This window comes from Magallana gigas, chromosome 3, assembly GCF_963853765.1.
Source record: "Magallana gigas chromosome 3, xbMagGiga1.1, whole genome shotgun sequence".
NCBI lineage: Eukaryota > Metazoa > Mollusca > Bivalvia > Ostreida > Ostreidae > Magallana > Magallana gigas.
The window spans coordinates 58355297-58499475 of record NC_088855.1 but is presented as its reverse complement, the minus strand read 5'-3'; the positions used below and the strand labels follow the sequence as shown (position 1 = coordinate 58499475).

The following is a 144179-nucleotide window of genomic DNA, read 5'->3' as shown; positions in this document are numbered from 1 at the left end:
ACAATTTAGCATACATTTCTTGGATTCAATCTTAGATAAAAGATAGGAAGAGATTAGATAAAAGATAGGAAGAGATGTCATACAATGCTTTTTTTATTTCTTGGATTCAATATCTACCTGCATTTTCTTGGTTTGTACGTACCTTCTGAAGATGATATTGTACACCTGCATGACTTGGGGAGAGGAAGGAGGCAGTTCATTGGTTAACGTGATTGTGATCCGGATCTGTACGTCGTCCGTCTTCCTCACACTGAACACCTCAGTCACCTGTTGTAAAAGCAACAGTTACATGAATTACAGGTGACTGTTAGTACTGTACAAGTAACAAAATTACTAACAGCCACCTGCAATAACATTATAGCACCTTAATTACATTATTGAAAGTCACCAATAATAGCATTTTCAACAGTCCTGTCAAAGAATAAATATCATAGACTAAAATAAGATACATTAGTTTCACGGTCCTTGAGCTTGCGACACTAATTTACGTATGAGATTTGCTTTGTTCTTGCCTGTTCCTGGAGACGATGAGGCAGATACAGAATCATGCCATCGAACGCTTTTGTTCGGCCCAATAAATTCTCATGTGTCATCAGCAATGCCATCCTCATTTTCCTGGAGTCAATGGGTGGGTTGAACTTCACATCGTATTGGTAGAGGTGCCAATCCGGCGTCATTTCCAACTTAAAGTAGTTGGTAACTACCGGCAGTGCACGTCCGGAAGTTCCTAATAGCAAAACAAAGAAAACAAGCATTTAAAGGTCATATGAAACGATATCCTGACCGTATTGAGTTATATACGGGAATGAGTTCATAAGTGCCTATTTAATAAGACTGACATTGTTTTTTGGATATTTTATGCAAAATGTGAGCGCCACAGTCGATCAAAATTACTTAATCGGGAAAAGGAACATTGACTAACGCGGCTTACCTCCCTTGCTTATGACGTCAGTAAGACCCAATCGCCTTATAAAGCTATGTTGTGAATACAAATATCCATGTCATTTTGCAGCATTTTAAAAGAAAAAAAATACTATTTTATATAAAAACTTGTATAATTATACAATAATCAACCACGTCAGTATTTTTTCTCTCAAGAAATGAAATCGTGTGCGTTTTTATTTACATGTAATAGCGTGTACATAATGATATTCAGTTTCGAGACTGCAGGGAGAATAAATGATTTTCTTCATAGATCCACATGCAAGTATAATATAATTTTAATATAAGCATATTTATGTGTTTTATTTTGATCTTTTTAATGAAATTGACAAATTCAAAAATAAGTCTGATCGATTTTTCCCATTTGCACGTTCATGCAATTCATTAAGATTTTTTTTCTAAACAACTTGTAGGCCTCATTGTGCCTCATTCGCTTCACGATTATATTGTTTGTTTCACTTTCAAATTCACAAATATGTTACCATTTAATTATTTTTAGTCTAAGAGAAATTTCTTCAAATGTTTTGATTTTGAAACGTGTACTTGAATGTGCGGTGTTTTGATTTTAAAACGTGTATGTGCGGTGTTTACTCACAGATCCCTTTAATCTCACTTTCTTCCGCAATGTTTTCTTTCGTTTTTTTATCATTATTGATGTTGATTATCTTCACATTCGTTCACAACTATTTTTATCAAACAACCGATTAATTTTACCGATACATTTCTAAATCCTTAAATGCCATATTTCCGCGATCTAATTTAATAAAACGTTAATACACGTGTACATAAAGTATTTTCTAAAGATATTGCTACATGTATAAATCAATAAGTCAGAAATTTATATCATTTCGAAATAAAATTTAAGAATAATTTTGCGACATATTATAGCAGCTCTTAAATACAAACTATGTACACAATGCCTCAAACATTTTCATTGGCCTGCCTTATATACTTTTTTATGTGACAAAATAAATCAAATCAATTTAAATGCTTTAATTCCCTTTAAATGTAGCTCAATCATTATATGTACCGAAGAAGAAAAGGATGTTTCTATTTCAAAAGGATAAGGATAATTCATTAATCAGCTGTTAATGTTGGAGCATTTCTTTCGTTAAATTTCAACTCCAGTACGGGATCTTCATCATGATTTTACTTTTGTGAGAAGCTGATATTAGATTTATTCATTAACGACCAATTAAAACTAAGTCATCTGTAGGCTACTACGAAATCAAATTTTCTCATTTGAAAAGAAAGACACGTTCATATATGCAAAAATTACAAAAATTTAATCGATAAACTACTGTAAAATTACACTAGTTTTAACACCCCTGCGAATGTTATTGTCATTTAAATTTTAGACCACGTGCTTTTATTTGACCCTTTCAGTTTCGCAGTAAAAATCGTACCTCGTGTTTATAGTCTAGTTCATAGAATCTATAGGTACTATAGTAGTCAGATATTAAATCTAGAGGTTTATTGATTTTAAACTTTATCTTTATTAATTGGTGAATAAAATGTGTTCTAGAAATAAATGTGACAATACAAAAAATAGTTTTTGTCAGCTGTTGCAACAATTAACATGCTAAGTAGAGATCCCCCCTAAGGATTAATTTTCGATCCGCGCCTGACCTAGTAATAGCATCAATAGTAAAACAGACTATACAATTTTATGCAGAATGTTCCTTGAAAATGACTCGATATACTAAGTTTTTATGCAAAACAGACATCCATTATTTTTTTTAAAACATGGTATTGCACACCACAAGCATCAAACATGGATATGATTTTATTAAGGCACGCAATGTTTATATTTTCAACCACACAACACGTGGTTGAACACGAACGATAACTCTGTTCTAAATATTAACGTTTAATATAAAAAAACCCTAAATGGTGAAATAAGACGAACTTATTAAAAGAATTTCATGTTTTAACATAAACCAAAGTAGGATACGATATGAAAAACGACCAGTACTTACGTATTTTGAGAATATAATCCGAACACTTATACTTCCGCTCGAAATTTCACAGGAACTGAACAAATCTTGGTGAAGTCTCGTGAACTTTCATTCGAGCACCTCTGGATTTATTACATACTTAGCAACGATGAAGAAAACATTCCGAACACATTCGCAGGGGTGTTTAATGCATTGTTTACATCGGTGGGTCTTTGTGATGTCATAAATCCACAAAATCAAGAACGATAAGCGGGCAAGAATTTTTTCAGGTGCTCAGTTTTCACGGTTATTTCTCAGTAATGCAAAGGCAAAAAAATCTTACATCATGTATTTTAACATTTGTTTATACCAAGCTTTATATTCATGAAAGAAAATCATAGTGTTAAAAATCGTTTCATATGACCTTTAAAATGATTTACAGAGCAATGGAAATTTATTTCTGCGATACTTTTTTACAAAATTTAAAAACACTTGCAGGGAATTCTTTCTACCTTTAAAAAAAAACGAGTACTAGACAATTCACTTGTTGCCGTTTTCTAAATACTGTTCAACACAACATGGTTACTATATTCTCTCTCAAAAAATTCGCAAAGATTTGAATCAGCACATATATATATCATCTATATTTGATTAATTTCCACCAAGGTTTGATGATATAATTTAACACATAGGACTTTAACGACTAATTAGTGAAAGCCAATTTTTGCCAAAGCACAAAGTAGAAACACAGCCAACTGTAAAGTATACTTTTAGAGTAAATGGAGTAGATGTGTAAAATCCTTACTGTGTAACAAGGAATGACATATAGTAGACAGTAGATGGGAAGATGCTTTACCTCGTTTGTCTGACAGCCATGCTGGCTTACACTCTGGGTCACTATAGAACAGTCGGTCCCTTCTCTCCCCTGCGTCCTTGGTTCCTATGGACATCTTGGAGAGTGCATCAGCAGGGACATCACCGCTCCCGCTGGCAATCCCTGGGCGTGGTTCCTTGGCACCACCCCTGTAGGAGGCTCTTCCACTGGCTGCTGGGGGTCCACCAGCCGGTGCGGGGGCAGGGGCAGAAGAAGGCTGTGGGGGCTGGAAATTAAACAGGTCATTTCAACTACCACTTCAGGACCTTTACTTGCAATATACAGAGTTTATCTAGTTAATAAATTGTGGGGCAATTTTCACATAAACAGCATATTTTTCAGCAGTTTTTCATTCCAAAAACACTGAGCGATTGCTTGAACAAACAAAATATTTTCACCAAAGATGTATCTTTTCAAGACTTCTGGGCGACAATAATTTGGTTCTTGTTCAAAGTGTCGCTCTATATTTCCCATTTAGAAAGAAATTGCCATGTCTTTTACAAAGCCTTGGTATATCATCTGATCTTACAGACCAATGCAGACTATAATCTTTATCGTGCTTGAATAAAGCAAACATTAATCTTTGTACTACTATTGAGTACCTGTTGCTGGGGGGCAGGCTGCTCCCCTGGGCGCCGGGCTTGGTCCTCCGAGGCCCCCCGGGCTCTTCCTCGTGCTCTTGCTCTACCTCTCCCAGACATACTTATCTAATCCTATAAAAAAAACAAAAAAAAAAATTTATGATTATACTCAACTCACAAACATCCTTATCTTATCCTTAAACATAACACAATTATTTCATGATCATAATTTGTTTCCCTTCATTAAAAATTCTCAAAAGGACTTGTGACCCTATAGGATAACAATGGAACCACTTATCCATACACATGTGAAGCTTTTTTTTTTATCTAGATTCTTTACTTCCTGAAATCTTATAAACTGAATTTACCACGGTCTATGAATGTTACATAAATATGTGGTCCAAGCACTCAATTTTTTAGTGATTATCTTACTACCAACACCAGGACCTCATTGTTGCATCTAGAAATATAATACTGTTTTATACATGATTGATCAAGGATTAAAAACTGTGACAGCAAGGAACAAGGTCAAAGACAGCGATAAACCAATATAAAAGAGGGTGAATGATCGTTTAGCTTATATCAACAACAAAAACATACAAGGCCACACTTTTTTTTTAAGCCGTAAAGGTGGTATATCAACACTGATTCCAAGTACATGTAGCTTGTACCATTGTTGTTAGTAATGACCATAAGGCATGAGGTAGTTCAGTTTTTCAGCAGGCAGTTTGACTGCCAGGCACAACATCTACACTAACATCTCGATTGATCTCTGTGTTCAATTGCCATAATTTTCAACTTTGAGGATAGAGGGCAATCTTTTACGCAAAAGAAAAATATTTTCCAAAATCAAACGCAAGAAGTTTGCAAATGCAAAAAGTTTGCTAACATTATTGCAGGAATTTTTTTTTTGACATTACTTGGGCACTTTCGTGCCTATTGCAATGCAAAATCCTTCTAGATTTTTCATTATTTGTTGCACAAGATGGAATAGCTGCAGGTTGGCATCTACCAGACTAAAAAATTCAGATGACCCGAGAGCTATTTTTAAAAAAAATTGTTGCAGTTTATGGCGCACAAATTATTGTGCTAGGTTTGAATTCATTAAACTTATTTCCACACAAAATAAGTGTGAAACAAGTTAAAAACTATCAATGTGACAGCAAACCAGGTTTTCTTTTAAGTGAACTGTATCAATAATCCATGTCAACCCTGAATTGATAAACACTACCTACCGTATCCAGTGAAATTGAGTACCCATATACATATTTTGCCAAAAAATAAGTTCAAAAGCTGGTATTTTTTTCATAAAATATCAGATATCAAAATTCTAGCAATATGTACACCTCTGATATATGTACAACTGATCCGCAAAAGAACAACTTTCTATCTGAAAACTGTAGGAGGAGTTATCCATACAATGAGGGTACCCTTTTGGCAGCCACCCGCCCGACATTTTCACCATTATCAGAATTTCACCGTTGGAAAACCTGGTTAAAAAAATCATTAAAATTTTCAGGCAATTAATCATAACCTCTAAACAAGGAAAAATGGGCATTTAGGTTTTATTTTTTAATCTCACATAAACAAAGCAAAAACAGGAAAATTTTAAATCAGCCTTAGTTAACGAAGACTTAACAGCAGATCTGTTGCTTTAAGAGAAAATGAATGCTGGAGAAAACGTACCCAGGAGAAAACGTACCCTATGAAAATAATAATGGTTTTCATAGATATTCTTAAATGAAACAAAATAAAATATACAATGAACATTTGTATCATTTGTTGTTGTTGTTTTTAAATGCATAGTCATTTACTTAAATTATTAAGACAATAATTTGTAACATACACATACACAAACATGGCCTGAGCAGTTTAATTAGTCGACAATTAATACACCATAAACGAAACCGTTAAATAATAAAGTTTTATTGCAATCTCATTTGGAGAACTAAATGATGAGTATGTCAAGAAGTCGATATCGCGTTATTTTTAACATTTTTTTTAAATTTATCTATAGAACAAAGTTGCTTAATAAAACCAAGTCTACTGAAGTCTTTTAAATATTTGTTTGATTCATATATATGGATACTACTACGAAATGTAACATTGAACAGTCAGTTTGCTTCCGACGCCACTGACATGTATAAGGTGTGGAAAGGCAATACATAATATTACATAATAATAAATTAACTGCTCAGGTATTTAATTGTTTATCACTATAATTAAAATCAGGGGATCTCGCACAGAGAAACTCAAATTGGTAAGGCTACCGATAAATGGATAATTAAAAGAAGTAGACTGATAACACTTTATGACAGGTAATTATTTCGTACTAAAATAAAAGTTGCTACAATTATCAAAAAGATATTATTCATAAAATGAATATATTTCTATACATCTATGCATTGAAATATGCATAAAAGTAGCATTTGAAAATTATTTAATATGTCCAACCCCTTTAAAATTATAAAGTATTTAATTCATATATCTATAAAACTCTTACATTTCTGTATATTTATTATGAAAATAGTATTTAAAAGTATTAAAAACTATTAAGTAGTATAATTATGATTTTCATAGGGTACGTTTTCTCTTGGAGAAAACGTACCCTAGAGATTGGGTACTTTTTCTCCTGGGTACGTTTTCTCTTGGGTATGTTTTCTCCTGATACCGAGAAAATTAGGGTTAACATCCCCCAGAGATACAGTGCCCCACATACAAAAACAATTGATGACACACAAAACTTGATTCAAGAGAAATTTTAAGTCAGAACTGACTAAAACTTACTTTGCCACTTCATGCACCAATATCATGGCATAATTGACTTATGCCAACCATCTTCGAAATTAAAAGGATGATAGCCTAAATTTTTGTGCAGACTCTCAACATGTAAACAAACCACACTTATTTCCTTTATGGGAATGGTGTTAGTTTAAGAACATTTTAGAACCAAATAGATATCAATTATCTGTAGTTAAATCATAATGCATGATGCTTTTCTTTAAAAGAGTAAGGGGAAGCGGTGGAGATAAGCATTTGTCTGTCGACAAGAATTACACAGTACAGTAGAACAGCCGAGATCAATGAAGACCACGTTCTGTCGACCGAGTCATCTCAATTTTCCATGTTCACAGTACATGATCGTAAGTATACTTCGTTGATATTAATTCGTTTACTAAAAAGAATTACAAAGCACATCTTCAACTTACCACAGTTATTAGTTGTAATTTAGTCTGCAGACTGTCCAGTATGGCCGTCTCATCCGATGTGCGCATGCGCAAACCTTGTTTACAAATGCTTTTATTTTCCCGCGGTTTCAAACATGTGGCAGCTATACAACGCTATGTTGCTCTAAATCTCGAAAACTTTCATCCATATCATATTACTCTTTAACACTCCCAAACCGTTGGCTATATACACAAATTACAACCAAGTTCATTTTCGTAACAATTTGAAACAATATTCTATTAATTTTTTAAGATACATTTTCATGAAAATTTTAAAAAAGATGTTCTATAAAATTTAAATCAAGAAACTTAAAAGGTATAACTGTAAGTGTAAATAATTAACACAAACCTGCTGAGAAAGCAAATTCTTTAAGACCACGTTGGTCTGTTAATCTGTTTTGTTGTCTACACTTTCTTGTCGTGCAGCATCCACCACGTCTCGATCTTCTGGTTAAACTGGGGTTTAAATCACGTGATACACGGGGTTTGGCAATTACGTAATCGCCGGTCAGCGTGGTCGAGATGGTCAAAACTCATTCAGAATGGGTCAAAACTCTTTTCAACAGCTGTTTGAGTCTTAGTCTTAATTTAAGGAAAATGTATACAAAATTCATTACAATTTCGAATCTTAATTGGAATTGAGGTGTATCCTTGAAATTATTTGTAGAGGAATATCGTAACTTTCAACCCCTCAAACAAACAATGAACTCGTCCATGTCGGGTCCTCCATGCATTTTTTAATGCCAAATTGCGGGACTGTGAATTCACACACTCGACATTCCATCCTTCTAAGCAGTCTCTATTTTTTTATTTTTATTTTTTTTTTTTTACAGTTTCATGATATACACTGCAGCTATCCGACCTGCAATATCCCCGACCAGAATACCATAACGGTCGGTAAATGTATCATTTTACAATGCAGTGGTACAAGGCGATAGGATAGGATGTTCTTGGGGATTTAAGTGAGCATTTGGAACTCCAGCGAATGGGGGAAACCTGCATTGTCTGCAGGGTTGGCTGCCTACAGGTTTCTAGAGGAGGGTTGGGGAGAGTCCGGATCCCGGTCCCCGGAAATTTGATTTTTTATATCCCATATTGTCTCCATAAGAAATGAGATAAGTTTTGCGTAAGAATATAGAGGGAATCAATCTCGATAATAAATACTCACATATCACACATATAATGTACAATGACAAAACGTGACTAATTTAATTTTATAACTCTGATAATTTTGACAAAAGCTTCCGTCTTTTCTGATACATAATTTTATGTTATTTGAACAAATAAAACATTCAACATTAAGTCATTATATATTTATTCGTCAAAATATACTACATCAAAAGCGACACCTGAAACACTATCTGAAGGATTAATTATATAACAGAAAGGAATAGTTTTTTAGTCGCCATGCAGTTAGGTGTGATGTATTTATTAAAGGTTCAAATAACACGTGTTCGTGTTTATTTATACCTGTAATCTATTGGTTAGTTGTTGGTCACCTTGTCAGGTGACATTTAAATATTCATTGCACGGGTTTTAACTGACCGATGTTAGCGCGGAAAGTTATATAGCCATTCGAAGGCTCTTTTCAGTGCAGATAACTTAATTCCCACCCACCCGCCCTTGCTTTTGATGTTTATTGGAATATTATGTTAAAATATTGTTTTATTTTGTAGAAATGAAGATAAAGAAGAAAACTGTGTATTTAGATTTGTGTAATAAGTAAACTGCACTTCAGAGCGCTTCACATCCTCATATACGTGTTTGTGTTTTATTTTATAAATTATTTATGTTCGTTTGAGTGGAACGAATAAGAACATAAGTAAGTTTTTTCATGTGTATATGATTTGTGTCGTTTTTTTTTCAATTTAATACAGAAATTGGGGGGGGGGGTGCTGCAACATATGAAACGAGCACTGAAATAAGTAAATTAGTTATACGATATATCGATCATTTTACTACAGTTAAAAAAAAAACTCACTAAAGTTTAGGCTGTAGAAACTCAAAAACTTATAATTAACTTATATCACATCTTATACCAGTCACAACGTTGCTCGAAATCACGGTATTGCCAATAGCTAAATGCGGCTGTTCTAAAGACCTTGTAAAGCGCTCAATGCGCGGCTGTTCTAATGTTCTAAAGACCTTGTAAAGAGCTCAATGCACCTGTTCCAGTGACTTGTGTCTGTTCTAAAAACATTGTCATGAGCTCAATGCGGCCGCTCTAATTTTCCAATGACCTTGTAAAGAACGCAATGCAGCTGTTCCAATGACCTTGTCAAGAGCTCAATATGCGGCTGTTCCAATGATCTTGCCAAGGGCCCAAGGCGGTTGTTCCAGTGATATTGTGTCTGTTCCAAAGATATCATGTTGTCAAGAGCTCAATGCGGATGTTCCCCCCCCCCCCCAAAAAACCTTGTCAAGAAGGCAATGCGGCTGTTCCAATGACTTTGCCAGGATCTCAATGCAGCTGTTCCAATGACCTTGCATCTGTTCCAAAGACATTGTCAAGAGCGCGATGCGGCTGTGCCAATTCTATGTATCCCAACTGTTTCCTTTAAATTGAGACTAAAACATACTTTTTATATATCATTATCAATTAAGGTAACCGTTGTAATTTCCACCCATTTTGATCGGTAGCCTGCGATCAGTACTCATGGAAACTGTGACTTACAAAACGTTAGGGGCAATACAAAATTAAAATCAAACACCCTTCTTAAGGATGACGTTTACTCAGAATGGAAAAAAATTCCACTGATGATAATGAAAATTCAACTATTGTGTGTTATAGACCTTTTATTGTAGTGTTATTTTTCATTTTCAAAAAAGTAGGTCAATGACCTACTTTTTTAGTTAATGGCCATTGTATATTTTTGGAAAATTAAAGGAAAATCACTTAAAATTTTACACTATGATTGAGATTTTCTTAATTGTGAAAATAATACAAATTGCTCAACACTTTTGAAAATGAAATACAATTCATGAATGGCAGTGACACTAAATACATACAAAGCATTAAGTTTTCCTTCCTAAATTTTATAAATATTCCAGTCCGAATTTCCTCTATCACTTTTCAAATTCCTACCCATTTTTGATCCAATTTTACAAAAAATTGAATGATGATAATACAAAAACATTTATAGTATTAAACTACTTATATTGATCTTGGTCTGTTGGCATATAATTTATATGAGGTCAATGATCAAAATTTTGAGATATGGTGTCTTTTCTCGTTTTTTAGCATATTTCAATATTTTTTAAATTCATGCCATACGGTTATTATAATGAATAAATGAGGTAAAACTACCAGAAAATATGCAAAATTATATATACTAAAATATAAAATCTTAACTTTTAATATTAGAGTACTTCCAAAAATTTTTTAGCAGAAAACAAAATCTGCAAAATTTAGTCTGAATTTCCTCTGTTTGGCTAAAAGTCTATTTTTGGTTTTGGAATACTTCCATAATATAGTAGAAATATCGAATGTTATTTCAATAATAATTCATTTCACAGATACTTTTTGTGTTTAGAACAAATTTTACTCATGACATTGAACTTTATAACAATCCGAATTCGAAAACTCAAACCCTGAGTAAACAACACCCTTAATGATCGACATGCTTTATCCTTCTTCAGAGGAAGCATTTGTGCCACTAGAATACTCACAGAAAAACCACGGCGATGAATTTTTGTTTTTCGCGAAGCGTAGTATATTTGTATATTTTTAACTCCAAATAAAAAATCATAGCACGCAAAAAAACTTCCAACAATTTATGAAATTCTTAATATCCGTGGGGGGGGGGTAGTTTACCTGTGACTGCAATTTTCAATATCACTCCTAATATTTCTATTGTTTCATTTCTTACATGCTACCAAAAGCCTTACAAGCTACAAAAAAAAAATGTGGAGCGAGAAATCGCAGTGTCAATTTTTGTTGTTGTAAATTTAAGAAAATTTATGTTTGCTGCGAGAAAAAGTGGGGGGGGGGGGCTAGCCCCTCCCTGATGCTACGTGCCTGCTGGCTCTAGGATTAGCTTTTTCCAGTCTATATTATTTATGACTTGCGGGCCGGGGTAAATATTTGTTTCTCGTTTTCTCTCTTTCATACACTTAAACTGAGGCTGTATACTGTATTCATTAAAGGAACAGTGGGTATACTTGCTGCCCCCCCCCCCCCCCCCCCCCGGTTTAGGATCTCCATGAATCTGGAAAGCAACATTTTCCCTTTTTTTTTTGCTTAACAAGATTTTTTCTATGTTTACTACGTAAAAAAAATTTATAAGAGATAATAAAGTTATTAATGGCGGAGTCGGAAAAAACAAGTAAGACCGAATGCAGTGCAGATACGTGTATTGTCGATGATATTCACTATAGCATTGAATCATGATTTTTTGAAGTATACACTCTCATAACTGCAGCGGTGTGTGCATACAAATTGAGTAACGCGCGTTAGCCCGTTATGAAAATTTGTATGCACACACCGCTGCAGTTATGAGAGTGTATAATTCAAAAAATCATGATTTAATGCTTATATTTACATTTTTTAACTTCTTGCCTCGTCTGCAAATGTGATTCATACCTTAAAATTCCTATCTTATCCTAAGGGTAAGTTAATATTAATGGAAGAGCCACAGTAACAGCCACCAGCGTGAACTTTGATTTTCGCTTGTGACGTTACAGTTTACAGCGGTCAACGTTTGTGACGTCATAATAAAATTCGTCAATTTGACCTTTGACTACTTGTTGCATTTAGAGGCATTTGAAGATCACTGAATTTAATGGAAAAACACAGTAGAATGTAAATATAAATCAATAAAGGGGATGGTGTTTTCGACGATGGTGAAATGATATCGAAACGATATCATCTGAATTGATGAGAATGATGTTTTCGATGATGGTAAAATGATATCGATACGATATCGTTGACATCGATACTTAATCGCGCCTTGTCTTTTAGTGTTTCATTTGAGTACTGTCAATCCATCAAATAATTCTTTATTTGACGCTTTTAAATTCGGGTAAGTCATCTTTAAAAAAGTAAAGTATGTTACAAAATTTTTATTTTGCAAACTGTTTTTTTTTTCTATTTCCTCAACATTTTTTTCTTATATTAGAAAATTTGAATGAATTAGTAACTTTGAAAAATGACAATAACAAACTGTCAATCATTTCAAAAAATGAATATATATATTATAATATATAGATATTGAATAGATAGTGTATTGAATAGATGATATTATACTACGAAATTTATGGATTAGTTGTATGAAACTTTTTTCTTACTGTATATAGAGACCATGCTCTTTAATTTTTTTTTATTTACAGAGAGTCAAATTCTAAAGCATTCTTTGGAGACAGTAAAACATGTAACAAATTAAAATGACTACTTGAATATCATTGTTAACGGATCCAAAATTTATTTTGTAACTGAGTCGCTTTAATTATAGCTAGGTTTTCCAAACTAATTAAAACATTTAATGACCGTATAAGTAGCTCAGTGGTAGAGACTAGAGTTGTAGGTGTCCCGGGTTCGATTCCCGGTCCAGCCTTATGTGTTCTTCTTTATATGTCGAAGATGGGGAGGGGAGGAATGTAGTATTTGGGTTTAAATATAACGTGGATAACGGCGTGGGTAGCTCAGTGGTATGTTACAACGCACTTTGAAAAATTACGCGCTTCGAAAAAAAAATTCAAAGTGCGTTAATTTTTTGACCAAGTCGACGCACCTTTAATAAAAAAATATATTTTTTCAAGTGCGTTTGTATCGTTGATATTAATGCACTTTGAAAAAAAATTGTTCAAGGTTTAGTCAAATTAATTGATAGTTTTACATACAATAAACGATTGTTTTAACCTTGTTTAGCTTAATGTGATATATCAAAAAAAAAAAAGAACCCAATGCACTCTCAGATATCTTGATAAACAGTTTCTCATAAGACGATATTGACAATTTACACACAAAGAACATTTCGGAAGATTTGAATTATCCAAATATGATAAAATGTATCGCTTAGCAACTGCATTTTCCTATTTTGAGTATGCAAATTTACTTCTTATCTTGCAATTGGGCAATGCCAGATCTAATATGATTAAATATATTTATAGTGGAGATCAATGTATAACATATTTCCACTAGCTTATTGCATGTGCTTGTAAACAAACATGATGTGAAAAAGGGATACGTTAGTTATGTTTATCAAAAATAATATGATCTTTTAGAAGATCAGTGCGAAACACTTAAAGATTATTTAACATACAAATGGAGAAATTATAATTTATTGTTTGGCCAGCTCGTTTTTTCCAATATATATCACTGCATGTACTTAATTAAGAACATAGCATATTTCTTTTTCCGATTTTAAACGTTTATCCCAAGTTGCTGAATATATGTTTAGGAAGGAAAAATGAGGGGTTGGGACCCTCTTCCTGTAATCATTAAATAATGCACTGGTAATTGACCTGTACCTTTGGATAACCCCCCTTCCCCATCTTCGTTCTCAAACACTGGCGGATTTAAGGGGGCGTGGAGGGCGCACGCCCCCCTAAAATGTTCAAAGTATGCATGACTGTATAGATGATTTGATAAATTTTACATAAAAAAGTTAGCATTTTGTGTGTCATTTTATTTATAATTATGCCTGACTCAATGTTACACCTCACTGATACACCAGCTGTGCTATGCTGACTGTAATTCTGCTGCTCTATAAACATCTGATCCTAATGAATGTTGACAGGTTCTGATAACAATAAACCAATTAAACTGTGTTTAAAACAAGCAGTGTTGGTCATTTCATTATGGTGGCTGCATCAAATTCCCCAGGGCCCTGAACTTGGGGCTTCGACTGGAAATCCCAGCAGTTTTGTTCCAAGTGTAGACTGCGCTGTCATTTCCCTATTGTGATGCAAGCAAAAATTTCTGAATATTTAAAAGCTGGTCGAAGGTAAACAATAATTGCATTTGTTTATACATAAAGACATCAAGATATATGTCAGTAAAATCATTGACATATTTGTTTGCAGAAATCCAAGACGGATGTTGCTTGAAAATCTAACTGGTGATTAAAAGAAATGAAAACTTTATCTTGTTTGTTTACTTTTATTGCTTATTTCATCTTTTAAAAGTGTACATAACTAAAAAAAATACCACTATTTTGAGCCTGGTTTTACCTTCAAAATACACGAAAACCAAGGAGCTTCCGGGGGCTTCGCCCCCTGGACCCCCACCAGGGCTTTGCCCTGGATCCACGGGGGGCCTCAAGGCGGCCCCTGCCTCAATAATTTTATCCACGCCCCCCTTACTACAAATCCTGTATCCGCCCCTGTCAAATACGGTAAATTAGATTCATTAGTGTAAACAAATCATCATACTTTAAAAAAAAAATTAGAAATCCAATTCCAGAATTTGTGATTTTATACATATTTTTTCAAAGTGCGCCAAGAGTCTCGATAAGAAAAAAATGTTGATGTATCTTCATAACGCACTTTGTAAAAAAAAAAATTAATTTGTTTAACTTGGTCCAAATTTCAACGCACATGGAAATTTTTTTCAAAGTGCGTTGATTTGGTCCCAAATTTAAGGAAGGAGTCTTTTCATTATCAAACATACTTCTTATAATAAGAAATGCATGAAATTTTGACACAGTCAAACGGATCATATTACTTAATGATTCTATCAGTTTAATTTAATTTGACCTTTTTGTTTTCGGATAAAGGTCAGGTCAAGGTCACTACCTTTTTCCTCAACGTAAAGAGTGATAAAAATAAGTGTAGCTCTTTATAGTTCTGCAGACATTTGTTTAAGATTTGAAGATTCAAATCTTCAATGAAATCATAGACCATGAGAGTGTCTATCAGCTTATACTACTAAATTGGAATAAATATTTATACTAAAATTGATATTGCTTAGCCCGCATTTCCTCTAATTTTCTTAAATTTTGAAGAAATTTTGATTATTTTTTTATGCTTCCAATAATAAAATATTTCTAATTTTTATGTATTATGAAGACTTTATATAAAGATATAAATTGACAGAAAAGCTAATATATTGACCGTTTCATAAGAGAGAAAAACTGATTTTAGTGATTTTTTCACAAAAATCAATGTATAGAATGGGCGCTTTAAAAAGCTTATAAAAATGTTATTTGATAGGCAAATCATATTTTAAAAACATATTCTGAAACCCAAGTATCATATTATTAGTTCACATTAGTAAAAAAAATCCAACATTATTGTTATTGTTTTTAAAATGCTAAAACAGACTCATTATATATATATAAAATCTGCAGCAATTCTGAATTGCGCAACATGTGATATTTTCCTACGCCAATATTACGCCCAAAATATAGTCCTTGTTCCATTCTAAACATTGATTACATTTTTCTATGCCAAGTTGTATGATAGTAAAAAAGAAAGAAAAATATACTATTTTAATTCCTTTCATCTTGATTTAATGAACAATTAATCAAATTTACGTTTGACAAGTTGAAAACCAGAAAAGACTCCTTCCTTAACGCACTTTGAAAAAAAATCAAAGTGCGTAATTTTTTCAAAGTGCTTTGCCACACACACACACACACACTCTCTCTCTCTCTCTCTCTCACCGCATTCCGGAAACAGTGTATCGACTCTGATGGGACTTAATATTTATACTAAACCATCAAAGGGACGTCACCACCGCATGTCGCTTGTTTACAGTACAAATTTCATGTTACGACTTGCAATTTTTTTTCGTTTTATCGATTCAGGAAGTTACTCTGGGCGTAAGTATAATATTTTTATGTGAATATGAAGCAGATAATTTATTATTTCACAATGAACAGTGTTGTTGACGACACATTTTCTCTGTTATTGATTGCTGATCCACACTTCCGTTTCCAAAGGTTCCATGTAAACATTCTCCTCACCTGTCCACGGCGAATGTGACAGAACCTAATCCCGTAATCCCAGATAATAGATTATTTATTGATAGAATATGAATAACATAAATTATTTGACAAGAAAGGAATGACATTTAATTATTTTGATTTAATAAGAATGCCCCCGCCCCTTTTGTTTATCCATTGTAACCATAATACTGTGGTGTATTGACACATCTAGCTAAAGTTCCACTGCAATGATCGTGACAGCGTGGTTATCTTTCGAGTTTCTTCAATGTCTGTGGAATAGAAAGGTAGAGGTTTCTTAGTAATTCACCATACAACTTACTGAACAAAACAGCTGTGTTTGGTTCTGTCATATGTTAATGTGTTACTCATGTTGATCATTGAAAGAGATACTGAGGTCAGAACTACATATGTATAAATACCATCTGAAAATATTTATTTTTTGCATAGACAGTTCAGGATATGTTACTAATGGCAGAGTAGGATGGTTGAAATTTAATTTTGTTGTCAAACCAGTTTTTCAAATTTCAATACAATTGACTATGTTAGCTATACCAGTTGATAATTACATGTATATTCTATAAACACTATCAAATTTAGGGATGTCAATTTTACTCAAAGAGACTCGTCTATTAGTTGGAGCTCTTAGTCGAGTGATAGTTAGGTACTCCCTGATTTATTTGAAATTGTATGTCCTTTGTGAATAAAATATTGCTAATGTCTTATACGCAATATTTTTATAACTCAATAACATTTAAAAACCTCTAATAGTATGTACTTAACATAATGTATATAAAATTAAAATTAAAAAGTATTTCATCTTAATATCCATTCGCAAATGTCATGACATGACACTTAACACATAATTGATCCACATATCATCAAAGGCAAATCAAACATCTCTTGTTCCAGTAATTAAAGTTTTATTAATGACGCCTTAAGATAATTATTGATATAATTCTTATCCAATTATTTTTTTTAAATGAACTTTATTTATTTAACAACGATTGATAAGTAAGTTCTACAACTTATATTAATATCTCTCGTTGGCACGGGAATTTTATCATACAGCTTAGATCAGGCATCGATAGTAAGAACAGACTGTAACTTACGGACCAAAAAAGCAGCAAAAAAAGCTGAAAATTTCATTAGTAGTCAAAAAAAAAATGCGAAAAAATTAATGTGTTAAAAAATGAAATGTTTTGATTTTTTAACTTTTAAACGAGTGATTGACTAAGAAAATTTTAATCGAAGATCATCGTGACCAAGCAATAGCCGAGTACTTGTTGACATTTCCAATCAGAATCAAATATTTTGAAGTGGTTTTTTTTTTAGAGATTTTTACTTTAGAACTTTTGTTTTGGTAAATAGGCATGCAGTTGGTGTTTGATTCATCATTTATGATATGTATTTCAGAATAGAGGGTGTATGGGCAATAAAGCCACAGCAGTGGCCCGATTATCTCCCGGCATGAAACCCAAGTGCCACATAAAAGCGCGTTGTGAGATTTATCCTAGGAGTCAGATCAAACGCTTTCCTGTACCGGATGATAAAGTGCCATGGACAACGAAATTCCCAGAATACAAACCTGTAGATTACACATCCGAGTCGATCCTAAAGCGCCCGGTGTATGCTGATCCAGATATCAGGTATGCTAGGATTTTCACCCAAATTTCAGTTACGTAAGGTTATTGAATATAAAAGAGGCTGTTTCACAGTGTTTACATTAGTACATTTGATTGTTCATTGGTAATGCCCATCAGCAGGATACCCAGGCCAACCCTGGTTTACATTTACATCACAAGTTTGATTGTTCAACATTTGGACCACGACAGTTTTATAAACTTGATACATTCAATTCTTAGTAATACAGATTACATATTTATAGTATGCTCAACTTTAGCTTTGCTGTTCTCTTACAAATACATAGTAACTAGTGGTTGTAGAGCTTTCCAATGTATTTATGTCTCCTTCACGGTAACTGTGTTGCTGCTTTCTGCAGGGCGAATTGATAATTAAAAGTTTGGCGAAGTCATAGTTCACTTGGTAGATAATTACCCGGGTAAATGACTTAGATTTAACAATTGCTGTAAGAATTTCACCATTATCAGTTTGCCCTTCAAAGAATGTGAAGGGGTTTATTGTTTAACTCGTAATTGCTTACCAAGAACATTTCAGAAAAAGAAAATTAAAAAACTCTAAAGCCTCTATGACAACCTACCCCGTAGTTTTAAATTTTAAATGTTTATTTGTTCAGTGTCTGGTGGTTTAAATGTTTACTTGTCCTGTGACTTTGGTTTGTAAATAAACTTTGACGACACATACGTCTCTCTCTGTTTTCTCAAAATGGATTCATTATCTACTGGGAGAGCAGCGTGTCATGTTCTGATCTTCCACACTGTGGGTGTACATTAACTTATAGAAAATAATTCATGAGATAAATAGAAAATCTCCAACACAGAAGACAGTTATTTTCTGCCTGAGTTATTTCCCTTTGACTACCATGTTGGAGATAAGCTTATTAACCAAAGTCAAAACGTGGGGTTTAAAATCTTCATAAAATGTTGAAAATTAGAAAAGCAGCATAAAGAAAATATTGGTTAGATAACCTTTGCAAAAACTACAAGTTCTTATTGATTAAAGGGGCATTGTCACGATTTTGATCAAAAATTATTTTTCTATTTTAATATCTACAATGCTTCAGAAAGGCATTTTAAATAGGCAACCAAAATTTGAGTGTCATTTGTTGAGTTATAAGCGAGTTACAGAGCTTGAAATTCAAAAAAAGCGTTTGTTTGCATTTTGAACGTTGAAGTAAAATTTTCAGTTTTAAACCTACAACGAATGTGTTAAACGTTAGAAACTGTTTATCTATGCCTAAAATGAATAAAAAGATAGACAAATAAGCTAGAAAAATATTTTTTACTGGTATATTGAACTTATGTAAACAAAAACAGGGCACAAGCCTTGTTTACATGACAAAGAATTGTGAGCCCTGTATCTTGCTTATAACTCTACGGATGACTCTCAAATTTTATTTGATCATTAGAAATGCATTTCTTAAGCATTGTAAATAATAAAAACATAAAAATAGAATTTAACCAAAATCGTGACCATGCCCCTTTAATACTGATTCAAAAGTATTTATAGCATTTTAACTTCAAGGAAGGAAATAATGCCTGCTAAATTTGCTTCTACCAGAGCCTAGCCTTTTTATTGGCAGCACACATTGTGAACATCCCATGTTGTATGATGACCATGTTAATGTTGATATGTATCACTTTAACATGTTTGTGCTTTATAAAAGACTTGTCTATATGTGTGACCATGTTGCTAATTACATCATGTTTGGATCGATGGTTTGGGGGGGGGGGGGTGTTTAAGTCGTTGGTTTGGGGGGGGGGTTAGTAAGGGGGGTCCTAACCCCTCCCCCCCCTCACTTCTGGAAATCTCATTCAAACTTATTGAATTCAAATAGTAAAGTCACTGAAAATACCGTACGTCTCAGACCTCCATCCTCAGGGTAAATTTCCTGGATTCACATTGATGTGTGTGCCCTGTGTCTTTAATTAGATTCTTACCTTTGATCTTTTTGTTTACAGAACAGAGAAAGTAGATCCTCCATTGAGCTTCAATGGCTGTGACGGCAAAATCAATCGAGTGAGTCACATGGGTGACTATGAACTGGTGGACGGAATACCCAGGTAAACACACCATCTTCTGATTGTGTGATATATAATGACTCCAATGTTCCCACCATATCTATTTTTTGTTTGATTTAAAGACCTGCTAAAGTTAATTCTAATTATTGGTCCAGAAGACATGGAAGACTGCACATACCAGTCATTAATGTAATTGATAAAGATAACCATAGAAACATCATGTAGCATTAGCTAGGTATTTTTATAGCATTACTATCGGTATTTCCTTAAAGCTTTAAATAGATATTCAGTAATCTTTTAGCTCACCTGAGCCAAAGCCTAAAGTGAGCTTTTCTGATCAAAATTTGTCCGTCGTCATCATTATTGCAGTGTCGTTGTTGTAAACTTTTAACATTTCCATCTTCTTCTCCAGAACCACTGGTCCAATTTCAACTACACTTGGTACAAAGCATCAATAGATGAGGGGGATTCAAGTTTGTTGAAATAAAGGCCCATGCCCTCTTTCAAGGGGAAATTTTGAAAATTTGTAGATATTTTTCAAAAATTTTCATCTCATATACCATTATGCCAGAAAAACTGAAATTTTAAAGCATCCCAAGATAATGATGATTCAAGTTTTAAATCGAGATTCCAGGATGTAGGTTGAAGCCACAATGGAGGGTCAAATTTTTACATAGGAATATGTAGAGAAAAATATTTCCAAATCTTTTCTTTTTAAACCAATGTGATATGACTATAAAATAACGTTGTTATATACCAAAGGGACTTTATGTTTAACATAAGAATATCTGGAGAAAAAATCGAAAACTCTTTTATACAAGCATTTTTACTACATTGTCCAGATTTTTTTGTACGACTATAAAGCTGATTATATTATGGCTTTTGTTGCTCAGGTGAGTGATGTAGCTTATGGGCCCTTTGTTGATTATTAATTTGACACATAAGAAAGAGATACCGGAATTCACTTTGCTTATTATAGGTACTGATAAGACATAGAAAAACTGTATCTTTTCCATAAATGCTTGATGCTCGACGTGTTGCTGATATGAAATGTATTTATCATCTAGATTTTTGTTGCACCCATACATTTATGACTTGTTTAAATAAAAAGTTTTTTCCTTGTTTTTTAGAAATCCACAGGGCAGGACAGGGCTGATGGGCCGGGGTACTCTAGGGAGATGGGGACCAAACCACGCAGCAGACCCCATAGTAACCAGGTAAATACAGGCCCACGGTTTCTGTCATTGAACCCGTTCTTCTCCAACTAAATCAATACTGGTGCTACAACTGTTTAAATTTTTTTAACCATTAAATTCTTTTGTTTATGCATCAAAATTACGGAAAAGTTCTTAACTTAATTGTAAAATGAAAGAAAACAATTAACTCAAATGTAAGTCTGTTTGTTTTATTTCAGTACTTGTATTATTTTATTATTAGACATTGCTTTTGGCAATATCATAAAAACATTGTATGACTTTAATCTATTCATTATGATATCAATTAAATCATTCTGTAACTATAAAGATTGCAGCTTGGTGTTCGTACGAGTATATTGAATTGTGTTGTTAATGGAGTTTTCTCGTATAGATAAACAGAGGCTGAAGGGAGATTAAATTGGACTTAACATGTTATTTTGTCTTTTCCTACAATCAATCTACAAATATATAAATATATATATATTAACAGATGGAAAGTAGATGAATCAGGGAAAATCATTAAGGGACCAGACGGTAAACCTGTGCTCCAGTTTGTGTCGGTCCAGAGGCGGGACAACCATCAATGGGCACTCCCCGGGGTAAGTCAACCGTGACCTTCTGTAACAGACCCAGGTCGCTGTGCAAGCACGTGTAACATAGTCCATGAAGCCATTACAACCTAGCTAGAAACTATGGAAGGGAATTACCGCCTGGCATCATAATGCAGCATTAAATTAATACAACTTGTAATTGTCTTTATTGAAAGTGCTTTATGGTTTGCGTGATTGAATTTACATTTGTAACAGAGCTAGAAATAAGAATATACATCAAAAAGAAGAGAATATTGCAACATTGTATTAAGCAAACCATAAAGAATCAAAGAGAATCAAAGTGAAATTGGATAAGCATGAATATGAAAACAATAAAATGACATGCAAGTGACAGTGTACTGAAGAATAAAGAAGTAAGCATAATAAGAATAAAAGCAAGATACATAGACTTTTGGCGGTAATTCCCTTTGATAAGAAACAGACACAGTTTATTATATTCATACCCACTGTGTGATAGGAAGTGTAAAGTGTAGCCTAGTCAAAGAAGCCATTAAAACTTTGTAACATATACCTTGAAAAATAAATTTTGGTTGTTCATAAGAGATGACCATTTGATGCCTTGATTATATACGTACCTTTGTTTTATTCAGGGTATGGTAGATGCAGGGGAGGTTGTCACGGCGACCGTTAGGCGAGAGTTTGGTGAGGAGGCGATGAACTCAATACAGATGTCTTCAGAGGAGAAGAAAAGAATGGAGAAAGAATTAGATGAACTCTTTGCTACAGGACGAGAGGTAGTTTAACCAGTGATCAGAAAAATGTCTCCGTCTCTCTTCTACACTAAATGCTTTGTGAAATGCTTGGTACAGCTTAAACCACATGGAGATTGCTTGAGATGTTTTAACATTTACATGTACTGAAAAATAGGCAGCCATTATATTATAATTTCAGGGTTTGACACTAAGGCACGTCCGACCGACATTGTCTAGTAAATGATAGGTCCGGTCGGGTTATATGTCTGTGTACTAGCCCGACTGGTCGTGTGAAAAAAAAGTGTGCACATACTTTTTCTGTAATATTAATATCAATAGAAGTAAAAGCACTTTTTCCTAACAGGGTAAATTCTACAAACCGTAATTTAAGTACAACCAAAGGACAAACCTAGAGGATAAAGTGGGGGAAATGCACACTATTTGATCGGTAACTTGGCCGGAATTTCCTCCGGACGAAAAGTCCAAGTCGCCCTGTACACGGAGTTCATATAATCGTGTAAATTAACCCCAAGGGCAATGGAATGATAATTATTTAATTCTAAAGACGTCTTCACAAACTCGGATTATGCCTCTTGTGATTAATTAATCTAGTCTGTCTTATCTTTAGGGGTTATAAATACGGGTTATGCAACCACATGCTGTACAAAACGATGTTCATTACTTTAAGGCTAGTGTTGATATAACAGTGAGTTTTTTGGTAACTTGTAATTAGCTAATACATGTAACACTGCCAATTTTATGCTTAAATAATCATAAATCCTTTGTTTACAGTTATAATATCTTTTTAAAAAATCTAATCTTTAACATAATGGTTGGGTTGGACTAATGCCACCAAAATACACTAAAAAACAGAGACTGATTTTATTTGTCATTTTAGTTAACACAATTACAAAACATTTGATCTATAAAATGTATGAATACATCAAATAATTTAAATCAAATAAACTTGATAATTTTTTTTTCAATTTTTAGAATTTGTTTTATTTTTTATCATAATGACTTGTTTTTAATCTAATTTAAATTATTAAAGTTTAAGTCTGTGTATATCATCATTATTGTTATGCCATTTTCAAGTAATGAAAGTCTCCCCGATTTCTCAAACTTCTCCATGTTTCTCTGTTTAGGAGAAGTAAAGTCTCCCTAAAGTTTTGTTGGTCCCTGGTCAACCATTGAATACTTGTATCATTATTAGTACAGTTTGAATAAAATAAAATCTTAGTTAGTGTTTGAATGATTCATTATTGGTAAAGATAAACCAATACAATGAAACAGAAACAGGTATTTAATATTTTATGTTTGTCATTACTTTTAGTTTATTTTTGTCAAAATTGGTCAGGGCTAGTAGAAAAGGAGTCAGGGCTAGTGAAGAATTGCTGAGGTAGCCCGACTGGTCTAGTAATTAAAAAACTTAATGTCAAACCCTGAATTTATTAATAAATTTAGGATTTCAAACAAAAGTATGGAAACAGATCATGCTTAGATAATAAACTTTTAATGCAGACCATAATACAGCTGTTGATGCTTGGCTTATACATGTACTGATGACTTTTTTTCACTGTTCCTGCAAGATATTCCGTGGCTACGTAGACGACCCCAGGAACACAGACAACTCATGGATGGAGACTGTGGCATTCAATTTCCATGATGAGGATGGCTCCTGTCTGGGCAAAATCAATCTGTGTGCAGGTAATATTATCAATCTGTGTGCAGGTGAAAATATCAATCTGTGTGCAGGTAATATTATCAATCTGTGTGCAGGTAATAATATCAATCTGTGTGCAGGTAATAATATCAATCTGTGTGCAGGTAATATTATCAATCTGTGTGCAGGTAATAATATCATTCTGTGTGCAGGTAATAATATCAATCTGTGTGCAGGTGAAAATATCAATCTGTGTGCAGGTGAAAATATCAATCTGTGTGCAGGTAATATTATCAATCTGTGTGCAGGTGATACAGTAAAACTCGTTAAGTACGAACAGGTATAACGAATTCTCAGATATAGCGAAATTTATTTGAGTCTCTGGTAAAATTCTTAATAAAACTTTGCAAAATTTTACGGTTATAACGAATTCGGATATAATGAATTTACAGATGTAGCGACCTCATATTGAGTCCCGTAGCGGTGAATAATAGCAAAATTTAACACTTTTATAACAAATTTCTTTACAGTTTAAAAAGTTTGCACTTCTATTTACATAATAGCTTGAATGCTTTTTTATTCATATAATTTTTTCAATTCACAATCTGATTATTTAAGGTATCAAAGTAATGTAATTTTTGTTTTAAGCCTCAATTAGCAAAAATTATAGTCTAGTGAAAGTAAACATGTATATAGTGAATTCGCTATAGTTATTATTACGAATTTGTTATACGGATATAACAAATTATGGATATAACGAAGTAAATTCATTGGTCTCTAACACTTCGCTATAACCGAGTTTTACTGTAATATCAATCTGTGTGCAGGAAATATTCAACCACAAGTTATGAGAAACAAGGCAGTAAGCCAGTGATTGATGTAAATAAGTAAATTATTGCACAGATACTTCGTACAAAACACCTTTAATTGTTTGAGAGGGTTGCCTGTTGTCTAGTCCATTTGATCTATCAATCAACTCCTAAAAAGTCAGAAATACTAATACTGTGGAATCATTAGAATTCATGATATTTTTGGGTTTTTATTCTTGACGAAAACTTATTATAAAAGATTTAGTTTTTCTACTGAAACTGAAAACCGACACATCCATGAAATCACATCCTCATGAATAAGCAAAAAAACCACAATTCACAAAAATTGACCTCTGCGAAATTAAATGATTTCACAGTAAACACTAGCGAAAGTTGTCCCACTTGAGTTGAAATAGGTGGTCTTCTTTTCCACTCTTTGGATCTTTTCCATATTTGACATTCTTCAGTGTAGTATTCAAGAACTACTGACTAGAATTACACGTATTAAAAATTATGAACAGTAATACATGACTGGTTCAACCAAACAATTCGGACAAAAAAGAATTTTATTAAAAATAACCAATGCCTTAGAGAGAGGATAGTTAAGCAAATTTAACTGCAACTTTTTTATCATTCTTTCACTTAAACATATTTGATTAGTTGTTTGTAGTTAATTATTTGATAAAAATATTATTCCTTTGTTTAATTTGAAAAAAAAAATGTATTAAAAAAAGACTTTCACATATCAAGAAATAAACTTTGAACTTATGAAAGCTGTCTTTTATATTTCCATGCATCTGTCCATTCATCAACTTATCTCTCCTTCATTTTAAATGAGGTTATTATTTACTTTGGTCTTTGAAGTACAAAAGTTTTATATTAATCTGATTGTTTTGTTGTGTGTTAATTTGCTCGTTTGTTCCGTCTATTTTAGGTGATGACGCAATGAATGTCCGGTGGACAGATTTGAGTGGAACATTAGACCTCTATGCAAGTCATGTAGACTTTTTAGAAGAAGTAGCCAAGTTCCATAACGCTAGCTGGTGATATTGACTTACCTGTGTTAGACATGACCCAGGACCCATTCAGCCGGCCAACAAGCCAAGCCCCTACTCCCATGTCCAACATTCATTTTTTTCAGCAGCCATATGATTATTATTTTTCTCATATTGTGCTATTCCCAATTACTTAGTTTGCATATTCTATTTATATGAAAATTAAGGTGTTAATTTATAATAATTAGATGAAATATGCTGAAATGTATTTTGAGTTAGTTTATTACAATCGATGTAGTTGATTGAGTAAAGGTACATGTAATATGATTACATTTCTAATGATTACTAACTGATTCTACAAATTAAACCCTTGTAATTTGCTATAATGTTATACATGACACACATTGGTTTAAAAGAATAGCAAATGGAGTATGAAGTTGTATGTATGATATGTTAACAGATTAATTTTCCTTTTTTTATTCATAACAATTAACATCATAGTAGAAAAGCAAACTGTGACTGCGATTTTCTGTTTGTGTTACATTATGTCGATATTAAGAGTCCTGCTTCATTTACAATGGTATATGTTGTATATTTTAATGAAATAATGATTATTAAGAAATCCCCTAGCTGTAACAAAAAGCAAACAAATCAAACTTGATTTCTCTTAAGTACATGTAAGCATGTGAAAGCCGAGCGATTGTGTGTAGAGAGAGAGAGAGAAATACGGATTAAAGACTTATCAATTAAATTCGTTGTTTTTCTGCCTCAGATTTACATTGTTGTGTATGTGATTCTCAGAATTCAAAAAGGTTTATAATTTTGTCTTGCTAACATATTGTCACAATGCTTTTTTCTAAGAAGCTGGGTTTTTTTTGTATAATGTAAAACTGACAATTAATGTGCTGCTCATCTAACACTGATAACGTTTCCTCTTTCATTTATATCATTTGTGCTTTGATTTATTCAGAAAATGAAAAAAAAAACTCCTTCATAATGTTTTATAATCGTTAAAAATATGGTTTTTGTGGTCTTCTGACATCAAGTTTTATTTTTTAACCTTTAAGAAAATTAGATTATCAATCTCACCATAACCTCTTTATTTCTAAAGCGGTACTTTAGATGTGAATATTTATTAAAAGAAAACATTAATCTGTGGTGCACTTCATTAAAAAAAAAATGGAGGCTTTACATGAAAGTGAGTGAAACGAAAGACATATTAATTCCATATATTTATGTGCAATCAACGTCTTGTCAAAGTTCCCATGGCGGTCCCCGGTGACAGCCGCCAGGGAACACAACAGCACAAGCTTGTTTATTGTCAGTCTCTAGAATCAGAATTATTTTCACAAAGTGCTGTATTTTGATTTATTTTTCATTTTAAGCAAAACTAATCTGAAAAATCATTTAATTGAGATATCATTTATTATGATTGTAGAGAGAGTTTAATAAATTGTACTGGATGAGTTTTGTTTTTGGCTCCTTTTGAATGCCATAGAAAGTGCCCCAGTTTATATACATATAATGGATGAAAGTTTATGTTCGACATACAGCGTCTATTTTACCAGTATTAATATAATTGACTTGTTGAGTTTACAAAAAAACTGATGAACCTCTAATGATGGAGGACAATAAACTTGCTACCCTAATATAGAACAGTATAACTCATAGATTTTCTACCAGAACATGCCTGGTCAGTTGTTTGTAGAATAATGTGCATTAGGTTCACAGTGTCGTCATTTCAGCTAACAGTGTGATTATTCTCTATCTCGACAACCTTGAGTCTATATCTCATTTTTGCAAAAAAAAAAAAAAAAATTCAAGGTGGCATTTCAAGCTTACAACTGAACTGCTTCTTGTTCTTACATGTAAGTTGAGCGACAACATCTCAACTGTTCACGTAATTGATCATTATTACTAGCCACCTTGTGTAAGTTTACAGCTTGATTGTTCTCTTACTCTTGCGGTAAAACACAACATCTCATAGACAACTTGATTGTTCTCTTACTCAGCTTACGCCAAAGCACAACATCTCGCCGACAACTTGATTGTTCTATTACTCTTACGGTAACAAACAGCATTTCACCGACAACTCGATTGCTCTCTACGGTAAAACTCAACATCTCCCCGACAACTTGATTGTTCTTTTACTCTTACGGCTAAAAAACAACAGCTCACTGACAACTTAACTATTTTCTTACGCTAAAATTTAATTAGCAGTTGGACAACATTAATCCTACAATTGGACTGGTTTACTACTACTACATTGGATTATTTAGTGGTATTTCAATGATCAACTGCTTCTTTGTGCTATCTTTGTCATTCTTAAAGGAATCTGTTTCTTTAATGACAAATGCAATGTCTTATTCTTGTTTCCAGCTTTCCTTTATCCATCCAATAATTGTTCTCTCCGACCACCATTTTTAATGATGGTAAGTTTTTCTATCCGTTATAATAAATGACGGACATCTACCTGTTACTTATTGGACTGTTTTGTACCAAACATTTTATCTTGTTTAAAAGCAGAAATTAACAAAGGATTACAAAACAAAAAAGGTATAATACAAAGACAGAGAGCGAGGTGATTCTATATGGTTTGAACCTATTTTATTGTATATATAATATACAAAGGGTTAGAACACAAGTTCTTGCAACTTACTAGGTTCTCCCCCTGTGATTCTACATGTTTATATCATAGATACTCTGAGGACTTGTTGAATGGTGCGCGGGTGTTTATAGTTTAAACAGAAAATTATTCAACCTCTGTAATAGCAATTGCATTTATGGAAGGGTGTTGACCTATACTAGTAGATTTAAGGTATAAGAGGGAGGAAACGGTAAGTATGCAATCTACATAAACTGCTTTAAAGCACCCAATAAAGTCTACGAACTAGCTGACTTGTGAATTCCTGGCCATTAATTAACCCACACGCTATCTGGGGGCGATCAAAGCCCTTGTCTGAGTCTGGAACTGTCTTCTCCAGGAACTCTCGCGAGACTTCTCCTTTTTATCTAGCTGTATGTTTTACAAATCGGCTCCTTGGCAAGAGATTACCGGAGAATAGGAGCCTTCCCTGGCTCTCTCCGGGGAAACTTTTACAATGTGTAGGTAATTTGCTGCAAATAGAGTATTTTCTTGAGAATATTACCATCAAATGAGACCAGGAGTGTTTAAGCATTACGAATGTTGACGTGTTAAGAATTAGTTCAGTAACACCAGTAAGTCATTATCCTTAAAACAGAAGCCCAAGTCAGCATAGCTCGGCCGTAATAGCCTTGTACCTCTTTACTATTGATTTCTACTTAAAGCAGAAATATAGCGTGAATATTGTTTATAAATTGGTTTTATCTATGTATGAAGTCCCCTTGAAATGACAGAAAATTAAAACACATTTTTGTGTGCTATAATTGTGTTTTGGAACCAGTCTCTGGAATCGATATTTCTTATAATTTGGGGACAGCAAAACAGGGCCATTCCGCCAAATTGTACGCAACATTAATGTAATAAGGAATGTATGAATAAATGTGCTCATTATTTCTGGAGAGAGAGAGAGAGAGAGAGAGAGAGAGAGAGAGAGAGAGAGAGTATTTTACATAACAAAAGCCAATAAATTCTGTCTATTACATAACTGAAGATGAAGGCTTTGTCTTAAGACTACAATGCAAAGCCCCTTTGATTGACCTCATAATGTTAGAGCTGTGTTCTATTGTCAAAGCAATATAAGGAGATGCCATTTCAAATCAACGTAAAATCAAAACCGCAACAAGAAAACGAACTTGACGAAAGGAGGCCTATTTCTTTCATTTGTCAGCGTACTCCGCCAGAGATTGATTCCGGACTTAGCAGCAGTGTGTGGGGTTTGTATCGAGTAGACAGCCTGACAGCTGGTCGCTCCCCCGTGTAATGTAATATCAGCATTTGGTCAATATCGGAGGGTCCCTGTATCAATCTCTTGCCATCAGCCTTACCCTTGGAAGACGTATAGAGTGCAAACAACACCAAACACATTTACATCTGAAGGAGCAACTCAATTCCTCGGATATATTTGTCGTTTAATAGGATGGGAATCTTCTTTTCCTCCGGCTAATCCCAGTGTAAATCCACCAGACTGGTCGAAAATCAAGCCTTAAAGCAGATATAGAAAGTTCAAATGAAAACTTTTTTTGTTTTCCTAAGAAAAATAAATATCTCTCGCATTCTGTTTTATTATTGATCAATTCCACATCAATACTTACATTCCATTAGACTGAATATGTCAAAAAAAGATGTGACGTCACTGCTTTACCTTTTGATTTACATATAAACAAAACAACAACCGTATCAATGGCCGATCATACACCGGAAGTCCTTCAGATGTCGCCCGTCGTCGGCATCGTAATCAAACGGCCGTACATCCTGCGGTATTCGTCAGCCATCAAGATAAATCGACGCTTGATTACGTTTTATTCCTGGCAATATCAGGTTAATTATATAACTACAGTCACCATTTTGCATATTTTGTCGTCAAATCAACAGGTATACAACAATATCAGCCCGCAGTTCCCTCAGGTACATGGTTCCTCTGGTCCTATATCGGGAGAGAAATACTGTAACTTCAATATTTGGACAACAACACATATCGATCTGTTCTAATTGGCCGTAATTTATGTTAACTCTTCGATTACAACTAAATTTACATCTTTTATTGAATTCAGAGTGGTTAGGAGAGACCTAACCAGCTAGCTACAGAGGCCCTCGCTTTTCTTACTTTATTGGAATCGATGGGATTTGACAAATTACACTCAAACTTTCTGCTTATAATATCGGGGGATGCAAAGTCGTTCGAACGGTCATAGGAAAACTCGGATTTCATTTTATTACTCTGGACGAAGTTCATTGAACGGATTTCTCGGAATCTGATATTTTTCTTAACATACATACATATATATACTTATTATCTAATTTGGTATTTCCACTGTGCACAATCAAGTCGAATTATGCCTTTATTCATCGCTTGTCTATGAATGGGGAATATTGATTGATTGCAGCCGGAGTAAGAACCAAGGAGTAGAGGAACTTACGGACTTTTGTGCAACAAGTGCCCTGACTCCAGGCTTTTTATTCGTGATAACGAGCTTTGATACGGGAGAAATCAGCGGCCTGTCTGCACCGTGAACCGCAACACGTCCAAGGGGACCGAGGGTAAGTTCTCATCTAATCACTTCCTGCTTCCTCTTAATCCAGGATGTAAAGTTTGGCAGGAGAAAAGTTCCAGCAATGTGTGTATACTGTAACAAATGTTTCTGTTTAACCAACACTCATGAAAAAAAAATTGAATCAAAATCTTTAAAGTGTCTTAATTGTATGACAGGGTTTGATTTAATTTTAAAAGGTTAAAAGATAAGTTCTGAATTTAAAAAAAAAATGTATGTAAAGTGATGTATTCATGGAATTTCAAATCAGCACCCGATTTACTCATATCTTAATCTTTGTTAACAAATGGGAATTTTCATTTAGTAGAATTCTTTTATGGGTATTAATAAAGAGGTTTTCTTATACAACCAAATTTGAATCATACAAATACTTTTTTTTTTCAAGAAAAAAAATAAATTTATCTTGAAGTATTTTTTTTCGATGTAAACGCGGAGATTTCATCTACTGTACGTTTGTAGGAGAAAGTGATGATGACCCCCCCCCCCCCCCCCCCCAAAAAAAAAATAAAAAATTGATAATGATTGGTGTGAATTTATCATTTGTAATTGAGTGAAATAGCTGTATCAGCAGATGATTGTAGACAATAATCATATTATTACTGTAAATACATCTAGCGGCTTATGTGTGGAAACAAAGTATTATGTAGCACGCGATCTGCTACACTCAATGAATGAATTATAGCAATATTCTACTCTTACAGCTAAGGATTCGTAGTATTCTGTGTACGTTGATACACAGTTATAGGTGGTACGTGATATTCGTAGTATTCTGTGTACGTTGATACACAGTTATAGGTGGTACGTGATATTCGTAGTATTCTGTTTACGTTGATACACAGTTATAGGTGGTACGTGATATTCGTAGTATTCTGTGTACGTTGATACACAGTTATAGGTGGTACGTGATGTTCGTAGTATTCTGTTTGACTTGATACACAGTTATAGGTGGTACGTGATATTCGTAGTATTCTGTGTACGTTGATACACAGTTATAGGTGGTACGTGATATTCGTAGTATTCCGTGTACGTTGATACACAGTTATAGATGGTACGTGATATTCGTAGTATTCCGTGTACGTTGATACACAGTTATAGGTGGTACGTGATATTCGTAGTATTCCGTGTACGTTGATACACAGTTATAGGTGGTACGTGATATTCGTAGTATTCCGTGTACGTTGATACACAGTTATAGGTGGTACGTGATATTCGTAGTATTCTATGTACGTTGATTCACAGTTATAGGTGGTACGTGATATTCGTAGTATTCTGTATACGTTGATACACAGTTATAGGTAGTACGTGATATTCGTAGTATTCCGTGTACGTTGATACACAGTTATAGGTGGTACGTGATATTCGTAGTATTCCGTGTACGTTGATACACAGTTATAGGTGGTACGTGATATTCGTAGTATTCTATGTACGTTGATTCACAGTTATAGGTGGTACGTGATATTCGTAGTATTCTGTATACGTTGATACACAGTTATAGGTAGTACGTGATATTCGTAGTATTCCGTGTACGTTGATACACAGTTATAGGTGGTACGTGATATTCGTAGTATTCCGTGTACGTTGATACACAGTTATAGGTGGTACGTGATATTCGTAGTATTCTATGTACGTTGATTCACAGTTATAGGTGGTACGTGATATTCGTAGTATTCTGTATACGTTGATACACAGTTATAGGTAGTACGTGATATTCGTAGTATTCCGTGTACGTTGATACACAGTTATAGGTGGTACGTGATATTCGTAGTATTCCGTGTACGTTGATACACAGTTATAGGTGGTACGTGATATTCGTAGTATTCCGTGTACGTTGATACACAGTTATAGGTGGTACGTGATATTCGTAGTATTCCGTGTACGTTGATACACAGTTATAGGTGGTACGTGATATTCGTAGTATTCCGTGTACGTTGATACACAGTTATAGGTGGTACGTGATATTCGTAGTATTCCGTGTACGTTGATACACAGTTATAGGTGGTACGTGATATTCGTAGAATTCCGTGTACGTTGATACACAGTTATAGGTGGTACGTGATATTCGTAGTATTCCGTGTACGTTGATACACAGTTATAGGTGGTACGTGATATTCGTAGTATTCCGTGAACGTTGATACACAGTTATAGGTGGTACGTGATATTCGTAGTATTCCGTGTACGTTGATACACAGTTATAGGTGGTACGTGATATTCGTAGTATTCCGTGTACGTTGATACACAGTTATAGGTGGTACGTGATATTCGTAGTATTCTGTGTACGTTGATACACAGTTATAGGTGGTACGTGATGTTCGTAGTATTCTGTTTGACTTGATACACAGTTATAGGTGGTACGTGATATTCGTAGTATTCTGTGTACGTTGATACACAGTTATAGGTGGTACATGATATTCGTAGTATTCCGTGTACGTTGATACACAGTTATAGATGGTACGTGATATTCGTAGTATTCCGTGTACGTTGATACACAGTTATAGGTGGTACGTGATATTCGTAGTATTCCGTGTACGTTGATACACAGTTATAGGTGGTACGTGATATTCGTAGTATTCCGTGTACGTTGATACACAGTTATAGGTGGTACGTGATATTCGTAGTATTCTATGTACGTTGATTCACAGTTATAGGTGGTACGTGATATTCGTAGTATTCTGTATACGTTGATACACAGTTATAGGTAGTACGTGATATTCGTAGTATTCCGTGTACGTTGATACACAGTTATAGGTGGTACGTGATATTCGTAGTATTCCGTGTACGTTGATACACAGTTATAGGTGGTACGTGATATTCGTAGTATTCTATGTACGTTGATTCACAGTTATAGGTGGTACGTGATATTCGTAGTATTCTGTATACGTTGATACACAGTTATAGGTAGTACGTGATATTCGTAGTATTCCGTGTACGTTGATACACAGTTATAGGTGGTACGTGATATTCGTAGTATTCCGTGTACGTTGATACACAGTTATAGGTGGTACGTGATATTCGTAGTATTCTATGTACGTTGATTCACAGTTATAGGTGGTACGTGATATTCGTAGTATTCTGTATACGTTGATACACAGTTATAGGTAGTACGTGATATTCGTAGTATTCCGTGTACGTTGATACACAGTTATAGGTGGTACGTGATATTCGTAGTATTCCGTGTACGTTGATACACAGTTATAGGTGGTACGTGATATTCGTAGTATTCCGTGTACGTTGATACACAGTTATAGGTGGTACGTGATATTCGTAGTATTCCGTGTACGTTGATACACAGTTATAGGTGGTACGTGATATTCGTAGTATTCCGTGTACGTTGATACACAGTTATAGGTGGTACGTGATATTCGTAGTATTCCGTGTACGTTGATACACAGTTATAGGTGGTACGTGATATTCGTAGAATTCCGTGTACGTTGATACACAGTTATAGGTGGTACGTGATATTCGTAGTATTCCGTGTACGTTGATACACAGTTATAGGTGGTACGTGATATTCGTAGTATTCCGTGAACGTTGATACACAGTTATAGGTGGTACGTGATATTCGTAGTATTCCGTGTACGTTGATACACAGTTATAGGTGGTACGTGATATTCGTAGTATTCCGTGTACGTTGATACACAGTTATAGGTGGTACGTGATATTCGTAGTATTCTGTTTACGTTGATACACAGTTATAGGTGGTACGTGATATTCGTAGTATTCTGTGTACGTTGATACACAGTTATAGGTGGTACGTGATGTTCGTAGTATTCTGTTTGACTTGATACACAGTTATAGGTGGCACGTGATATTCGTAGTATTCCGTGTACGTTGATACACAGTTATAGGTAGTACGTGATATTCGTAGTATTCCGTGTACGTTGATACACAGTTATAGGTGGTACGTGATATTCGTAGTATTCCGTGTACGTTGATACACAGTTATAGGTGGTACGTGATATTCGTAGTATTCCGTGTACGTTGATACACAGTTATAGGTGGTACGTGATATTCGTAGTATTCCGTGTACGTTGATACACAGTTATAGGTGGTACGTGATATTCGTAGTATTCCGTGTACGTTGATACACAGTTATAGGTGGTACGTGATATTCGTAGTATTCCGTGAACGTTGATACACAGTTATAGGTGGTACGTGATATTCGTAGTATTCCGTGTACGTTGATACACAGTTATAGGTGGTATGTGATATTCGTAGTATTCTGTGTACGTTGATACACAGTTATAGGTGGTACGTGATATTCGTAGTATTCCGTGAACGTTGATACACAGTTATAGGTGGTACGTGATATTCGTAGTATTCCGTGTACGTTGATACACAGTTATAGGTGGTATGTGATATTCGTAGTATTCCGTGTACGTTGATACACAGTTATAGGTGGTACGTGATATTCGTAGTATTCCGTGAACGTTGATACACAGTTATAGGTGGTACGTGATATTCGTAGTATTCCGTGTACGTTGATTCACAGTTATAGGTGGTACGTGATATTCGTAGTATTCCGTGTACGTTGATACACAGTTATAGGTGGTACGTGATATTTGTAGTATTCTGTGTAATCTAAAACAAGCTTTAGTTCAGTTTGTACCTATGTTTGTATGGCTATCTATGATTAATAAGATTAGGGATGTCACTATAACAATTTACAGGTTCTCCCGGGAATTCGTGTTAACAGAGTTTAACTGTAGTGAGCTGTGTTTCTGTATGTAGTTTGAGAACAAGGGATGTTTAAAGGACAGGTGACACAATCATATAAACATAGACCAACAAGTTGGATTGTGAGTGTGATACAATTTCTGCAAAATTTTCCCTACTACTCCAATCTGTTTCACAGCTATTGCTGGTCACGATTTTGGTCAAATTTTATTTTCCTGTTTTTAATGTTTACAATGCTTTAGTAGTGCTTTTCTAATGATCAACCAAAATTTTAGTGTCAGTGTAAAGTTATAAGCAAGATATTCTTTGTTATAATCTCGAGTTATAAGCAAGATAATCTTTGTTATAATCTCGCAAACGAAGCGTAATCTGCTTATTTAATTACAAATAAAGTTTGACTGAATGGGTCTTTACTCTGGTGTCTTACATATACACATGTTAAGACTTTTCTTTATATTTTCTTTCGATTTGACAATAAATATACATGGGTTTTTCGTTTTTTTTAAAACAATTTATAGGTCGAAAGAGCGTGTTTGAGATAGGCATTTGTTGTGCTAATCAACACGGGATTAAAGCAAAAATAGTCATTAACAGTTCAATATTATTGGACTTCCAAGTTCCCGAATACACCATTTTATCTAAATGACTTCGACATTAAAGCTAATCCTCTGCTGACAAATGTAACATTCTTTAAAAAAAGAACATTATGCTTTACGCTAGAAGGTTTTGCCATTATTTGTCAAAAATTCAATACATGTAATTTGTTTACCGCATGGTGCACCTCTCGGGTCAATTGAAAACTGGAAAGGTCAAGGACGATAAGAGCCTCCCTGGAGTGGTGTAGTACAAGTGTATTCTGCTGATTTGTATAGCATTGTAATAGAAAGTAAAATGTCAACTGGAAAATTGACATATTGCTGCTATGATATAATGAAGTTACATCGCTGATTATTGAGTGCGGACCGATACAGTATCTCTCCCGGGGACTAATTATAAACTCATTTGTGGGAAACATCCGCTTCTGTATCAGTCCGCAATCCTAGCGCACTTTTAATCCTGTCAAATTTTAGAACTATAACTTATGAATTTTATGCTTAGAAAAGCATTAAAATATAATTGGAACAAAAACCAAGGTTTTTCTTTCGACATTGTTTTATTTTCAAAAGAATTTAAGGGATTTCTGAGAGAGAGAGAGAGAGAGAGAGAGAGAGAGAGAGAGAGAGAGAGAGAGAGAGAGAGAGAGAGAGAGAGAGAGAGAGAGAGAGAGAGAAAGAGAGATGGTGATTGACAAAATAATGAAGGTATAATGAGGGAACAAGGACCCCCTCGTTATGGGATTTTCCGGAAATTGCATGCCACGGGACACTTCTCCCTAATGCATGCATTATCGGTGTGTTTAGACCTGACCGGGCATGAAATGAAAACGGCCAAATGATTATGATTACAGAAGCATAAAGTTTATGATTGCTGCAACTGAACAATTTCTAGCCATAGAATGTCATAAAATTTTTTAAAGAAATATTTTTTTTCTTCAAAATTTCATTTGCAAATCAATCCCACGAATGTTAGCTAATTGCACCCAAATGGACCAAAAACGCTTTTAAAAGTTTTGCAATGCTGCAATAAACATGCAAAAGTAATGTCCAGTAATTTGTTGATCTTGAAGAACCTGCTTATGCCCACCATCTTATGATGAATCATGTAGAAAACCATTTTGTGTTTTTGGATAACGACCGGGGTGAAATCGATGGTCCGGCGCTACAAGGACTGGATAGAGGAAAAGAGCATCTATCCTATTTTATCCTGACGTACAGCATATTGGAGTTCCCTGGGGAAAGAATATGATATCTACATGAATATTGATCAGAGCGTCACATTAATAATCAAAAGGAGTACAACGGACGGCAACAATTGGAGCTGTCGGGATAAGGGCCCTTCTTTGTGCTCCCTGTGTAAGCCACGGCATCAATGTATGTCATTCCTCAAAACATCACTATCTCCAACATAGCGAGCCGAATTAAAAACCGAAATATCAGCTCAATACATAATTTGATCGCTGCTTTATTGATGACAAAGTATGTTTTATACAAGTAATGACACAGACTCTAATACAGACTATCGTATGTAACTACACTGATATATAAACAAGGATTTTCTTTATCAGAGAATGAGATGCTTGGAACACATACAAAACACGTATCCATAGATGTATATGTATAAGGTGGAGGTTCACTTATCAGAAATACTAAAACACAAACACTATCAATCATACATAAGAGAAAAAGGCAAGTATCCTTATATTTACATACGTGTAGATAAAAGTACACGCACATATACATTCAAATTATTTACCTATTCAATTCATTTATATACATTAGGTATAAATGCAGGTACAGAAAAAACAGCCATACACGTATATACACTAGAAATAAATGCACGTACCAGAGGCACGTACTCATACACGTATATACATTAGAAAGAAATGCACGTACCAGAGACACGTACTCATACACGTATATACACTAGAAATAAATGCACGTACCAGAGGCACGTATTCATACACGTATATACACTAGCAAGAAATGCACGTAACAGAGACACGTACTCATACACGTATATACACTAGAAATAAATGCACGTACCAGAGACACGTACGTATACACGTATATACACTAGAAATAAATGCACGTACCAGAGGCACGTACTTATACACGTATATACACTAGAAATAAATGCACGTACCAGAGGCACGTACTTATACACGTATATACACTAGAAATAAATGCACGTACCAGAGGCATGTACTTATACACGTATATACACTAGAAATAAACGCACGTACTAGAGGCACGTACTTATACACGTATATAATCTAGAAATAAATGCACGTACCAGAGGCACGTATTCATACACTTATATACACTAGCAAGAAATGCACGTAACAGAGACACGTACTCATACACGTATATACACTAGAAATAAATAAATACACGTAGCAGAGGCACATATCAATGTATTCATAGATTATACTACTAGACAGAAGTACCCGTACTACACAAAAATACCTCTACAAATTAAACACTATATATATACAAACACGTCCACATACCAAAAAATCCAAAAAGATGAAATAAGAGAAAAAAAGATGTACTCCGAGAACGCGCACTTATCAAAACCTATGCTCAACACAAAAATATTTTATCAGAACATCTAAATTACGAAACCAAATGAACATTTCTTATCAAATTTCTATTCAGATTGGAATACAATGAACTATCAACGATAGAAAAGCTCTGTTATTATCCTGTCTAATTGAGATGGGGTTCTGCTAGCAAACATATTTTTAAAAAAAAAACGTTTTTGTTTATGATCCAGTGTGTAATTTTATATTTCAATGCTCCGAATACAATGGATATTGAATTTTACATATGATTTTTTAAAATCACAATTAACGATTCGCCACTTTAATTTTCACAAAGTCAATTACTGGTATTCCTTAACGTATGAAAGAGCAGTCGGAGTGCGAACGGACATTGTCTGATCCCCTCGTTTCTATATACACTTGTAATGGGTCTTATATTTTATACACCATATTTTTTTTGTACTTGCATGCTTAAAAATTGACGGTATTAATTTAATCCCAATCATCAAAAATGAGTGAAATCGTTGATTAAGTTACTGAGCGAACGGACATTGTCTGATCCCCTCGTTTCTATGTACACTTGTAACGGGTCTTATATATTGTACACCAAATTTTTTTGAACTTGTATGCTTAAACATTTAATCTCAATCATCGAAAATGAGTGAAATCGTTGATTAAGTTACTGAGTTCAGACATCCCTACAATAAATTTGACACCACAAACATTTAACGCTTACTATTTTAGAAATACGTAAACTAGCTGCATTAAAATTATCGTTTCTTGGAGACTAAGCGGCAGGTCGATATGACGACATGGCTGGGTCGCCACACTGAGGTCTGAAACGATTGGTTACACAGAGATCACGGCGCGCCCCCACACGTGCGGAAGGATATACACAGTCAATTAGTACAGATTAAATAAAAAGATAACTATTATGCAATTCGTTATTGACATAAATAGGCATCTCCCTTTATCACACAGTAGATAAGAATTAAGTGTATCATACATGTACTATCGATCAATTAGACTTTCTGTATGTCAGACGCTGGCTGATCAGTGAGTATCATAAGGATTGCTTGATCAAGAATTAAAAGGAACCATAACTATAACTCATCTAAGAGCAATATATTTCTCAAGATTTACAAATGTATCTACAGCCATTCATGTAAAATGGCAGATGTAGTAATTACTAAACATATTCAATAAGTATAGTAAAAAATTTAAACCCCCAAAGTATTGAACTTTTTTTCGTATACTAGTACTTTTTACATGTACATCGAAGCAATCGATTTCAAATTAAACGTAATAAACGATGTCCTTAATGATGAAGATAAAAATGAAAGAATTGTGGCTGCTGATTATGACAGGTTTTCATTTTCCGCCATGACGATTCTTTAGAAATGAGACAGAGTTACGGATCCCGATATTCAAACACAACTTCCGGTGTTTATTGAGTCGTCACTCGGGCTTTTAAATTTCAGCACTAAATCAAGTTGCTGAATTATTGAACACCATTTCTATTAAATGCAATATTGAAATAACAAAATTACGCAATTAATTAAAACCAGCCATTGAGGAGGAACTCTTGTTAGTTACTTTATTATTTATTGCTCCAAACTGGGATTTCAAAACATAATTTTTTTTCCAGTCATCGAAGGAGAACAAGATGTTTGGGCCATTGACATGAACTCCCCCGTATTACTGATATGGACTTTCCTGTCGATTCTGGTCTCTGCCCTCGGAACTTACTCCTTCATCCAGCCCATCTGGATCGTCACTCCAAATCAGACCGAAAGTTTCGGGCTAATCAGCACGTGCGTCACGGTTCTAGACGTCGTCAGTCCAGACTTTGGAAAGCAACGTTGTGAGTTCTATGGGGGATATTTCAACCTGGGCAGTCTCCCGTCCGGGGCGTGGCAGGCGTCGTGCACTCTTTTTGGTGGTGGATGTATATTGCTGTGCTGCGGTGCGTTCCTGGCGGTGTGTACGTCATGCATTCCTAACGACGCCGTCAAATCCGTCACTGTCATGGCGGGCTACGTGCAGTTCATCGCAGGTAAGACCAAAACAAGTTAAAGGAACCTAAGTCAACAATAATATGGATGATTTCCGTTTATTTATGATGAATTCAAAATTCTGAGCCCAACACAATAGACCAATCCACACGTTACAAAAGTTATGTCCTTTGACGGTCATCTTTAACAGTTTAAGGAAGGAGTCTTTTATGGTTTTCGACTTGTCAAACGTAAAATTGATTAATTGTTCATTAAATCAAGATGAAAGGAAATTATAATAGAATATTTTTCTTTCTTTTTTTATTATCGTACAACTTGGCATAGAAAAAGTAATCAAAGTTTAGAATCTAACAAGGACTATATTTTTGGCGTAATATTGGCGTAGGAAAATATCACATATTGCGCAATTCAGAATTGCTGCAGATTAATGAGTTTGGTTTAGCATTTTAAAAACAATAACATTAATGTTGGATTTTTTCACTAATGTACACTAATGATATGATACTTATGTTTCAGAATATGTGTTTGAAATATGATTTGCCTATCAAACTACATTTTTGTAGGCTTTTTAAAGTGCCCTTCTATACACTGATTTTTGTGAAAAAATCACTAAAATCAGTTTTTCTCTCTTATTAAATGGTCAATATATTAGCTTTTCTGTCAATTTATATCTTTTTATAAAGTCTTCATTATACATAAAAATCATAAATATTTTATTATTGGAAGCATGAAAAAATAATGAAAATTCCATCAAAATTTAAGAAAATTAGAGGAAATGCGGGCTAAGCAATATCAGTTTTAGTATAAATAGTTATTCCAATTTAGTAGTATAAGCTGATAGACATTCTAATGTTCTATCATTTCATTGAAGAATAGAATCTTCATATCTTAAATAAATGACTACAGAACTACAAAGACCTACACTTGTTTTTATCATCCTTTACGTTGAGGAAAAAGGTAGTGACCTTGACCTGCTCTTATGCGAAAACAAAAAGGTCAAATTTGATAAAACTGATAGAATCATTTTGTAAGTTGATCCGTTTGACTCTGTCAAAATTTCATGAATTTCTTATTATAAGAAGTATGTTTGATAACGAGAAGACTCCTTCCTTAAGGGGAAACCCCATGGATTTATCACAGTAGCCTTTGTAGAGGTTTATATCTAAATGTCATTTGACGCTAAATATCTGTTTTCTGCATGTATTTTGATTGCACCAGGATGGGACAACCCACACATTGAAGGAATAAATCAAATTCAAAGAGATTTCCTTACATGACGCCCAACTATTTGTTTCCATAACGAAAGGGAAAGTTTGGGGTTTTTTTGTGTTACCCCGCAAAGAGAAACAACTTTTGCAAGGTGTGGATATGACTATCTCTTATTCCAAATAAAGAAGATTGTATGAATTCTAGAATAAATAATGATATACAAAACAAAAATATATCAAGGTTTAATTAATATATCAAGGTTTAATTAAACCCCCGCTCTGTAAACCGAGTTTCTACATGCATCTAAGGTCAAGGTCATCGAATATCTCAAGCTTCACACAAAAAGTGCTGGTGGGAAGTGAATATGGGCAGTGACCTTGAACTAAGTGTCAACTCATAGCAAATGTGACTGCATTTTTCTCTGTTTGGCCTTAAACTTCAAACCTCGACCTTAAAGCACTTGTAATTTAAGTATGTGCTGTGACCTTGAATCTAAAGTTTCGATGTCAGCAAAGGTCAATATTACAGCAGATGTTTGCTTTATGAGAGCAATATCATGTAGTTTGTAGTGTTGACACATATACTAGTATTCATTTGTGGCGTTGTTTATCATTTAAAAATTTTTCATGTTCAGGAGGAAAATGTTAAAACTACCGTGCATGTCTAGGTTTTTTGTTCGGATTGAATTGTTTGCGTCTTGATTAAAAAAGGGTATTGGATGGGGTCTATTCTTTTTATTTTTGGCGACTCTTTACAGTTTCTTAATCGACGAGTATAAGAGTGTCGATACTTGTTTTGCTGTTGAATATTAGTATTTGCGCTTGAAATGTTGCACTTAAGTTAAAAGTATAGAAATTTTGATTAATAACATTTAGACTCAAAGCAACGGTACAAAGTCAGAACCGTGTATTGCCAATCAAATATAAACTAATATTTTGATTGGATCAGAAACATTGCCATGTTTTTCTCACAAAATGTATTTACTGCTGTTTTAGTTATAAAAACATCGTAGATTGACAAGCCATGATCCAAACAGATTGTACGTAATTCTATTTTATGAAAAGCTTATTCAATAAAGTAGAATACTAATTTGTTTGTCAGTTTGCTACCTAACATCCTTCAAACGCGGGCGTAAATTTGCTCGATTCAATTATAGAGGCCCTGATTTATAATACCGGCGCTTTGTGCGTGATTTCTGGCCCTCCAAATAATAGGCAGTGATTTATTAGAGGAATTTCCTCCCATTAGTAAATATGTTTTGTTTTGTGATTGTTTCCCAACCTGTCAGAGAATCGATGTCTTATACAAATTACACTTGTATCGGGTTTCCTTGAGCTTCGTTAATTCAATACTTTCAAATGACAACTAGTTACAGCAGGGCTATAAATGGACAAATGATCAGCTTCATATTTGATGCGGATACTTTTTTGTATTGACTTTTTGACGTCAACAAGTGCTTATGAGCTGAATAAAAACCACCCCTACTGAGAACCGAAATAATTGGAGAGAGAGAGAGAGAGAGAGAGAGAGAGAGAGAGAGAGAGAGAGAGAGAGAGAGAGAGAGTTCTATTCGTAACAAAAGCCAGGAACATTATGTAAAAAAGCTTCTCTTTTTTTAAAATAATCTATCAGCATATCATATACACATGTACCACATGAAGCCAGTTATTTATATATTTATCGAATGTCTATCACAGCTATGAAAATACTATACATAAAATATGTTCTTCCAGAACCTTTCATTTCGTGTTCCCTGTATTACGACATTAATTTGAAAACTACTCGTTTTTTAACTTTTAAGTATTCGTCTTCCGTTTCCAGCCTTATGGATCATTTTTTGCATTTCAGTACTTTGATTTTAAATTGCTCCACATCACAAATATCGTTTGGCTATAAGATTATTAGTCATGATTATCAAATAACACTCTCTAATTCTATTTTTCTACAAAACACTGCAAAATTGTTGCTGGGGCTAAATCGTGTCAATTTAGATCATTATTACGTAATACCCACATGGCAATAGTTATGGCACGCCAAGTTAACAAATATGAGCTATATAAATATAGTTTCACAGGAAATTTCATAGGAAATTTGATTTATCGGTTGTAAACTGTAGTTTACAGACAAAAAACTACAGTTAAAAACCATAGACCATCTATGTTTTAGAGGTGTAAAACTATAATTAACGCTGAAAAAAACCCCAACCATTTGCAGTTGCAAAACAAAGTTTATCTGATAAATGTAGGTTCATGATTGTGAAACTATGATTAGCATCTCTTATCTATAGTTAACCAATGTAAAATATAGTTTACATGACTCTATATTTATCAGAGAAATCAATATTGTTAACGTTTTTTTACATACAGAAAAACTTGAACTTGCAATCTTAAACTATAGTTTACAACCATTAAATATGGTCTTACATATGAAAACTTTTGTTAACGATTTTTAAAATATAGTTTGCAGTTCGTAAACTACAGTTAACAATCGATAAACCTAGTATATCGACTGTGAAACTAAATGATTAGTTATTTTTTGTGAATTTGGCGTGCCATACTTGGTGACACTCTGGAGAGTGGGAGTTTCGTGATATGAAATAAGTGCGCGTTGTTTTTATTTGTTTGATTTATCGCTACAAGTGAATGTACTGTGATGACGGTCATGAAAAGACAGGATGGAACCTTCAGCTTGATTCGTGAATCCGTCATGGCATCAGAGAGGGGAACCGGAAGTCTAGGAATGGCAAAAGCAGACAGCATTCGTTGTCGAAAGCGTCATCAACGGTTCTGACATTATTCCGAGCCAAATGTTTGATATCTCACAAAACGCGGCGACATACATAGGATTAAAGAGGATCTTTACTATGAGAGATATGACAGAATATCGACTTCACAAAGACTTTTTATTTCACACAGTTTATCCGGTATTACGTCAAAGATCAATTCTTTTAATATGCTTGCTTCTTTCTTCTTGATAACATTTTTATGATTAAGAAACGAAGTAAAAAAGAAGAGTTCTAAAAGTCTGTTCTGGTATAGATTTACCACCAAATCGTTTATCGGGACATCCTCATGGTATGTGTATCATTTGCAAGCACTAAGCATGCATGTAGTTTTTAAAAGCGGGAACCAAATCTAGCGTAGCATCTTGATAAGTAAAAAATTAAAAAAAGGGGGATGTTCACCGACTTCGCCAATTTCAAATTCTGATTCATTGAATGGGGAAATAAGGAAATGGTTAAAACGAAAATGGAATTGTGTAAATTTGAGAATAATGTGCCCCTCTCCCAACACACGTGGTCTTGTTTGATATTAATTACTTAAGTTAAATTAGGTCCAGATCGGTGGGGGGGGGGGGGTGTCTCGGGTATAGTAACTGCGAAGCCCCCACCTTGCATCCTATATCCTCGCGTTAAATATAACTAACATCTCCCTCCTAAATTTTCTTTCTTCTCTCAATGCAAGGATCTATAGGGGGTCTAGAGACCGTAGCAGCAGAGCAACCAACAAGGACTGCAGCTTACCGAAAAAAAATATTGACTCGCGGCTGTCAGTCTGTTTTTCTGACAGCAACAGTTTTGCAGTTAGAGAGTCCGGACCCTCCTCATCCCTGAAATTTCAGACTCATTTATTGAATTCACATCCTAAAATAACCGACAATAGGCCTCGGGTACTCCTTCCTTTTGGAAAACTCTCTCTCTCTCTCTCTCTCTCTCTCTCTCTCTCTCTCTCTCTCTCTCTCTCTCTCTCTCTCTCTCTCTCTCTCTCTCTCTCTCTCTCTCTCTCTCTCTCTCTCTCTCTCAGAGGATATCTCTGGGAGATCCAAGTATTGTTGTCCAAGAACGTTAATAAGGGAACTCTTCCCGATGGAAGTGTGACAGTCTTGTATAAAGTGGGATAACTCCAATTTATCATAGTGAATGTGAATTGCAGAAGGAAGAGTTACGTTGTTTTATAGTGCGTATATTTGTAGATGTTTAGGGGATGGGTGGTAATTTACGGTTTTAATTAACTCTCAATTTAAAAAATACATGTAAATTCATAAAATATTAATATTTTGTAAGATGAATGAGAATGTTGGATTTGGAATGTAGTAACTAGATAGGATTTTCTTAAAAAGAATACAAACGTGTTAGCTTTTCTAAGCCTCAAATATAAAGTATGAGTGGAAAAACTTTAATAAAAACTATATTTGGTTAATTAGACTCTCCGAAGTTAAATCTAGATTTAACGCCGCCCGCGCGTAGGTTTAAGAGAAATCGTCGTTTAAAAAACAAACAAGGTACGTTTTAAAATTTTTATCTTTTCCAGTTTGATTTTTTAAAACTAAAATCAGTGGCGTCGGAAGCAAATTGAAAGTGGGGCAATCCTCAGAAATCTTGACAAGCCCCCCCCCCCCCCCCTAGCCCCCCCCCCACCCCGGTTCCAACACCTACGAAAATACTACAATCTGTAGAAAAAGGAAATGTCTCGGGGACACTATAGATGATTTATTGGATACTCTACGAGATTGTCTTTATAACTGACACCAAAACCACTAACATATAGTCTAAGTAGAATAAATACTCACTGTATTATTAATGTAAATTAAAAAAAAAATGGCTTGTTTTTTTTTTATTTTATCGCCCTCCCTCCGAGACAGGTTTGTTATTTTGAAGGTGACATTCAACGTAAGATTACTTTCGTCAGCATAACTATTTTTCTTATTTGTCAGTCTTTTTATTAAATATATCAGACGCATAGAATAATTGACAATATATCTTTTGAGTTAAAAAAAAAAACCCTAGGAATTCGAGATTTTTTATTATATTCAATATCTTTCTTCGATACTAACATCTGCCAGAATTGTCAATAATTTATCAAAGTAAGTATCTGTGTAAGTACATGCAGTACCTATGAAATCCATGACGTTTCATGTGTAAGTGTTGTCCAACGAACCCATTGGTATTCAATTTAGTTCCAACGGATTATAATGATTGTTTTGTGATGTACACATGTATGTATATGATAGGTAAAATTGGATATGAAACAAAATCGCATAAAAAAATCATCGAATATTTATCTTATTATATAAATTATTCTTTCTATTTTAATAAAATGCGCAATATTAACCTATTATTAAGACAACATATTCGAAAAGCTTTTTCGTAAGCGTTTATAACTATAATAAGGATTAATATCAATGGTGAACCCAGTTCTAAGTAAACTAGGACTGATTAAAAAACATTTTAAGACAACGTCCGTCCTCTTTCTTGTTATACACCGATTGTAAAATATGTTTGTTGTTGACAAATTTTTCGATATTTTTACCTCTTACCCTACCTTCTGTGACTGTCGATGTAAATGTGTTGGATTTTAGAAGTATTTTATGGACTTTAATAACCCGACGCGTTTCCGCCATATTGCGGTTTATAATTTGTTTAAGAAATATAGACGGCAACCACGTGACACATTTTATCCAATGACGTTGGGTCATTGTTGCGAAGGCAAACAAATACGATTTAACAGTGAATGCAAAATATCAAAGAATTGGCTTAAACTTTTTTCAGGAGATATCAAAATGAATATGTTAAAGAAATATTTTTATTGTTTAACTATACTGGACACAAACATAATATACAATTCTATTGCGTGTATTTTGTCTTTCACACGTTAGGAAAATATTGCAATTACTGCATGTGAAAACTATTCAAGAGAGCACCATATGATATAGAAATGGAAGTCTGACTCTACTCGATGGATCATTGATTTCACAGTAAATAGGTCGTACATTATTTCCAACAATAATGGCCTCCTTAACGGAGGAACTCTGCATCTCTTCTCCAGTTTTAGTGTGGTTTATAAAGGAGGGATTCTATTGGCTGATCTGGATTAGGGGAATTCCCAGACGTCATTATCATACCTTGTAACCGTACACCCGGAGTCCTCGGTAACTCGACATTTTATGCACACTGAAGCCTGCAATTATCATATTGATATCTCCGATTTATCCCGGAAGACGTGAGGTTGGTTTCTATTTGCGAGTTTTCTTGACAATTATTAATGATTACAAGGAAAGAACACATCCGAGATTACTATTTCAATCAGAGTTTACAGCCAACATGAATACGCCAGAAAAAATTCTCTTTTTATACATTTCAAGATGGAAACCAAGAATGTAGCACAATGAATGCAAGAAAAATTGTGTCACTGAGAGACCGCAAAAGAAGTTATTTATTTGATTTAATTCTAGTGAGTTTACAACATTTTACAGTCTGGTATAAAACTAAAACACCTTCAAGAGTTAAGATAAACCGAATTTGGACTATGTTTACAAAACAATAGTAGTATCATGTTGATCGTAGAAATTCAGTTTAGAACTGCATAAATTACAAATTGTTTTTGGTAAGAAAGAGGGAGATGTTTAAAAAAAATCTGTAAAAATGCAATGTGAATTAATTTAAATAAAAACATCCACAACACATATCAACAACACTTTAAAAAACAGTTACTGTATTTAAAAAATAAGACAAAGAGTAATTCTTAAGGCAAATGATTTAAAAATTGGTTATTCATTTTCTATTCGTAAACGCAATCATACAATCGTTAATCAAATTAAATTCAAGCTTCCCTTCTCTTTCTCTCTGTTTCTCTAACTTAAAAGCAATCAATTTTGCCGAATCAAGCAATTAAAACAAATTACATGCAAGGTTTCACAGCATAATGCACCGCAATTGGCAGACTATCGTCTTAGAAATGATTCACCCGATCACGGGGGGACGCAGGAATGCGGGCCAGCAAGCAATGTGTTGCTCCAAATCATCTCTCATTTGGCAAACTGTCGCTTTATTTAATCAAACTCTCCATTTTCAGAGAACTCAATGCAAATCCCCTGGGAACTTTTAACGCTGGCGAAAAATTGTGAAAATATTTGATGATAATTAGTGGAGTGAGTTGACACCTGCAGCCGATACTTGTCGCACTGTGAATGGATGACACCGAAATATAGTGCTATAGTCTGTATCAGTTTACGGGAAAACATGAATGAAACCTACTCACCGCGTGGAGGCCCGGATATAGGACTGTTTCAGGAACAGGCTATAATTAGCTCTGACTCACGGGATTGATGCTGATAGCGTGGACACCGTCCAATCAAATCCCAAGGGAACCATTTTGTCACGAGAAGATATTCCGAGAGGATAAAAGAGAAATTGCTCATTTTAACCTTAATTGTGAATTCAATGATTCAATTAGAAAATGAGCAAACGAGTTAAAACAACGCCGGGCAGTGACTCCATTCCTCGACTTCTGACTCACTTAATGTGTTCTGTTGGCTAATCTTGGCCAATAATCTCCCTACATAATTCATACTAGTAATTTTATCGTTTTCTTCCTAACAAGACATCGATTTTGGGTTTTAGTTTAATTAGCTTCGAATTCTTTTAGCTATTTGATACTCTTGCAATTCTCTGGAATTCTTCAACTACTGTTCCATGGACATTAAACAAACTGTAGAGCCCAAGCTCTATCAGGATTCCTTCAAAATTTTTGATATGCCTTACTTTCCATGAAAAAGGAAATAATATTGTGGGTATGTGTGCTGGTTTTAAAATTAAAATTAATGGTTGTATTCCTGACTATGAGGATAATTGTTATCGACTGGATTTCTCTGGCGTGACAATTCCATGTTTAGTTCCTATGGCGAATTTACACCCGCTCTCTGTCAGAATGAATTGATGTATTCTGATTTTTACTGCAGCAATCTTAATATTCTTTCCGACATTACAGTTTTTGATGACAAAAGTTGTCCTTGATGTTGAGAGTATTAGACATTTCATTTCTAACAAGACACAAAAAAGACCTTAACCAAAACAAATATGTTCCTGTTGTAATTCTAAAAACGTATAATGCTCCTCTATTAGACTTTAATTATTGTATGAAAGAATGATTTTCTGTGGATTTATTGAAACATAATGTAAGCTCAACAATAACCAATACGAAGTGGCAAGAAATACATAATTTTTGTCTGTTTGTATGTTGTTAATGGCGAAGTTATAATTTTTCAACTAATCGGAAGTGTAACCGTCCGGCCAAATCAAACATAATATGTTTTTTCCTTACTCTACATTTGAATCAAATACCAAAATTCTATCACCTACTTACACTGTAACAAGGTTATTGTCATACTATAAAATGTGAATTTACCGGGTGGCAGTACTAGCAAATACAAAATTTACAACATGACATTATTTTGATTTTTTTTTTCAAATACATCTAGTTTATCAAGAAGTGGATAAAATTGACTTTGCTGCTAAATCTGTGATTTTCCTTTCAGTGCTGGTGATGATTGCCGGTCTTTTCATTTATCCTTTGGGATTCAATTCCAAGTTCATCCGGAAACATTGCGGGGGCGGATCCAGTATGTACAATAGTGAGCAGTGTGAGGTGGGCTGGGGCCTCGTTCTGGCGGTGGTGGGGACAGCTCTGGCAATGTTTTGTCCTGTCCTGTCTCATTATACAGACATGCAAACCACGGATCTTCTCTGATGCCAAGCATCTTTGTTGTATAGTACTTCATTATGCATTTACCACCGTATTATGTAATGTATGTGTGTTTACTTGTTAGATTGCATTAAATGTGGGGGCATTGATTGCTAGCCGTGGTTGAGTTAGTTCGGTACAGATTTTATATGATATTCAAATAAACGACAAAGAACTGTAACGATCCCACTGGTTTCTGGGCGTGGATAACAAGATGTATATTATTACTGGTTTCTGGGCGTGGATTACAAGATGTATATTATTACTGGTTTCTGGGCGTGGATAACAAGATGTATATTATTACTGGTTTCTGGGCGTGGATAACAAGATGTATATTATTACTGGTTTCTGGGCGTGGATTACAAGATGTATATTATTACTGGTTTCTGGGCGTGGATAACAAGATGTATATTATTACTGGTTTCTGGGCGTGGATAACAAGATGTATATTATTACTGGTTTCTGGGCGTGGATTACAAGATGTATATTATTACTGGTTTCTGGGCGTGGATTACAAGATGTATATTATTACTGGTTTCTGGGCGTGGATTACAAGATGTATATTATTACTGGTTTCTGGGCGTGGATTACAAGATGTATATTATTACTGGTTTCTGGGCGTGGATTACAAGATGTATATTATTACTGGTTTCTGGGCGTGGATAACAAGATGTATATTATTACTGGTTTCTGGGCGTGGATAACAAGATGTATATTATTACTGGTTTCTGGGCGTGGATAACAAGATGTATATTATTACTGGTTTCTGGGCGTGGATTACAAGATGTATATTATTACTGGTTTCTGGGCGTGGATAACAAGATGTATATTATTACTGGTTTCTGGGCGTGGATAACAAGATGTATATTATTACTGGTTTCTGGGCGTGGATAACAAGATGTATATTATTACTCCTTGTGGATAACAAGATGTATATTATTACTCCTTGTGGATAACAAGATGTATATTATTACTCCGTGGGAAGCTCCAACTGCAATAGTAGCTCAATTCAGAGACATCAAGTTGATTCTTATTGCGCCTATACTGATTCATTCATAGGATATCACGATGGTACAATGGTACATGTATGCAGAAAATTGGTACACATTAATAAGAAAAAACCATTTGGGTGTTTGGAGGTGTAATCGACAGAAACAATTAGTCAATAAAGCAGTTAATTGATAATTATCATATCATACCACACGACAGATCGTGGGTCCTGTCGGACACATCTATGCACCAGAAAGAACTTTGTTTAATTAGATACTGAAATGCTTAGAAATTGTGCTCTTAACAAACCCACAAGATTGCATATTTTTGTGCCACCAAGAGATTTACTGTAGAACGATTTGTTCGATGTGTTCATGCGGCCGTCTCCCGCAAGTCTGGCCTCACCCCCCGAGTCTGACTGCGCCTGTCACGAACACGAGCCTCTGTAGACATGACCGCGTGCACGTGAGATCTTCAAAGAGATAATTCATAGGTTGCAGACATTTTACACATATCATGAGACAAGTACATATGAACCTTTTGGCAATGAAATCATTGGGATTCAGATATACAGCTCATGAAAAATAAACAGCTTTCATACCCTCTAGAATACTACCTCTTCCTATTGTTTCCTACTGTGACTGTATCTTTGAAGTTAGTTTTCCTGTATTCAAATTTATTTTCATTCAGTTATCGAAAGACATTTATATTTACGTATGAACTAATGATTTATATAAAGAAATACTTCTCTGTGCAACTAAACTGAAACTTTTTTCCATCATCTTTGTATCTTAACCAAACAATTCTTTTCACATATAAACTTATACACGACTTACACAACTAAGTGGCGTCAACATTGTTTTCATTCACTACACAGTGTAATGTTTCCTATTGGTTTTATAGAGATTGAGCGAGTGAATTGTCTATCGGCGAGAGCAGTATTCTGAGAATATCGTTATCAATTGGCATTCAACGAATTCACTATCTCCTAATATCTGGTCTTGTCTTTCGAGAGAAGTGCTAAATAATAAGCGATGCTGTTTTTATTGTTGCCCTGTAAGTTATAACAAATAAGTTTTTGTAGATAACACAAGAAAAAGGGTAGAAATCTCTATCGATAATACGTAATAAATTTCACGGAAAGAAAACATCGTTCAAAATCCCCACAGATTACAGCGACGTCTACGAGTTACCCTCCAAGAAAACGTTACGCAATTTGCCTTAAAAACATAAAGAAAAATCGTCACAGTGTGCGATTTGAATTTAGTTTACATTAAAAATGGCTTTTTTGCGATATATACTTTATCCAAGTGAGAAAAAAGAAAAGTCTGAATAAACAAGGTCTAATTCTGTTTGTTTTGACACATTGAAATATTCTGCGAATGCAGTTGTTCTCTACAACCAAAGATTAACTCGCTGTTTACTCGTGGCACCTTTTAGGAACATCATAAATATACGACTGCAAGAGTTCGGCTCTTCATCATCCCCAGCAAGTGTAAGCAGTTGGCAAATGAAAACAAGAACATCTTTTTCTGCACAATACATTGCACATCTGGATAGATTTGAAACGTCAAAACTGAATTTTGCTCACTTTGATTTATAAGAATTCTTCTGGCCGGGATATTTGGTCACCGGGCCAAATCTTGTGTGGCACTTAGCTTTCATTGCTCTCAGAGTACCAGCTGATGGAGGCTGGCAGAATCACGGAATACCCCTCCCTGGCCATTGGTCAGCGTCATTAACTCGGAGATTTCCCCTCCAAATCTGCTTTAGACATTCTTTAATGAATATTTCACATGTTTGACGAATAAAGATATCAGGGGGCACAGGAGGGAGTCCATCCATCATACTTAATTGTTCTCTTTCGTTGCAGGTGGAATTATGATTCAGTTCTTAAATCGCCAAACATTTATGATGGAGAGATAATGAAGATCTTTATACCGTCTTAATCACCAGAAATGTCCATGAAGCATGAATTATCGACAAAGCATGCTGGACTGACATATTCTTTATGGCGGAGGCTTTCTGTCGAATGCTTAGAAATTATAGGGAACTGGTTAAAACTATTGTTTCCAATTGCGTGATTTTAACGACAAAATACTGTCCCTATTGTATCATACGGGTACGATACAATACGTAACTTGCGTCAGCAGAATAAATAATTTTCTCCAGCTGATTGTAATCGTTTTATGACGTATGAAACAACAAAGACAACATTGTGATGTTAAATATAATTTGCATCTAAAAATCTAAAGTTATTGTACGTAAATGTCGAAATTCTGATCAGCACATGAACAGATAAAACGGCAATTATACATTTAACTTTGACACTTTTCCGTATTTGGTGATGTCATGTGATTTCTTAATTCATTATAACCATTTTGAACCGGATGTATCCAGTAAAACACCACTATGATTGTCGTATTGTATCGTGTATTGTATCGTGTATTGCATCGTGTATTGCATTGTGTATTGTATCGTGTATTGTATCGTGTATTGTATCTTGTATAACCAAAAAAACATATGGCCCATAGATTTAACGTGAAAACATAAATTATACAAAAATGTTAGACATATAGATATAATCACAACTTTAATCAATCTGCGGCTATTTGGTTGTTGTAATATAACGACAATTGACCGATATAAATATTTTTTCTATACTTAAACGTAAAATATCAATCAAGGGGTATTTTGACAGATCACAACCTAGTTGAACTCAGTGAGTAAACTGTTAATGATAACCGTTGTGCTATGACCGCTGTTGAGTCTATGGCTATGTCGCCTCCCTTGTCCAGCATTACATAGCTATAGCTGCAAGACACGGTGAAATGTGAGTTACTGAGAAAAGGTCAGTGAATGATGAAAACACCGTGAGATGTGAGATACTGAGATAAATAGTCACAGGGTGATGAGAACCCGTGAAATACTGAGATAAATAGTCACCGGATGATGAGAACCCGTGAGATACTGAGATAAATAGTCACCGGATGATGAGAACCCGTGAGATACTAAGATAAATAGTCATCGGATGATGAGAACCCGTGAGATACTGAGATAAATAGTCACCGGATGATGAGAACCCGTGATATACTGAGATGCCAGGCACATAGGATGATGGGTGGGGGCATAGAATGGTCACCAGGTGATGAGGACACCGTCAGACGCCGAGACACACTGGTCACCACCAGGTAATGACCGGTCAATCATACCTACACGTACCTGTATCAAAGACCGCGATGTACAACTGTGAATTACAGTATCAATTACAGAGTCTTATACAATGCACTAATTGGAATCTTTATGTGAATATCAATATCAAAGATATCGTTGTACATCCTGCATTGTCATTGCCTTCTTCGGCTGGTCCTTGTTTCCCGCTATTTTCGGTCACGTGACGAGTACTCACCTCCTACAAGACACGTGCTCGTTAAGCCACGTGATGATTCTTTTAGAGGGAACACTGGGACACACTGATGTCTATATTCATTTTGTCGGGTTAACTTTTTGAGGTTGATTACAGATTAAAAACTGGCCATTGATTTTTCTTTTAGAAGTAAATCCCGTTAGACTTTTTTGAAGGAGAAAAAAATGTTGAGGGATCTGGCGATCATACTGCAATTGGTGTTGCCTTTAGTCTAAAACAAAGGTTATGTTAGAAAGAATTGTCAGAGAGTTCATCAGCTACTAAAATGAAGTCGGTGTCGAACTAAATAAACGATAATTCCACCACACTAGAATTCGTGCAAAATATCGACATATATTTATGATGCATGTTTGTATCTTTTGTTAGATGTCTTCATCGTATATATTTTGTGGGATATATAAGTGTAATATTTTAAACAATGAAATAGGATATGATATTTAGGATCTCTATAATAATTTATAATATTCTATTTATTGAAATTGGAAAGTTTCAGTTTACATACTAACGTGTAGGGACCGAGACGGTCTAGCTATAATCTATCAATAATCTGTAGAAGATAGTCCTATTATCGGGGACTAAAGGATTCGTCATTCTAAGAGCAGATTATACGGCAGATAATGGCCGAGCCGGTCCCCAGACAGATAGCACTGAGTTGACAGTGATATACGCTCCTCCTCCACTAATTGGCCGGTAATTAACCCTGAGACCTACTACAGTCGGTATCCAGGGAATACACAATGGTCCGGATCGGAAACTCCGGGGTATAAATAGACAGGATAAGTGGAATGAAATGGAGAGAGTCATTTCTGTAGTTCAGATTGATTGACAGGAAACAGACTTACATGAACTTATAACAGCATTCCTCCACAGCCCTACACGACACTGATTGAACACGTCACAATAGAGCCGGCTATTGGAGTCCGTATCCAGATTCAAGGACTGTACGCCACATTGCAATTACGGCAAGTGTCGCGGCCCGCAGTCCCTACAACTTTAATTATTGAGGACCAGTGTTTGTTGTATCGCCGTCACCAAAAGAAGCGAAAGAAAACGTCACTTTGATAACAGAGACTGATTGACAGTTTGGTTTTTGGTGTTGCTGATTTTGACGAAGCAGAAATGGTGGTAAATTGAATTCAATTATATAAGAGCTTGCAACGGAAGTATGGTCTATGTATGGTGTTTAACAAATGTGCTCAAGTACTAAAAAAAATTATTTTCCCCCCAAATTTTATTGTCATTTTCAGAATTATTACAAGAAATCAAAGAAACAAAGTAAATTATTTTTTTACTAAAAATGTACACATTAATTTGTTTCTGTTAATATGGATATAGAAATGTACCTGCTGGCACGGAAACAACTTGTTGACTGTACCAAACAACTCTTCGTCTATGATATTCGGCGAGAACCTAATTGGTTTTGATATAGCCAAAAAGTGAACGTAATCGCCCCGGATTAACGGGAGGCGATCATACACAATTGAGTTAGTATCGATTTGGTTGTGGTATATTCACAAATCAGTGATATATCCTCTCTCTGTCTCTCTCCGCTACTGACGTTGGTACGTTTGTCTGATCCCGAGGGCTTACCCCGAGGGTTATCACGGACCAACATCTTATACCAGAGCAGGCGGTGTACAGGACTTGTTCATTGGGGAGGAGATCGGCGAGTGCATTTATTCCTTACACCTACATGTGTATTGTGACGTTATACTTATTGCGATTATTCTTTGTCATGTAGATGTTGATATCTATATACCTGCCGTGAATTTGGAGTAATATTATTTAATGACTTACGCATGGAGATATCAAGATCTATACACGAAGAACGGTCCAAACCAAGGTAAGATGAAGATTATATGGATTTCTCCTACTCATAAATTTCTACTAATTTTAACTAACCCACGGAGATTCATTTTAAGTTTAGAGATTCTTTATGAGGTCAAGTTGTGATTTTTTTAATTAACAGGGTGGTGTGAATAAAAAATATTAAAAATTGACATCAATATTTCAAAGTTTCTCTTTACTTTAACTCAGTATATTTAGAATCTACTGCACGACATTTAGAAAAAATCAATAAGCCATAAAACAGAAGAAAATGCACTAGTGATTTGATTGACAGAAGTATGCACGTGAGATGTTTTTGTCTCTCGTGGTTAAAATAAATTTAGATTCTGATATTGATTGAAGACAAAATTAAGTTGAAGCGTGTTTGGGTTTTTTTTTCGACAAAATGTTGTTTTAGACATGATTACATGACCATGTATAACTTTTTATTGTTTATTTGTGATAGCCTAAGGGTATATTTAACAAGAATCTTTTATATAGTTCAATTTTAAGTTTAATGGAATTTTAAGTTTATAATATTAGTGAATTATCTAAGGAAAATGGTTAAAGACTAGAGAAGTTGCTCTGTGGCAAAGTGATTTTTCGGAATCTTTGTGTCATTTCATAAACAAAAACCCCCCACATGTTTAGTCGGCTTCAACAAATGAATAATTCATGACCATTCTGGAATAAGACTATCATATATGCCTATCATATGACGTTCTTTTTGCAATTCTTCATATATTGTGATCTCCCTCTGTACTCGGCTGTATAGTTTAGAAGCAAATAGATGACAAAAAAGCAGGGTCGTCCCCTGACCTTTATTTCAGTCAATATCATCTTGAGCAAGCGATCGCTAACTGTAGCACAGCAGGCAAAGCTTTTCATCATTGAAAAACGGTTTTTCAAACATTCGCCATTCTAACTATCAAAGACGATCAGCTCCGACTGACAGGTCTGTGGGGTAATTAGCATGTCCCGTTTGTTGATATGAAATAACAGAGATATTTAGCAGTCTATATGACACGACTTGCGCCGATCTCTGAGGGTGATAGGGCCATCGATCTGGACGGGGGACACGCGCCAGGATCAGAGCCATCAGAGGAAGACAAACATAGAAGCTGCTTCTGACAAAGGGATGCAAACAGTGGACCATTAGATCAGATCTAGGTAATCCAATAAACGATTAATACGGTCCGTACAGTCCTAACGATTTCCATCAGACCTAAAGAATTTTTTTTTTTTAGAAATTAAAGCAAAAATCTCGTATATTAAATATGAATTAGTCTGTATTTCCAAAGTAACCTTAAAACTTTTATATTAACGATCAGAATATTGGCTAGTAAAAAATACGGGGAATAATATTAAAACGAGTTCAAATAAACTGCTAAATGAAAAGAGATGAGTCACATACAGTTCTGTGCAAAATATAGTAAACAATTGCAACATTTATCAAAGTATTGAGAAAATGAGATATATTTTGTACATATATATGTATTTATAAATTTACAATAAACTAGGAAAATACTATTGCTATTTTGTCACGAAACCAATGGTTAGAAAGAATTATTTTACAACGTTGAATGTCATCTCTCTCTCTCTCTCTCTCTCTCTCTCTCTCTCTCTCTCTCTCTCTCTCTCTCTCTCTCTCTCTCTCTCTCTCTCTCTCTCTCTCTCCATTGGTATGTTTCCGGTAAGCTATCTACTAAATCTTTTATAATGATGAAAACGAAACTTCTCACTTAACGTTTAATTAGACTATTTGAATTGGAGCCAGCAAAATTTTATTTTTGAAGACCAAACATCAAATTTCACTTTGGGAATAATAAACGCCAAAGTGGCTTAATTTATACAGTGAGACAGGTGTTTCATCGAAGCACCAATGCGATTCGTAAAATCCGCGCGACGGACGCTAAATAAGTTAAAAAATTCACCGGCAACTCGTTCAATACCTTGTAACCATTTTTAAAAATGCCAGCTCAGTGAAGATTAAAACTGTTCCATTTTATGTTTAACTAATTCTTTCCCCCCGGAATCTACAAATGTCTGCTGGTCCCCATTTCCTGTTGGCTTAACTTTATCCAGAATATAATACCCAAAGAATTATTAACTTCGACGTTTCAAAGACTTTTGATGAAGAAAGGAAGACGTATTGAATTAAATTTGGTAATGCAGAGTAGGAGGTACCGACACGTCGCAGCACGAGCGCACGTGCTTATTGACTGGCGTAAATTGAACGCTGTATAGGAATGCGCCGTTGAGTGGGGGAGCGGTTATTGAGAGAGTGCAGATCTTGGTTGGTCAGTTTGAAGACAAGAGACGTGCATGACGGGAAGGATGCGGTTTATTTTTACGATAACGAAGTATCAACAGGGGATATTTTTTATCGCGGATTGCTAAGGGTGATCAGGCTCCGGTTACCGGTACATGCAGTATAAGTTTCCTCTGTTGACTGATTTAATAACTTTGGGGTTAGATATATGTATCAGCTGTGAATGGGTCTAATAGGATTAGGCCCCCGGGAAATAGCCCCCTCTACAGGTGTCCGTGGCGATAGCTTCTTAAAGACTTCACAGAAATAGGATTGCTTTTCTCATTCTTGTACACTAAGCCAGTAATGAAGAGCATTTCCATATATATTTGATTCTTGTGATGTTTTATATATGAGGAATCGATTGATTGTTTCAGATCGAAAATAGCATTTCAAAGAGTGGAAAGGAAAGCAAATATTTGGACCTTTTGATGAGTAAAAACGTCTGATGTAAAATCGATGCTTCAGCCTTAATTGATGAAAGTGTTAAAAGTATTAACAGTTCTAATTAGGAGAAAAAAGGAGCATTGATAATCCGAGCGGAGCAGTGATGTGGACTTTCCCTCCCCCCGCCGTGAGATGTGTGCGACCCACGGACAAGGATGAGATATAATGGTGTCCTTCGTGTTCTGTCTGTGGGCCCTCCTGACCACCGCCATTGCTGTCGTCTGGTCCGTCAGTCTACTACATCCGGTCTGGGTGATACATCCGGACAACGTCCACTCCTTCGGCTTACAGAAGTACTGTGTGATGGACCTGAGGGGGACAACGGGGGGTTCCCGAGGGGAGGCCCTCCACAGGGCGTGTCTACCCTACGGTCGTGAACTCCGGATCGGGAACATTCCGTCCGACACCTGGCGGGCAGCCTTCCTGCTCTTCTCCAGTGGAATCCTCCTGTTCATCGCGAGCGTCCTCAGTGGACTACTCTCAGTGGTCATTCAGGGCAAGTGGGATAGATATGTTTCCATGACGACAAAGTATATCCAAATCACTGCAGGTAAGGAGTGGAATAAAATTCTATTGAAATGTGATCGACATGTTTAAGAACCTGTTGCTTGTTTTGGTCATTGATAGAATGTTGTGCCTTTATCTACCTTACACGTTGTATACAAGATTCAGTTCTTGTAGAAAATGTCCACGAATGTAGTTCGAACGTCAAGGATAAACAAAACGGCCATCGACCAGATACTGAATCTTGTCACAACACCGAAGACCGAGTATGTAAAATGGAGATTAAAGAGAAACGTGAACGAACGTGTTGTCGGAAGAGATTTTCAAATATCTGTAAAATAAATAAACAACCACGGATTTCTGTAAACGCCCGTGTTTTTTGTTTGAAAAAAAAGACGCTATTGAACCCGGTATGAAATTATTTATAGTTCCATCTTTTTTTTTACAAGTCTAGAAGACATGACAAATGGAAGATTCTCTCGCAGGAATCAAAAGTGTGATTCTCCGTAACAGTACATTACTGGCCCTGGTAATAAACACAAGAAAAGCCTTTTTTATCCGGGAGATTCGACATTTGTGTGGCACCTTACACTCAGTAATCTAATCTACTCAATATTGCATTACGTCGTAAATTCTGAGTAGAAATCGTTTTTGGACGGACTGAGCGAGCTTTGAGCAGCTTTCCTGTCATGGCTGAGGGTCTAGCGGTGTTGCAGTGTTATCTGTAATCCTCGGGGTGTGAGGGAATGTGGCAGGACTATCACTGGCGAGTTAATACTATCACTGGCTAGTTAATACTATCACTGACTGCTTAATAAGCCTATTACCCAACAAAGCCAGCGATACTGAGAACGCATGAATTATTAAGTGGAAAACGATGATTTATTAACATTTCTTCGGCGATCTGCCAAATTTTATTTTATTTGATGATTTAATAAACCATACATTTTGTATAATTTTCGAACTGGACCCAAACTATCTGATGGACATATTCCATATTCGTATGACATAATATTAATAAGTAAAATATTAACATCAAATGTCATTGGAACTTTTTAATTTCAGCATTCCATAAAAATTAGGTCGAAGGATAAAAAATCAAAGAATCAGTTTTATAATTGAAATAGTTCCACCACCGCCTAACCCCATCTCACACCAAAAAGATTGAAAACTTTAACGATGAAGATTGAACATAGGTATGCCTGTTGTCCAATCCTATTGAATATTAAATATATTTAAACTAAACAATGACGATTTTCTCATTTAAACATGTCCAAATCTTTCTAAGAATATGATGGTTTGGCTAAAATCATTCACTTGACTTTATGCACAAACATAATTTTGTTTTATAAATTCTTGAAAATGTTGGGCGGTCATTCTTGAAAAAAAAAAACCCAATTAGGCCTAACAAATTAAAAAAAAGGGGTCTTATAGTATTATAGTACGAATCAAAGTTTCGTCTTTGTCATTCATTGATCGTCTTCATCAAAAATACATGTATGTCTATCTTAAACTGTAATACTCAGCCGACTAGTTTCAATGCTTTTTAAATTTCAATGAGTTCTGTATGCTTTGTTCGGTTTTTATTTTACAGTTTAATTTAAATTGATCAAGAAAATGTGATGAAATAATGTTTCTTGAAAAATTGTTTCTTGTACATGTATTTTGCTGGAAACAAAAATGCTTAAAAAAACGCACGGACATATATTATTAACCAATTTTAATTTTCTTTTAGTACTGGTGGTTATTTCTGCTCTCCTAACATACCCCCTCGGGTTTAGCAGCCCCTTCTTCCGGTACTACTGCGGCGGCGCGGGCGTCTACGATACGGGGCAGTGCAGTGTGGGATGGAGCTACATGCTGGCAATAATGGGCGTGGCCCTTTCAGTCTTCTGTCCAATCTTGTGGAGTTTCCGGTGGATAAAGCGGGATGACGTTATGGATGAGGTCCCAGTTTGACCCCCCCCCCCCTTCCAATAATCACAATGAAAACACATTTTCATCATTCCATTTTCTTCAGATTTACCAAAGACGTTTTAAACGAATATTGTTGTGAAGTGTATTTATTGTGACGGAACGTGTGTGATTTTTAAAATGTACATACATTGTATGTGATTCTGTGTGTTAACATTTCAAGAGCCAAATGTATGAATTTCCAGGAAATTCAGTTGGAAGAAAGTTAATTCTGCGTATGGAGATTAAACAAAACAACATGTGCTTTTCCGAGATAATTTCTGTCTTGCTGTTTCTACAAAAATGAATTGGCTGATAAAAATCTCAGTCAATTTCACATGCTGTTTCATGTCCAAAACAAAATTATACAATTACAAAAGAGCGAAATCAAATGTTTACACTGATACAAATTCTATTACTTTTACTATAAAATCTCCGCCATCATCGCAAAATTGATTCGTTCTCGGGTTACAGGAATATGATGAGGATCTCATCGTCAGCTTCCACCACTGGGGGTTTTTAATTCATAGTAAAACGAAACGAACCCACGACGTAGCACTTTTATTGAAAAAAAAAAGCAATTGAAAATTCTAAGAATCGTAGACTAATCTGGCAAGTGTGAACACGTCATTTTTAGAATCATTTCTAGTATTGAGTGCACTTTTCATTGTCACATCAGAGAGGTCTCTGATTCCGTCTGCGCAGTCAGGTGCGCGGCCGCTAAATTCTGTGTTTGTGGTTTCAATATTAATGACTTTGTACACTGATACTCATTCCATCAGCTTTCTGGAAAGGCAAAATAACATGTAATTAGAGGTTTTGAATACATTGTTTTTCTAGATTTTTCAAATTCAGACAGTGCAGATAATTGAACAATGACGATTTTTTCAATGATAGACTATAACCCAGGATACCGTTGATAAATAAGGAATCATTCTTTGAGTATTATGAGGTGATAATTTTGGTCGGGGCGTATTCATGGCAAATCCAATAAAGCCCGAAGGGCTTTATAATAGATTTGATCACGCCCCGACCGAAATTATCACCTCATAATATTCAAAGAATGATTCCTTATTACATATTTTTATATAATTTTAAACCAACTTACGATTAAATATTTAAATATAAATAAGAAAACCCCGCTGGCGCCTCAATTTGGCTTTATGAGTTATATAGTACAAAATCGATACGTAGTGTTATCACAGGCAAAGACACAGGAATATGTAAATATATGTATATAAAAACATTGTAGCTGAAACGATGTTCATCCGATAGACAAAAAAATAATTTCCTAAGATCACCACTTGAAACATTCAGTCTACCTTGTTGGCTAAAATGAAAAAGTCTGCGGATTTTGCATGCAAGCGACATGAAAGTACCCGAATGATGACGCTTAAAATTCTGCAAGTGTTTCAGAATTTTCTTCTGAATGTTAAAAGACGTAAGATTTCTAATTATACATACTCAGTATGTATTAGTTCATTTGAAACTCTCCAAGTTTACCTGTCAATATAGATAATATGCTCAAATCCCCCCGACTTTTAGTATAGATATTATACTCGGAGCCCCTCGTCTGTCAATATAGATATTCTGCTCGGAACCCCTCGCCTGTCAATATAGATCTTCTTTTCGGAATCTCACGACGTCCGTCCACTCAAGGCGATCTCACAGAGAGCCCCAAGTGTCAGCGAGTCAAAATATACTTTGTTTATTGTCCTAATCAATTATGGATATTGGTTTCAGAACAAATTGCTTTATCGAGAGTTTCCGATTTGATAAGAACGTAGATACAGGGGCTATTTAGAGAGGTCTATCTCGGATCAGGCAGTCAAAACACCAACTTCGACGTCGATTAAGTATGCTGACATGCTGCCAGTCTTAGAAAAATAAATACATGTATATTTAATTATTTATTAATTGGCAAAAAATTAGATGAAGCCGGCTTGCAGGAAGATTGCCATTAGTAACCACATCAACAGCTACAAAACACTCATTGAAAACAACGACAGCAAAAGGTTTATAAAAAAGTGCTCGTAGTTAATACGTTACGCCATTTATAACCCAGAAACCTACGATCTATGACAAATTTGCGAGTAAAACAAACGTATGAGCCTTCTGTTTAGCAGGTCGTGATGATATTGTACTCACACCGTGGTGATTTAGTGTTGGCACGTGACACTATCAGACAACACGATTTTTGACAGTTTACACCGACTTATCATAACCCAAACATCAACAAGGTACTTCCTATACACAGATTCAACGAGTAAAGCATAAAACATATGATAAAACTACATCACATTTCACCCAATTACAAGAAGCCATGCTGATGATGCTGGTGATGAAACACCCTGCCTGTGAGCGCTATAAAATCCTGTTCATCAAGCTGTCAAGGTGCGCGCTATCTCTGTAACCAATCGATGGGACCAGAGAGGAGGCGCTAAGTTAATGATTGCGCAACATGTTAGAAAACAATTAAAATGTTGTCTTTCGCTTTACTGCTTATTTTTTTGACATTGATTTCCTTGTGAATGAATGATGTTAAACAATGCCCTGTAAAATCCCAAGGGATAATACTATAATTTCCCGGCAAGCTTACTGATTTAATGTGGAAATCGTTAAATTGTGAAGAACAGATAAATCAAAATAATTTAATATTGATTGCAAAATAGGATGAATATTTTACACTTGGTACAACTGCAGCTATGTGTTTTACAAAGATGACTATTTGATCAATAATATAAGAACACCAAGATACAGAATCAGGTAAAATGAGCGCAGTTAAAGTTCCAGATAGAGAGTTTCTATGGTGATTTGTTTTCATTTCTAAAATTTTCAAACGAAACATCCTATATCATTTATGTAGGAAAAAGGGCTATGCGAAGAATTGTAAGCTTTGTATCATGCTTATAACTCTAAAACTGATACTCAAATTTTAATTGATCATTAGAAATGCCTCACGGAAGCATTGTAAATGGAAAAATAAATTTCGACTGAAATCGTGATCATGCCCCCCTAAAAGATGAGCATTAACATTTATAAACAACATAACATTTGATAAAAATCCACCAATGCGATTGAATAGTTCTTGTGATTGTCTAGATCTAGTAAGAGTACTTATAATTCCAATCATGTCCAAAGGTCACCAGTGTTGGTGCCAAGACAACTGAACTTCGTTTGGCAATCAAGGCAACGTTTTTGACGGACTGTTGCCGTGCCAACCCATGACGTCACATCATATTTTTTATTTATTTTCAATCATTGTCAAGCACTTGATGGATTTTTCAATCAATTGTAACTACTCGATCATTTCCGTTTGCAGAAAATGATTTATTATTTGTGAGATAGGGAATGGTTGAGTAGTATAGTTATCTCTGCGTCGCACAGCACTCGAACCCGATAGTAACGGCATACCGCACGAAAGACAAGTGGTCAGTTTCAAAACGTCTGTTATGTTGTAAGTTATATTAAGAACAGTCCTTTCAATAATCATTTTTAAAGTTTTGTTTGTTAAGAATATTTATTCTAAATTGCACATCATGCATTTTTGTGACTTGAAATGACATTGTTATGGTAGTTCTTTCAGAATAATCTATATTTCAAATCTATCATATCTATATCTTTATCAGAACGTGCCGTATCTAATGTATTCAGTAATCAACATGACTGGGAAATGCTTTTTGATGCATTTTTCACACACAGTTTTCTCACAGTCAGAATAATCAGTGCTTCATCACAGTCCCACCCACCGCTTCACGTACAAATCTCCCTATCAGAACAGTATACATGAACCACTGATCCAGTCGAGTTGGACTCCAGACCAATGACGGCACAACATGAGGACAACTGTCATCAGAATCACGCTGGGTCTGAAAGAAGCTGTGACACTAAAATAATGAACGTCTCTATAAAGCCAAGGTTCTTAACTTCACATCACTTAGTTGCTCAAAACGCCAAATTTATTCACGGGGCATTTCTATTAAAAAGTGATTTCACAAGTGAAATAAAAATCGGAACCATTCATTTATGATTATTTCATAATTCTTTTTTCTGATAAAATGCAAAACCTTTTTTGTTGGTAAATGAAAGCTCTTTATTAATAATTGAAAAGTCTGAGATTCTATTATTTTTTTCAATAAAAGATAGTCTTAAAAAACACCTCAATCAAATTTACTCAATTTGTTTAGCCTTTATTTTTTAATAGGTATTTCAACAAACGTTTGTTATGCAGGATCTAAGTTCGAATTCAATTATTGTTTTTTATTACAATAATAATAACATACGTTTGTTTTGTCGATTTAATTTGCCTGCTCTCAAAGTTTAAAGTTTAATAAATCTCACTCTCTGAGATATTTTGATCCTAGTTTTATTAAAACAGTGTCATTTTTTCCAAAGATTCACATGAGCAACTTTCAACAATAATTTATCTCAGAAAATTAAGTTTTGCTTTAAGGAACACCTGCAACAAACAACTTTTCCAAAATATTTATTTTCAAAAAAAGAATCTAAGAATCTGCAAGATCTTGAGATGTCAAAATTTGTAAGGAAGTTTGCCTATTAGATTTATAAAAAGCGCACAATGTCAATGTAATTTTCTTAACATAAACGACAATCTTTGATTGCTGTGGTTTAATTATTTTTCTTTGAACACCAAAAGAATTTTGTTATTAAACTGATTCACAAAATTAAATATTTATCGAAAAAAAAGAAGAAACATGACAACAAAGCTCACTGGAAAGAATACTAAGTTACTTTTTAAAAAAAATATACACAAAATCATGTATTAACCATAGTGCATTATATCATAGAAATTCGATATCGTACACATTAACATTTCGAACTCAATCATAAATAAAACTTCATTTTTTTTTGTACAATGCTTCCTTAAGGCTGCCTTGTGCACGTGCAGTCTGTGATGCAACTGGGAAATAATTTCCTTATCTGTTTTCCAATATATACACAAGAAATCCTATTGACGCAAGCGTCAAATGGGCCGCAAAAAATATAATTGTTGTATGAATCATTGGTTGTTTACATAAAACACATATTCTCTTTTGAGAAGTGGACAGGCATAGCCTACATCCACTTCTCTTCGCAAGCCCTGGAAAACGTGTAAATGTCGGAACCAAAGACGGTTTACACTTCGAGCCATGTTTTGACTCCAGTTTCACTGAATTTTCGTAACAGACCTATTATTTCTACATTTTAAACATAAATTCATCCATATATCACAAAAAAATCACCACTAACCCGCTGTCAAATCACTTTCGCAACTTCTACATCCCGGGTTTAAATTTTGTGTATCACATTGTTTATCTATGTCAGCGCAGATTATATGTTTATGTTTCGGATAAAATTGGAAACCTATTTAAGGCAATAATGTCAAAAACGTAACTGAATCAACTTAATCTTACAACATACAAACAAATATTGAGTCAAATAATTACAAAGTGGTATTTCTTCCCTTTTTAACCATCTTTTATGGTGAAAAAATTTGCTCTACATCTATTATTGACAATAAAACGAACATTGATTAATATAGCATACAAGAAAGATTAAAATAAAGAGTTTTCATTGTTTTATGTGACAAAGTTACGTATTTTATCATATGCATTTAACTTGTCTTAAATTGTAAAACCGTTCTATATGGCTCTGTAAATTTTAAGAAAAATACCTTTAATCTAAAGTCTACAATCTGAACACTATTTTCCGTTTTTTCCGACTCTAAAATTTCTACTTTTTAAACCACCTATAGCGAGTGATCTCATAATTTAAACCCGGAATGTAGAGGTTGAGAACATGATTTGAAAGCGGGTTAGTGGTGATTTGTTTGTGATATATGGATGAATTTATGTTTAAAATATAGAAATAATAGGTCTGTTACGAAAATTCAGTGAAACTGGAGTCGAAACATGACTCGAAAGGTAAACCGTCTTTGGTTCTGACATTTACAGGTTTTCCAGAATCAAAATATGAGGGCTTGCGAAGAGAAGTGGATGTAGGCTATGCCTGTCCACTTCTCAAAAGAGAATAATAAAACACACACCACAACGAAGAAAATAACGAATTGGTTGTACTAATTTTTATGGTAAATTTTAAAATACTTGCAGCAACTTGTTTTGAAGTTTAACATTTTACAATTATCATTAGAGAATTAAGTTATGAATTTAATCGTTATATATTATCTTTTGTTTGTTTACATATCAAACTGTAGGTCCTTGACAAAACAAAACACTTATTAGGTTTGTTACTGACTGTTTACAGAAATTTGTGGGGTCGGTAAAGTCCATAGAAGGCGAGGCGGAGCCGAGCCTTCTATGGACTTTACCGACCCCATAAATTTCTGTAAACAGTCAGTAACGAACCTAGTAAGTAATAGTATATCAAATAACGGACCGCCTTCCGGCGGCCCGTAATAATGTCGTCATGCATTATATCAGACGACCGGAAATATAACCACAATATATCCCTTCAATATCAATTATCTGTTGGCTACAGTTCCTTATTAGAACCACCGTGTTTGCTAGAGTACATATACACATCACGTGTTATTTTTCTCGTATTACCACCTTAAAAATATCATATATACCTGAAATACTGCGACATCAATGTTTATTTACCATAGAGATAGTTTACACACGAATGCAGGATAATTTACTGTCCTTACATTCTTACACAAAATTGAATAATTGTTTGCAAACCTTAAGCCCCCCATAACAACCAGATAGAACGCTGTAGGTGTGATGTCCCCTAACGTATACTGTACCTCAAAAGTCCCCCGAGTTCGTCATTTGTAATAACACCCCCTGGGAATGGCTCAAAGCTATTTTAGAATATCATCCATCAGACAGTACACATCTTACGTAATCCGATTCTAAAAGTTTATAAAAGCTTTTTCATCGATTTATGAACAAAAACCTCTTATCTTGTTTTTTTTTGTTTTACTGCAAAGAATACAGAGGTCGGAAGACAGTCTGCAGTAAATACAAATAATTGACATCTACCGATATGTTTATTTTTGTCATCTAATGCGTGTAAATAATCTATACAAGAACAGTAACATAAATAAATATTTCAAAATCGATTAATCTTATTGTATTTATGCAATATGGACTACCAACGAACACTAATTTAGCGACAAAATTTTCAAACTTTTTTGATAATTATAACCATTTACATGTATATCTTTTAAGACCAATTCTATGTAAGAATCAAAATTCGGTGGCCAAGCATAGTCACGGATTTTCTTCATACTTGACAATTTGATAGACTTTGGTGAGCAAAAAAGCCTAATACCATTTGTTTGTTGCTATGTTGTCGTTAAGATGTAAAAAGGCATTATAATGCTTTTTTGAGAACATATTGTGAGTAATGTGAAGAACTTTAGGTTTCCAAGGTAGAATATATTATTAAAATTTAAATATGAAAAATGAGAACCGTTGATATGGTAACAAGCTTGAAAAATAAGAAAATTTTTAATATTTATAGGCATTTTTGAATGGATATATCATTCATTTATGATGAATAAATATATAAAATCAAATGATGAGAAAAAATAAAATATGTCCTTAACTTTAAAGACACTTGAAAAAAATCTGCAATTTTCTAATAATTACTGCCGTTGCTATGGACTTTTCAAAAAGTAAGAATTTCTGTGATTTTTTTACGCAACTTACAATGTACTTTTCCATAGCAACAACACTTCCTTGTTGCATAACAAAGCTTTTTGTAATATAAATTGAAAAATTAGATATATTTTTACAAGTTCCAACTACAAAGATTACAAAAAAATTCGAAAATCGGGAATAAAAGCTTATCCAAATCATCTTAAAATTTTCCATAGCAACGGATGTCAATTTTCATAATAATATATATATAGCATGGATATTGATATGGATGTAAAAATTTAACAGTTTCCCATTTCGGCTTTTTAAAAAAACCGCAAAAAACTGATTTCAAAATTTTGTAAAGGTTGCCATGGTTACATCTTAAAAGTATTGGTTTCTCCATCAATTTACTAAAAAAGTTTAATGATTGAAGATAGGACAATGGCTGTTTTATGTCTTTGATAGTTTACATTAGTGGGCAAAACCTTCTAATATGGCTTCAAAGTAGGGGAGTTTTGCTATTTTTCCATCTTTTTCCTCAATTACTATGGCAACGGTTAACCCTAGCAACCAACTTATAATGGTTTTTTGCGTTTTTAACCTAGATGTGTTAATGTATGAAATATAAGAAAAATTGGTGACTATGCGTGGCCAGACCCTTTTATAAATCTTTGATTCTTACATAGAATTGATTTTAAAAGATTTGTTATATCTGAAATGATAAATTCCAGTAAAACCAGGATAATTGCAGGATTTTGTCTTCATCATGGCATGGATGATAGGAATTGCTTTTTACGTGTTCATTTTTTCTAATAATAAAGTTAATGTTCTGGAATGTGTTGGTGTTGTAAACCTTGTAGCTGAATAAAAGGGTAATTAATGAAAATAGTATACTATATTAGGTCAACAAAGCACTGAAATTTCCTGTCCTCTGCCATTTTGTAAGATCAAGAAGACGCGACCAGTTTGTTGGAGAATACGATTGCCGGACTAGGAACAGTAACCCGATCAAAGCACTGATATGCAGAGGCGCGCTACGCTGTTTTTAGAAGTCTTATGAAAAAGAGGAATGATGAGTCTCAATTCAACATCACTGAGGGTTTTTTATCAATAGTTTCATAAGAAAAAAGTAACAGAAAAAAAAAATCAATAAAACAAATTAAACGAAGGAATTTGCAATTTTTACATATAAAGCATGGTCTTCCGGCCTTCTAGATGCTGTAAACTAAAAATGAAACATCATTACATTAAACAGGAAGGATAGTTCATCAATTTATATTGATTGTGCGCAAAAACAGATAGAATAGTTGCAACTGACAAAGGGAAACGTTGTAATTTCTGACTTTTGCGTGATGTGTAATTACGGGTGTCTTTGGCTGTTCTTACATGTTCTTGGAACAAGAAAAATATCATGTCGCTAAAACAACCAAAATTTTCCAGAACTATATATAATGTAGCACCCCTTTTTTGTTTAAACTAGCAGGACAAAGATTGCGAAAAGAGAATAAAAAGATAGAATTGAAAAGTACTTTTGGTATTTTGCAATTTTCATACTTGCTACCATGCAAAATACTGTTTTTATGGAGTTACTGCATGAAGTGAAACTTATTGAATAAAGAAATTTATGTTATAGAAGATGAAACTTTATTTCAAAGGGATTTGATAAGACTAATAGCCTGCGTTTGTGTGTTTTATATTCATTCATACAAAATGATTCCTGGATCGAGTCAATAAACTCTTTTGAAAGTTTATTCATGTACGAAAATTCTTCTGAAAATATTTTATTTCTAAATAACAACATCATGTTATTTTGTTCCAGTTTTATTCTTGGTGTTAAAATAATTGCGTACTTTATTCTTCGGAACAATAACAAATCCCCCTCATTGGGGTTTTACATTGTCGCCTAAAGACGTCAATCACTCAGACGGACAGAACATTAAAGCAGAAAACTCCATGCAAAATGCCGCTTGTGTCATACCTTCTTTAATCATCTTGAAGAAATATCTTAATATTTTTTAAAAACGTAAATTGCTTAATGTGCTGAAGCAATATTTGGTAATGAATCAAAATATTTTCTAAGAATGTATTCTAATGTACCTTTACAATATCTCTTCCGGTGTTCTGAAAGACTGGTGCTCTGGTATTTTTTATTTGAACAAATTTTATTATGCAAATATATATATTTACATAAACGGATTAGGCAGCAGGCAATGCCTATGTAAGCCTTCTCTGTTCGATGTTTATCAAGAGATGTAACAGATAGATGACCAGTCTAGTGTTCTGATAAGAATTTTCACGACTAGTTGCCATTTATAAATTACTTCCGCTTTGTGACCGGTGTTATATAGTAGCTTTTCCCCCCGGGGAGAAAGGCTACTATATAGTAGGTTTTCCGGGGGGAAAAGCTACTATGGGCCGGGAAAAACTGCTATACAACACCGGTACAAGATGGCATTAAGCACTACGGGCTTAAAACATAAAATTGGAAACCACGTACACACTACAATATCAGCTATTGACAAACAAAAGATTATCAATCCAGTTGTCGTTTTGTATCTTTTTACAGTTTGCTATTTTAGAAAAATTGACATACAACTTTCTATTTAAGAAGGACAAAAATCAAACCTGCGTCATAACAAATAGACATATTAAAAAAAATAGGCCTTTGAGCATTGAATGATTGCACAACCGTTTTAATGTGCACAATGCAAATATTGATTAGTTTCGAGACTTCCGGTGCGCCGGTGACCAGAACTCGATGTCCCCGAGATATAACACGAGACTCCTGGTCACATGCAAATCAGCGATCTCGGACAACTTACGCTGCGATGTAAAATCTTAGAACCAACTCAGAGCCTATTCTCCAGATATAATTACATATCCGTCGTTTTTAGTTTATTTTAGATCAAATCCATGCAATCAAGTTGTTTGCAAGGTCATCAGAGTTGTACTTACAGCTATCTATTTTCCTCTTTATCAAAGCTTTGGGTGATAAAAGGTACGTATAATAACGTATAACTGGTTTGGTACTCTGTGCACATTTCAAAAGAATTGATAGTGATTTTTATTATTTCTGCAAGGGCTATAATTATATATCGTCAAACCTGTTAAATGTACCAATAATTCACTGTATATATAATATTAAGAGTCCTTCACATGCAGGAAAAATCAAATAAAGTTCATCTAGTATCTCAATACACTAATTAAACTACACGTCTTCTACTTCAGCACCACGGGATAAAGCACATAATTATAATTGATTAATGCCTTTTGATTTAGAAATGTTTCATAATTTTCTCTGTTGATACTCAAGCTGGGTTTTGTGCAGTAGAGACGCATGTGGCAGAGAAACAATCCCCGTTGTCTTACGGTGTTATGCCCCCACGAAATATAAATCATCGACACTGGCGACCTCTGCATCATTTAAGTGAAATATAATTTAAAATCCCGACAGACCTTCATTTCTGTTTTTGCCTTTGTCTCCCGAAAAACCGGACGTGTGTGATACGACGACCAGAAAATCCCGAAATTCTAGATCTTTGTTTTAATAAATCAGTCATTCGATTGCATCAGATGGAAATATTAGACTGCCAATATGCAGATAAGAACCCATTATTCGTAACACAAGGTATGTTACTAAATATTGATTGATGGCAATAGAAAAGATGTGCAATGTAAAACAAGGGATGTCGGAGTTCTTCGAAGGAAAGCGTCAACACAACCCGATCCTCCAAAAGCGGGGAGCCAGCGGTTACCAGTACAAGCCTCTCTAAGACTTGAAGAATTAGGGAATACGGATTCTCCGAGAAGTGGGTAGTTCTCTAGGAGGTGAAAAGTCAGTTACAGGAGCGGGCGTTATTCAGCGTTTGTTATTTGATTTAAAAAGATATGAAGAGTTGGACAAGCAGATTGGGAGTGAATGTAGAGTCAAGATGAACTTCAGTAGCGAGGACTATGCCTACTATATTCAGATGTTTGATGACAAGGATTTCGTCCAACTTATGGAGGTCGCCACATTCATGACTCTGTACATACAGCCGCTTATTTGTGGGTTTGGGTTTTTGGTAAACTTTTTAGCGACCTGTGTTTTCACCTCTAAATACCTGCGTCTGAACTCGTCCAACTTTTACCTGGCCTCGCTGTCCGGGTCGTCGTGCGTTTACATGCTGTCCGTACTCTTGGCCTGGCTGGAGGTGGTGCAGGTGCCCGTTATTCACCGTGACGGCGTCTGTCAGACCGTCGTCTTTCTGACGTACGTCACCAGTTTTCTGACGGTGTGGTTAGTCACTGTGATTACGTTTGAGCATTACGTCATTGTCCATCACATCACGGCCGTCAGGTTCGTCTGTCAGCGACGCAAGGCAAAGATTCTTGTGTCGTGTCTCGTCGTTTTATCTATCGCTCTTTATTCCATGTCCTTGTGGTCAACAGGGGTTGAAAATAAGTCGGGCTCGAGGTTCTGTACCCCAAGATACGGACAGACGGCTATCATTTTGAACCACGTGCTATTCTACATTGACACGCTGGCCACGCTTCTGTTGCCCGGAATTCTGACTCTTGCACTGATCTGTGCTTGTGTAAGTCGACAATTACTTTGGAGGAACATAGCAGTGTCGTGTTTGAGACATCACAGAAACGTCAGAATATCTCGGCGAGAGAGATCCTTGCTGAGAATAGCGCGGGCATTGCTGCTGATCAGTATATCCCACGTGATGTTTAGCGGGCCGAGCTTTATCTTTAGACTTCGATATCAGATATCTACCCTGATATCTGGCAAGGATACGGCGGTGTTTAGTGATAACTACATTAACGCTATACTACAAATACTGTACTATGTATCCTTCACTGCAAATTTCATAATTTACGTTGTGTTTTGTGCCAATTTTCGCCTGGGACTCAAGAGCATCTTTCACTTGCACTTCTTCAAATGCAATCAACACTAGCATAAATAAACGATTTTGAAAATGCTTACTTGTCTAGAAAATGGAGTCTGCTCTTAGAATCTTGACGCTGTTGAAGGTTTTGAGCATTTTGTTCTGTGCAAGCGAAAATGTATGCGGATGAAGAATTTGTAACACCCGTGTGTCGAGCCTTTAACGAAGGCATGCAATTGTTTTTCTGATGTCAAGTATTAAAAGTTAGTTCACTATGAAATGAGTTACTTTCCAATCAAGCTTGAAAAGGTTTCAAAAAGGTCCCATCTACCCGTGTTTTAATAATCTTTATTAAGGTGGAATAACACACATGGAAAAAGTCACTCAAATTAACGGAAAAGGATTTGATTATGAAAGATATAATGTTAAATAAACTGTACATATGTATAATAAGCGAAAAAATTGCAGTTTTCGGATAAAAATGAATGTCTAAAAAAAATCAATTCAGTAAATAACAACAAGAGAATTCGGGATATACGGATCACAAGCCCGACAGTTTTAAAAAAAAATATTTTATTGAACAAGCCCGACACTTTATCCACTCGGCTTTCAAGTAATTCACATGTTGACGTCGATAAAATCCTTTTAAAAACGAGTTGTCGTTTCAATAAGAGGTCAGCCATTTTGTGATGATGTGTTATTCCACCTTAAGGTGGAATAACACACCTGGAAAAAGTCACTCAAATTAGCAGTAAATTATTTGATTATAAGAGATATAATGGTAAATAAACAGTAAATATATCAAATAAATGAAAAATTTGCAGTTTTTGGATAAAAAATGAATATCTAAAAAAAATCCATTTCGTAAGTAAAATCAAAAGCCCCTGCAGGATTTGAACTCGGGATGTACGGATCACAAGGCCAACGTGTTATCCACTCAGCTATGGAGTAAATTCCATGTTTTCGTTGATAAAATCCTTTAAATAAAACGAAATGTCGTTTTGATCAGAGTTCAGCCATTTTGTATGTCCGTCATAGGACCGACGACATCAAAAACGCGTACAGATTTGTGCAAAGTAATTCATCTGGAACTATATCCGACATAGTACAAACGGTGTTAGGGAATGTACAAGGTTCATCTAAAGGGTTGAGTCCGTAAGGTGAAAACAAAGGGTAGGTGTGCAGTATTCCCGAAGGTCCACCAAAATAGTTACACGGTTCCAGAGAAAGAAAAGCCAATAAATGCAGGATCCTGAATTTTTTAATCGAGTCTCAACGATAGCAACCGGTTACAGAATTAAGAATTTAAACAAACACGTACATGTATATAGCCGGTATTGGCCTTCGAACTCAGACTTTCGGTGAGTCGTATGACTGACCGAGGCTGGCCGCCGTATTCCGGACTAAAGATTGACAATTGTATATCTAACAATCTAAAAAGTGAATGAAAGCATGATGAAAGCATGGTGACATTAAGTAAGCTGAGTGAACGACTCGCAGGTTCTGAATAATTATAAATAAATTCTTAACATGTAAAGCAGATAATCACACAACGCTGTTTTAACAGCTTGGCAGTTCTAGAGACATAACACTATGTGTTCTTAAAATTACAAACATAAATTCCGAAAGGTATCAATCACTAATTGAAATAAAACCATTTTAAACATTAAGTTGTAAGAAAATATACTTAACGAAATGTTAGATTTGGAAAGCAAGGTCCAGTATGAGTTAATGATGGACAGTGACCTTTGCATTGTGATAGTACTTTAATATGATTGTCTGATTTTATTTGATTTTATTTTTTTTTCTGATTAAAAAATAACCCATACTTTATATAAACAAAGCGAGTTTCAAAAACAGCACATCCAACAGGTGCCGTATTCACCTGAAAAAAGAAATATCTTTAACAAATATTCAACATATAGTCCAACCAAACAAAAAAAATGATCTTCAGTTGTAAATATTGAATAAAGGTAGTAAACAAATATACAACAACAAACTGTCCCCCAATTCCTTTCAATAAATTTATATAAATTGAGAAATAGTTTCTATGTACTGTTTACAATACATGTATGTAATGTTGTAATGTATGTAATGTATGTAATAATTGTTGATGATAATGTTCAACGGTACACATGTACAGATACTTGTAATAATTCTTGAATTTATTGAAAGGAATGTGTGTATTCCTAAACCGGTTAAATTTTTAAGTAAAGCTAGAAAGAAAAACAAGGAAAAGCAACCGATTATCTTAAGAAATAAATTGATTATTTACAAAATTGATGGTGTACTTTCAACGTATATTTTTGTTAACATCGGTATGTTTTCATCCAAATCAATAGAAATTTGATTGAAAATGTCTAATCAATCATTCATTTAAACAATAAAATGCTTTCTTTGGGGATTCATTCGGGATGTGAAGGTAGCGACATTGCAGAAAAAATTACATAATCCCCGTCAGGTATACATCAGTTTTGTTTCTATTCAGTCGGAATATTGTCCAAGATTTACATATCGTCCTTATATTTTATTATATGATCTCTTTAGCTAGAAACTGTTATTTAGTTATGAAAAAGTCCGTATATTTTGCCTTCTAATTTTGGGCATTTTCCTATATTCTTATGTAGAGCTCTCTTTATAAAGGAGATTAATACAGTCTAAAAATGGCCGCGACCATCTAGCCCTCTTAACAATGGCCAAAACAGATAGCAACCATTTCTTAAACGCGTATAAATATGACTTCACATCAAAAATCAAATACTTAAAGGTTGTCGGTAGAGCGGATTGTAAAAAAAACGTTAGTCGTCGTCAATGCATTGAAAAACTAACTTTTAAAATTAATGAAGAAAAAAGTTAGAACTATGTACGATTAAAAAAAAAAAAACTTTGATTTTTAAAAGGAAATCCATCTCCCCTATAGGTCAATTCTTTTGTAATTTGCAATTGATCCAATACACTTTTCTTTTAATTACTTGAGGTAAAAACAGAGTTGGGTGATTTGAAAATTTTGGTGACGTGGGACCTGGACGGTTAGGGGTTGGAAGAACTAGATTTACCGCTTGCCAAAGAAACGGGCGCTATAATCACTTACATGTAGGTGAATGAGTGTTGGTTTTGCATTGGTAACATGTGTTAATATGCAGTAATTTTATACGCATTTAGAAAATTAAAAATTCGTTCAAATAATTGCTATCTGTGAGCTCATTTCATTTTTTTTTTTTATTTCATTGATATCAATTGAATTTCAAGGAAACACTTTGATTGCTACCGAATTTAAGCTCTTTGAGGCTATTTTTTTTGCCATCAGCTTTGCAATTAACTGTCTCAACCGGATATATGCTCGTGTATATTCGGTAGCTATTGAATTCATTCTTATTATCTGAGAGAAAAAAAAGAAGGTTAATTGTGCAAGCATGTAATATTTAAACAGAAAACACGGATCGCGTAACAAAGTGCATATCGTGTCGAAGAAACTCTAAGGCCAACATTAGCATTTTAATTTTCAGCCTTTTTAATTGTAGGAAATATTGGCAGAATGCATTGACCAAAATTTTCTGCATGAGTCAGGATCACAAAAGAGTTAAGTTAATAAAGTTAAAAAAAAATAGATTTAATTTGTTAATAGAGTTAATTTGTAAACAAGTTATTAAGTTTAATAGAATATTTAAGGGTATATGTGGCGTATTTTTAGTGAATAACAATAATATGATCTTATTATTTGCTTTATTACTTTATTTAAAAATAGGACTTTCACATAAATTACGCTGTATAAGTCGATCGCATAACAAGAATACACGAAATAAATAAAAAAAATTATTCTTTTTACGTGCCGGTAAAAAAAATACAAAAGATTTGTATAGCCGGGTCATTATCAAAATATGCAGACTTTTGAAAAATGAAAAACATGAGAAAATTTTTGCTGAAAAAATTACTTTGGTTGCAAAAAACACATTTAACAAACAATGAAGTATAACATCTAAAAATTTGCAAACATTGGAATCTACCATTTGGATGATAATTAGACTGAAATTTAATGAACAGTGAACATTTTGTCAGTGGTGTAACAGGCATATAGTATAGGAAAAAATTCTTAAATAAAATAAAATAATTCTTTTAAAATGATGGACATCAAGTTTATATCAACAAACTTCATTTAAAGTTATTAGAATTAGATAACAGAAAATATTTGACACGTTTACATAGTGACCAACATAACATTTGAGACAAAGTCTTGATGTTACTCAACAAATTTTTAATTTGAGCATTAAAAAGAACACAACTGGATTTTTCTTTCAATGGAGCATAAAAAAGACATTACTATAAATGCACTGGTTTTTTCAAATATACATGTATTATTGTCAGTTAATTTTATTTGGAGAAAAATGTACATGTTACACCACTGATATTATGTTTTACCACTGACATTAAAGTTACACCACTGACCTAGCGATAATAAATAAGAGATAAGCGTGTTAAATTTTGTAAAATTAACTAATTTCTATTTTTGATTGCATTTAAAAAGTGATAAATTTGATCTTAAATAAAAGTTTTCGTGCCTCATTCTTTCATAATCTGAAGATAGACACACTGTTACACCACTTATAATCATTGTTACACCACTGACAGAAAAATTGCATGTAGATGTTTTTTTACATTAAATCACTCATTCTTTGATGTAATATTTTTTTACTATTGGCATCCACACACTTTTATCCACCTTGTACCGAGTTCGAACTTTCTTTGCCTCATCAATCTCACAAACAACATTGTCAATACTATACCAGCTCATATCAATCATACATTTTGGACAATAAAATTGAATTTTCTCCAATTTTCTCCAAAATCAATGCATACAACGCATATACACTTCCTCTTTGTCTATATATGTTTGTTGAAGCTCAGCTAGCATTTGTTACCTTTAAGCATTTGAAAGGTGTTTGTATAACATAATAGGGAATGTGAAATGTCAGTGGAATAACATATCTTATAATACACTATAAGTCATTAAAAAGTTTGATTTTTTAATAAAAATAAAATGTGGATAATTCCATTTCTTTATAAGAATAATTTTTTTTTTACTTTTATCTTTTAATCAAGTATTTAAATGAGTAAAACATAATTAGAGCATACAAAATGTCAATGGTGTTTCAAATAATGTCAATGGTGTAACAGGTCTCATTTTGCAGATTAAGAAAACACAATTGCAATTAAATAGTCAAGCTTTCTTTATTGTGACAGTGTCTAACTTGTAAAATTGATAAATAACAATTGTTCAAAATGCTCAAAATATAAATGAAATGGAAGAAAAAGTAAAATAATTAAATAATGTCATGTGGTGTAACAGTTTTTTCAGTGGTGTAACAACAAATTTTGGTTACACCACTGACCGTTATACCACTGATGTATCTATAGTAAATGTAGCAGTATGACCCAAGAGAACAGATACTACACAAAGCTACATAGCCTATGTTATAATGTGATAAACATTCATCATTTATGTGAAAAACTTTTTTGTTCTTTCATAATAGAAAACCTTAAATAGCACGTTATCCCACTGACACAGTTTACATTGTATTTTTCGGAGCATACTAACATCTTCTGCCATATTTTCTATCACAATGATGTCATCACTGATACATATATCTTTTTAGTAGCAGGGAATGATGTCACTGTGATCTGGGGGATTCCAACTGTAGTACAATATTATTTACTTGATGTATTTTAAGATATTTTTATATAATTTGCCTTGTAACACCAATGACAAAAATTTTTTGTACAAGCATATATCTCATCAAATTCATTGTTTTTAAAAGAGAACTTGTTAAGGAGCATAGCAGAAATTAAAATATGAATGTTGTTTTGAAAATTAACGGTGATTTTTGGAATAAAACATCAATATTATTGAAGATATTGTAGGTTAAAGACGTTGGAAAAATTTAATGACCACATAAATTCACTGAAATATCATAACAAATAATATTTTTTTTATACTTTAAGCAGTAAAATTGTCGATTTATTTGTTCAACAATATAGGTTTAAGTTTCTAAAATCCAATGGTACTGTATATATTCCCCAGAACATTATTTTCCCCCCTTTAAATTGACACTGACACAAAAGGCTGCATATTTTGATAATGACCCAGCCCCGCCTTAAATGGGTCACGTGATATAAATCTCGGTCTTTCGACAACAATGGCGACGACTAGAAATAGAAGACCAATAAGTTTGACAGACTTGGCAAGGAAAGAAAAAATAGACAGACTGACAAAGATATGAACAAAGGGAAGATTGTCATCGGAGACCATGTAGATTGATGGAATAGGAATTAAAGCCGAATTAAACTCAAGTTTCCATCATCTATAAGTTATAAAACACAAATGGGTTTTCGTCAGAGAATTTGTTTAATAAAGAATAAATAAACACTCTCAGTACAGACACCCCCCCGGAAGAGGGGTATTTCCTCCGCTTACCGTGCCGATGACGCTTAAAGCGTGTTTCATCTTTATTACACATTTAAACATAAAATTAACAATTATATACGGTATAATGTTCTCCAGGACTTATTTAAACAATATTTTATTCAATATAATATATTGTTAAATGTTCTCCAGGACTTATTTAAACAATATTTTATTCAATATAATATATTGTTAAATGTATTGGATTGGGCTGCAGGCGCAGCCTATTTAAGCCATCTCCCTATATCAAGGTCAAAATGAACAAATTGAAATGTTCAATATTGATAACACAACACAGACTTTAGAAAAGATACAAATCCAAAAACAAAAGAGAAAAAGAAAAAAAAACTAATAATATGGTACCGGTTTGAAAAAAAAACAAGACTAAATGCTGTTTCCATAAGTAATTACAAAAAGCGTTTTGTTGCTGCTATGAAGGTATGTAGTGCTCTAAATATTTGAACATTGATATTATGGCCATGGTTAGGACTACCATATAACATTAATTCAACTAAAACTTGATGATCAGAACTAATTATGGTATTTTTATGGCTTGAAAAAAGTAACTCTACATCATTCATACTTGGGACATTTGAAAAAATAATAATAAACATCTTCAACAGAATTTATACAATGACCACATATTGCGATGTCTGTTAAATCATGATTATACATACCTGCCATTAACATACTTGCATTGTTCCGTAATTGACAATGTATTATATTATATTTATGTGTCCCAAAATTAAAAAGTTCTCTAGAAATGAATATCAGAAATATAATGCTTCAAGTATCATCTGATATATAAGACATGAATTATGCGATTCTAATTTGTAAACAAGTTGTTCTTCGATCGTGTTTTCCCGCACTCATGCGCAGTGGCGTTATAAATGGCGGATCACATTAATATTCAGCAGACGTGTAACAAAGTTTGGAGACAAATAATTTAAGACAGATTAATTTTATGGGCCTAGAGTTTTTACTCAATTCATGTCAAAAATATTACTACAAATATGCCACATATATCTTTAACTAATAAGATAATTATGTATATAAATATTAAGTGAGCAGAATGGTTTTCAAGAAAATCAAAACTTAATCAAAGTACTGAAAGTACTGAAAGACGGTGGCGTGAAAAGTTGGGTTGGTTTATCAAGATGCTACTGTTGTCTGATTTCTTTAGGTATGGTAAAACAACAAAATGAAATCAAGAGGCAAATGTTTATTGAACACATAGCTAGGTTTGATAAAAGATGAAGAACTTTTTAATAACAATACAGAATCTTGTATATTTGAGAGTATATCAGTTTGGAAAATAGAGATAAACAAAATAATGGAAGTTTATCTATCATGAGATATATATAAAGAATAGATAACAATATAATGATTTACACAAAGGTTTTTTATTTTGGTTATGTTATTAGAGTGGATTGGGAGAATTAGTTTTTCTAAGATGAACTGAATGTCAACTGGTATATTGACAATGGCAATGAAAATTTGGCACAAATTATTTGGCAGTATGTTCTTTTCATATTTAGAACATGTACACATTTCAAAGAAAGAAATGGATGAATTGTAAAATGGCATGCAGAGATTATAGTCTATAGCGTATTTCGTGATCAAGTTGCATTACATTTCACTTATCTTTCAGCAAGATAATTATTGCTTAGATTTTGTGCTGTGTATGTAAACTATAACTAAACTACTAGAATATGCATCAAGTAAGGGTAGTATCAGAAACAAAAAAAGTAAAGTATAAACAAACATGTTCTATATATAAACACACCATATATCTATGTCAAAGAAATAACCATATGTGAATGTCTCTTATAGACTGAACAATTGAGTTATATGGTTATGAAGATGAAAACAACAAAAATACAACTAAAACTAACAATATGCATCAAGTAAGAGTATTACTAAAATGGGAAAAACCAACATAATTAACAGAAATCAATCTGTATATCCCAAATGAAGATTGGATGAAAGGGTCATATGGTTTTTTGAAACAAAAACAATAAAAGTAGACTAACTATCAAAGTTAACAAAATTAATCAACTTGTATAACCACTGTGTGCATGCAAAGTTAGAAAAGCATGTACCGGTATTTCTGTAAACAGTTGCTGTTTGCATTTGCTCATTAAATATTTACAACCAGAAATTAAACTAGATCTATATACAGTTATGGTGTTTCAGAAAAGGTAAAAATAAGGTAAGTGAAATATTACAAATTTAATAAACCTGTTTACAAATGTCAATTTGAAGAGATGTCATGATAGCTAATCAATAATCATACTGACTTTTTTTATAGTAATTTAACAGTTCTTACAAAAAGTATTTATTTTGATATGGTTCGAATGTAGGAATGTTGGCAAGTGTTTATAACAATTCAAAGGAAATGACTGTTGTGCCGTTGATGACGAGCTTCACAGGGAAGAGAAGTTTGTCAACAATCATATTTTCTAGCTGTTGTAAGTTAAAAGTTCCGGCTTCTTCCACATATCTTTGAACTTGGGCACGAACCATGTCCAGATCCACAATAAAGTCTTTATATATGTCATCTTCCTTGACACACATTTCACAGTGGGTGTCCGTCATTGACAGAGCTTCGACATTTCCGGTTACAACCATATCTTCAGGTTGTACAGCCTGAAACAATAAAGTATTCATTCGTTATTATACATAATATGCATAGCTGATATTTTTTGGCATGATTAAAGTACATTATTTTTTTTCCAATCTTGTGTAAATTTACAATAAACTAGTACTATGCTTGGATTTTGAATACATGTAAATGCAGTTGAATGTATCAAGCTATTGTTACCTTGATGGTGGTGTTTCTTGTGGAGTTGAGACTCTTCTTTCTGAGCCATTCAGATACAAGACAATGAGTAACTTCAATGTATTGCCCTATCTTCAAGTCTTGTTTACTCAGTTCTCTCCAAAGAGTTAGTTCCATTGTCTGTCCATTCTCTTCTAAGGTCAATGCTCTAATCTTAGTGTCCTTCTGGGCAACTTTCACTGTTTTGATTGCTTCATCCTGCAAAGAAAATCAATTGAAAAGTAAACTATAGGGGTATAATTCAATACAAGTACAATTGTTTTTAATTTCATTTGATTATGAATTATAATTTTAGATGATTTTTAACTTTAATATCAAGTTGAGATACGTACACGAATAATTTGCCCTTGAACAGTCAGGATTTCTCTAACAGGCGATGACATTGCATCCTTCAAGGTTTTTGTAGGTGATGGTGGCATGATTATGGTAACTGCTTTTTCCTTTAAAGATTCTGGCACTTGTACAGCTGGTCCTGCCATAATTTTTGATTGTTTGGACAGTACAAGTCGACTTCCTTACACAATGAAATTTCTTATTTGTAGGGTCCTTCCGTCTTTGATAGCTGGCATTTTTGCTTCATCACTAAGAGTGACAAGCATGGCCTCAGTTCCATCAGCAACACTAAAGTTCAAGATAGAACCCTTTTCTCCATTTGCATTGGTAAAGGTGGCCAGGTTTGATGGCTGTTGCTTTAACCAAAGCATTGGGATATGGAAGGGAATCTCCTGACTTCATTTTTTGCAACTCTGCCAAAGTTTTGTGCAGCATCTGAAATACAGAAATAAATTAAGAGTCTTGAAGAATGTCTATAGATACTTAATATAATGGTCTTGTACGATGGTAATAGATTTACAATGTTGAGTATTTTAATATTGCAGACAATTGATTATTATTGTTTTATATTTTGAACTCATTATGCATATTTGTAAGAGGTGAGATTGTTTTAATTATTATGTGTTTTTTTAGCTGAAATGCAGTAACGCGTAATATAATAAGTTTTTAAAATGGCAAATACACAACAATGGGTTTATGGTCTGAATAATATGATTCCAGAGTAGCACATGAAATTTCAGCAGAACTATTTAAGTTGGTATATACATGATCTAAACAACTTCCATAGTCAGTTGTAGAACTATGCATTATTTGTCTGATATTTAAATGTTTCAAATTTGAAGAGAGATCTCTTTGGGTAAAATAATCTATGTTTGTATCACCCATAATAAGAAAAGGTTGACTAGTATCTAATAAGTTCAAGACTGAAACCAGAAAACAACAAATATTGGTGATGGTGGCAAACTTTGGGGGACAATATATGAAAATAATTTGAACAAGGTCACTGTTTTTCATAAGTGTTGCCTTTACTGTTTGAATGCCATTTAAAACTGCTTTTGACACATTGATCAGTGGATATTTGGAGTAAATAACTGAACCATAAAATGGCCGCATTGTATGAGAGGATTCTTCTTCATCAAAACGATAAATATGAAAACCTGGTAACAAATAATTTTCACTGTTGTCACTTGCTTTTAATCTGCTTTCTGTAACAGCTACAATATCGCCTGACAGAATGTTTTTTTCCGACAATAAGTCACTTATGTGCAAATGCAACGACCTGCTGTTGTGATATATAATTTTCAAATCTGAGGTTATGTTTTCAAGAATAGGCAGGCAGGTCCACAATGCTGCATGATTTCTCATACGTTCCATTTCACAAACAACATTTCCTGAAACTCCTATTTTTTCTTCATTTAGAGACAAAATGTGCAAATCTTGCAGTTTTCGAACTCTACTTAGACCGACATAATGAATGTGATCTAATTTCCTTTTTCCTAAATCTAGCACAACATTATTTAATGTAGAACCCTGTGCTTTATGTATTGTTTTTGCACATGCTAGTCGCAGTGGAAACTGTCTTCTTGTGACATGACAGGATTTGTGTCTCCCGACTGTGAACTTTTTAGTCACTTCAAGAATGGGTGTCCAATCTTTAGAGATATCTTCAGAATACAGATTACAGTATTTTTGTCGTGCAGAAAATCCTATTACTGGGTCATCAAATAATACCCATACAATACTGCACCTGTTTGAACCTATTACTCTGTAATCTAATTTCTTCACTATGCATGGACTTCCATTTGTTAACCCATCTTGGACATTGATATTGATGCAAACCTCAGCAGGTAAATCGGTCACCAATTGCAATTTTTTACATAGTCCCATGGTTTTAGATGGATCATCAGATACTTGAAGGAGTATTGCATTTTTTATTTCAGAGGACACATCTCCAGTAACAGCATCAAGTGCCGTCACAATACATTTGTCATTTGAATCTGCTTTTTCATATGCTTGACTATTATGAAAATTCACCTTGACATTGGTTGTAAACAAGTGTGGAATTGAATTTAAATTTTGGATTTCTTCTGTGCAGATTCTCGTTCTCAGCACGTTTATATCATTGTCATTGTGCTTTCCTTCTCTTAGTCTATTTAGTAATTCAGCAAAGTTTTTATCTTCTTTTTGCCTCATAATTTCTGTTAATTCAAAGACTGGAAACAAATCAGTCCATAAATTTGTTGCTAATGGTCCATAACCTTCAGTGAGATTTTCAAATATCCAGCCATCAAATACAGGTTTAAGCTGGAATAAATCACCAATAGCTATGATGCTAATACCTCCAAATGGAACACCTTTTGCAAAAATCTCTTGCAGCCTTAAATTAATGTAATTGAACATTTTATTTCCTACCATCGAAACTTCATCAATAAAGACAATTTTCAAGCTGCGAAACTTTACTCTCATATTGTCAAGTTGCTGTACATCAAGAGGTTTGTACTTCAAATTTTGGTTTGCTGGAATGCAGAAAAGAGAATGTATAGTTTGCCCTCCTATGTTGTATGCAGCTTTACCTGTTGGTGCACATAACACCGCCTTAACCTCATCACATTTCTCTGCTACACGTTTGGCATAATAACGAACAATTGCCTGAAATAGGCAGGTTGTTAACAAACTTTTTCCCACACCAGCACCACCTGTTAAGAAGCAATGAATTGGTAGATCATTTGTTTTAATCTTATGAAGTATGTGGTAAAAAAATATTTTCTGATTTTGATTTAAACTTCTTGCAAGGAGTTTATATTCCTTATCACTCAGCATGTTTACTGATATATCATCAGTCTCCACTTGTTTTCTGGCTATGCCTAAATCAAAACCTAAGTCATACTCCATCTGTGCAAATTTTGGGTTAAAACAACCATGATCTAAGCACAAGTTTTCATCTTCTTGAAAGTCAATTTCTTCATTATGTTGTACTTCTGCAGCAACAATATGATCAACATTACTCAATAAATCATTCATATTGTTTTCAACAACGTCAACTATACCCCTGTCTGCTTCATAAGGCAATTTGTTTTTCTTTATTTTTTCCTGTTGCTGATTAAAATGTGATTCAAAAGAGGTATGATTTCCAATTAGATCATTTTCTTCATTTCTCCATGGATAAAACAACATGAGTTGTTCTCGGAAATAGTTTTCTGAATCTTGTTCCTTGTTGTATCGAACATATCTGATAACTTTTTGAGTTTTCCTTAGTTTCAAAATAGAACCATCTTTCATATGGTATTCTTTTTGACTGTTTGAATTGTCTTCATCACTAATTGACACATCACTATTGTCTTCATTCATTTCCTCATATTCATCCTCTGGTAACAACTCTTCAATATTGTTCTGTTTTTTGTCTTTAGGAGGTGGCACAACATCAAATTTTGACACAAAATCAGCTAAGCAATAGTTCTGCAGAACACCTGGCCTTCTTTTATAACGTTTTATCCAGTTATCTGACTCAATATTTGTTGAATTTTCTGGCATATCTTGAAGAACTTCAAGAGACTTCAATAAAAATGTGCGATTTTCTGGATCACATGTATTTATAAACACAACATTTCTACTACTTGATCGTAATGGCATTTGCAAAAGCAAATATGCTGCCTCTTGAGCACATATTTCTACATGTGTGAGGAATTTGTTTCCAATTTGTCTTATTTGCTGCTTTAAAGATAAATTTCCCTTCCTTGCCTCTTCACAAGCATCATGAAGTAAATTAGACATTCCTCTCTGGGACTTCGAAATATACGACACAATATATGCTGCACAAGCATATGCATCAAGAATGAACTGCACATCTATGTTAGCTTCCCATGACCTCAACAATATCTGATTGTATGGGTTTATTCTTATTTCTGCAATGCTGCGACGCAAAAATACCTTCGGAGACTTTAAAGAAGACCGTATTGCCAAAATGTAATCTTCCTTTGTCAAATTTATCATTGTCAAAAATTCATCAAAACTCATTGCATTGCACAATTTAGAATCATTGAGCAGTTCACATATTTTCCTGTAATTTTGCTGTACATCTGCATTCTGTTCAAATTTGTCCTCCTCCAATGGTTCTAAAATGATGGTTTCTGGCATTGGAGGCAAAGGAAAATTAAAACGACAAATATTCTTTCCTGCTTTCTTGCATGTTCTAGCATGCCTGTGTGTTTGATAATTGACAAGTTCCGCAATATTTTCATTTTTGAAACAAGTGGAATGCTCATCAATAAAGTTTTGAATCTCTTCATTAGTTGACTTTCCATACACAGGTGCATTTTCTATCCAAAGAAGCAAATGGATGTGTGGAGATCCCCTTTGCTGAAACTCAACACGAAAGAAATGGTCAACAATTTTTCCTAAAGGACTGCAGTCACCTTTCAAAATTTTGGACATAAATATCTGAAACCTATGGCTAAAATATCTCGAACAAGTTACTGGATCTCTTTTAATGAGTTCACATTTCTCGATCCAAGTCAATTCATCAACATCTGACTCAGTTAGTTCTGCATTGTTCAAACTTTTGCTCAATATCTGAATCAAATTTTTCCATTTTGTTTCTGCAGCTGAGAAAGAACAAAACCATGTTGGAATACCAAGCTGTCTTATCATTGCAAAAACATCTCTTTTTGCACTTTCCCAATATGCTGGTGATCCTCTTAATGTTCTCAAGACTCTATACCCTTCATTTAATTTAACAATGTTATCAAACGAAGTAGGATTCAAAACATGACCAGCTGTTATTTTTTTGCCTTCGCTTTTGCACTTTCGCATTGCAAGTGTCACTTTGTCCTGAATTTGCTTTATCTGTAATTTTTTTAACTTGAAAAAAAGGTTTGGCATTGAACATGCTGCTCGGCGATCTTGGGATCTTAACTCCCATTTGCAAATTGAACTGTAAGTAACTGGCACCGTACGATTTTTGTTAGACATTCTTCTCTGACCACAGTATATAGTTGGAAATGCTAAATATTCTGCATCTGGATCTTGATACAACCCAAGAGGTGTTTGGTTTTCACCTGGTGCAAATGACATTGTCTTATTTAATGATCTTACATCTGCAGGATGCAGCAACGTGTCTGTATTTCCAGTAAGTCTACTTTCAAAATTTGGATCTTCTGTCCATTCATCAACATCATCTTCATCTTGCAAAGAACTGGTCTCATTTTCCAATTCATTTGTATAAGATGTGTTCTCACAACTCGTAGCATTTTCACCTGATTTTTGCTCAGTAGCATAAAACTCTCTCTGTTCTTGTAAAATGTCCCAGTTTTCTCTTATTGATATCCCTTCATTTCGAAACAATTCACTGTTTTCTAAAAGCCACTTGAGTGCATTCATACATTTGTTTGGTCGTATAGCCTCATACAAAACATGGTGCTTATAACTCAACTTTCTTTTTAATTTCACTTGAATTGTTTCAGTTTCAGCTAACGTCCGTGGTAAAGATTTGACAGTAGTGTTGACATCTGAAGGAACATTAACAACATTCCCACGTAAACTCTTTTGTCCTCCTCTTGGTTTTTCCATCAACTGCATAAATGGAATTCTTGGACTAATGAGACGCTCTTCCATTTCAGTAATATTTAATTCGGGAGGTTTCGGGGGAAATTCTAATCCATTCACAACTGCTAAAGCTGGTATTTTACCAAGTTTTAAGTACTTCTTACAAGTATGACAAATCCATTCTGTATCTTTTGCACTTTTGATACCTTGCAAACATTTGTGTGCTATATCTAATGTATACAGAAACTGAGCCTTAGAAACACCATCCCTAAACCAAGTTTGTGTACAGCAAGAGCAAACAAATAATGGACCTTCCTTTACTAATTGTTTAAAATTCATTACTGCAATTTCCTCAGTTTGTTCAAGTCCTTCCCTCAAAGGGGTCACATTAGAACAACTTGAAACATCATTTTCAATCTGGCAATCTGAATTGCTACTTATTTCCCCAACTTCTGGTAAATTTAAACTATCAACATAGTTTTCAATAACAACATTTTGGGTTCCTCTCTTATTCCAAACGTCATTATCCATTTTTTCAGTTTTCCCTTTTTTTCTTAATGAATGATCTTGACATTTAGGATTTCTATTCTCATTATGTTCTGACCAACATCGTTTCCTCGACTGTGTTCTATTTTCTCCTAATGACAAGTCACTTTCACTGCAAATGCGTGTTACAGGTTTTCTTGGTTTGTTGGAAAGAGTCTTAAAACAGAAGGCATTGATTTCATACTGCACATTATCCAAACTAATGCAAGACAAAGACATACACAGATGTCGTAGAAAATTGCAAAGAGCTTGAAAACAGTTGTGTATTGTCATAGTACACTTTCCATCAGGGTTGCAAAGCCCATCATTTCCTCTATTATGAGCATCAAACACAAAAAATCTGTCACCTCTTTGTTTCAAAGCTATTGCTGCTGAATGAAAAATCAGAATACAAGCATCATATTTTGCAAATGACATATTCAAACTGCTTTCTAATGAAAAACCAACCTCTTCTCCCACAGTTTGTGCCATGTTGCCAAAATAAGTCTGTCTGACAAATGATGAAATATATTTATTTCTAAATTCAATGTGATTTGGTAGTTCAGAAGCTAATAAAAATGAGTTTGATTTAATGATTAAATGATACAAAACATCTCCAGTCTCCAAAACTGAATGTAGATCATGTTTTGTGAAAGATGCGTTTTCGTAAAAATGACAAAATAATAGAAACATAAAACTGTTTGTCACACATTGTTTTCCCCTTGAACTGATTGGGAAGATTTCCGCACATTGAGAATGATCTGCTTGTACAGTTAGTTGTTGTCTTTCCACACTTAAATTTTGTTGTTCGGCCATATTTTAAGAACTGAAATATCAAGTTATCTAAATACTCTGACTTGAAACTATAATTAATTAAACATACTTTTTTGGACACTCATTGTAGCTCATAATATATGTATTTCTACTTTGAAATTCTAAATCAACTAAACTTTTGAAGTCTACGAGTATCAATTAAAACAGCTTCTTTCAGTTAGTATTTTACGTTCAATACAATGAAAGTGCATACATGTATTAATAAATTTGATTGTCAAATTGTCGCACTAGAGATGTGTTATGCATGAAATACATAAAGTAGTGTCTCTTCTACTTGGATTCTCAATCTAACTCTCACAACTTTATCAAATCCAAATGCTATTATATATGTACTGTCTGTACACAAAAATCTTGTTTTTGTTCAAATGATAACCTTCTGAAGTTCTAATTTCAATCAATATATGTATTCAGTTCTTTATATGCTCATAAATCTTCATTCATATTCGTTCCAATTCACATTTTGCTTGAAGTAAGTTGCTCATATTGTTCTCAAATTATGATAATGTCAGCAAGTTTCTCATTCTGTACCTATATTCTGAAGTTAGTGCCAGTTTGTGCTCAAAGGAAGTCTCAAAATGATCTCATTTTTCTCTATGAAGTTTCTCACTTTGTTCTCAAATTCTCAAGTTTGTCTCAATAGAAGTTTCTCATTTTGTTTTCAAATTGATAAGTTGATGTCAATTTTCTCAATAAGTTCTCATATTGTTCTCAAAATCTCAAGTTTACCAACATATATATATATTGAACAATTGTTCAGATTTTCTTCTCAAGAATCAAGATAGTCTTAATTTTAATAATCAATTACAAAACATTTTACCACCAATAATTTTTTTTCAATAAATTTTTATGATTTAGTTATTTGAAATTAATGATATACACGTAATATCAAATGAAAAGTTAATGAAGTTTCCAAAACAAATTACAGATTATACTATGGCGAACGAACCCGATACCAATATGGTCGACAGATAGCGAGGGTAAGCTTGTACGCCCTAGATGATGATCAACTAATGACTATCAACAACAACGAAAATATAAAATCATGAATAAACAAATCGAATCTTTTATAATAGCTGGTCTGTCCACACGTCAATCTCTTTACATATACTAGGCTTTATCAAAATAGACAAGAAATCTATTCAGAGAAAAAAATCCAATATGGCCGATTGATAGTAAAAAAACATCAGTAGTCTGAATCCTACTCTACATGACTATCAGACGAGGATAATAAACAATACATACCTATATATATATTCAAAAGAAAACAAATTATTCACCTCTGATTCGCTTCTCTTTCTCCACGTGGCTTTGTTTATGTTGTTGTTTTCTGACCTCTGGGCTGTCTTCTTCTTTGTGAAAATGTCGAATGTCAGGATATATTCTTACGCATTATTTTCATTTATTAGGAAATGTAAGATGCAAAGATATTTTACACCTGATTATCAATATTTATAGCAATAACTGTTTGAGATATCTGAAAACAAATATAGACATGTAAATTCAACAAAAACACTACGATATACTTTGAACTACTTTTCTACGCGCAATATTTATAAGGATGTAATACAGCTCTGGTTGAATACCCCGACTCGCTTAGCATCGTTAACTTCATGAATATTCATAAGCATTTACTTTCAAGTCTTTTTGTGCAAACCTTTACCATTTATCAAAAAACTTAGAAATTTTGTTTACTTTCAGGTTATGAAAGTTGTATAGTATTATATCTCTACCATTCTGATATATCAACTTCTGCGTAAACTTGATTATCACCTCCGCACATTTCTGCCGCTAGGGGTGCCATCATGCATACAAATGAGCTACTCGAGCGACGATATTATACGGTGGCATATATGCCACCGTCTAAAAATTGTCAAAAAGATCCTGCTTTAAATCTTTATACAACGTATGACAATTTTGCCTTGAACTGTATCAAGTAGCTATGCCCACGACGTGGATTCTCCATTAAGGCACTGTAAGAGTGCCGCTAAGATCAATACCTGTAAGAGTGCCTCTTAGATCAATATCTGAGATCACAACAACCAGGGTCACCAGGCCCCAGGGATTATAAAAATGCGTTGAATCCATCTAATAATATTCTACCCTTAAAGGATACTTTATGTTTTCAAATCAAAGCATGCAGGTATTAAGAAAACTTGATCACCCTTACAGCTGATTGAAAACAAAGCGTTTACAAGTAGAAATGAGAAATAAAAATTAATAAACAAAAAATTTATTTTCCTTATCAGGATTCAGTCACCTTACTTTGAAGTCGACCTTTGACATTTGAGTGCATTTCGCGCATTCTCCGTTTTTTTTTGTGGATTAGAGAATTCTGAGTTTGAAAGTTCAGGCTAAATTAACAACAGTAATGATAGCCTTAATTTGGATAAATCTGTTTACCTCTAGTGACTGATTACTTTGTACGAGGAACTGAGGAATAAATCTAAACCAAAATAAACAGTGCTTGTGAACCCTGACTGTGACGTCCTACAATGTCTAAAAGATCGATTTCTGAATATATAGGCCTACATGAACGAACTTACGGACAGACAGGCATGGCTATTCGAATTTAAAGAAAAAAAACCAGTCATATTGAAATCACCAGGCAAAAATTAATCTAAAAATCACTTTGCATCGCATGGGTGTTAAAAACAAAAATTTGCACCCTGGTAGCCTAATTTGTCCTTAAAAATCACCCTTAATGGGTGAATTTCTCGCTAATGGAGACAAGTATACAGCAGTGATAAATTGATAACCTTGGATCACTCGTTTCATTTGAACATCAAGGACAGCTGTTATATTGCACAAAAACCCGTATATCGAGTGTCATGATGCGACGACTCATAAATGCATTACTAAAGTAACTAAAAGCAGTTTAACATTCAATTTGTGCTGTAAGAGCATACAGTTATATCTTGCGTGGGAAAATACATGTCAGCAAACACATCTCATTGCAGTGTCTTTACAACAAACGTTTACTTGATTTTCATTAAATTTGATTATCAAACTGTAATGGAGAAAGCTTCAGCCTTCGCGGACATGATCAAATTTTATTTCTATTTCTTACTAGATCAAAACTGTTGCATACACCTTCTCCAAAGGCATCTCCATCTAAAAAAAAAAGTAAAAAAAAAATGCCACAAAAGGTGACAGTAAATACGTCATTGACAATATGGCAAACGGAGCTGAGATAGCAGCATGTAAGCAGAGGATGATTGATGCTTATTAGATAAACAAAAATTTGCGGACATAAAAGATATGCATGTATGCCAATAAGAGTTCAGCAGGGCACAATGATGACATCTGAAAAAGAGAAATATCAAAGATGGAAAGAACACTTTGAGGGGATATTGAACCCCCCAGACTCTAACAACAGATCAGACGTACTAAGTACCTGAAGAAAACGCCGACTTGGAGATCAATACTGACAAACCATCAACATTAGAAATAGTCACAGCAATCAAGAGTTTGAAGTACGATAAAGTCCCTAGGAATGGCAACTTACCAACCGAAATCTTCAAAGCAGACCCTACCCTAGCAGCATACATTCTTTATCCTCTTTTCTGCATGATATGAAAGAAAAATATGATATCAACAACATTGTTTGAAGTTAACTTTGTCAAACTAATAAAAAAAAAAAGAAATCTCAGTTATCTCACAGACTAAAACCATTGGAGAGGTATAACTTTACTATCTGCACCAACCAAGATCTTTAGTAAAATAACTGTTTACAACAAAATTAAGACAACAGACGACAACAAGCTAAAGCAAGAACTGGCAGGCTTCAGAAAAGGAAAAAGCCGCTGTGGCCAAGATGTCTCTTAATACAAAATCCCACCAAAAAATTCAACTAAATCGTAAAAATATTAGATTTACATAGCATGGAAGTGTATTGACATCAGTGGGCGGTGCTGACAAGGACATAGTAGCAAGATTCGGTAAAGGATCCTTTCTCAAAATTAAGAATTTATGGAAAATCAAATAGAGTCGCACTAAGATCAAGTGTACTATCTGTCCTAATGTATGGTGCCGAATGCTGCCAGAGGATGACAGAAAGGGACATAAACAATCAAGTTTCCATAATGGCTGCCTTAAAAAGATCTTGAGAAAATTCTGGCCATCAAAAATTAACAACAAAAATCTACATGAAACAACAGATATGAGGACATTACTTAGGAAATACAACTGGAGAGGAATAGGTCAATAGACATGTCTTTAGAAAACCAACAAACGACATCATAAGAGTGGCACTAAGACGGATCCCAGAAAAGGAGGAAAGGCCGACCAAGAACAACGTGGAGGCGAACTAGTTCGTTTTCTGTCGTCGTTGGCGTTGTCGTCGTTGTAAACTTTTCACATTTTCATCTTCTTCTCCAAAACCACTGGGAAGATTTCAACCACAGAAAGCAACACAGGGTGAAGGGAATTTAAGCTAATTCGAATGAAGGGCCACACCTACTTTAAAGGGGAGATAATTTAGAAATTATTGAAAAGTTGTTAATATTTTTCAAAAATCTTCTTCTCAAAAACTATTAGGCCAGTAAAGCTGTAACTTGTATGGAAGCATCCTCAGTTAGTGTAGATTCAAGTTTGTTAAAATCATGGTCCCCAGGGGTAGGGTGGGACCAAAATGGGGGGGGGGGATTAATATTTACATAAGAATGTATTGAGAAAATCTTCTCAAAAACCATTTGGCCATAAAAGCTTAAACTTGTGTGGAGGCATCCTCAGGAAGTGTAGATTCAAGTTTGTTCAAATCATGGTCCCCAGGGGTAGGGAGTGGCCACAATGAAGAGGATCAAGGTTTACCTGGGGATTTATAGAGAAAATCTTTAAAAATCTTTTTCTCAAAAACTATTGGGCCAGAAAAGCTGCAATTTGTGTGGAAACATCCTCAGACAGATAAGATTCAAGTTTGTTCAAATCATGGTCCCCAGGCGTAGGGCGGGGCCATAATTGGGGGATGAATTTTTACATAAAAATATATAGAGAAAATCTTTAAAGATTTTGTTCTCAAAAACTAATGGGCAAGAAAAGCTCAAATTAGAGTGGAAGCATCCTCAGATAATGTAGATTCAAGTTTGTTTAAATCATTGTCCCTGGGGGTAGGGTGGGGTCACAATATGGGATGAATTTTTACATAGGAATATATAGAGAAATCTTTAAAATTTTTCTTGGAAAGTTTTCAGTCCAGAAAGCAGTAATTTTTGTGAAAGCACGGGTTGTGCAGATTAAAATTTGATCAAACCATGATTCCCTAGAGAAAGTGGGGCCATAAAGTGGAGGGAGTATTATAAAGGAATAGAAAAAAATCTTCTTACAGGTACAACTACAAAAGGAACTTGATATTTACCATAAAAATATGTGGATAAAAATCTGCAGATTTTTAATTTTTTTAAGCAAGATTTGCTGAACTTAGTTGTCAAGATAATTTATTTTGATACTGTAATGCTAGTTTGATCAGAGTTAAGGCAAATGTTGCTCAGGTGTGCGATGTGGCCTCTGAACCTCTTGTTCAAACTTGACATCTGACACTTATACTTTTTAATTTTATATCATTTTTTATGTTATTTTTTGTGATAAATTATTTAAAGAAAAATAGATTTTAAAGAAAAATCGAATGCAGCCGATTTTTGTAAGATCATTTGAATATCAATATTCAAAGTTAAGGAAGCAAAAAGCGTCGAAATTGGATATTTTTGGGGTTTTGATGTTAAATGAAAACACATAGTTATTGTTTTTTCTCTGCCAGAAATGAAAACACTGTCATGTATAATTTACTTTTATCTTTTGTTGCATTAAAAATTTACAAATATAAGATGTTCTGTAGACTAGAAAATATTCTTGAAACACCAGAATGAATTTAATGTGATTTGAAACTATGCATTCAGAAATACTTGGAAATTCTACCTTGTATCGGAAATACTAGATAGTCTTCATTCTTTAAATACTCTTGGTTGAATTGAAGCAAATATAATGTTGCCATGGGAGATATGGCCAATGGCTTTTCACAGTTATAGGGAGGTAAAATATAGACCCTGTGACGGCGATGGACATACCTCTCTACACACATTCGGCCTGTAATATCATCTACTTGACTGAACGCAACATGTGGACGCTGTCGTGTTACTTTAAAGAAAAACGCCTTTCAGACAACCTAAGTATTGACTTCATTTTTTTGTAAAAATGTTACAGCTGAAATTATGTACACTTCTTTTTATTCAGAATATTTTAGTCAATTATTAATAATACTATTATCATGATGAAAAAAAAACCCTACGACTTTGGCAGACGATGTATAAAATATTTTTGTAATTTTCTATTTATAGATACTACTTTGACTGATATATTTATTATTATTATGCGTGCTGTTACTGCTTTTATTATTATATACACATATATTTAATACTACAAATTCCGATTCGTGTGCACATTGTTTTGTAGCATGTACTATTGAAAATAAATATCTGGAAAAAAAAGAAATTAGAAACAAAATTAACTAAAGCAATAATTTTTGGGATTTTTCTCCTTTCTAAGCCTCCTTATTTTTTAAATACCAAAAGCGGCAAGCAGCGCACTGCGCACATATATATATATGCGTTATCTAGGGCAAGTGGCAACGAACTGAGTGCACACGTGATATAAAAAAAATCCCAGCTTTTTTTCTTGTCCCATCATTGAAGTCTGTTTGTGGTAACTGAGGCTAATAACACAATAACGATGAAGGATGCGTGGAGGGACTGTGAGGTGAGTGTGTTTGTTTTTAACAAAAACATAAACTTCTCAGATGATGTATGGACCCCCGGCCGGACCATCAATGTACGCTACAGCCCCTATAATAGGGGTGAAGCAGTGATTGGGTCAACATGGGTCATTATTGGGTCGTGATCTCAGGGTCAACAGGTCACGGGGATAAGAATTTAACTAACTAATGAGAAACAACCGAATGTCGTTGAAGCCGGACCTTTAAGTATGCTATTTTATATATACGTAAATACACGTGTGGCTCGTGACGTGTGCTATTTTTAATCAATAAGTTCTGATACCCTGAGATATTCGTTGGTGTAAGCCAAATTAAATGTATTTAGGATATCACTAGTTTGAAATTTAAATACAACTTTTTTACGCATAAAGTTCATCCTGCAAATGTTTATTATGGTTATTATATATACTCTCTTACGAATTAATTGATATTTGTTAGCTAGGGCGTTCTACACAAATATCAACTCAGCCATTTCTGGACATGATTATTTATAGTTATGGAAAAATATGAATTTTTTTGTGTAGATAGTTGTAGTTTGTTCACCAAGTAAAGTTGAATCTAGGCGGAAACGGTCGGAGAAGTTATCTCTCAAGGTCATTACTCGTAGTGATAAGTTACACCACTTGTATACCACTTAAAAGTTCAAACTTAAATATCAAATCAAATCAGTTTGTATATATATATGCCCATGCCGTCTGTATATCTGTCAGTTTGTCTATCCGTCTAGATCTGTCTATAATTTCATCTTTTTTCTTCTTCATGTTTTGATAGAAATTTAAACCAGACTTTGCACTACACATCCATTTGTAAAATTGATTTATAAAGTTATAAAATGAAAAACCAAAAAACGTGGAAAAAAATAAACCGGAAAAATCTTGGACAAAAAAGACTTAGAATACTGCGACCTTTGTTATCGCGATGCCGAAATACAAAATTGTTTTAAGCTTGTGTAAAGTAGTATGGGACACCTATCACATTTAATCTGTAGATATGGACACGATTTGAGCTCAAAATTTTCAAAATTTATAATTTCATTTTTGTTGTCTAAAATGGTTAATATGCTTTGTCAAAATTTGAAAGTCAAATATAGAGTTACAAAGCAAGTTACAGAGGTTTAATTTCTTTGTTTTGTAAACAAAGCTCGAGTTTTGTTATTGTTTACATATGCACTGTATTGGCATAAGTTTCACTCTAATGTGCTTTTTGTTGTTGATAAAAGTATTTAGGAACAAATTTAATCAGTTGATCTTGTTGCCACATGTTATTTTGTCAAAAAAATGATAATTTCTTCACTGTTCATTATTTGTAAACAAATATAAGACTCGAGCACTGACTTTTTTCCTCAATATCTCAAAATCTATTGTAACTTGATTTCTAGCATTGACTTTTGGTGAATTATTCAAAATACACAAATAAAACATTTAATACAGAAAAATTTATTTTAAAATTTTCATTTCAATTGTGTCTAGGTCCCTTTAACATTTAATATCGCCTTATATGTATACATTATACACATATGTAATTGCTTTCCTTCAAACACTTGGTTGCTTATTTTGTGTTTGAACCTAGGTGCATCTGTGCCACATCAGTTGTTTGTTTATCCTTGGCCTTTCTGTTTCAGGGTTGGAGGAACTCCAAGCTCCCCATGACGTCATCTAACGATGACGCATGCAAGTGGTTTGATGCTTCTCTGACTCAAGTATGTATATGTGACAGATAGAATTTAGGCTTACCTCAGAAATATTAATTATATTGCTATTATTTTTAAATATTCCCTACCAACATATATATATATATATATATATATATATATATATATATATATATATATATATATATATATATATATATATATATATATATATTCCACTATGAATTATATTTGATTGTTGCTTTGACTTTTTTGCAGAGAAAATTTGCTTTTAAAAAATTGATTCATATATCACTTGATATGCTTGTCATTATCGCATCGTGTTATGTTTTTTTTTAGTTTTCTTTTTATTTTTTTGTGTAAGAATTAATGCCAGTTGTACATATTGGTACAGAATGGGAATGATAATTCTTCCCACATACAGAGACTTATTTTTTCTGTTTTAAGGTATTCGATGTATAACGACCACATTTTGTACCTAAGAAATGAATGGTCCGATATTCCTAATCATGGTATCATTTTGAAGGTGTTATCAAATGAAAATACTCCACCAAAGGAATTTTCAAAATATTAATTATGGGCCAACTAAATACACCTTGAATTTTGTATTGAAGTCTATGGGCAACGTATGTTTTAATGCGATAATGTAAAAAGTAACTTAAAATTTGTAAAATTCTCTTGGTTAATACATGCATAAACTTTCTCTTTATTAAAATATGAATTAAAATGACTCATTTACCGCAGATATTCTGACGAAATTAAAATTTTCTTTTTTTCAATAAGGGGAGAAAACTCTTAAAAATATTTTAAGGTGCAAAATGACCGGCTTCTTATAACTTTCATTGTTTTTTAGCAGTACATATTTAACTGGTTTTAAACCAATCAAAATTGTTCAATATCCCTTCATTATACATTGAATACCTTAATTTTTATCCTCCGTCAGATCACAACAATGTACGCCGACGAAGAGGCGGGAGGGGTGGGCAACTCATTCAAGAATATGATGGAAGCTGACCCAGATTTCGGTAAGATAGAAAACAGACACGTGAAAAACGAACGTTAGCGCTTTAGTTTCAAATCAATTCCCTCTCATATTGGATTGAACTGATAAATTGATTATTTTGTTACTTCCAGATATACTGTCTGTATGGTTCTATTGTACATGCATCTGTTATCAGCCTGTGAAGTGGCTGTAGTCACGTCGAATGACAAATGTTTTTTTGTTTTCATTTCCAAGTAATGGGACAGGTTTTTGTTAACTCCATGAAATTTGGCGGATCGAAGACAGAAACAGAGGAAGTCATTAAAACAGTAGACAGTATCTTAGCTCTAGCCGCCAAACAGAAAGTAACTGAAAGAGAAAGTAAACATGTGACTGCTCTAAAGCTCGTTACAGAAGGGTGTGTATAACGTTAATTACAATATCATATGACTGAATTTGCAACCTAAGTACTTTAAAACTAGAATAAAGATATAATTGGTTGGACATTAATCTTTTTTTAATCTTGTGTACAAATGTGTATACGCTAGGAAACTGACGGAAGCTATAGAAGTGTACCGTAACATACTGAAGGATTCTCCCACGGACCTGCTGGCCTGTCTATTGGCTTTCTTTAAATACTACGAGCTGGGCATGTTCAACGAAATGCTTGACATGATGGCGTCTGTGATTGACGCTTACACACCTGAAACTCCGGGGTACAGGTAACCGGGTCACGTGGCTTTGTGTCACTTACTTGTAATGTAAACAAGTCTTTACGGGGAGACATGGAACGAAAAAGTGATTTCATTATTTTGTACTTGTCAAGAGCAGATGAAGAAACTGATTTTTGAAAAAAACTTCTACTGTTAATTAAAATGGGAAAGGCAGAACAATAACCATTTTATTTTCAATAACACTTCCTGACAAGGTAAGACGTAAATTAATAAACTCAGATAAAATGAAGAAAACAAAATACTAAGGAATGATTTGTAACGTATTTTCTGCCCAGAAAATCAAAGCTTTGCATTAAAACCAATCCTCGGGATTGAACTTGAGTAAATTGAATTTGTATACGTGGGATATTGATTTTGCAAATGTAGATGAAGGCCATTTTATGTATATATGCATCAGACCTACATTTGGCTGCTATGAAACAGATGAAATTATTACAATATTTCTTCTTTGAATCAGTGTACTGGGTATCATTGTGTATATGTACAATTTGGTTTATTAAGGTCAGACGACACGTTCCTCAATTTTAAATAACTTTTTCCAGGAATTTGTTAATCGTTTACTACTACTTTGACAAGCTTTCTTGCAAAAAATTAGGGTACTTTACCAGGCATTTCTGCAAAATACTAGAGTATGCAATTTCCTATATAATCTTCTTGAAAATACACTTGGATTGCTGATATAAAAATAGATACATCTACAGCACAGCGAAATTCACTATATTAGAACTATATCTTCGCCGGGGCGGGCTTTGAACTCACGACCTCTAGAACCTATACGCCTCTGGCCGTGAGCGGCCACGGTTCTAACCACTCGACCATCCACACACATAACCAAAGCCAAGTAAATTTTGATCCTTTTTAAAGTAATTATAAAATTAATATTTTTTATTGGAACTCTTTATTACGAGGAGATACCAAAAAGATTCTCGAGGAACGTGTCGTCTGACCTTAATAAACTCAAAATACATAGCGTGATTCAGCTACATGAGTAATGAGTATAGTTATACAGATAATGCTACAATGTGTTCATCTCTGTGCTTCGTACAAATGTTGAGAGTATTGCGACACTGTAAATGGGAGACACACCAGGTATGTTATTTTCTCTTCCAGCACTATTTTAGGATGGAAGGCCTTTGCTCATGAGGAAAACTCGCAGCTTCCAGAAGCTGAAGAGAACGCATACAAGGTCAATGTCAAATTCTGTAAATTTTTGTTTTCAAGATTTTTTGGTGTACGAACAGTTTCATCGTGACAGTGCATGTAGAGTAGAGGGGAACCCTAACAACTGAGTACAATTAATTACTGGTTTACAGAGCCTCGCTGCGTCTCCCAGAGAAACCTTTGCCATCCACACAATGGCCCATGTACATCTGGAGAAAGGAATGCACGATGCCGGACTAGCGTTTCTACAGAGTAAAGAAAAGTACTGGGCGGTAAGGAGAGAGAGAGAGAGAGAGAGAGAGAGAGAGAGAGAGAGAGAGAGAGAGAGAGAGAGAGAGAGAGAAGGTCTATAAATGGTTATTAACTCAATCTATTTCCTGTTTTGCAGTCCTGCAGCTTGGCCTGTCACATTGCATGGCACGAGGCTTTATTCCATGTTGAAAAGGTAGGTTTATCTATATCTATAAAAGAAGCTCACGTCTTCATACTTAAAAAGATTCTTCTGTAATATATCTAGCGGCTTTTCAGAATCTGATGATAATTTATTGACGTCTTAATAGCATGTGCGTGGTTCCACAACTATGCTGGTAGTTTGACGGTGACTTCCTCTACTGCAGGATCAAGGATAGGTTAGGCTATAGGATACGGCGTTATGTTAAAGTTACATCTGATAACTCTTCGTGTTCACAGCAAAGAGTCCACAAAACCTATCTGATTACGTAGTCTTTAGATGTTAAGTAATACTAGAACTGTATCATTTACAATCGGTCTGTGAGGGATGGACAATGGAATACGGGGTCTGGTCGACACTCGTTTCCGGTTGTCTATTTAAGACAACCCTCTAAGACATTTTATCTAAATGCCATAAATATACTTTGTTTTAATGGATAAAAATTTTATAAATTTATTGACTTTTTTCCTTTTGAGAATTTACATAAATGGAATAAAATTGGGTGTTTAAACTTTTATTGATGTTACATAAATGTACACCCCCCCCCCCCCGAAAAAACCCCCCAAAAAACCGGATGTGGAATCTGGAATTCTTCTAGAACTGGTCCATACCCACTTAATTAGCAAAAACTCTTGTTTTTTTTAAGAAGCAAGCTGCTTTACTTCTGCTGTAGTTACTTATATATCTACTTACTTACTTAAAAGAGGGAACCATATTGTCAAAGCGGAGTTTTATTTGGCCAATTTCTGTTTGCATGCATGCATGTTTGATATTTATGAAACTTTGGACAACTCCACTCTTGTATGATCCGCTCATGAAGACTAAAACTTACTTTTGTGTTTAATCCTTTTTATTTTTTTTTTCAGGGACAGTTCGATCTTGCCGTCAAGGTGTTTGATGAAAAAGTAAAGGCAAGATTTCGTCTACCAATCGTTAAGTGTTCATATTCATTCTCCACATTTCTTGATAAATATTAAGTAGTTGACCGTTTTCAGATCATTGCGCGCGGGAACTTTAATGATGCGTCCTCCCTCCTGTACCGTTTGGCATTCGAAGGTACGTCTAAATATTATAGTATCTTCTATTCCACTATGTTACCCCACTATGTCATCATTAATCAATTAACATACATATATAGATTCTCAAAAATGAAAAGAATATGTCTCGCACTGTTAACGATTCCAAACTATTCATGAGAGAAAATTCACATCCAGGATTACATTGCACTTTGAACAAATCAATGTTAAAATAATATTAAATGGTGTAAGAAAATCGGAGGATGATTCTTATGTATTGGGTATCGTCACAGAAGTAAGATTTAGTTAGGCACGTTTGAGAGACGTACACATTTAGTTATATCTACTGGTATATGATTTGGACAGACGTGCGCGTGCCCCAGCGTTGGAAGGGGGTCCTGGACCTAGTTGACAAATTTAGCGGGCATCACACGTGGGTGTACACAGATCTACACATCCTGTTTACTCTGTACAGAAACGGAGAGAAAGAGCGGGCTAATGAACTTCTGGAGGGCCTCAAGGAATACGTCACGTAAGGCGGCACTCTAAATCTTTTTTATGATAAGTAAGTAAGAGAGTTAAAAAAAATTGTTAAAAAGTATTAAAGTATTTCCATGAATGTTTATTGATGCTTCCAGGAATAACACTGGAACAAACGCTCAGGTGACGCATGATGTGGGCATGCCCCTGTGTGCTGGAATAACGGCGTTTGAGGAAGGACACTACGAGACGGCCACCAACTGTCTGAACTCTGTATACAGCAAACTAAACCGAATAGGGGGCAGCAGAGCTCAGGTAACTAACAAGTTACACCAAATAGGGGGCAGCAGAGCTCAGGTAACTAACAAGTTACACCAAATAGGGGGCAGCAGAGCTCAGGTAACTAGCATATTACACCAAATAGGGGACAGCAGAGCTCAGGTAACTAGCACATTACACCAAATAGGGGACAGCAGAGCTCAGGTAACTAACTAATTACACAAAATAGGGGACAGCAGAGCTCAGGTAACTAACAAATTACACCAAATAGGGGACAGCAGAGCTCAGGTAACTAACAAATTACACAAAATAGGGGACAGCAGAGCACAGGACCTAGTAAATTACACCAAATAGGGGACAGCAGAGCTCAGGTAACTAGCAAATTACACAAAATAGGGGACAGTAGAGCTCAGGTCACTAACAAATTACACCAAATAGGGGACAGCAGAGCTCAGGTAACTAACAAATTACACAAAAAAGGGGACAGTAAAGCTCAGGTAACTAACAAATTACATCAAATGGGGGACAGCAGGGCTCAGGTAACTAGTAAATTGCACCAAAAAGGGGACAGCAGAGCTCAGGTAACTAACAAATTACACCAAATAGGGGACAGCAGAGCTCAGGTAACTAGCAAATTACACCAAATAAGGGACAGCAGAGCTCAGATAACTAGCAAATTACACAAAATAGGGGACAGTACAGCTCAGGTAACTAGCTAATTAAACCAAATAGGGGACAGCAGGGCTCAGGTAACTAGTAAATTAAACCAAATAGGGGACAGCAGAGCTCAATTAACTAGCAAATTACACCAAATAGGGGGAAGCAGGGCTCAGGTAACTAGCAAATTACACCAAATAGGGGACAGCAGAGCTCAGGTAACTAGCAAATTACACCAAATAGGGTACAGCAGAGCACAGGACCTAATAAATTACACCAAATAGGGGACAGCAGGGCTCAGGTAACTAACAAGTTACACCAAATAGGGGACAGTAGAGCTCATGTAACTAACAAAATACACAAAATAGGGGACAGCAGAGCACAGGACCTAGTAAATTACACCAAATAGGGGACAGCAGAGCTCAGGTAACTAGCAAATTACACAAAATAGGGGACAGTAGAGCTCAGGTAACTAACAAATTACACCAAATAAGGGACAGCAGAGCTCAGGTAACTAACAAATTACACAAAATAGGGGACAGCAGAGCACAGGACCTTGTAAATTACACCAAATAGGGGACAGCAGGGCTCAGGTTACTAACAAGATACACCAAATAGGGGACAGCAGGGCTCAGGTAACTAGTAAATTACACCAAATAGGGGACAGCAGAACTCAGGTAATTAGTAAATTACACCAAATAGGGGACATCAGGACTCAGGAAACTTGTAAATTACACCAAATAGGGGACAGCAGAACTCAGGTAATTAGTAAATTACACCAAATAGGGTACTTCAGGACTCAGGAAACTTGTAAATTACACCAAATAGGGGACAGCAGAGCTCAGGTTACTAACAAATTACACCAAATAGGGGACAGCAGGGCTCAGGTAACTAGTAAATTAAACCAAATAGGGGACAGCAGAGCTCAGGTAACTAACATATTGCACCAAATAGGGGACAGCAGAGCTCAGGTAACTAACAAATTACACCAAATAGGGGACAGCAGGGCTCAGGTAACTAGTAAATTAAACCAAATAGGGGACAGCAGAGCTCAGGTAACTAACATATTGCACCAAATAGGGGACAGCAGAGCTCAGGTTACTAACAAATTACACCAAATAGGGGACAGCAGGGCTCAGGTAACTAGTAAATTAAACCAAATAGGGGACAGCAGGGCTCAGGTAACTAGTAAATTAAACCAAATAGGGGACAGCAGGGCTCAGGTAACTAGTAAATTAAACCAAATAGGGGACAGCAGAGCTCAGGTAACTAACATATTGCACCAAATAGGGGACAGCAGAGCTCAGGTAACTAACAAATTACACCAAATAGGGGACAGCAGGGCTCAGGTAACTAGTAAATTAAACCAAATAGGGGACAGCAGAGCTCAGGTAACTAACATATTGCACCAAATAGGGGACAGCAGAGCTCAGGTTACTAACAAATTACACCAAATAGGGGACAGCAGGGCTCAGGTAACTAGTAAATTAAACCAAATAGGGGACAGCAGGGCTCATGTAACTAGTAAATTAAACCAAATAGGGGACAGCAGGGCTCAGGTAACTAGTAAATTAAACCAAATAGGGGACAGCAGAGCTCAGGTTACTAACAAATTACACCAAATAGGGGACAGCAGGGCTCAGGTAACTAGTAAATTAAACCAAATAGGGGACAGCAGGGCTCAGGTAACTAGTAAATTAAACCAAATAGGGGACAGCAGGGCTCAGGTAACTAGTAAATTAAACCAAATAGGGGACAGCATAACTCAGGTAACGGGTTCATCTATCTAATACTTAGAATGTCAGGATATGAATTGACAATATTCAATTATAATATCTTTGTATTGGTAAATATACCACTTAATGCGCAAGCTTATAAATACGCCTTTCTACTGAGATCGAACTTTTGACCTCGTTCTTATCACACACCTATTTGCCTACGTCTTTTTTGCGATTTACCTGATCTGTCTTTGATATATTGGAGATTTTTGTTGTTGACAGAGAGACACGTTTGTCCAGCTCCTTCTCCATTCCGCCATTAAATCCTCTAACCCCGACCACAAAGTTCTGGCCCGGACGCTGCTTAACCAGAGGAAATCCGATCGGGTGGAAGACCCGCTGGGCGATCGTCTGCTGATGCTACTGGACAGTAAATCGGGCTGAATCAGAGGCCCGCTGTGATATCAGCCTTCTAGTCTACGCCGTACTGTATAAACTGATGATATAATCGGAGATTGTATCCGCTCACGGAAGTGACTGCTACGCATGTCCATTGAAAATTTAGACATCTGCTTGGGTCTCCGTCACCTTCAGAAGATATAACTCATGTATACTGAAATGTTATACATGTATATCATTTTTGTTTTATCTTGGGAATCAAATCTTGACAGTCAGGGTAGATCTGGATTATATAATTACATTTAGTTTTCATTTTACTATCGCATGTTTACATATATGTATGTACATTTTAAAGACTCATTTATTCGGAGAAATTAAATCGTGAATTCAGTGCAAGTTAAAGATTGTGTTTGTTTGTTTTGGTTTTTTGTTTTGGCTTACAATAGACATTAATTTGTGTATATTATATTAAATAGACCCACCTTAATAAGCATTGAATAGAGATTGGTTATTAATATTGCAAGTAAACGGCAATTCTTCATACAATCCCTTATACGACATAATTAAAGAGTTTGACTTAAGTTTTCATTGCGCATTCTAATGAAATACAGTTTATGTATACTTTTAATCATTTTTTTCGATATCGTTTAAAATTGAACACAATAAACAAAATCGAAATATAAATATTTAGATTATTTATGGAAATGTTTATATTTTAAACGATTTTTTCCCTTGTACGGTAGTTGATCGTTGCTATTGTGCTTTTATGACGCTATGATAAAATGAAGCTTTGTATGTATGCGTTATAAGAAATAACATAAAAGAAAAAGTACTGAAGTACTGAAAGCCGGGCTCTCTTGGTGTGTCTTAATGCATATTGTGTAGTAAAGACTGAAAATCTCTCTTTCTCTCTCTCATGCTTTTAATGTCGGCAAAGCGTCAGAGAGCTACCAAATTTTGTAAGCGACTATAAACAAAAGTATGTCTGTCTAGTAGAAAAAAGTTCAACAGTTGCTGCCTTGAATTTTGCAACAAGCGTTATTGCTAGCGCCCTCGAGCGTTAGCAACTACGTTAGTCCTTTTCACTGGAATACGCATGATCGACTCCATAGTGGGGGATTCTCGGAATAATTTACTACTGTAGATAAACTGTACCATTTGAATTTCGTTTTATCATATTGACATGAAGTTTTGTGCTTTATTGTAAATGTCAGCAGGCTTATCTTTTAAAAAGATTGGTGAGCTAGCGCTGTAGCCATCATAAAACACAGAAGTAGATTTCGAAAACATTGGTTTATATTTCTAAATCAATTAATTAAATATAGGTAGGCACGGTGGTGTACTGGAATTGTACTGGAGTGGGGTCTCAATTTAGAACTGTGAATCTAGAGGCATGGCATAGCTCATTGACTGTGCCTTAATCACTAAGTATCTACAGTAATTTTGTAAATTTTCAAGAACCATTGGTACTGTTTTGTAGCAATCGTATCGATCTTCTCGGGCCTTTCCGGCAAGCTCGGAAAACATATCCGAAGTTGTTTTCCGAGCTTGAAGAAATTTAAGATAAAGCTAGCTATTTATTATAATATTGAAAATAACTTTGCATTATAAGACCTAAGCTACTGTTACTTTTGACATTTATAATAAAACACAAAACTTCATGTGAAAATGATAAAACGAAATTCAAATGGTACAGTTTATCTACAGTAGTACAGTATTCCCAGAATCCCCTACTATGGAGTCGAGCATGCGTATTCCAGTGAAAAAGACTAACGTAGTTGCTAGCGCTCGAGAGCGCTAGCAAAGAGTAACAGTAGTTAAAGGTCTTATGCGTTATATTCAATATTATAATAGATAGCTTACTTTATCTTTAATTCCTTCAAGCTCGGAAAACAGCTTCGGATATGTTTTCCGAGCTTGCCGGAAAGGCCCGAGAAGATACGATTGCTACAAAAACAGTACCAATGGTTTTTGAAAATTTTCACCTCGAACTTGAAATTACAGTAACTACATAATGATGAAATTGAAATTACAGTAGCTACATAATGATTAAAGCACAGTCAATAAGCTATGCCATTGCCGATGTGACGTCCACTCTAGATTCACAATTCTAAATTGAGACCCCACTCCAGCACAATTCCAGTAGGCTACACCACTGTGCCTTCCTATTGTTAATTAATCGATTCAGAAATTTAAACCAATGTTTTAGAAATCTGCGTCTGTGTTTTACGATGGCTACAGCGCTAGCTCAAAAATCTTTTTAAAAGATAAGCTTGTATATTCAATCCCAATTTCTTCAACGCGCAGCAAAGCAGTTCATGGAAATTCATGCGCATTGTACATGTATGTGTCAAAATGCATAGTCTTGTTTTTAAACACGTTATTAATAAGAAAACTAAAAAAGATAAACAATTCTCTCGAAATAAAAAAACAAAAACAAAATGCAAACACTTTTGACAAAACGTGGCTCTTTGTGTAACTAGTTGGTATAGCGGAAGCTTTTTACTGTGACTCTCTTTGGTTTTTTTGTTTACTTTTGAAGTTGTGCTATTTATAGTTACATTGGCGATTTGCCTACCTACAGCGGCTAAAAATCGTACGCCATTGAAAATCTATACACAGAATATTGCTATCCTTGAGGATATTTTTCTTAATATTTAAGGAATCCTTTATACCAATCTACATTTGTAATACTCTAAATATATAGCAAAATACATGTATGCCGCATTTTGATATTTTGAGATGGCCCACGCTAAAACTAGACGGTAGAATTTTTTTTTATTTATAAGGTAGAAAATAATCAGAAAAAAAGCTTTTGAAGTATTTTTCTTATCTGCTTCGAATCGCGGAAAATGATAATTTCTGAAATATTCTTATTGTATATGTACCTGTATTTTGAGATGGTCATTGAAAAGAACCAGATGGTCGATTTCTTGAAAATTTGCAAATAAACTAGAGTTGGTGTAAATTATATACGGTTAAAAAAATAAAGAGTTTTGCAACTGTAACATACTACGCATTTCTTTTTCTAGATAATATATTTCATAGATATAAACTCAAATACATTGAAATAAGGTTAATCACGCTGGTGCTGATTCCAATATTATAGAGTATATCCACGTGGTGCACGTGTTAACCTAGCAGTAAGTGGTCACTACCATTCTACAGTCTAACTCCAACTACCAAGTCATCTAACACTCAAACTATCACAGTTCTGTACTATTGTAAATGTTGGGGTTTTAACCATTGTTACATCGACTTTTCTTGGTCCGACTTGCTGTAAAACTTCAGTTGTATACCACTCACTTCTACCACTTCCTCTTTCTTTTCCTCGTCTTTAAAACGGTGGCCCTTCCCCCAAGTGGAGAAATGCATAATGAAAGCCAATGTACACAGAGGAATGCCGTAGGAGAGCATGACGTAGAAGAAAGACAGGGGCCCGTACGCCTCGTAAAAGTACCCAATGATCCACATGTAACACACGCCACCCAGAGCGCCCCCTAGCAGGAGAAAGGTGATTCCCAGACCAGACAGGTGAATGTGGAAATCGCCCCAGCCGACGCCCGACGGGAAGCAGGGGGCAATAAAGAACGCCATTGGCTGAGTGAGGATCCACAGCGCCAAGGTGCTGTCGTCTGCGAAGATGTTCAACAAAATGGCTGACGTCATGGCCCCTGTGGTCTCTATCAGCAGAATGATGCGAATAGGAATCCACTTGGCGGCAACGAACCCAGCAAATCGTCCGATAGCGAAACTTATCCAGAACGAGCTGTTTAGGAGCGACGCCCTGTCGCCGTCAATGTTGTAATAATCAATGGCGAAACTGCGGATAAATTTACCGTACACCCGCTCACCTCCAGTAGTGACAAAAAAGAACAGGAACAGGAGGCCCAGAACTTGGATTCCAAACAATCGCTTGCCGCCGGCGCATGTTGCAGGGTCTATGATTCGGCGAATGTTCGTGTGGTCTTCGTCCTTATCTTTTTGCGTTTTTCCGACCTGGGTGTTCCTCATCCCTTTACCACAGAACTGGTAGAAGTAGAAGACCAGAGACAGGCTCATGGTGATTAATGCCACGATCAGGTAGGCCCACTCTATCCGAGATTCCCGGATGTACTCCGTCACCGGGGCGGCGGTGGTGGAAATGGGGTGGAGAGTGGTCATATTATAGGTGAAGTTTGCCGCTGCGGTCGGCTTTGGGATAGCCAAGAAGGGATTAGCTATCTGTGGAACGATAAAGGAACCGATACCAAATCCAAAATGTAAAAGGAACAACGGAGAAGAGGCCTTCTCCTGCCAGATTTCTAAAACAAGCTTCTGGCCAGCTGCAAGATAGAAAAAATATTACGTCACCAGTAGTCTGTTCTAGAGGTTTCACACGAATTCGTCTACAAGATGGAGTATTAAATGGAAACTGAATTTTACCAATGTTGATGATTCCTTCAAATGTTCCTTGCATCACAAAAAGGAACCACAGCAGAGCAATCTCTTGCGCATGCGGCGCTACAATGGTCGCTGTGGCGCCCAGGTCGAGACACACCGCCACCATCAGGTCACAGTAGGGGTCCAGCTTGTCCACCAGGAAACCCCCGATCGCGGCCCCAATGAAAAAGCCGATGCTGCGGCCCGACATTGCCCGGGACACCTCCTCGTAATCCAGGTGAGCCCGGAGCTTCAGGTCCTTCTGGGTTGGGCCGGTAATCTCCAGGTACAGACCCTGTAAAAAGTCAGATAAAACAACGAAATTATAGTATAGATGGATATAGAGAAGGGAGGAGAGGGAGTGGAAGAAAAATAGAAATAAATTGGTAAGGTACATGAAGAGAGAGAGAGAGAGAGAGAGAGAGAGAGAGAGAGAGAGAGAGAGAGAGAGAGAGAGAGAGAGAGAGAGAGAGATTTCCTTCACGTTGTATTAACGTAACAAACACAAAAAGATAAAAAAAAATGATTGACATCTGAAAAATAGAGCACATAGAACCCTTTTAACAAGACCTTGGACTTTCAGTAGGGCGTAGCTATCTTTTCCATGCGTCAAAACAAGTTTAAAATGATGCGGTTTCAAGCGAAATATGTATCGATTGCGTAGTTTTAACTCAAAAGCCAGACAAATCTTGTTAATTTCAAAGAGCCATGGCTGAGTGGCCTACAAGGAAATAGACAGGCCTATGTAACATTGCTGTTTGACACAACTACCCAAAGTCCAAGCTCTTGTTAAAATGGTTCTATTTGTTTTCTGTCCTTGCGCCTGTAAGTTCAGATTTTTGTTTATCTGCAGTAGACCGTTAAGCTATAGGAATCGGTATGTCTGCAAAGTAACTGTATAGCTACCACAACGATTTAATAATGTAATAGTGAAAAGGTTGGACGTTTAGAACCATTTTAACAAGAGTTTGGGTAGTTGTGTCAAACAGCAATGTGACGTAGGCCTGTCTATAAGATTGCTGGCCACTTAGCCGTGGCTCTTTGAAATCAACAAGGTTTGTCTGGCTTTTGAGCTACGACTACGCAATCGGTGCATATTTCGCCTGAAACCGTGTCATTTAAACTTGTTTTGACGCAAGATATAGACAGCTACGTCTAACCGAAAGTCCAAGGTCTTGTTAAAATGGTTCTATTTCAAATACACTTTCGTGGAATACTTGTTTGGCTTAACACAAAACGATTTACCGTGGCTACGTTATAAGTGATGCTGAAATTTTACCACACAGTTGGAAAAAATAAACTTTTGTCATTAACTTTACCGAATCTTCGTTCGGTTTGCCAAACTACTCAATGGTTGCAAAAGTGACTGTACATTCTACTGCAGTAATATCCATATACCAGAACACAACAGAATTAGCTTCTTCTACATAATTCCTTGTAACGTTGTGCAAATACCTATGTCCCCTTACCAGACATGCGCGTATAAGCAATATCTATTGCGTGGTCCATATATTGCAATAGTTTCTCGGTTTTAATACTTACCAGACATATCCACACTGAGACCAGGAACAGTGTCTTGACGATTTTTCCGGCGGTGGACGGTCCGGACTTTTCCTCTTTGGGTTCCGGTTTCTCTTGCGAGGACATGTCGACTTTTTCTGCAGCTAAACGACAACTTTAAAAGTTTAATTTGAAGATAGATAACGGGTCAGCTTTATCAACATTCGCTCGAGGAGAGGCGAAGGTGACATGTATTCCCGCAAATCTTGAATCTGTCTGTTCTGATAGATAGCGAATTGTCCGAGTGTGTGCACAAGAATTCGACGGAGATGGTGTATTGGGAAGTATCTTAGAAACGGAAGACTGCGCGAGTAATTTGGAGTAAATTGTAGGAAATATAACTACCCTCATTCCGGTATTTTATCGAAGTATGAGAAGTTGAGAGATAGAATTAAGTTAATTTCAATTTACAACTTAATGTACATTGACTCATCAACCTTGGAAGTCAAAGCATGTGTGAAAAAATATCGAGTATCGACAGTCGCCATTTATTTTTTTTTGCCTTTAAACAAAATTGCTTAATTTCACTATTAAAGATTTTTAATGCATTTCAACATTTCTAATTGAAGCAAATTGCGTATATCAGTAGTTCATTGTTTAAAGAGGTTTTGTTTGCTATGTATTTTCTGTGATAGTCATCTGATTTTCTTTAAACAATAAAATGCTTTCATTGGATATTCATGTTGGTATGAAGGTAGCTTGCATTGCAGATTTTTGTGGGGCCAAAACAATTGTAGATCCGCATTCAAATACTGTATGTAAAAAAACCCAAGTATTTCTGTAACCATACTGTTAGGGAGATTGATTCCACAGTAGACCCAAACAGTCAGAATGTTAACAGAAATAAATACTTACCGTAGTCGTTGCCATTTAAAACTTGCTTTTGCGAATTCTTAACAAAATCCGTATGAATTATAAATTTATATATTCTTGTGAGTCTATGAAATATTTATCAAATATTATTATCTACGGAAATCTGTTATTTTATTCAACATTTGAATAGAATATAATTCATATCTAAAAATGTTACGCTAGTTGGTGTGCTGGTGAATTGAGATGACGATCACTTTCTTTGCTCTACCATAGGAAGTCACTTTTCATTGGCTGTTGTAATTATAAACCATCGAATGAGATCGCTTCTTTTTGGTGATTTAAGTAGAATGGGTGGTCAGCAATGTAGAGCCATTGGGTATCCATTATACATACACATAACTGCAGGTACAGACCTGCAGCTAAGATACACATTAACGTTTTGATTTTGAGATATTTTATTGCCATTATCATCACTTCTTTATCCAGAGCTCTTCGTATTACAGAGATAAATACAGTCTAAGAATGGCCACAACCGTCCAGTTCCCTTAACTGGACCAAGTGATTTCTACCTCACATTACATTATATTGACATTCTAAATTTGCATAATTAGTAAACTGTTAAACAAAGATCACGATAAAGTTGGAATATATATTAAATCGTTCTACATTACTGTGTACAAATTGCGAATAACACAGGCACCTGACCTTTCTCATAACAAAAATATATGCCCTCTACCTGATAATACACTATGAGGTAGATGGTATATATCTTTATTATGAGAGAAACATGTAACGTCAGGTGTATATGTTCCTAACCTGGATAATACTTTACCTGCAACTACGTCGTTACTTTAAAGGACGTGCAAAGTTATACCTAACCATTAGAAACATAGCATGATAGAGGGTTAAGCCCCCCCCCCCCCACTTTTTCTCGCAGGAAAGATTATTGTTCCTAAATTTACCTTGAAAGATTGAGAAGTTGGATTCAGAAGCATACTATCTCCCCCCCCCCCCTCCCCCCCCCACGGATTAGGAATTTCATGATTTTGGGGAAAAAAATTTGGGTAAGAAATTTTTTGTCTTTTGGTATACTCCCCCCCCCCCCCCCCCCCCCACGGATTAGGATTTCCGTGAATTTAGAAATTACTTTTTTCTCAATATTTCGAAGGATTAGTCTAGCCCCCCCCCCCCCCCACTCACTTTCAATTTGCTTCCGACGCCAGTGCTTATATATACATCTACGTGGCTTCAGTGTCCCAGACTTACCTACACATGTGTACCTGTAGCTGCGTCTACTCTTGCTTACTGAAGCTGCCATATTTTCCTTTGTTGATGAAAGCACCCCTGTCTCAATTCACGGTCAAGGGACTTCCCGCCATGTGTCGTCACACCTAAGGCCTATCACATGTGTATGCATATCCTGTCCCTAATTGTAGGCTATGCCTCTGAATGTGTATGTTATTTAGTGACTGTACAAAATGGTTATATATATCCTACAGACTAAAGAGTATAAAATTTAAATATACGTTTCATTTTTTAAATTCATTTATTTTTAATTTATGCACAAAACTTTTAAAAACTGCGAATGGTGAATCGTTAGATCGGGCTCGGGATTTTGGAAATATAGATCAAAAACATAAAGTGCTGGCAGACGACTTTTTACTACCGAAAAAAAAATGTACGGTAAAGAAAATGCTACAGCGCCTGTCATTGTTTTGGCCAAATGTCCACCTTTAGAGGAACTGCTTACAATTTCAATATGCATTACTAAATGCCTCAATAACACTTCGTCCACTTTTCAGCCTCACGTGATAAGATGCAGGCAAGTATTATATATAATGTCATACAGTAAAACGTTGTATGACTGCATATCTTTCTATAGAAAATACTCTCTACACAACCTTGGGTACTTATTTTTACAACAAAGCTGAGTGCTTATTGGACTTCTTAAAATTCACATTATATACATTTGTTTAATCCCTTTTATAGTGTTAAATATAATACATATTCTTTATTTTCTTTAATTTCAGTTACTCTTTATTCAATTCTTGTCTGAACAGTGAACACATTGTGCAGCGGGCTATTTAACTGCCAGTAGTCTTTGTATTGTGTGTTTTGTTTGCTTAAGAGCCACAAAATTCGTTGTTCCACTAAGAATATACTGTATATATACATTTACAGAGAATTAATCTTCACTGAGCCAGATATCATTGCAACACCAGCTTTCAATTCCGATAACACTTTCCAAGTTGTTCTGAAGGTATTAAAAATCACCGTATGTTTCTCCTGTATTACTTTGGAAACTAAGAAATGATCAGATCACTATTCCGTCAATATCAGTTTTGTTAAATTCTACAGAATAAACTGAGGTTGAATTTACCTTCTTTCCAGAAAACTTTGTACAACACAGGAAAGTTGCAAGCAAGATTCTCCAAAATAGGGCTAGTGGTAACATTTCATGTTTGTGTTTGATAAATTAAAAAAAGAAGTTAACTGATATCTACTTTTATAACAATAAAATTTCAAGTCAAGAATATATTTACTCATGGCCACTGATTGGTGGTCCTTGTCCATGTTACAGGCCGGTGACCCCCAGCCTGTGACCACGGCCCTATTCCAGTCCTGTCTCCACTACACCCTGCTGGCGAGGATCGCCCCCTCCTGGAACAAAGCCGGACAGTGGCTCATACAAGGCAAATATCTACAACCTTGATATTTATAATAATTTTGTACAGATGCTTTATGTATCTTTATGATGATCTGCATTAAGAGTCTGTAATCTGTGCATTCCACCAGGTCGAGATTTTCTGTCCCATCAAGGATATCTGAACGCCGTCAGTAAGTCCACAATTCCTGTCAGAGTTATCGTTCTTTGAATTGTCACCAATCTACAATGGTATACACAGTTATCTTACCTGGTTACCTGTTCACACAGAGATGGAGCTGGTGGTCAGCCACGAACAGATTCACCTGTCCCTCACTGCGTCCGCGGTCAGGTTCCCCGCCCTCCAGGTGAGTCTACAGGTACATCATATAGGTGTACCTCAGATTCCAGATAACAGGTACATAACACAGGTGTACGTCAGACTCCTAACTCTGAGCACACAGATACCTGTAATAAATAAAGGATTCCTCTTGATTTTGTGCAAATTTAGCTGTGTGATATAGAAGTCCTAGCGAGAAGTCATCAGAAGTTCCTACAGGATCCCGACTTTGCCATACGGGGGGAGTCCATCGGCTCGCCGTGGTGCCACGTCCTACCCAGGTATATGTTACAAATTAACAAGATGACGAACCAATGTTCTTGTCGATCTTTTGTCTGTAAGAATTTTGTTAACTCAGTATGAAGAGGGGTGAGATTGTGGGCATCAGTCGTCAACTTCCGGCCGACGGCCCCTTCCGGTCCTACAAAGACATCAAGAGATATTGGAAAAACTCCGTGAGTGGAACAGTTATCTGTAACCTATGACAAAGATATCCATAGTTTGAGTTACTACTTTTAATGACTCTAAAATTCTTGAAAATATACAAATTAATAAGCTCTATGCTATTGATAACTTCTAAAGTCATTAGTGAACAAAAATTAACAAAATTATATCTAGGTAATGTTCTGTTGGTGCTTTCATTTTTCAGTATGGTTATCGACTGCCCGATAATGATGATGACAGAATTTACTACCAGATTAATTTCAGACCTCTAGGGCCAAGAATATTTACATATCCTTATTCAAACAACAAGTTGCAGATCCACACTTTTTAACAATACTAGCACCGAAAACAACTTTTCGTTTAAAATCAAAACTACAAGTGTGAGTGAACATGCACTTGAAGGCGAAAGTGTACGGGTATGTGTAATTTTACATGTAGGTGTGAGTGTACATGTAGGTGTTAGTGTACATGGAGTAGTGAGTGCCTATGTAGATATGAATTTACAAGGACGTGTGTGCTATACTGTCCTTGACCTTGTTTACCTACCCTGATGTGTGTCTCCGGTCACGGGACATCCTAGCTCTCCCCCGGGTGGACCCCCGACCGATCCTTGTGACCTTCCTCCAGGACCTGAAGGCCAAGATGTCCACGCTGTGTGGTCACCTTCTACAGCTCCAGTCCCGGGCCAACTACCTCCTGACCGAGCTCAGCTCTGTCACCCAGGTAACTGCTCTGTAACCCAGGTAACAGCTCTGTCACCCTGGTAACTGCTCTGTCACCCAGGTAACAGCTCTGTCACCCTGGTATCCTCTCTGTCACCCAGGTAACAGCTCTCTCACCCAGGTAACAGCTCTGTCACCCAGGTTACAGCTCTGACACCAAGGTATTGGCTCTGTCACCAAGTCACAGAGTCGTGCTGTTGAGTTATGCACCATATTAACATATATACATACATGTTTCTCTGTTTGGGACTTGAAAAAATAATTATCAACTTTTAAGAAAGAAGCAGAACAAATGATTTGATCTTCTATCTGCTGTTGTTAGTTTGCCTGTCTGTGATTGAAAGGTTTAATTAAGAAGGAAGAAATCATATGGATTTTTTGACAGAAGGAGAAGTCTGATTCTAGCAATTTAAGTATAAGAAACACTGCATCCAAGAAAGTCATCTACAGAAACTTTCCAATTCCGCCCCAACACACCGAGCAGAATAACAGCTGCTCTCAGACACTGTCCGTCCAGTCACAACCCGGGAACATCCAGCAAAACAAGATCTCAACCCAGCTCAGGGATAGCGCCTATCCAAACCCCTTCCCTCCCAACACACCGAGACAGAGTCCTGCAGATCAGGAACCAGCTACGTCACAGACATCGTGCAATATCAACAGACGCCTGCTTGAGCCTTCCCAGACAGTCAGTTCCAGTAACAGTCAGGAACCGAGGATTATCCCGAAGTTCCTCGCCAAAAAGTCCAGCAATACTTTTACAAGACCGAGCTCCAATCCAGGGTCAGTGACACCTCCAGTTGTTCCGGTGTTCAAAGCAAGGACGAGCGGCGGACAGAGGAAACAGCGTGATGGGTCAGGTCTGGCGAGCTCTAGTACAGAAACCCCCAGCTGTACCCAACCAAGTGTATGTTTTTGTATACTTTAAACGGTGAATGAATATGGAACGTGTCTATTATTTGATAAACCGCTTCTTTGTTTTCCTTATACATTTATGTAAGTATTTATAAATGCATTAAAATTTCCACCTTGTCTTTTAACATTTCAGACGACGCCGGTGTCATCATTGGGTAAACCCCTACCACCAGCTCCTGGCTCACTCCAAGGTTTGGGTTATAATGGATCGCCTCTTTTATTCATTACCATAAACATAACTTGTAACTCAATATAACAGAAGAGATTTGTGTTTTACAGACTCGTGGTCAGATACACCGGGATCCGTCCACCAATCATCGCTGGTTCCCCCGTCTGTCCCCCGGCCCACCCTCCCTCACACCTCACTAACACCCGTCCACAGAGCGACGTCTATCATCAGAACCCCCACAGTCGCCCGAGGAAGCTCTTCGTGTCGCACCACGCCTATAGCGATCGCGACCACGTCACAGAACGGTAACAGGCGGGGATTTAATGACTGTCCGAGTCAGAGACCGACCCCCGGGCCGACAGCCGTGGAGTCTGATGACGATTTAATGACGTCACCGAGTCTGTCCACAAAAAAGACAAGCATGAACGAGGTAATGTATAAATGCATTATCTTAATGTAACTGGTAAGAAATATAATCAAACAAATGTTTATAATCCATTGTTTATTAGTTTCAACAACATCATTTATCACTCTAGATTTGGCTGATTTGTCAGTCTTTAATATTTGCTGGTTTCATATTTCTAATCTTATAAAATCTTACAAAATTAAAACAAAAAATCTTCCATGTTGTGTTCAGCAACAACCAGGCACACAGGCACCTGACTTTATATATTTTTCTTATGATAAAAATATATACCCTATATCTATATGCAGCATTAGACATAGGGTGTTTATTTTTATTATGGGAAAAATTTGTAATGTCAGGTGCCTGTGACAAGGCAGTACAAAATTTAAAAATCTGATATGTTTTGTTCAGCAGCAACAATGCAGTGGTCCCACACCGGCCAAAAAGCCTCGGACCAAGCCCTCGGTACAGGACGTCGATGTGGAGGGGCTAGCCAGAGAGGGACAGGTAATGTATTATGCATTAAGGGGGAGTTATTGTATGACTAGGGGTTAACAGGAAGTACGTGTAATGTGATGTAGTACAGAAGGGGGGGGGGGGGGGGGGGGGTTGTTGTATGTTAAGGGGGGTTATTGTATTAATACACGAGGTTGGGGGCAAATACGTGTAATGTATTACAAAATCGGAGGGTCTGTGTTACGGGGGGGGGGGGGGGGGTGTTATATTATAGGGGGACAGGATATCTAGATTAGATGGAATTTAAAAAGCATCTTACCATAAAGAAAAGGGGAAACAAGGATAGTATATAAGAACGGATTCTAAAACTTTTGTTCAGGTGAGTTAATTATAGAGAATCGCAATAAATCTACAAAAGATTGAAATTGAGAGAATCTATATCAGAATGAGGTTTTATTTACAGCTTAGTAAAGTAAACAGTGTAACACTAATGGCGTGGTTGAAGAGCAGAGGTTTACAGTGTAAAAGTAAAGATAAGAAACCGGAACTGGTGGCCAAAGTACTCTGTGCACTCAACGTGCGCATCAGCGAACAGTGAATCGAAGAGAACAAAGAGATTTCAGAGAGCGCACTTTGTTGAATTCTACTACAGAGTAACTGCATTATTTTTTATGTTTGTCCTTCAGTTAAATCAGGAAATAAAAGTCAACATAAAGTAGATTTGAATTGTTTCATTGGTAATGAGACTGCATGGTTGTTTGGTAGGTATATTGTATATGTATTTGTCAAATGTAAAATATATTTCATTGACATATATGGTCGGAAGATTAGATAAAACTAAAGTGGACAAGTCTGAAAATCAAAATCGATATCTTAAGTTATCAATAGTTTTATACTAAAAATACAAAAAAAAGTAATCCTAAAAATACATATAAAGTAGATTTTTGAATTCAAAATATATGACAACTTTATTATGGTTTAAAGAGTACAACTTCCGGACGTGAATCCATCGATTGATGTACAGAGAGGTGTTAGGTACACGTCCTTGTACATTGTGTATCACAAAATGTAACTTGTACGGAAGTAAAGTTAAAACATAGGTAGGAGTATATAATGTCACGCCATTTTCAGTATTAATATCTTTAGCCCTTTGATGAATCAAACTTTGCAGACCATATAATATTATAATGTGAATTAAAACAAAAAAAATGTACCATGTATAATACAATAACGTATATTAAAACATGTGTTGAATAAACAGTGCGGTCATTACAGTCAAAGTGAGTTGTCTCGGCATGTGTCAGCCCCACTATACCTTTATATATCGAGTTTATTCATAATAAAGGGATATTGAATAAACTTTATAGATAAAGGTGAAGTGGTTCCAGGAAAAAAAACGTCGCGATACAAAAGATATACAGAAAACGGGGAAAAGAAATGTCACAATTGACACACAAAACCAATACACATATGACACAGAGAATTAAAATCGTTACGAATTCCTGGGTGTCTTATCAACATTAGGCGGAGTCAAAACAAACGGTCCCCTCCAAATCTGGGTCGACCACAGAAACTGATTAGGGTGATCAATCAAGGCATATATGAACGGGCGACGGCAGACAGGACGTATCTGAAAACCTGCAATTTCAAGGACCGGGAACAATCTACCCTGTACAAATGCATGTTGCGATAAGAAAAAAAATCAACATTAATCATATGAGATAACAGTTGCCTGGAGGTCGTAGTAAGTTTATTTATTCTTTTTTTTTTGCTGCATTTTAATGTTTTGAGATCAATTATTGAACAATTGTTGACTTTTTGAACAGTTTTGGAACTTGATAACATATATCATGCATTCTCGATTACAAGATTTCTAAAATATGACCATATGTACAAAGGATTAGTGCTCTGCTTTCAATATTTGCCTCAATAAATCTATCCAATTTGTTGGAGATAAAGAGATCTACATTGTAATAAATTCTTATTTCAAAGCTTTGATATCATGAGCGCGGGCAAAGAGAGGCGGCGCACTTCAAAAGTGGGTGATTCGAGCCTAGAAATGACGGCAGTGACCAAAAATAGCGAAAAACATGAAGAAAATGGAAAATCCAGCAAGGTCTCCGTGAAGGAGGCGAATTCCCCGCAGAGACATCACAACATTGTAGACGCTGTAGAGGAAGTGATGGAGGACATCCACTGCTGCGTCAAGGTCCGGGACAAGACCAGCTTCAAAGTGTTTGTATTCTTGGTGGTTCTGACGCTTGACGCCGCCGATCTGTTCTCTGATTGGCTGCTGTTCAGGGATGTGTTTGTGACACAGGAGGGGCTCGTGTATGGACCCCCGGACGATGCGCTGACCTATGCATTGCTTGCCTTTTCCATCCTCGGTACTTTTACTTTCATATTTGAGGTGGTCAATCTTTGGTGGGAGATTTTCCGGGACAACCCCTGGGTAGACTCTGACTTCGCCTCCTGCATCACCATCTGGATAGAAGACGTGCCCCAGATCGTGATAAACGTTCTGATTGTGTTGTGTAGGGAGGAGGCCATCAGCTACTTCCAGCTCGTCAAGGCGTCCGTACTGATCGTGGGGGTAGTGATCAGAATCATCGTGTCCCTGGTCAAGTACTGCTCAAAGAAGTACCTGGAGGAGGCCAAGAAAAAGACACCCAAATCCAGGCGTCACGTGGCCTATCGAGTCTTCATCATGTTTGGGCTGATGTGCATTTTGGCGGGGTCGGTTGCTGTGTTCATGTTAACGCAGTTTGAGAGACATCCAGATGGAAATATTCAATTCAATACACCCAAAACCGCGTTCGAAGGGAAATTCCACGAGGAGAAATATTTCGATAACGTCAGTATTTACCTCAATCACCCGGTATTCGATCTGAACACGGGGAACTCTGAGGTGGATTTCATTCGTCTGATCAGCATCTACGATATCCGAAACAAAGCTGACAAGACTTTCAAGCTGTCTTATGACGAGCCCGCTAAAACAAAGTTCGTCGTGTGGGAGCCCGACAGTTCCGGTGTTCTACAGGAAGTGGAATGTTTTACCATCAACCGGGGCACTAAGACTGTCTCGACCCAAACCTGCAATCCTTCCTTCAGTAGCGGAACAATGTCAGAGTTTACTTTTAAGTTCCATTTTATTAAACCGAGCGTTCCTAAACTTATTTTTGGTGACATTACGTACAATCTGAAGGTCAAAGAGAGTGGAACCTGTAAAGACCCGGCCACGGATATTGTCACAAAACCCAACCAACGGCGCGGGAGCGGCGCCAGCCGATCGCCCGTCATCCACTACTACCGCGCGCACATCAGCACCCCATCTCATCTACTTCCGTCCAAGTTCTATCAGTTTCCGGCTGATCTTACCGACATTGCTCAGGTCTGGAAAACCGGATTTGCTTCCTGTGAAAGTTCCGGAAGTTTAGCTCCCCACAGAGACACATCATTGGAAACAACTTGCCTATAGAACAAGAATTATTTGTTGATTACGCTTTGTTAAGTCATGGAAGAAGAACAAAATATGTTACATTTTACAGGGTAAATTTGATAAAAAGATTTTTTCATGATATAAACACAACAAATACAAGATTTGCAAAAACAAAATGAATGAATATTTTTAAAATAAACAAATAAATAATAAGTAAATTTTGAAAAAAAGCAAGTTAAGTTATAACATTTCTCTTTGAAAACATATTAAGCTAATTTTTTAAAGAACCAATTTATTTGTTTCGGTACATTTGCATGCTTCATAAAGGAAAAATGAATGCCAATTACAGTCTTGCACAGCACCTTTGTTAGTCAAATTATTTGTTTGACCCATTTATGTTTATTTGTAAATCGTACATTTTTTTATCATGGTTGTTTTTATGTGTATCATTTGTATATAAAACATTTATTGTGTGTTTGTTGATTTTTAAGGAGGCTGGATCAGGATGGTCAACAATTTAACCATCAGATCTACCTTAAGGTGGCTCACTACACCGTGAAATATTTTTTCAAATCAGCAGAAAATTACTTGATTATGAGAGATATCATAATGGATAAGAAGTATTTAAGTCTTATAGGCAAAAAAAAAAAATGAGCAAATTTGGATGAAAAATTCATTTTCAAAAATTTAATTCAGTTAACATGAACAAAAGCTCCAGGCGGATTCGAACTCGTGATCTGCGGTTCAAAAGCCCAATACTTCAGCCATCGAGCTACGGCGATATCATCCCAACTGAACGATACAAACAGTTTAACAAAACATTTAAATCGCCATCTTATGACGTAGTGTCTTAAAAAGTATAAGTGTAATTTGTGAGGTACCTTAAAATTTCATAGATTCTAGTTTTGGCCGTAAACCATAATTAAGTAAATAAAGATTTCAAATATTTTAACTTTAAATTTTTAGTATTTTCCTATACCTTTACGTAGAGCTCTTCATGTTAAGAAGATAATTATAATGTACAAATGACCACCCAGCCCTCTGTATATTTGATATGAATGGGAAACCTTAAAAACCCAACAATTTCTGTTGATAGTAATATAAAGACTAACTATCAACATGAACATAAATCAATTGGAATCTGAAAGATATATTGCATGGATTACGATTTTCCCCGAATACAGACATTGTGAATACGTAACATACGTAATATTTTATGGATTCTTCCATTATTTTGTTTTCACAACTTCTCTATGCGGTTACAGCTTAGATATCTTCTATAGAACCACAAAGCCAATTTTAACCAAGGGGAATCACAGAAAACTGTTGTTTAAATAAGGAACCCCTTTAAAGGGGCATGGTCATGGTTTTGGTAAAAATCTAATTTGGCGTTTTTATTTATTACAATGCTTTGATAATGCATTTCTAATGATCAACCAAAATTTGAGTGCCAATCACAGAGTTATAAGCAAGTTACAGAGCTCATAATTCTTATTTTTTTTATGTAAATAATGCTCGTGCCAATAGAGAGTATCTACTCTGCTGGATTTTTCCTCATTTTTAAAATCCCTTCATTAACATTACACTCTGTTTACACAAGTTTACGTTAATTTCATTTTGCTGGAAGTAATCACGGTCAAAATACAAATTATACAAAGAGTTCTACTAATTCATTTCTCTATTCAGGTTTCCTGAATTTATGACAAATCAATGGTTTCAGACACCATTAATTTAAAATCATACAGTATCTATGTTTCCTAAAGCGACAAGTACATGTATTTATTCTATAAACAGATAAAGTAACAGGTACTCACTGTTCAAACACGGGAGAAGGCGAAATAATGGGAAAAGACGCCATATCTCTTTGCACTGCTGTAATTCTACATTCAAATGAAAAATATTACATTGTGTTTCAAAACGGAATAGTTCCAAAGGTACAGAATGTTCCAAACGGCACACTCAATGTGATGTCGCCGGTTAATGTTTAAAATATTTTAACATTTACGTCAAAGTTGGCGTATTCGTTTCTTAGTAAGTTTTCACTAAAAGACGACCAAAAGACTATGCTCTATTTTAAAAGAAAAATAGGATGAGACTTTTATGACCTAAATAAAGTTAACAAAAAAAAAAAAAAAACCCAGACGATTTGTTGTTGGTTATGTGCATGGTGCATGTTCTTCAGCGCTATAACGTTATAAGTCTATGAACATGCAACCGCCGAAAAGCTGGACATGCGAAAAGAGATTTAAAGCATTCGTGTTTTGATTTATGTATACCAGAAGCAGTCTAAAAGTACTGAAATTAAATTTAAAAAAATATAGAAATAGTGATCATGATATAACTGCTCTACTGAACTGCCTACAGTGTCGTCAACTGCATGATCGAACGACTATCTGGTTGAATGTCTTTGCAACAGATCAGTATATCAAATCCCAGTGACTGGGGTAAGTCAGATTCATTTGATTTTAAACTTCAATCTAACAATACCAAACATCAAAATTTACGGAAACGGTTTACCAAGTTTTTTTTTTCAAAGATGAACTATAATTAAATATAGGCACATTGGCATATTTTATAACCACTTGGGGGAAAAAAAGACCTATGGAGTAGATTCACACAAACTTTGTCCAATATTTTTGCACAAAAAACATATTACGATTTACTGCAATCTAATACCACTCCCACCAAAAGAATCCGAAACATTTGACGTACGACGCTAAACCGAAATGCCCCTTCACTTCCTGTTGTGTACACGAAACTAGATGAAAATGACAACATGATCATTGAAAACTTAATCTAATCAACTTTTAAAAGAAATAATTGTCTGTAATTAAGTGTATGTGAAATGGCTACCCGGAGTCTAACGGAAGTATTCATTTTAATGCGAAACAATGCTCTACAAAGTAGAAACATGTTTTCAGAACAGGTTGGTAAACCTACATGTAGTTAATTAATGATATGTTCAGAGCTTTATGTCTTTATTTGCGATAAACAAAAATTGATATTCAACAAAATCGTTCTAGAATGAAATACTTTAAAGGAAAGACATTAAGAATTCTTTATTGATAGATCAATCATTTATGATTTATGCCCAAAATATTTCTGAAATTAAAACATTAAAACATGGAAATGATTTAAGCTGGCAGATGACCGGATGGCTCTGATGTCCAGTTGTCATGTTGATCTCGAGCACGGCACCGCCAGCACCAAGGCCTCTCGGCTTCCTCCAGAATGGTGAGTATGAGATGGCAGATATTTTGATCGTGAATCCTAAGCTCAAGCTTTTAGTCTCTTCCCTTCCCAAAGAGAGAAATGTAACTACTTGACAAATGATAGTCAAAAAGGTGTGTATATTGGATTGGTTATTGATTTTATTTTTTGTTCACTTTGTGTTGCAGGGTAGATGGAGTGGAGGAGGTCCAGTTTGAAATGTCTAAAATCAAACAGAAAAGTGAGTTTTTGTTCACAGCCGTATACCAAACAGGACAAAAAATCATTGTAAATAATCTGAGATAGTGTCTCTGACTCTGTATTATATGTCAAAACCATTCAGATATGATAAATATTAATAGCTGTTGTGAAGTGATAACATATTTCATCTTTCTCTCATATTTTTTAGTGAAAGAGCTTGCAACTCTTCATGACCGACATTTAAATCGTCCTACTCTAGATGACAGTATACAAGAGGAACACACCATAGAAATTATGACCCAAGAAATCACACAAGTAAATTTCATGAAAATCAAAAATTTGAACAAGAGTTGAGATTTGCTTGATACTTTGATTAATAACAATTCATTATCAAACTGTTAAGTTTTTAATGTACACCAAGCATATTTGTTCATGATATGAGTATTATATTAAATAATAAAGAGTGCAGGCTTAAATTTACATTGTAGACAATATTTATTTTATAGAGCCAGTCCAGAGATTCTGATTACTTCTTTGAAAATTACATTACATGTATATCTACTTAATTTTTAGTTTTGAAATATTTGAGTTCATTTTGGGGATTTCATGTTAAGTTTTTGAATAAGATATTAATCTAAGTATTAAAAGAGATTTTCTGTTTTGTTTTTTAGATGTTCACCAGATGTCAGAGACTGGTCCAACAGATAAATAGTCGAAGTTTCCATGGCACAGAGCAGGAAAAGCGACTATCTACAAACATCGTCTCCTCTCTAGTACGCTCACTGCAGGAAATGTCCACCAACTTCAGGAAAAGCCAATCAGTATACTTAAAAAGTATGTAATACATATATACGGTATATACCAGGACTTAAAAAGTACCGGTACATTATACATATAACCTTTATATACCAGGACTTAAAAAGTATTTAATACATATATATTAATGTACAGTACATGTATATACCAGGGCTTAAAAAGTACGTAATAAATATAACCTGTATATACCAGGACTTAAAAAGTATGTAATACATATATACAGTGTATACCAGGACTTTTTCATCCTTGTTTTATTTTTGGTCTAATTTGCCCTCATTGTCAATAGTGGTCCAACTCAAAAAATATACTGTGGTTTCATCAATATTCGTTGAATACCAAATTTCGTGGATTTCATTGTTAAGTTGATCCATGAAATTAAATGTTTATTGAAGTTCAATTTCAACTAACATTTTGTATTGATAGGATCATTGGCCACGAAATTACGTATCCTTGAAACTGTGGTTTTCAGAAAATCCACGAAAATTGATACCCACGAAAATTAATGAAACCACAGTAGTTACCTCTTTTTAAATACTAAGTCACTTCAAACTTATTGACAAAGCAAAATATTTCACAGGTGGGGTTATGTTAAAGTATTAACTGTAAAAGTGAAATAACCATGTGTTTAGATACCTATATATGTTATTTTGACTAGACCAGCATACATGTAATTGTCAGATCAGGGGGGCTTAACTCTTGCATGAGATTAGTTGGTCAGGGATTCTGACATGCAGAATGCTGTTCAAGGGATTTTCAAAAATCTGTTTTTATGCTTTTCCTAACATATCAGTGAATTGAACAGAGTTATTGACCATCATGATAGTGTAGTTGAACACAAAAGTGTAGATACTGCTGAATACAAGATTGATTATTATTCAGGTAAAACATATTGTCCCTCCTTTTAAGATTCCTCCGTTTAGTAATCAAAGACTCACGAATACAGCTGTTTTTGGAACTGTTTATTGTCAACTTTGTGTTCTATTACATTCCCACATACTTTCATTATTTGTGTTGATATAAATATTTAATTAACATTTACTTGTAGTTACTGAATTTAATACTAATATGCTTTGATTTAGAAATAAAGTCTCGGGAGGAGAGGTCGCGTGAGTTTTTTGACTCCAGTATAGGACCAGACTCGGCACTGATGCAGGAGTCGGACCCCTTCACCGAGCACTACGACAAGGTAACTAGACTTCAGTAGGAACTCTGTCTCAAAATGATCCAATTTTATATATACATTCCTTTTGGGAGATTTACTTTTCAATGTAATTATCCTTATTTATGAATGAAAGTCACATTTTTTATTTATTTATTTTTTCTATTTTGTATTAAGTATTTGCATTTGTGTTTTAAAAATTGTTGTTCATTTAAATGTATATTTAATTCATTATGTGGTAAATGATATTCTGTCTATAAACAGGGTTTGGAAATGGAGGTAATGTTTCTCTGCTATTATATGTTCTGCATTGACAGTTCACATATCTGTTCTGCCAGATAATCTTAAATTAATCTTAGTTAATCTGATGGAAGAATCCTCGGCATGGTGTCTGATAGCTTGACTAGTCCTAGGTCTGAGTTCTACTTACCACTCTATGACCAAGTGCATGACAACTCGCAGAATAACTACTGTGGAGGAACCAATGTTGCTTTAGCTAACAACATGATTCAGGATTAATCATGTCTGTCAAATTACTAATGAGGGAGGGGTGTTTAATTGATTGCTGCTGATCTCCATGCCCCCAAAGTTTTGTTGGGACAGTTTTTTAGCATTTGTTAATAAGAGCTATTTCAGCAAAACTAAAAGTGTCCTGCTTTAAAATGCATTGTCACAATATTTATTTCATAGATATGCATATATTCTACTCTAAATGTAATTTGCAGATATTTTTATCATTGTACCTTAAAAGGATATTTTCCAGTGTCTAATATACTTGTCTTCAGACTGACTTTGACTGACTATTATTATCTCATGTATCCGAAACTGTGATGCTAATTATGCTATATCATACACATGCTTTATTACAGATAGTTTGCTTTTCTGTTCTAGATAGGTTTTATTTAGCAGAAAACCACAGATGTGGACTTTAATGATCTAATTTTGATGTTTTACAAACCTTACTAAGAAGCAGATACAATGTATTATGAATTTTATCAACTATTTCACCACATCATTGATAGTGTACAGATGATCAATGTGTTCATGTCCACTCTCTCATGGTGTGACAGAATCACAGAGACAGAGTAAACATGCAAGGTTTTGAGAACTTAAAATGCTTTAACATGTTGAATAGTACTTAAGACCAGCAGCTTAAGTTCACAGAAACACAGATATAGATTCTCCATGCATTTCTTCTAAAAACAGAGCATATTTTCTTACAGAGTATTTTCAAAAGCATAGACATGGATTGTCACGATTTTTATATGCATGGTTTACCCAGGTACTTGAGGTATCACCATTTTCTTGCAGAGTTTTTCAAAAGCTCAGGTCCAGATGGTGGAGGAAAACACAACAGCAGTTCGCCACCGCGAAAAAGAAATCACGCAAATCGTGAAATCCATACATGATTTAAACGACATTTTCCGCGACCTGTCGCAAATGGTGGTCGACCAGGGAACAATACTGGACCGCATAGACTATAACGTAGAACACGCCAGTGTGCAAGTGGAGAAAGGACTGAAGCAGCTACAGAAGGCCGAGAAATACCAGAAGAAAAACCGCAAAATGCTGATCATCATCGTCCTGACGTGTCTGATCGTCATCCTCATCTTTGTGTTAGTCGGAGTCAAGAGCTAGGCCACCTACTGCAATGTGTGTTTTATGTTGGAAAAGTCAGCGGTGTTTCTGTGTATTTGTGTTGAGGATGATTGTTATTGCATCTTGATATCACTTGAACACAAAATTTAAAATATTTTCACAATTATCAGATACTTCCAGATTGGGGGTCACTCCGTGGATAAATTATCCAGTTGTGAATCTTATACAAGCTTTTAGTACAAACAGTTGCAGTCATTACATTATACAATCAATTAGCATTACCCAAGACATTCCTTATCAAGGACTCATTACATTCATTACTTACATTACAGTGTTTGGAATGGTGTGCATGTATTGTAATGTATCTGAAACTGGAAGCAAAGAATCTCTGTAGTTGTACACTCCATAGTTACTCTAGGCATTGACAATCTTTACATGTAGGGTCTGTCTGATTTTCATTTATTTTCAAGAAATATTTCTTGCCAAAAGACATGAAAGAAATGCAATATGAAAGCTTCAAGCTTTATTCAGAAGAGGAAGAAAACTGTTGTGAAGAGATAACTTAAAATTTGATTTTAAGACTGCATCTAAAATACAGTAGGCTGGAGATACATAAAGTTACATAGCCATAGTTACATAGAGTTATGTGTAGAATTACGTTGGGTTACATAGTCATATTTACATTAAGTTACATAGAGTTCCACTGACTTACGTAGAGTCACATTTAGAAATCGGGGTACCTTGTTTCCCCCACGTTCCGTCACACACAAATTTCTGTGAGATCTAGTCAATTTGAGACGGTTGTGATTCATTTTTTTTTAACATTCCAAACTTTCATCAGTGAGCACAAATGACATTCATTGGTTTACAGGCACATAGCACCATTTCTGTCCAGGGGTAAAGAAGGTGGATTGTCGGGAACATCTTGACAAGCAAGCATTAAATCACACGTGGCCAACCTTCAAATTCTTAATAGACAGTAGGAGGGGATATAAAGATTTAAAGGATTATTCCATATTTGAAAAAAGAGGGTCCAGCCCCTGTTTTGGCTACGTGCCTGTTTTACTTAGTAAGTTTACACTTGGTGCAATAGAGACCCCAGCACTGTGTAGTCTGAGGTTTCATCGGTCAGCATATTAAGTGTTTTATGAATGGGTCACCATTATTTAGAACAATCTTGTTTTGTAGATTTTCTGTGAGAGAAAGATATGTTAGTGTACTGTACTTGTCTTGATGTTGAAATCTGTGATATAAATGAAATAAAAACAAAGTAACAACACTTCCAGTAGACTTCATTATCATTGACATGTCCATTGGTTATGTATGTTTTCTACAATGCTAGCTACATGTACCTTCATACCCGTATGAATCACTAAAGTAAGAATTGAATATTGATGAAATATTTACATCTAACGAGTATGATTTCCTCTATTTCTTATGGAAACTAATTGTAATTCACAGTTCTGTAAAAACTGACAGGACTGAAATCTACACGCCCTGCTTATCGATTGGTCGAAACCTACAGCGACCTAAGAAAAATTACGGACTGCACGAAATAATTATGATGATGTCAGACTCAAATTCCTATAGAAGACAATTTGGCTTTTCTTTTAGCTAACGTACTAATATACATTAACAGTAATTTAATTAATTTTAGCTTTACTTTTTACAATTAAATTATGTAAATATGAACAATGAAATGCTTTCTTTGATGATTCATGCGGGTTATGAAGGTAGCAATCGTTGCAGAAAAAAGGTAACATAACTCGCTAACGCGGGTTATTTATTTTTTCTGCAATGTCGCCAACACCAAAACCCACATGAATCACCAAAGAAAGCATTTCATTGTTGGAAAAGATACATACATGATAATTGTATATGTTTACATATTTAATTATATTTGAAATGGTGGTTCTTGGGATCTAAAGTCAAAGTTTCTTCATCTTGATTGGCAGTTGAGATTTTGTAACACCATGAACACGATGTCTTGATCTGTTGATAGATTGGATAAGTGCATTCAGTGATCCTTATTAAATGAATAAACTTATTTAAATCGCACGCAAGGTTACCGAAAATGGGCATCGGAACCACCTCACACACACCACAACCACCACCTCACTTACCGGCCTTTAGGCATCACAATGTGTGATTTCGAGTCTGAAAATCTATTCATAGAATTAAAAATCCATGCGCTATTATTAGAAAGGAAAACACCATGGAATTTGTCCTGTTATGGTATAGAGCGGACTTTAGAAAGGAAGAATAAAGCAGGTACATGTAAATACTGATAAAGTATATATCATGTATCTGATGATACTATCGTACAATATCAATCCGCCCCACCCGTGAGTGTCTGTGGTCTACATTTGGTACAATTAAACTGTAAGTATAGTTTCTTCTTGTCGTTTGTTTTGTGCTCAGTCTTGGTTGTATCATACTATATGTTCGGGGTTCTTTCTAATCGTAGTTGATACTGTGTGATTATGATTATAGATTATGCTACATGTAAGTTTGACCTTGCATGTAGAATGTTTTTATTTCTGTACTTATGGATAGTGGTTAGTTTTGGGCCTGTAAATTGTTGTAATTTCATTACTTTAACATTGAGATAATTTGTGGTAATTTCTATACTGCAGTAAAACTTGTACATTGGGGTAATATATCCACATGAAAATTGAGTGAAGTCTACTTGTGCTTAAAGTAAAATCTATACTTGTACATTGGGGTAATAACTGTAGTTATAAATTGGGATTAAATCTGTACTAATACATAGGGGTAATATATGTACTTGTTCATTGGGGTAATATCTGTACTTGTACATTGGAATTATTTTTGTCTTAAATTGTACACTGGGGTAATATCTGTATTTTTACATTGAGGTAATTTCTGTACTTGTACATTGGGGTAATATCTGTACTTGTACATTGGGGTAATAACTGTAGTTATAAATTGGGGTTAAATCTGTACTTGTACATTGGGGTAATATCTGTAGTAATACATAGGGGTAATATATGTACTTGTTCATTGGGGTAATATCTGTACTTGTACATTGGAATTATTTTTGTCTTAAATTGTACACTGGGGTAATATCTGTATTTTTACATTGAAGTAATTTCTGTACTTGTACATTGGGGTAATTTCTGTACTTGTACATTGGTGTATTATCTGTACTTGTACACTTGAATAATTTTTGTCCTTACTTATACATAATAATAATATCTGTAGTTGTACATTGGGGTAATTTCTGTACTTGTTCAGTGTGGTAATATCTGTACTTGTACATTGGGTTAATATCTGTACTTGTACATTGGGCTTAATTATATCTGTACTTGTACATTGGAAATATTTTTGTCTTAAACTGTACACTGGGGTAATATCTGTACTTGTACATTGGGGTAATTTTTGTACTTGTACATTGGAATGATTTTTGTCTTAATTTTATATTGCAATTATATCTGTACTTGTACACTGGGGTAATTTTTGTACTTGTACATTATGGTAATTTTTGTACTTAATTGTTCACTGTGGTAATATCTGTACTTGTTCATATGGGTTATTTCAGTACATTTATTGATTGTAACCAGAAGGTATATTTATTGTTAATAGTGACTTTTTTACTTCAGATGGCTGCTCCAGTCAGAGTGACACTGTTACTCAGCTGTTTCCAGGTCAGTGAACAGATATGCAGAAAGATCTTTGTATCAGATATTTTCTTGTCAATTTGCAATCTTACTGGCAAGTCTCAAAATTTCGGAGATCGAACAAGCCAATCGGCTACTGTAAGCTGTAAAGAGTCCTATTTTCTTTGAGACTTCGTCCAGGAAATGATTAAGTCCAATTTAATGTACTTTGTAAAATTTATGTTTTTTATTTTGGCGTGATCTCACAAACACTGAAGTTTCACAATTATAGAAGTCAAATATAAATTCAATCAGAATCTAAAATCTCTAAAACAATCTGAAGCGAATATCAATTTACACGAGTGTACATACATTAGTCCATGACAAACACGAGTCTACATACATTAGTCCATAACTAACAGTTTCGATAATTTCTACCTATCTGTGTTTTTTTTAAAAGTGAACAAATAATGCTTATATTCTAAAGTTACATTCTCTATCTAAATACAGAAGGCTAACAGATTCGTGGAAACTGTCCATCATAAAGCCGGGATTGCAGGTCCGGAGCCTCCGGTTCTGGTTATGTACCATAGCTTGCGTGCAATTTGAAAGGTCAAATATTGACATATACATAGGTACATGATTTTAAAGGTTATAAAAGGCTAGATAGAAACATGCATTATACGCGTTCATTAGTAATAATGCGGTACCAGAGCTACATGTATAAGATGCGATGCGGACACGGGGTCGCCGAATGTGACGTCCAATGGAAACCTTTTTACTAATTCCTCCTGCTCCATATCTGCATCTTGATAAAAAACAACACAAAAAGTTAAATACTATTATCATTATTTTGCAGTAATAATTGGCTGTACAAAAATAAATTCATTGTTCAGTAACAAAGTATATATCAACGCTTTGCAGTAAAATAATTATAGTGCAATATATAATCAATATGTAATCCATGACCGATTCGTCATACCAGCACATATAATATTTAAAAATATTTATCAAGGTCACAGCATGACTGTTTGGTTACACTACACCAAAAAACAAACTCAGTATTTGATCTGAATTCTTACATTCAATGATAGTTATCAGGCACGTAGCATCGGGGGGGGGGGGGGGGGTCATCAGCTGCCCCCCCCCCCTCCCCCACTTTTTGTGCACCGAAGATTTTTTCTTAAATTAACACACAAAAAGTTGAATTAACATGGAGTTGCCACCTCCCCCCCCCCCCAACTTTTATGGGACCATGTAAAAAATTGAATTGGAAAATTGGAAATAATGAAATTGCTTGTCAAGATTTTTTGGATGAGTCTCCCCCCCCCCCCCCCCTTTTAAAAACGATTCTACGTGCCTGGTTATTTAACTATTATCTTTTGTAGTTAGATGTATACGACTCTCATCAGGACAGCAAAATTAGTGAAGAGTCGTTCTAAGACTGCCATTTACCTATCTGTGTATGATGGAAGAGGAAAAGAAAGAGTCTCCGTTATGTATCTACTCCACAAAACTGTTACATTTATACATGTTGTGTTCAAGGGCTCTTCACAAACTACTACAGCAAGAAATAGACAAACAAAATGTCGGCAATTTTGTTGATTTTCTTAACAATAACGCAGAAACTTTGTTCCACTTGAGAGGGATAAGATGCTGCTGTAACAAAAAGGAATATGGGGTTTTATATAAAGATCAGTGGAACTACTTATTTACCACATGTACAAGTTCCATTCAGTGTCCTCGAAATCAACAGAACTGCTACCATACCTACAAAGCACGGCAATGCCTTACCGTGGACAGAGTGGATTTTTCCCTTGCTTGCGTCCTTCTCCGGAATATATGTGACTCGATAAACAAGGAGAGCATTAAGGCCTTACAGTTACACCGTAACGAATTTGTACACAACCCTTCGCCACTAGATCAAGATGAGTTTGAACTTCTTTGGAGAAAGGGCAAGACATCACTGTGTGACGTTATCAATGATGAAGAACTTAGACAACAGATATGTAAAGAAGCTGATGATATCTACAGCTACATGTTCAGGGACCTGCTGACCAGATACATAGGTAAAATGTCTAGGAGTGTTGAACAAGAAGAATTGCCTACTCTTCACTCAAGTAATGTACCAAAGCATGATAATTGAATTGATAAAAGAAAGAATATTTTGTTTTGTAGAGACTACGAAATGTGAAGTTGAACAACACATGGAGGAGAAGTTGTTTTCGCCGCTCAAAGTGGTGGACATGGTTGTCAACACTTTGGAACAACATGGTATCGCTATCATTGTTGGGTATCCAGGGAGCGGAAAATCTTACATCGGGAAAGAGGTCATGTGCCAAATGCACTCAAAGGACCAGATAGTGCTTAAAATTGATAAAGTCAACCTCTGGAACGAGTTAGTCAATTCAAGTCTTGGGTATTTTGTCTTTATTGACGATTTCTTGGGAGAATCGAACCTAGACTCAACGAAGTTGACAGAACTGAAAGGTTACTTCGGCTCAATCTATGCATGTATTAAGCAAAACAAAACAAAAGTTATTTTAACTGTTCGAAAATCCATTTTCGAAAGATGGCGAGACCAACTGGTAGAAACATCGTCGAATATATTTGAACCCGATTATATTATAGACTTAACCAATGAGGAACACCAAATGTCCACTAAAGAGAAGAAATCTATACTATTAAACCATTTAGAGAGGCGTGAGATCGAAATTATGAGCACAAAAAAGAAAGCAGCTGAGAGCAGTAAGCTCGTGATTGATCAATTTACGGTTGACGCGATTTCTGGCACAACTCCTTTCAACTTCCCACTTCTGTGCATGTTGTTCACCAGATCAAAAAATATTCATCTTGGGCAAAAATTCTTTGAACACACAAGGGACACCTTTGTAAAGACTATTGATGAATGTAGGAAAAGTCGGGTATTGAAAGAACGAAAGAAGTATGCTGTGCTGTCTTATTGTGCAATATCCGGAAACAATGTCAGTCTTCGCAAGCTCGACAAAGCTTGCATGGCTATGATTTGTGACTCGTTGGAACTCGACCACTTCAAAGGAAGTAATGCAGTCAAAGTCATGGTGCGGGATGCTATAGAGGATCTGAAGGACGAGTACTTCAGAGAGATTGGTAAGGAGACGTATGAATTTGTGCACCAATCCATCTTGGAGGCGACGATACTCTCTTGTGGAGAAGTATTTCCAGTGTTAGTGATTGAACACTGTAGCAAAAACACATTATTTGAATTGATTCGAACTGAGAATTACGAGGAAGGAGAGGGTGAACTTGTATTAAAGTTAGATGAGGAGTATTATTATAAATTGATATCACGCTTCCTGAACGAAATCAGCACAAACCTCGAAGTGATACCCCATGTGTTACATCACCCTGTCATGGAAGACAGTGGCTTTTGCCAACAGTTTCTCGCTCGTCTTAGTTCATTTGTATCCGCTGAAGAAACGCCGCCGGAAGTTAGTCATGCCTGCTTAATAGAGTCTTCAAAGTTGGGTCAACTCAACACAGTAAAAGCGTGTCTTTCTTTTAAATTTCCCCAGGATGTTTTTGAGACAGCACTTAACGATGCAAGTTACAGCAACCGAGCTAACGTTGTTGTTTTTCTGTCAACTGCGTGCGCTACAGTAAAGTTCGATCCGTATTTTCTACAGGCGTGTAGCTTTGGGTGCAATGATGTTGTTTTTGCTATGATCGACAACGGTATAGTCCAAGATGTTGATCGGATTCAAGAAGGAATAGTCCGATCAACTAAAGCTCATCACGTAAACATCATCAGGGGCTTAATCAAAGATTATCGCTCAAAAACTGACGCTTGGACGTTCAAGAAGACCATGTTAAAAATCATCATAGATGCAACAGAAGCAGGAAAAGCCGATATTGTTCAGGAAATTATTTCAGATAAGATAGTAAATTTGAACGAAGAGGATTTGATAACAATAATTTTGGAGGCATGTATCTCAAACCAGTTGGATTTAGCGAGATTTCTTCTGTTAAAGTTTTGTGGTTCAACTGTCGCAGACCTCAACTCTTTTGTCAAGTGTCTCCTAGCTGGCAACAGAGGGAGCATCGATTTGGTTTTTGATATGAAGGATTTTTTTCAATCAGGTAAATTTTTGAGCGAAAAGAACTTCATCGGCTTACACAAATTCTTCGGCAAGGAGAACATCGATTACCTTTTAACTTCCACGGGTTTCGGGAGTTACGTCATAGAGAGGGCCCTGTTTTGTTTCCCGGAGGACGTCGAGTCCGTCTGCTCCTCCCCGGACGTGATTAGACACCTTCTGTGGATTGGGGGTCATTCCGTGGTTTCTAAGCTGTGTCAAAGGAACCCCGACCTAACACAATCTCTCAAAAAAATTGAGAAGCTTGTGGACAGTTACAACTTTGTGGAGTTTTCAGCATTCTGTGGATTTCCCGATATTGATTTGATTGCACAGGAAGGTTGGCACAAACGCGATTCGTTATTCCATCATTGCATCGAAGGTTACAAAATCAGTGGAAGATTACCTGGTTTTGAAGTGGAGCTTGGTTACGAAAATAGACACAATGCTGTTAATTTTTTCGAAACGACCTCTCGCCAGAGAGGTTATGCCTCTTGTCTTAAGAAGTTATACAATGAAACCATAGAGTTAACAAACGATTCACCGGCGATAAGCTCTATTACAAAAATATTGTGTGAAACGTTTGAATCAGATACTTTCGATACTATCAGAGACTTTTTGAATTTTCGAAGTACAGATACCTCAAGACTCTTTCCAATATCGTCTGCGAAAATGGATGTTCTAAATCTCTTACGTCATATCCTTCTCCACCATGTCGATCTGATGCAAGTACAGGCAATTTTTGATTCGTTTGCTTAATGGACTGATTAATATCTAAGGACAGCATATCGCATAATACCAGCACTATCTTAAAAGAAAAGAAGACAAAAATTGATAATAATTTTCACGATCAAATATTCGACGTACAGGAAGTGATGCACATGTTTATATTTTTATATCCACGATGTATTTTTCCTCTATTTCTAAAAAAAAATGATTGTACAACATAGAGATCTAAATTGATGAGGCTGAGATTTTCGCAATCCAGTGAACCATGTGTCAACGTTATGGTTATACGCATTCCTATGACTTTTTTAAAGACTGCCTTTAGATGCAGTGTTAGAGGTTAACCAATTTCATGTCGGCGTTAAGTGGCTATATCAAATAGAATCGTTTTAACAAGGCCTTGGACTTTCAGTTGCGTCAAAACAAGTTAAAAGTGACGCGGTTTCAAGCGAAATACTAGTATGCACCGATTGCGCAGTCTTAGCTTAAATGCCAGACAAATCTCGTTGATTTCAGAGAGCAATGGCTGAGTGGCTGACAATGAAATAGACAGACATGCGTCACATTGCTGTTTAACACAACTGTTACATTAAAAGTTTAAAATTGAAGATTTCTAAACTTATCTATTGTTTTGTTATAGATAAGTTTAGAAATCTTCAATTTTAAACTTTTAATGTAACACAACTACCAAAAGTCCAAACTCTTGTTAAAATGGTTCTAGTTTTAACATCGTCTCTTTGATGTCTTCTTTGCTATTGACTTTGCGTGAACGATATTTTGATTGATCGAAATTAGAGCAACACTGAGATCACGAGCACAATGGGTCTGCACGGGCCGATCTCGGGCTTCTATTGGACCTTTTCTTACACAATGTTTTAAAAATAAGCATGGTTTTCGGTCTCCAATTTATAATTTTACAAAATTATAGTTGTTTGCATGCTTCGGTATAAGGACTGATCTTTCGACAGTAGACTTTTACTTCCTCTAAATGTTATTTATATTGTCGACTGTGACATAATAGTAATTTCATTGTAAACACAATTGTGTCTACAATGTACATGGATGTACTTGTTAATCAAGTGACGATTTATCAATACAATGGAGATCGTTAAAATGTGTACGGGGTGTGAACTTGATGATCGGCTGATTTTTATATTTCTGTGAACTGATATATACATATATCTTTGTTGTGTAAGAAAGAGAAACTATGGAAAATATATTTTTGCTCCATAAAAGGTTCATATTCACAAGCAAAAATGTAAATATTTGAAATCATTGAAGCAGATATGTTCATCTAGACGTTAAAAACTCGTGATAAGTTAGTGGTGATAAGTGTCCGCGGCGGGCCTTAGGAGGTCAAGGATGAGCAGTATAAAGGTGGCGCTGCAGCGGAAGTCGGTGATCGGACGCTGATCAACACGCTACAGCCTAGAGTAAATAATAAGTACCTCGAGATCAGCAGACAACAAACTTTGTGATGTTCCGGTCTGTTTGTTGGAATAATGATATACATTTTTTGTACACTTATAAATGAGAGTTCTGAACTTAAATAAATCATTGAACTATTACTTGAGCATGAAAATTTAATGCAGCAATAAAATAGGTTTCAACATTGACTTTACATTTATGTTATACTAAATTTTGTTCTTGGTAGAATGTTAAACACTAGAAATCAAAATGATGCCCCAGAGGATTTACAGAGACCAGAAAGTGAAATTTCGGATTCAAGCTTCATACTTTTAAAATTTGACTTTTATATGACATACTAGTACTAAGAAACTTTTTTTTTAAATAAAAGGCTTTAGATAGAGCTGCCAATCCTGTCTTTGTTCCATTGACGTAGCTGTGTGTTGTGAGTCTTCCTACAGTTTGAACCATATACATGCATGGGACGTAGGGCTATACATCACTCCTTCCTTTGATGTGGTTATAAATATTGTGGATTTTCCTACGGTCCGACGTTCTTGTAATTAAGGTAGGACAAAGGCTTGTATAGACCTCGAAACGTGCTACTACACCTCTAAACCAAACCATACCGTTCCGTGGAAGAAGCGAACCGTATCGTTAAAACATTGAAATCTATTAAGATATATGTCTTATTTCATCATCTAGCGGTTATATAAACTAAACAATGACATTAAGAACAGAGTTATTGTTCGTGTTCAACCACTCTACACGTGGTTAAAAGTATCAACCTTGGGTTGCTAAATAAATTCATAGCCATGTTTGCTGCTTTTGGTGTGCAATACCATGCTTTTTAAAAAATGAATGGGTGTCTGTTTCGTATTAAAACTTAGTATATCGAGCCATTTTCAAGAAACATTTTGCATAAAATATATTGGCTGTTTCACTATTGATGCTATTACTATAGTACTAGGTCATGCGCGGATGGAAAATTAATCATTAGGAGGGATCGCTACTAAACATGTTAATTGTTGCAATAGCAGAAAAAAACTGCATTTTCTATTATCATACTTTCATGTTATATACTGATATCTGATTGGTTTGGACGCAGTTGATAATCCGTTCTATTACCCTCAGCGTTAGCAACACACTAAGCAACGGGTAACACAACGAATTGTTACATGCGCGTAAATTATGCGCGTACGGTTCGCCGTGGAATTCACGTCATTTCTATATATAAAATCAGTAAAAGTAAAAAAATCTCTAAAATTAAGACATTCAGTATAATAAAATAAATAGTGCCTGTTTGGTAGGATAACAGTTGAAATTGACACCCCTCGAAAACCATTGTCAACCTCCGCTTCGCGTCGGTTGACAATGGTTTCCTCGGGGTGTCAATTTCAACTGTTACCCTCTCAAACAGGCACTATTTATATATTGTTATACTTTCATGTTAAATACTAAAATCTGATTGGTTAAGACGCAGTTAATAATATTTTCTATTACCCTCAGCGTTAGTAACGCACTTAGCAACGGGTAACATTAAAAAATGTTACATGCGCGAAAATTATGCGCGTACGGTTCGCTGTAGAATTCACGTTATTCCTATATAAAAGCAGTAAAATTTTCTTAAAAATTAAGACATTCAGTATAACAAAATAAATAGTGCCTGTTTGGGAGGATAACAGTTGAAATTGACACCCCTCGAAAACCATTGTCAACCTCCGCTTCGCGTCGGTTGACAATGGTTATCTCGGGGTGTCAATTTCAACTGTTACCCTCCCAAACAGGCACTATTTTTATATTGTCACATTTATTTCTAGAACTCATTTTATCCTCCAAACAATGAATATTAAGTTTAAAATGACTACAAGTACCTAGTCTCTAGGAAAACACGAGGCACGGTTTTTACTTTCAAACTGAAACGGTCAAATAAAAACACGTGGGCTAAATTTATATATATATGACAATACCATTCACAGGGGTGATATTGATCACTTATAATATTGTTGATAACTGGGTATTTTTCCGTGTCCTGTTTACAACAAATATGTGAGTAAATATGTTAATGACATCTATCATGCGAAAGGAAAAATAAAATATTACCAAAGCTCAATAAAAGCTATCAATTCAAACACTTTATCCACCGGACACAGAAATCCATTATCTGTACACTGTTCAAGAAAATCAATCAAACGCAAGTACAAGTAAGTAGTACATGTTCATATGTCGCTGAGTTTGTTACTAGTATTTTTTTTTAAGTTTGCCAACATTTATAACGTCTGCTAAATCAATGCATACTGTGAAGTGCCATGTTGTATATTTTGAATTTACTGCCATCCGGTAACATCAAAATTTACAACATGACAGAAGAATGGACGCTTGTCCAACAAAATGAGAAATATCGCTATTAAAAGCTATTGACTTATTGTGTATATCCAATTTTGTTTATCTGAATTCGAAGAGGCACTATATGGTAACGCAACAACAAGATCTCATATTTTGACTATACAAACCATGCTATTGTTACATTAAAAGTTTAAAATCGAAGATTTATAAGATTGTTATAGATAAGTTTATAAATCTTCGAATTTAAACTTTTAATGTAACACTATTACAGGTCAGAGAAGCGATGACGGGTACATGTACACTGCTAAGTGCACCCGCAGACTAATCTAAGATTGTATGACCTGTGTAAACTAACAAGTGCTGGAGAACATACTAGTAGATTGAATCAGCATTTGAATGAATAAAAATTCGTGTCGTATAATTTTATTACATTTAATTTCAAGATTTCAAAACTAAATTCAATTTTTATAGTACCATTCGTGCATGCATTTTAAAGTTGTCTATTCAACAGCGGAATTTAATCGGCCAGACTACGCAATAAACAATGATAATACGAATTATGAATAAAGAAATAGAAAGATACTCGTCTAAAAAACAACTGGCTGAAATTCAAATAAACGACCAAGAAAACAAAACCAATATTGCATTAATGTTTTTAGCAATTTTAAATGAATTAGGAGTAAATAATGGATTCAAAACTAGTATAGAAATAGAAATATGCTTGTAAAAATTATCGGCAGATCACTAAATCAAAAAAAAAGTTAATTAAAGTTAAAGTTTTTAAAGCAATTTTAAGTAATGAATGATAAGTACGTGTACACTTATTCAAACTTAAATAGGAATAATACCAGATTATTCAAATAATACTCCCCTCCGCTATCGGGTTTTCAATGCGAATACGTTTCTCGCGACGCATCAAAAACGGGGGAAGTTCAAATTTTAATTAAATTGAAATAATACACCATACAAATGAAGAACAAATGCTTTTCATAATTACGACTTTGCTGAGGTTAATCGGGTAAAAACTAAACAAAATTATATCGAAAAAAATCAAAGCGTTT

At 35.1% G+C, this 144179-nt stretch overlaps 13 protein-coding genes and 1 long non-coding RNA gene across 22 annotated transcripts in view; 10 read left to right on the top strand and 4 right to left on the bottom strand.

Moving 5' to 3' along the window:
• Nucleotides 1-8060, bottom strand: part of LOC105339049 (piwi-like protein 1) — a 22145-nt gene extending 14085 nt beyond the window's left edge. For 2 of the 3 annotated variants that reach the window (XM_034482534.2, XM_034482536.2), the window contains exons 1-5: nucleotides 7911-8060; nucleotides 4356-4466; nucleotides 3736-3979; nucleotides 513-727; nucleotides 143-267 (exon numbers count right to left, since the gene is read on the bottom strand). In XM_034482534.2, coding sequence (XP_034338425.1) covers nucleotides 143-267; nucleotides 513-727; nucleotides 3736-3979; nucleotides 4356-4454 — 683 coding nt within the window. In that variant the 5' untranslated portion in view covers nucleotides 4455-4466; nucleotides 7911-8060. Of the gene's footprint in view, nucleotides 1-142; nucleotides 268-512; nucleotides 728-3735; nucleotides 3980-4355; nucleotides 4467-7543; nucleotides 7684-7910 lie in introns of those variants that run through there. The other variant, XM_034482535.2, reaches the window with a different exon arrangement.
• An 8521-nt stretch (nucleotides 8061-16581) lies between these two features.
• Nucleotides 16582-26842, top strand: LOC105339074 (ADP-ribose pyrophosphatase, mitochondrial). The gene is made up of 8 exons (XM_034482533.2): nucleotides 16582-16733; nucleotides 17863-18095; nucleotides 20049-20150; nucleotides 21239-21325; nucleotides 21795-21903; nucleotides 22506-22649; nucleotides 24197-24314; nucleotides 26014-26842. The coding sequence occupies exons 1-8, from the start codon at nucleotides 16677-16679 to the stop codon at nucleotides 26124-26126; spliced, it is 963 nt and encodes a 320-aa protein (XP_034338424.1). The 5' UTR covers nucleotides 16582-16676; the 3' UTR covers nucleotides 26127-26842.
• A 3947-nt stretch (nucleotides 26843-30789) lies between these two features.
• LOC105339069 (LHFPL tetraspan subfamily member 2a protein) lies at nucleotides 30790-50937 on the top strand. The gene is made up of 3 exons (XM_011444472.4): nucleotides 30790-31256; nucleotides 40732-41139; nucleotides 50621-50937. Exons 2-3 carry the CDS (start codon nucleotides 40767-40769, stop codon nucleotides 50830-50832), a joined length of 585 nt encoding a protein of 194 aa, XP_011442774.3. The 5' UTR covers nucleotides 30790-31256; nucleotides 40732-40766; the 3' UTR covers nucleotides 50833-50937.
• A 4975-nt stretch (nucleotides 50938-55912) lies between these two features.
• LOC105339070 (LHFPL tetraspan subfamily member 7 protein) lies at nucleotides 55913-62563 on the top strand. Of its 3 annotated transcripts, XM_066080627.1 has the most exons (5): nucleotides 55913-56368; nucleotides 56579-57086; nucleotides 57901-58240; nucleotides 59759-60378; nucleotides 62068-62563. In XM_066080627.1, exons 4-5 carry the CDS (start codon nucleotides 59994-59996, stop codon nucleotides 62289-62291), a joined length of 609 nt encoding a protein of 202 aa, XP_065936699.1. In that variant the 5' UTR covers nucleotides 55913-56368; nucleotides 56579-57086; nucleotides 57901-58240; nucleotides 59759-59993; the 3' UTR covers nucleotides 62292-62563. The 3 variants fall into 3 exon arrangements, with proteins under 3 accessions (XP_065936699.1, XP_065936698.1, XP_011442775.2); XM_066080626.1 differs by lacking the exon at nucleotides 57901-58240; XM_011444473.4 differs by lacking the exons at nucleotides 55913-56368; nucleotides 56579-57086; nucleotides 57901-58240 and having other exon boundaries at nucleotides 58853-60378.
• Nucleotides 62438-69163, bottom strand: LOC109620101 (uncharacterized). Its single transcript, XR_010712484.1, has 2 exons — nucleotides 69052-69163; nucleotides 62438-63071 (listed from the first exon to the last, which is right to left on the bottom strand). It is a non-coding gene; the product is annotated as an uncharacterized lncRNA (long non-coding RNA).
• Nucleotides 69164-73185: 4022 nt separating this feature from the next.
• LOC136274170 (somatostatin receptor type 2-like) lies at nucleotides 73186-75084 on the top strand. The gene has a single exon (XM_066080625.1). It carries the CDS (start codon nucleotides 73825-73827, stop codon nucleotides 74833-74835), a length of 1011 nt encoding a protein of 336 aa, XP_065936697.1. The 5' UTR covers nucleotides 73186-73824; the 3' UTR covers nucleotides 74836-75084.
• A 7346-nt stretch (nucleotides 75085-82430) lies between these two features.
• Nucleotides 82431-92730, bottom strand: LOC117683797 (uncharacterized). The gene is made up of 4 exons (XM_034453694.2): nucleotides 92576-92730; nucleotides 84398-84833; nucleotides 84048-84263; nucleotides 82431-83872 (listed from the first exon to the last, which is right to left on the bottom strand). Exons 2-4 carry the CDS (start codon nucleotides 84542-84544, stop codon nucleotides 83603-83605), a joined length of 633 nt encoding a protein of 210 aa, XP_034309585.2. The 5' UTR covers nucleotides 84545-84833; nucleotides 92576-92730; the 3' UTR covers nucleotides 82431-83602.
• Nucleotides 92731-97883: 5153 nt separating this feature from the next.
• LOC105328299 (tetratricopeptide repeat protein 38) lies at nucleotides 97884-107991 on the top strand. Of its 2 annotated transcripts, none has more exons than XM_011429095.4 (13): nucleotides 97884-98045; nucleotides 99683-99760; nucleotides 100656-100737; nucleotides 100950-101112; nucleotides 101243-101416; nucleotides 102539-102614; nucleotides 102742-102861; nucleotides 102978-103034; nucleotides 103907-103945; nucleotides 104036-104096; nucleotides 104423-104588; nucleotides 104695-104851; nucleotides 107473-107991. In XM_011429095.4, the coding sequence occupies exons 1-13, from the start codon at nucleotides 98019-98021 to the stop codon at nucleotides 107632-107634; spliced, it is 1362 nt and encodes a 453-aa protein (XP_011427397.3). In that variant the 5' UTR covers nucleotides 97884-98018; the 3' UTR covers nucleotides 107635-107991. The 2 variants fall into 2 exon arrangements, with proteins under 2 accessions (XP_011427397.3, XP_011427396.3); XM_011429094.4 differs by having other exon boundaries at nucleotides 103907-103951.
• A 2318-nt stretch (nucleotides 107992-110309) lies between these two features.
• LOC105328298 (sodium-dependent glucose transporter 1B) lies at nucleotides 110310-116973 on the bottom strand. 2 transcript variants are annotated; one of them, XM_066080621.1, is made up of 4 exons: nucleotides 116928-116973; nucleotides 113554-113675; nucleotides 112015-112306; nucleotides 110310-111914 (listed from the first exon to the last, which is right to left on the bottom strand). In XM_066080621.1, the coding sequence occupies exons 1-4, from the start codon at nucleotides 116956-116958 to the stop codon at nucleotides 110839-110841; spliced, it is 1521 nt and encodes a 506-aa protein (XP_065936693.1). In that variant the 5' UTR covers nucleotides 116959-116973; the 3' UTR covers nucleotides 110310-110838. The 2 variants fall into 2 exon arrangements, with proteins under 2 accessions (XP_065936693.1, XP_011427394.3); XM_011429092.4 differs by lacking the exon at nucleotides 116928-116973 and adding an exon at nucleotides 115651-115800.
• On the top strand, nucleotides 116020-118332 carry LOC105328297 (uncharacterized protein C18orf63). The gene is made up of 9 exons (XM_066080624.1): nucleotides 116020-116206; nucleotides 116566-116644; nucleotides 116776-116832; nucleotides 116966-117077; nucleotides 117181-117222; nucleotides 117320-117396; nucleotides 117540-117649; nucleotides 117727-117823; nucleotides 118018-118332. The coding sequence occupies exons 1-9, from the start codon at nucleotides 116061-116063 to the stop codon at nucleotides 118141-118143; spliced, it is 846 nt and encodes a 281-aa protein (XP_065936696.1). The 5' UTR covers nucleotides 116020-116060; the 3' UTR covers nucleotides 118144-118332.
• Nucleotides 118302-121198, top strand: LOC136274169 (uncharacterized). Its single transcript, XM_066080622.1, has 6 exons — nucleotides 118302-118535; nucleotides 118920-119441; nucleotides 119583-119640; nucleotides 119729-120048; nucleotides 120436-120531; nucleotides 120944-121198. Exons 1-6 carry the CDS (start codon nucleotides 118455-118457, stop codon nucleotides 121076-121078), a joined length of 1212 nt encoding a protein of 403 aa, XP_065936694.1. The 5' UTR covers nucleotides 118302-118454; the 3' UTR covers nucleotides 121079-121198.
• Nucleotides 121199-121942: 744 nt separating this feature from the next.
• LOC105328296 (uncharacterized) lies at nucleotides 121943-124394 on the top strand. The gene is made up of 2 exons (XM_011429090.4): nucleotides 121943-122224; nucleotides 122473-124394. The coding sequence occupies exon 2, from the start codon at nucleotides 122483-122485 to the stop codon at nucleotides 123956-123958; it is 1476 nt and encodes a 491-aa protein (XP_011427392.3). The 5' UTR covers nucleotides 121943-122224; nucleotides 122473-122482; the 3' UTR covers nucleotides 123959-124394.
• Nucleotides 124395-126647: 2253 nt separating this feature from the next.
• On the top strand, nucleotides 126648-132186 carry LOC105328295 (syntaxin-16). 2 transcript variants are annotated; one of them, XM_011429088.4, is made up of 8 exons: nucleotides 126648-126845; nucleotides 127059-127153; nucleotides 127318-127370; nucleotides 127539-127645; nucleotides 128002-128164; nucleotides 129226-129332; nucleotides 129570-129584; nucleotides 130617-132186. In XM_011429088.4, exons 1-8 carry the CDS (start codon nucleotides 126765-126767, stop codon nucleotides 130941-130943), a joined length of 948 nt encoding a protein of 315 aa, XP_011427390.2. In that variant the 5' UTR covers nucleotides 126648-126764; the 3' UTR covers nucleotides 130944-132186. The 2 variants fall into 2 exon arrangements, with proteins under 2 accessions (XP_011427390.2, XP_011427391.2); XM_011429089.4 differs by lacking the exon at nucleotides 129570-129584.
• Nucleotides 132187-132971: 785 nt separating this feature from the next.
• Nucleotides 132972-139398, top strand: LOC105328294 (uncharacterized). 2 transcript variants are annotated; one of them, XM_066080620.1, is made up of 5 exons: nucleotides 132972-133286; nucleotides 134528-134572; nucleotides 135035-135159; nucleotides 135913-136593; nucleotides 136703-139398. In XM_066080620.1, exons 4-5 carry the CDS (start codon nucleotides 135990-135992, stop codon nucleotides 139396-139398), a joined length of 3300 nt encoding a protein of 1099 aa, XP_065936692.1. In that variant the 5' UTR covers nucleotides 132972-133286; nucleotides 134528-134572; nucleotides 135035-135159; nucleotides 135913-135989. The 2 variants fall into 2 exon arrangements, with proteins under 2 accessions (XP_065936692.1, XP_034338418.2); XM_034482527.2 differs by lacking the exon at nucleotides 135035-135159.
• The last annotated feature ends 4781 nt before the right edge of the window (nucleotides 139399-144179 follow it).

Coding starts and splice junctions, on each gene's coding strand:
- LOC105339069 (XM_011444472.4), top strand. CDS start 40,767: ATGAACTCCCCCGTATTACTGATATGGACTTTCCTGTCGATTCTGGTC. Junction 41,140..50,620: donor CTACGTGCAGTTCATCGCAG/GTAAGACCAAAA, acceptor TTTTCCTTTCAG/TGCTGGTGATGATTGCCGGT.
- LOC136274169 (XM_066080622.1), top strand. CDS start 118,455: ATGTCCACGCTGTGTGGTCACCTTCTACAGCTCCAGTCCCGGGCCAAC. Junction 118,536..118,919: donor AGCTCAGCTCTGTCACCCAG/GTAACTGCTCTG, acceptor ATTTTTTGACAG/AAGGAGAAGTCTGATTCTAG. Junction 120,532..120,943: donor GGCTAGCCAGAGAGGGACAG/GTAATGTATTAT, acceptor TTTTATTTACAG/CTTAGTAAAGTAAACAGTGT.
- LOC105328294 (XM_034482527.2), top strand. CDS start 135,990: ATGATGGAAGAGGAAAAGAAAGAGTCTCCGTTATGTATCTACTCCACA. Junction 136,594..136,702: donor CCTGCTGACCAGATACATAG/GTAAAATGTCTA, acceptor TTTGTTTTGTAG/AGACTACGAAATGTGAAGTT.
- LOC105328299 (XM_011429094.4), top strand. CDS start 98,019: ATGAAGGATGCGTGGAGGGACTGTGAG. Junction 101,417..102,538: donor CCTGAAACTCCGGGGTACAG/GTAACCGGGTCA, acceptor TTTCTCTTCCAG/CACTATTTTAGGATGGAAGG. Junction 103,952..104,035: donor TGTTTGATGAAAAAGTAAAG/GCAAGATTTCGT, acceptor GACCGTTTTCAG/ATCATTGCGCGCGGGAACTT.
- LOC105328298 (XM_011429092.4), bottom strand. CDS start 115,702: ATGGCAGCTTCAGTAAGCAAGAGTAGACGCAGCTACAGGTACACATGT. Junction 113,676..115,650: donor CTACAGGTACACATGTGTAG/GTAAGTCTGGGA, acceptor GTTGTCGTTTAG/CTGCAGAAAAAGTCGACATG. Junction 111,915..112,014: donor TGAAGGAATCATCAACATTG/GTAAAATTCAGT, acceptor TCTATCTTGCAG/CTGGCCAGAAGCTTGTTTTA.
- LOC105328296 (XM_011429090.4), top strand. CDS start 122,483: ATGAGCGCGGGCAAAGAGAGGCGGCGCACTTCAAAAGTGGGTGATTCG.
- LOC105328295 (XM_011429088.4), top strand. CDS start 126,765: ATGGCTACCCGGAGTCTAACGGAAGTATTCATTTTAATGCGAAACAAT. Junction 127,154..127,317: donor TCTCGGCTTCCTCCAGAATG/GTGAGTATGAGA, acceptor TTTGTGTTGCAG/GGTAGATGGAGTGGAGGAGG. Junction 127,371..127,538: donor GTCTAAAATCAAACAGAAAA/GTGAGTTTTTGT, acceptor CATATTTTTTAG/TGAAAGAGCTTGCAACTCTT.
- LOC136274170 (XM_066080625.1), top strand. CDS start 73,825: ATGAACTTCAGTAGCGAGGACTATGCCTACTATATTCAGATGTTTGAT.
- LOC117683797 (XM_034453694.2), bottom strand. CDS start 84,544: ATGGCAGGACCAGCTGTACAAGTGCCAGAATCTTTAAAGGAAAAAGCA. Junction 84,264..84,397: donor TTCAAGGGCAAATTATTCGT/GTACGTATCTCA, acceptor TTTTCTTTGCAG/GATGAAGCAATCAAAACAGT. Junction 83,873..84,047: donor CAAGAAACACCACCATCAAG/GTAACAATAGCT, acceptor TTATTGTTTCAG/GCTGTACAACCTGAAGATAT.
- LOC105328297 (XM_066080624.1), top strand. CDS start 116,061: ATGTACGGTAAAGAAAATGCTACAGCGCCTGTCATTGTTTTGGCCAAA. Junction 117,397..117,539: donor TCAGGTTCCCCGCCCTCCAG/GTGAGTCTACAG, acceptor GTGCAAATTTAG/CTGTGTGATATAGAAGTCCT. Junction 117,650..117,726: donor TGGTGCCACGTCCTACCCAG/GTATATGTTACA, acceptor TTGTTAACTCAG/TATGAAGAGGGGTGAGATTG.
- LOC105339074 (XM_034482533.2), top strand. CDS start 16,677: ATGATCGTGACAGCGTGGTTATCTTTCGAGTTTCTTCAATGTCTGTGG. Junction 20,151..21,238: donor CTGGTGGACGGAATACCCAG/GTAAACACACCA, acceptor CTTGTTTTTTAG/AAATCCACAGGGCAGGACAG. Junction 21,904..22,505: donor ATCAATGGGCACTCCCCGGG/GTAAGTCAACCG, acceptor TGTTTTATTCAG/GGTATGGTAGATGCAGGGGA.
- LOC105339070 (XM_066080626.1), top strand. CDS start 59,994: ATGGTGTCCTTCGTGTTCTGTCTGTGGGCCCTCCTGACCACCGCCATT. Junction 60,379..62,067: donor GTATATCCAAATCACTGCAG/GTAAGGAGTGGA, acceptor ATTTTCTTTTAG/TACTGGTGGTTATTTCTGCT.